The sequence below is a fragment of the Pleurodeles waltl genome, chromosome 12 (genome assembly GCF_031143425.1).
Source record: "Pleurodeles waltl isolate 20211129_DDA chromosome 12, aPleWal1.hap1.20221129, whole genome shotgun sequence".
In the NCBI taxonomy this organism is placed as follows: Eukaryota; Metazoa; Chordata; class Amphibia; order Caudata; family Salamandridae; genus Pleurodeles; species Pleurodeles waltl.
The window spans coordinates 705,814,904-705,936,799 of record NC_090451.1 but is presented as its reverse complement, the minus strand read 5'-3'; the positions used below and the strand labels follow the sequence as shown (position 1 = coordinate 705,936,799).

Below are 121,896 nucleotides of genomic sequence, written 5' to 3'. Positions count from 1 at the left end.
ATGTGCTCCCTATGGGTGGCAGAATACCTGCTGTAGCCCACATGGATCCCCTGGAACCCCAATGCTCTGGGTACCTAGGTACCATATACTAGGGACTTACCTGGGGGACACCAGTATGGTAATTGTGGGAATACAAAGTTACCAGCAACCAAATTTAGAGGAGAGAGCAAGGTCACTGTGGTCCTGGTTAGGAGGATCCCAGTGAACACAGTCAAACACAATGAGAAACAGGCCAAAAGTGGATGTAACTAAGCTAGAAAGAGACTACTTTCCTACATCGGGCATTTCCAGTTCAATCCTATGAGATGGAGCAGAACTCTAAATAGTGATTAACTAAATAGGCTGTTTGTCACCACTAGGACATGTAGTACATAAAGACATATATCCTATCTTTTACATACACAGCACCCAGCCCGTAGGGCTATCTTGGACCTACCTTAGTGGTGACTTAGGTGTAGTAAAAAGGGAGTTTTGGCGTTGGCAAGTAGTAGTCTCTGTGGCAGTAAACTGTGCACGCCGGCACTGCAGTGGCAAGTCTGAGACATGTTTGAAAGGCTACTTCTGTGGGTGGCGCAATCTTCACTGCAGGCTCACTAGTGGCGTTTAATATACAGGCCCTGGGTATATGTTATACTACTTTACAAGGGACTTATAAGTAAATTAAATAAGCCAAACAGGTATAAACCAATTATACCAAGTTGTAGGCGAGAAAGAACATGCACTTTAGCACTGATTAGCAGTGGTAAAGTACTCAAGAGTCCAAACGTCAACAAAAAGGGGGTCAGAAAAATAGGAGGAGAAAGGGAAAAAGTTTTAGGATAACCATGCGGAAAGGGCCCTTTCCAACACTAGGTATGACTGTGACTAGCAACACTGCTCTAAGACAAGTCTTCTTTGCAACTGACTTCAGTACTGTAAGCTTATCTGCTCAACTACGCTAATTATATAAAACTTTTTTGGGAATACAGGTGAACAATCCGATTTGTCTTCAATATAATGCCGTAAGTGTGTCAGGCATGCCTAGACCTGGGTGCTGTGCTCGCTGTTCCATATGAATCAAGCTTTATCTCGCAGAAGAGGCTTCCATAAGCCAAAACTGGTCTTATGTTGTTTAATCCCATCTGGATGGCATATGGTGTGGCGTTTAGAACTGGACTTTTCCTAGTGGAGCAAAACCAAAGCTTGTTTGCATATAGATGGTTCCTGTCTGAGCCATCATGATGGGCAAGGACAACAATGGACTGAGGTGTGACATTGAATAGATGGATGTAGATGGCAGGAACGTTACTTGAGTAGGAAGTTTCATCTCTGCTGTATATTTTGGTCTAGAGAAGCAATCAGATGTACAGGTATTAAGCAGTATCTAGTGTTGTTTTCATTTCTCATGATGGCTGGACGAAAAGGGTCGTATTTATAACCCAACAAGTTCACCTTTTGGTAAACTACATAAACTCTGAGTAAACTCTGAGTTTTCTTTGGCCATTCATAGTGAATAAAAATACCTGAACTCCAGTTCAATAGAGCTGGTACTCCCAAACATCATTTGAACCATATTGGCATGTTCATACCCACGTACTTGTTCATGTTTTAAGATTCTGCAAAGGTCGGGACATAATTTTTGAGTACAACTTTTATGATGTCACCTGTATCTCTTTTTAACATGGCCTTCATGTCTTTGTTTACTTTACGTACCTGCCAGGGGGTCATTAGGGCAGTTGCGGAACACATTTTCAAGGGTTTTATTCTAACATTTACTGTATAAAGTATGTGCTGGTATGGGGGAAGAACACCGGCATTAGGTGATTTTTGTAGTTTGTGTACTGGCAGGACATCAAACCGCCAGTCATGCCAGTAAAACCAGCCAGGTGGCAACCCTAGTGCCAGGCCTTCGTGGCCTGTGCACCCTGGCAGCCGGGTCCCGAGGCCCGTGGCAGTAAAGACTCCTGCGCCACCTCTGGTCCAGAGCAGGTTGCAAAGACAGAAGGTGAAGAGGCAGCTGGGGGGGCAGGAGTGAAGAAGCAGCTTGGGGGGCAAGTGTGGCATTACATGCCCAGCATTATAGATCAAGATCCAGTTTATGAAATATATACTTTTTTTGATGGTACCACCAGCAGGAAAGTTCCTCATTACAACCTCTCTGGTCCTGAGGGAGTTGTTTTGCCCTCACCTGAGTATTACAACTCTCTACTACTCGACTTCCAGGGGCGGCCCCTTTAAACCATGCTGTTTAGATTATTGTCCTCCGACAAAAACACGCGCGAGGCCGCCCCTTTAAGGCTATGGGTATTATTATTTATTTTTATGCCGACATTTGTTCTCGCGCCTTTAAGACCCGCGCGGCGCCCCTTTAAGTTACGCATCCGCCGCGGCGGCGTCACTCTGGCCCCAAGATGGCGGACCTTCTCGGATCAATCCTGAGCTCCATGGAGCGGCCGCCCACCGTGGGGGACCAGGAGAGCCGGCGGAAGGCCCGAGGTGAGTCCCCGGCTCTGCTGGCGGCTGTGCCCCCCCGCGCCCCTTCCTTTAGCCTGGCCGAGCCCGGAGCATCCTGCTAGCACCCCCGTTCGCTAACCGTTTCTTTAGGCGTAGACTCTGTCCGCCTTATCCTATTGGTCCACCAGCACGTCCATCACCCCACCCTGCACCAACTGCCCGTCAGTAGCTGGACGTTGATTGGGTGGCTGGTGCACGCTTCACGAACTTGAAATGCGTCCGTTTTTCACATAACAACGCAAATGCGCAGGGGAAGGCGGGCCTATCCCCGCACGTGATCTTCGAGCTGCTCTGCTGTTGGCTGCCTTAGGTGTCAGTCTCCAGACTTCCTGAAAGCTGTAGTGGTTCTTGGTGGTGTTCAGCTTCAAAGAGTAGACGTTCTTCCTTTCAACAAAGAGCAGCTTACCTGCCCGGCCTCACTTCTCCCCTCTAAACGCTCATACTACTATTTTCCATAGTGGCTCTGCAAATCCCAGAGTGCAAAGTGCTGGCCACTAGTCATTTGTTTCTGGTCTTATGTGGCATGAATGACCTAGGGGGGTTGCAGATCCCTTTAAATAAGCAGCCTTGCCCTGTTTCCCAGGTCTGTCTGTGTTGTGCTGCTCCAATACAGGGTTTTTCTTTGAATTCTAGGACTTTTAGTCTTATTTATTTATAAAAGAATACTACACATCCTAGAATTCAAAGGAATGAAGCTGGCCTGGAGCAGCACGTCTTGCATGGGCCTGGGTAACCTGAAAGCTATGAGCAGTTGAGAAACATAACTTGCACAACTTTATATGGGTAGTAGGCATTACCGCACTCTCCCTGCCCATTCCTTTATTGTTTATGAGATAATTAAAATTATAAAGTGTTTATATCGTATGATTGGTACCACAACATATTTACCCAGCTACCAATAATTGACACTTATTTGGACCTTACTGCATAAGGTCACAAACCTAATTATAGCGATATATTTGCCAGATAACACAAAATTATAAGTCATGGATAGTTGACCCATAGACCTTTTTTCTGGTGTGGGTTAGTCCTTCCTAGTGACTCAAATGGACACTGTCAAGTCTTAACAGAAGACGCGTCAAGTTCTTTTATTATAAGACAGATCCTTGTACATAGGTATTCAACCAGGCAAGGCAGCCAACGTGTTTCATCTCTTGGAGAACTTTCTCAATGTTTCGAATGGTAAACCAAGTGCTAGGACACAAGTGTATGGCAGGAATACCAAAACTTTCATCGGAAATTGTAAGATTGATGGTATCCAACATAAAGCCTCGTACAGAACTAGGCAGAAGTGACTCAGCGTTCATTCTGACTTGATTGAGAACTATAGACCAGTGCTACACCTTATTATGGCCACATTATTAACTTCTGTTTGAATAATGCTGCTTTTCTGATAGGTGTGAGAGTAACAGGAAACATGAACTATGTTTGACCGAACTTAGCTTCTGTAAAGACTTGTTGGTGTCCATTTTGATCCACTTCAGAGGGTTCACCCACACCGGAATTTATGTATCAAAAAAATCAATCACTGGCCTCAATGAGGGTTTATTTATACGCAATGTTAGATACCAAAGATCTCTGTTTTCAGAGAAGCTATCATGTAGCTGGGGAACTCGTAGTGATTAGTGTACAGCACCTTGAAATGGCTTCACTGTTCACTCACTATGTCTGATAATCAACAAAGACCTAACAGGGCATATCTGCTTGTGCAGATATGTCCTCACATGTTATATAATCCACTGTGCCTCAGGGCTGTAAAGCCCTGAGCAAGAGGGACTTGTATATATTGCATGCAGGGTTAAGGGACATAGCACATAAGCTGTGTGCTATTTTGTGTTTTCAGTTTTAGCTGCACGCAGCCTGCAATGACAGTCTGTATGTGCTAGGAGAGGGGTCCCTGAGGGTGTCGCAGTATATGCTGAAGAGCTTGGAGAACCTCTTTGGTACCCATGCCCTGGATACCTGTGATAACATTTACTAGGAACTTATGGAGGGGCAAAGAAATCGCCAGTTGGGGAACAACTGTGCTGGGTTAGGGAAAGAGCTCTGGCACTAGGGAACTGGTTAGCATGAACACAGTGCACATTCAGTTAAAATTGCATCATGTATCAGGCAAAAAGTGGGATGACTGTGTCAAAAAGGGGCACTTTCCTACAACAGGATACAAGTGTCCTAAATATTTTTGTGTCTTTGGGGCATTTGTTAAATCTGTCCCTTACTTCAGTGAGCATCAAGGGTTTTCCTAATTTGGTAACTTCTTGTAGCTGTTCCTTAATTCAGAAAAGTAAATTTCTGTGCTGCTGAAAGATGAGTGGCGTTTCACCAGAGTGCTTGAAAATTCAATTTTCTTACTCTAACATTCTTAATCAAACCAGTCTAAATAACTGCTCATTTTCTACCCCTTGTTTATTTTTAAGTTGATTATAATGATACAGCTTTTGCTGTCTCTCCTTTAAGTAACTCAAGAACTATCCTTTCCTCGTTGCTGTGAGGATGGTGTTTAGAGTGTAGGCCACCATGTCCATTAGTAGGAGAGACTCTCAATAATACTTTCCTCAGTTCCGTTTTATTGCTCTTATATTACTATTTCTGTAGGATCAGTGTTGATGACTGTGTTCCAAGCTTTTAAAGTATAGTAGTACATAGCCAGGCAAACCACCAATGCGTTGTGCTCTCTCTGGTCTTCTACCTACCTTCATATAGATGAGTATATTACACAAGCATGAGGTTTGAACTGACAGTATACCAAAGCATGATGATGAAGCTTTAGACAGTTCTGGGTAGTTTTGACGCAAACACTAGTAGCGCAACAAGTACAGTAAGTACAAGGAAGACAATGTATTGTGCCCTGGCATTCAGCACTATCGACCACTAATCAATTAGTCTATAAGTCTCTGCCTATTTTTTTTTTGTAAACAAAGTTTATTGCAATTTCGATCAACCAGTGAGTAGGTAAACATAGTATAAGAGAATATACAGTGACTCTGAGAGCAAGGGCTTTTTAATCTACACTTCTCTGCACTAATAGCAATCTGACGTTGCAACAACTACCCTACCCCCCCATCCCTCAACCTCCCCAACAGTGCCCCACCCCCCAGTGATGATACTGGTAGCATATCTGAACAGTTGTATTGTATGTAGGTGTGCTATGAAGGAGTCAACCCTCCGCTCACAGTGTGAGAGTATTTACCCCTTCTAGTCCAACCGTATGATCCTGCCCCGGGGTCATCCGTATTGGCACCAATGGATTGGGATTATTGGTAACTTCTCAAAGCATCCAATCATCATTCAATCATGGGACTGGACCTAATCGGTGTTCCTTCTTAAAGGAGTCTAATATCGCATCCCAACCTTGCGCCGCCTCCAGGGGCCGCCAACCCCTTCTGGCCTCACTATGTAAAACAGCACTCTCACACCCAGCCCACCTAGTTAGCTCTCTGGTCCATTGGGGCAGTCTCGGCCCAATTGGATTCTTCCTGGACATCGCTATTTCCCTCTTGGCCAGTACGTAGGCCAAGTCTCGGAACCTGTTGGTTATTTTGTACTTAGCCGTGCGTGGAAACCAACCAAGCAGACAATGCTCTATTGAGCAAGGGATTTCTCTTCCTATCGCTCCAGCCACTAGTCGGCTCACCTCCGCCCAATACACCTCCGCCGTAGGGCAGCTCCAGAACATATGCCTAAATTCCGCCTTCTCTAGCCCGCACCTCGGGCAATTTACTCCTTCCGCTTCAAAGTACCTGCTGATCCGTTCAGGGGTGAGATATGCCCTATGAAGTACATAAAAATTAATCAGCTTAAATCTGGCATTGCGAGTCATTTTGGGGAAGCCCCCCAGAATACGCTCCCAATCCACATCGGATACAGTTGTGCCCAGGTCTACTTCCCAAGACGATTTGAGCTGAGTCAAAGGTATGGTCCTATCCGCCTGAATCCTGCTGTAGAGATTAGAAACTGCCTTAAAGGTGCCAGAAGAAGTCGCCAAGTATGTACAGGTTGTTTGTGTAGTGAGCTCTCCTGTCCATGTCAGCCAGTGTTTCCTGATACTAGCCACTACTGAGCCATACAATAAGAAGTGCCCTCTTTGTAGACCGAATTTTGTCCAAAGGACTTCAAACAGCATCAGTGTCCCCTCCTTAAATAGTGCTCCTACCGTCTGTATCCCGGCCTCCACCCAGGACTGGAGTCCACCCCAGTCACCCCGATGGGGCAACGCTGTTAGGGACAAGAGGGGTAAGTCAGGGGAGTAAGGGGTCTTTACTTTAAGTTTACGCAATAAGCTCTTCCAACAGCGCGCAACGACTTTAAATTCAAGGGAATCATGCGTCCCAGTACCCGGACCCCCAACAACAGTTCGTATAATCTAGACTCTGGGGGAGTAAATGTCTTTACCCCCAACCCTGTTGCTGCTCTGTTGGCTATCCATTGCGCCAACCACTGGAGCTGTGCTGCCAAGTAGTAAGCCTCAAAGTCCGGGACTGCTAGGCCTCCGTCTGTGGACCGCCTCTGAAGTTTGGCCAGAGCCACTCGCTTCCGTCCACTCCCCCAGATAAAGGCTATGATTATGGATTCTAGTTCTGCAAATATGGCCTTAGGAATCCAAACCGGCAGGACCGTGAAGTGATATAGGAGGCGAGGCAACACCACCATTTTAAGGATGGCTACCCTCCCCGCTACAGATAGAGGCAAGGTTTGCCAGAAAGCCATGTTGGAACGGAGGGAACGCAATGAGCCTCCAATATTGCTGTCTATTATATCCTGTGGGTCATGGAAAATCTTGACCCCCAAGTATGAGAGGCATCTTGGAACCCACTGGACATTTCCCAACTCTAATGGCGGGGCTACAGTAGCGTTCAAAGGAAACAGGCCGGTCTTGCCCCAATTCACCCGAAGTCCAGAAAGCTCACTAAACTGCGAGAGCAAATGTTGGGTCGGGGGAAGGTCTCTGTGTACATCGTCTAAGAAGATCAACAGATCATCCGCATACAACGCTATTTGATGTCTCTTGCCCCCTGCCACTATGCAGGGACCCCCACCACCACCGCGCGCCGCAGCTGCTAATGGCTCCATAGCCAGTGCAAATAGCAGTGGCGATAGGGGACACCCCTGTCTGGTACCTCGCTCAACGACATAAGGTCTGGATATAATCCGTCCTGTCCGTACCCTAGCAGTGGGCTCAGTATACAACAATCTGACCCAGGCAATGTATTCAGGTCCGAAACGAAGGCGGGACATCACTGTATAAAGGAAGGCCCACTCCAAGCTATCAAAGGCCTTTTCTATATCGACTGCGAGCACTCCAGGGGCTGGGCTAGTCGATTTTCGATCGTTCATGACCGCTATAAATCTGCGTATGTTATCCGCTGTGTTGCGCCCCGGGATGAACCCTGCCTGGTCAGTATGTATTAGTGTTGCCATGTGGGGGAGAAGCCTAGAGGCCAGAACCTTGCTGAGGATCTTGTAATCCAGGTTCAGCATGGATAAAGGTCTGTATGCCCCAGCTTCCGCAGGATTTTTCCCAGGTTTAAGCAAGGGCACTATTACCGCCTCCCTCGCTGTTGCCGGTAAAATTCCCCGGTCTCTGGCGGATTGATATAGAATCTCGAGCCTAGGAGCTAACTAATCTACAGGGAGTGCAGAATTATTAGGCAAATTAGTATTTTGACCACATCATCCTCTTTATGCATGTTGTCTTACTCCAAGCTGTATAGGCTCGAAAGCCTACTACCAATTAAGCATATTAGGTGATGTGCATCTCTGTAATGAGAAGGGGTGTGGTCTAATGACATCAACACCCTATATCAGGTGTGCATAATTATTAGGCAACTTCCTTTCCTTTGGCAAAATGGGTCAAAAGAAGGACTTGACAGGCTCAGAAAAGTCAAAAATAGTGAGATATCTTGCAGAGGGATGCAGCACTCTTAAAATTGCAAAGCTTCTGAAGCGTGATCATCGAACAATCAAGCGTTTCATTCAAAATAGTCAACAGGGTCGCAAGAAGCGTGTGGAAAAACCAAGGCGCAAAATAACTGCCCATGAACTGAGAAAAGTCAAGCGTGCAGCTGCCACGATGCCACTTGCCACCAGTTTGGCCATATTTCAGAGCTGCAACATCACTGGAGTGCCCAAAAGCACAAGGTGTGCAATACTCAGAGACATGGCCAAGGTAAGAAAGGCTGAAAGACGACCACCACTGAACAAGACACACAAGCTGAAACGTCAAGACTGGGCCAATAAATATCTCAAGACTGATTTTTCTAAGGTTTTATGGACTGATGAAATGAGAGTGAGTCTTGATGGGCCAGATGGATGGGCCCGTGGCTGGATTGGTAAAGGGCAGAGAGCTCCAGTCCGACTCAGACGCCAGCAAGGTGGAGGTGGAGTACTGGTTTGGGCTGGTATCATCAAAGATGAGCTTGTGGGGCCTTTTCGGGTTGAGGATGGAGTCACGCTCAACTCCCAGTCCTACTGCCAGTTCCTGGAAGACACCTTCTTCAAGCAGTGGTACAGGAAGAAGTCTGCATCCTTCAAGAAAAACATGATTTTCATGCAGGACAATGCTCCATCACACGCGTCCAAGTACTCCACAGCGTGGCTGGCAAGAAAGGGTATAAAAGAAGGAAATCTAATGACATGGCCTCCTTGTTCACCTGATCTGAACCCCATTGAGAACCTGTGGTCCATCATCAAATGTGAGATTTACAAGGAGGGAAAACAGTACACCTCTCTGAACAGTGTCTGGGAGGCTGTGGTTGCTGCTGCACGCAATGTTGATGGTGAACAGATCAAAACACTGACAGAATCCATGGATGGCAGGCTTTTGAGTGTCCTTGCAAAGAAAGGTGGCTATATTGGTCACTGATTTGTTTTTGTTTTGTTTTTGAATGTCAGAAATGTATATTTGTGAATGTTGAGATGTTATATTGGTTTCACTGGTAATAATAAATAATTGAAATGGGTATATATTTTTTTTTTATTAAGTTGCCTAATAATTATGCACAGTAATAGTCACCTGCACACACAGATATCCCCCTAACATAGCTAAAACTAAAAACAAACTAAAAACTACTTCCAAAAATATTCAGCTTTGATATTAATGAGTTTTTTGGGTTCATTGAGAACATGGTTGTTGTTCAATAATAAAATTAATCCTCAAAAATACAACTTGCCTAATAATTCTGCACTCCCTGTATATACGTGGCATAGAATTCGATAGGGAGACCATCTGTCCCCGGAGTCTTTCCCCTCGATAGTTCATTAATGGCCCTCCGAATCTCTGGTTGTGTGATGGTGCCCTCAAGTTGTGTCGCAGTTTCTGGTAGTAGTGTCTGCAACTACAGTCCAGAAACATATCTATCGGTGGAGTTACCGTCAGGACGAAGAGTGCTTTTATATAATCGTTCGTAAAAGGTCATGAGGTGTGAGTTAATTTGCTCCTGCCCGTGAAGGGGATTCCCACACTCCGATATCATTTCCAGGATAGGTGATGTCTTATGCGTTTGCGAAACTACCCAAGCTAACATCCGACCCGCTTTGTCTCTCTCCCCGTGTGCTCGTGTGATATAGTTTTGGTAGTCAAAGCATCGAAGACGCTCCACACAGTCAGCGACCGTTGCTCTAAGCTCTAAAATAGTAGGTTGAAGGAGCGGATTTTCAGGCCTTTTTTTCTCCATCTCACGCAGCTCTCTCTCCGCTTGTTCAGTGTCCCTAATTAGAGTCCTTCGGACCCCCACTGCTCCCGCGATACAGCGCCCACGCACCACCACTTTAAAAGCATCCCATTCAATCAAGGGGTTATTGGTCGAAGCCTCGTTATCTACAAAGTAGTGGGTAATATGCTGTCTTAGCTCCTCACGAAAGGGTGCGTCTTCTAGTGACTCAGTCTTCAGTCGCCAGGTGGGGATGCGGGAAGGGGGCGAACCCCAGCGTAACTCTAGTAATAGCGGGTTATGATCAGAGATTGTGCGGGTCAGGTATTCAACATTATGCACCTGAGGGAAAATGTCTGGGGAGCAGAAAAACACATCCAAGCGGACATGGAGCTCATGCCGGGGGGAGAAGAAGGAATAGTCTCTGGTCTCTGGGTGCAGTCGTCTCCAGACATCCACCAGCCCCCAACTCGTCTGCCAGGAGGAAAATAGCCCTGCTACTCTCATCAGAGGGGAATCATGTAACGGAGGGTGGGAGCGATCCCTAGAGGGATCGGCCACACAATTAAAGTCGCCCCCCATCACTAGAGGGAACTGCAAATAGGTGGCTAGGAGGCCCGATAGGCGTGTAAAGAACTCACCCTGGTCCCAGTTCGGGGCATAGACATTGATCAACGCTAGATCTCTTCCCTCCAATCGACCCTGGATTGCTACAAAACGTCCCTCTGGGTCTATGAGCGTGTCTAATACCTGGAATGGAACCCCGGCTCTGATCCAAATCAAGGCGCCCCTGGCGAATGCGGAATAAGAGGTATAGTATGCCTGGCCCCTCCACCTTTTCTGCAGTGCTAGCCCTTCAGCCTGGCTTAAATGTGTTTCTTGGAGCAACGCAATCTGAATCCCCCTCCGCTGTAAATGTGAGAATACCTTATATCTCTTAGACATTGTGTGCATGCCCCGTACATTCCATGAGAGAAATTTATAAGTGCCTAACAACGCCATAACTGTGTTTTAATCCCCGTCTGTGACATACCCCATGCAGAGCTAGCATATATCACGAAGATCCCTACTTTCACATTATATATCAACAGCAGACCAGTGTAAAACATCCACCGCTCATCACTCCCCCTAAACAAGCCCCAACAATTAACATCCCAACTCCCCTTCCCCAGGACAAAAGTTCGAATTGCTCTCATCCAAACTTCGCGAAAAGTCAACTAGATTATCAAAAGTGGGGTAACTCCTAGATCACAAAAGGAGTGGGCCATCGCTCTAATCCCCACTACCGGATTGCAAGATATAGTAGTACTTGTGGACCCCGGTCTCATCCAACTGGCGGGTACGACCGCCATAGTGACAGCTAATACGCCCACCTCACCGGCCTCCACAGTGCCTGCCAGGGGAGGCTCTCATTACCAGGACAACTGGCGCAAGCGTAGTTCGATGGGAGGATTCTCATATGATACAGTCAGAAGTGCCCGGTGTTCTGGCCGGGCCCGATCTGTCGGATACTTGGGAAGTCTCGGATTCATGGTCCGAATCAGATGGTTCACAGTCCGCAGCAGGCTGTACTTGGGATCCGCGATCAGAGCCGCTCAATGAGGCTACTGCCTCCATGGCTTTTTGCCTCTGTTTGCATCTCCACAGGCGAGGGACTATTTACTATACGGACTGTGTTGCGTTTTGCCCTTCTCCTCCGTCCATGTTCAGGTCCCTGTGTCGGAGGACCATTCCCCTCATGTGGACGCAGATCAAGCCATTGCCATACTTCCTCCGCCGTAGTGAAAAACTGTGTACTGTCTTTGGTCACTACTCTAAGCCTCGCTGGGAACAGCATGCCATATTGTAGACCCAATTGGCGCAGTTTCTGTTTTGCAGCACCGAAGGTGGCCCGTTGTTTCTGTACTTCCCGGGAGAAGTCTGGGAAGATACGAACCGTGTGATTATCCATTGTGCGGTCCCCTTTGGTCCTGTTTTGATGCAACAGGTAGTCTCTATCTCGGTAATGAAGAAGCATGGCTATTATAGGTCGCGGGAGGGCTCCCAGAGGGGGAGGACGCGACGGAACTCTATGTGCCCTCTCAATCGCAAAAAAAGGAGAAAGTCCGTCGCCCGCTAATTCCTCTCGGAGCCACCTCTCGAGGAATTCCGCCAGGCCAGTTTGTGGAACACTTTCAGGCATACCAATCACTCGTATGTTATTGCGTCGCGATCTATTTTCCGCATCTTCGGCCCTTAATTCCAGGGCCCTGATCCTGGTCTCCAACTGCTGTGTAGACTTAGTGGCATCCTTTACCTCCGGAAGAAGCTCTTTAAGTTGTCTGTCGGTGGTGGACACCTTTTCGGCCAGGCGGCGGTGATCATCTCGCAGTACTGTGAGATCCGTGGCCAAAGCATCGATTTTCCCCTCCAGTGCTACACGGGAAGCCGTTATAGCTTGTAGGACATCTTGAAGTGTGGGATCGTCACGACCCTCTCCTGAAGCGCCATTCCTGGGTTCAGGCGGGTCTGCCTGTGCCTCAGCTGATGACCCACCTTTTTGTTCTATGTCCTTCCGGCGACCGACTTTACCCATCTTCTGGGGTATGGCTCCAACTCCGTCTGGGCGGTGGGCTCTGGACATCAACTCTCCCACCACTGCGTTGTATACTGCACTGCCAGAGGGATCGCCGACCTTTTTATTAGAGAGTTGCTGATTCTGGCGCTCGGTGCACTTGGAAGAGGTTTATCGCCTTCCAGTGCCAGCTGCTCTCCGCACTCTAGGCCGCTAAGAACCTCCGGGGGACATCACACGCCAGGTAGACAGGGCCCTCTCTCTTCTCCCAGTCAGGGTGTGGACCTGTCGGGCCAAGCAGCCTCACCGTTCGTGAAGGGCGCCTTCAAGCATGCATGACTCCCGTCCAGTGTCTGGGGGTCCCCTGCACTCTCCTGTATGTAGCACTGCGCATTTAGGGGGACCTCTGTAGAGGGGGGCCGTTTGCACCGTGCCCCAGTGCAGGCCAGGTTCGCCCCCTCAAGTCGCCGACTTCGCCCTCCACGTTCCAGCTCACCTCCGGCGGTCCATGGAGTCAAGCCTCCCCAGAAGTACCCCCCGGTGTTGCCGTGCAGACTGCGATCAGTCGTCCTCAGAGGGGAGCTGCCAAAGGAGCTCTGGGGGAACCCCGGAATTATCGCTTCTCACCGTGATCCTCTCGGACCTTCCCTGTCGGTCGCCATGTTGTGTGTGCTCCGCGGTCCTCATCCAAGCACAGACTCAGTGCTGGGCCCCCCTGTTTGGCGGCGTGGGTCCCCAGAGGGAACCACCAGGTCCCCTTGTACTTCCTGTCTCCCAGAGGGGTGAGCGGGAAAGGATCAGGGAGCAGCTTCAGTGGATCGCCTGCCGCCGGATACGCCGTTCAGATCGCGGCCGCCATCTTTTTTTTCCCCTTTTTTTTTGCGGCACTCTGTCGGCCGCCAATTCGGCCCCCAAACTCTCCTCCCTCCGGGATCGGGCCCCTCAAAATGAGCCTCGGGACCCCTACGCACCTCCAGCCAGGCAAATGGGCGGGTTGGGGGTCCACTGCATTCCAGGCTGGACCGGAGTGGGGATCGCTGGCAGGAGCCTCCCGGAGAGGCTTCCTCTGCCATCGGCGTCGGGCCACGCCCCTCTCCATAAGTCTCTGCCTATTGCCCAGGAAAAACGGAGAAAAGAGGACATGCCGGTAGGTGCCTGAAATGTCAAGAGGAACCCAAGGGCATGGACTTGTTAGTGTATTCCCAATTACTCTAATGTTCAAGGAATGCGCAAAGGGTGAATACATATCATTTTAACAGCTTATTTGTTTCTCCTCTGCATTGTTCTGATCATTGTGCTCCATGCAAGGAGACTGCTAAACTCAGATGCACTGCCCATTTCAACCAATGAATCATTAGCCCTCTGGAGCCCTTCCTCTCACTAGACCCTTCACCACTCTTTAGGGAGAAACAAGCTCTGTGAGTGGTATAAGAGGGAATCCTACAAGAGCTATAGACCAATATACTTGGTGGAAGAGGTCATCGGAAGTGCAGAAGCACAGACACCGGCAGAAGTTTAGATAGTGAGATTCAGTTTATTGCAGCTGAACAGTCAACCTTACCAGCTTGTCGCTCGCACAGAGGGTTGATGTTAGAGGTGTTCAAGTCGTGCAGGAGCTTGCAAGGGTTCACCTTGGTGTAACTCAGCTCCCGCGTCTATATCACCAGTCTCTTTACTGGTACCACACAGCTACAAATACGGTATTGCAGGATAGTGGCTTGTTTGGCAATTGGGAGGGATAGTTAAAAAATAATTTAAGAAACAAAAATTTCCAAAAGGTCCCTTCAGCGGTCCAGTAATAAGCTGAAGCTGCACTATGTTTGGCCTTCCTGGCCTGCCTCCTCCTCTGTCTACTCTACTTCAAGCTCCAGAGGCAGCAGTGGCTCCAAACACTGCTGTGGCATACACACACTGCCATCAAAACCAGGGCCAGCACCACAAGAAGCCTGGGACCAGAAGAGCAGCAGAACTGGGCAAGCATGAAACACAGCATGGGCACAAGCATGCCGTCTGCTCCCTTGAGCTCTCGCTGTTTGCTGGTCACCCTAAGAAACCAGAGTGCTCTAAGCACTCTGAGGTTTATTTAAATAAGAGCTCCAATGTTTGTCAAATCCATGCGACAGTTGCTCATACAGTATAGGTGTCTTTTCTTTGCATTGTCGTTCTACTAGTCTTGTTTATCTGGTTATAAATACCATAGCTCCAAGAAAGAAACAAATACATAAAACCGGGCACATTGTGAGCCCCCTTAATTGCTAGAGATCTTGTGACGTTTCTGATGCCTCTATAGCTGAGGTAGTTATAGGAGGGCTTATGTTATACCCAGAGGTATGCTAGTCATGAGTTGATGGAAGGTAAATAGGTTTGTTGTGGCAAATTGAAATGAACAAGCATTATTCGGGTCCAGTGGGAATTAAAGTTTAGTGTGTTTGGCCAATCGGGCGAAGGAGGATTTTGGGTGCTAAGCATGCTTGGAATCACATATTACAAGTTACAGCAAAGCTCTCACTCGATTGCTGACAAAAGCAGCAAAAAAATGCCTGCTGTGGTGGAAAGCAAAAAAATTCCATTGTGTGTACAATTCATGGGCGAGAGAAACAAGAAAAGGTGTCATTAGAAAGTACTTTTCGAATGTTAAATAGTTACTCATGCATTGAAGTAAATGGACGCCAAAGTACACTCCCAAAGAGCCAGTAGACAGAAGGCAATACTAAAATGCTCTTGTGGACCGATCTCTTAAGTGATTGACAATATCTCAAGCTAGTGCCAAGAGGAAGCTGAGCCAAAATCTCTTAAATCAAACATAGAATGCAAGTGTTGTTACATCTCTATCTTAAAATGTCTTTTACAAAACAAGGTGGCTCTTCACTCTTGGGAAACACTAAACAAAAGATCTATTCCGTTGCTTAGGTATTGTTTACTTACTGTTTTTTGGGTGACACTTCTTTGTGTTGGATTTGGAACCTGCGGTCTGCCCAAACATGGAATCTGGTTACATTCACATATCCCATCTCCAAGCATTAGGGATTCAGACCACACCTCACCTCCGTGGATTCCCTGTTATGTACTACAATGCTCTAAAAAGGTTGCCTGACATGCTCTCCTTTTGCTGACATCTAAGTGTATAGGTGTTGTTGAGAAATTTGGGATTTCCTGGCCTCCACCACATTCTTGTCTTCAATCTCTCCTTTCTCTGGTGCCCATGACTTTTTTTTTTCCCCAGCCTACTTCCAAATAACCAGGGATAGCGTAACATTTCCTACATTAGTGGTTGTTTCATTCATTCATTTAAGACACTTGGAGGACTGTTCCTCTGGTGGCTGCTTCAGAGCACTAGCACTGAGTGGCAGCCATTGTAGCTCTAGGGAGTGATAGATTGCAGACACGGAGGGATTCAATAGGCTGATTTTCATTTTGTGTTAAAGGTTGGTTGATCAGAGGATTAGCAGCAGGGTGTTTGAGTTCTGCTTCCCTGACAATGAATGTCAGTTGTGCACATGCAGGGTGTACAGTATAGGTGTGTAAACCATGTCCTTTGCTTTAAGGATGCATTTGAGACCAGAGAGTAGCTTTGTGAACCTTCTCTATAACGTGTACCATAGCTACGTACCCAGCAACCGGCCAACTTGTTTTTTTAATTGCTGTGTGACCTTGCTTTTCTTTTCTCTTCATTGTGCGATCAGTGTCCAGTGAGGTTTCCTAAACCCTGAAAAATTATGGTGACATACAAAGTCTCCTCTTCTAGCAGAGGCCCCGCTTCATTGGCCCTGATCCAGAAAGCTTGAGCAAGGGAGTAAAACGGCCGTGCATTGCAGGGGGGCTCAACCTTCAGTGGACCCCTGTTAAACCCAGGCCCATTAGAATCTGTGAAATATGGGATTGTTTAGACGCCCTCACAACATTCTGTAAGGGGCTTCCTATCGTTTTGAAATATGCCTCTAGCTTGAGATGTTGGAAATTTAAGATTGCAACACCCAAGTTTGTGGCCCAATTAGTCTCACTTGCAGGCCGAGGCTACTGTTTCTTGAAGTAGCTGGTGTGAGACAAAAAGTGGACAATGGAGGTGCACTCTTTCTGTGAGATTTACTAAAGTAGCCACACCATAACATCATTAAAAGTGGCAGATGCCAGAGACAACCGTAGAGGTTTCAGTCCAGCAATGCTTATTTGCTCATCAGATTAGAAAGTTCCAATTGTTACGATTTTGGGTTTCAAGTGACATCTTCTTAGAAATGATTTGAATATATATTTTTTTCTTTTATCTAGAGCACGCTGCTAAATTGAAAAAAATGCAGGAGCATGAAAAACGCCAAAAAGTAGAATTCCGGAAACGGGTGAGTGCCACTGGATTTCCACAAATCTACTTGAGACAGAGTGGGGGACTCCCAAGGGTGTAGCAGGCACTCAATGACCTGGGGGGACAGTGACGGCTTTGTGGAATTTTTACTTGCCGAATGCATCTTGCTAGTGGTTTCCAGCAGCAGCCTCTGACAGACATGTACAGGAAAGAACACATCTTTATATGGGTACACTGACTAAACCCCACCAGGCGGCCCATTCCCACAGTTACTTACATAGTACAACAGTCAGTTATTTGGTGTGGGAAATGTTGGCCGCAGTTTATTGGTGTGGATTTACAGCATGGTTGCCCTGATCTTATGAGGGCCATAAATCATTGTGCCATATTACTGTTACATGCAAATAGAGGTTCTGAGGTTGTCATAATTCACATTATCTCCCGTGAGGTTGAAACCCACGGGTTTATGATTAAAATTGGTACATTTGGGTCATAAATTGCATTGTATCTTAACAACCCCATAACTTGTCGATATTTGCCTGTTACATGCCCATCAATCAATTTGACACAAATCACTCTCGCTTTTAGTCCTGTGTGTATCTCGCCCCTCGGCGTTGGCGTTATTCCTTTTTATGTAGGAGGGTTCGCATTTCCTTTTAGGCTTAACTCGCTACCTTGTTTAGTCCTTGTGTCCAGCTCTCCGGCGGACCCGGGCTGCAAGTGCCATGTTTTCGTGTACCTCCCCTGAGTGCCTTACCCTGCTGTGAGGCATCCCAAGGTAAGTAGCCCTGCCACCCCCTGTGTTGGGTGTGGCCTTTGTTGTCTCTCCTTTTATGCCACGCTACTTTTGGGTTACTGCCCAAAGGCTGCTCCCCCGTTTTAGTCCATTTTACTCGTAACCTTCTATCCGGAGGGCGGCTCATAAGTTATTCCAGAACACCTCTGTCCCCGGAGGGGGGGGGACAGGTGTACCCCGTCTTCTCCAAAGTATTCCGGTCTCTGTAAGTTGATTAGCCTATGTCTGATGCTCTCCCAGCCGTTTTGGATGCAAAACTTTTTCACTGACACGTTTAGTTTCTTCCTTGACTTATCCAATTCCCCTGCTGAAATTCCCCCCGCACCTCCCCTCCACTTTTGTCTGGGAATGATCTCTGTCCATATCAAAGCAGCATTGCCCAGGCACCTTGCCGCCGCTGTGAGGTTTACCCTAATACTTTCCAGTAATCCTCTCCTGCTGAGTTGGGCTAGGTCATTGCCCCCCAGGTGTATTACTACCACATCCGGCCCCAGGTGCTGGGTGGCTAACAGACCCCCCTAGTTTGTCCTGGACGTGTTCCCATTTCATGCCTGGGAAACCGAACCATTCTATGTTCGTCTGCCGTGAGTGCTGTTCCCTCGTGGGACCTCTTGACTCCCACCAAGTTTGGGCTCTCTGTACAAAAGAGTGCCCGATCACCCATGCTGTTCTGTGTTCACCTGTATGTGGAAGGGGACAGGGAGGATCTTGCTGCTGTGCCCTTTTCTATTTAAGCTCCGTCGGGGGAGTACGGAGGGCTGCTACTCCTGTTTGTCTCAATGTTGCCTTCTGATGTAGCCCCTATAGGCGTTTGAGTTCCACCTCCCAGTTGACTTTATGCCTGCCACTGACAAGCCATGTTGCGCTGCTGAGGTTGCTACCCCTATCCTGAATGCGTAGGTGCCAAATTCGCTCGCCGTGAGTCCCACCCTGGTCAATGAACGTTTGAGCACTGCCTTGAATTGTGATGTGCTCAAGCATACCCCATTCATGTGCTTGAGGAGCGCCCCGTGCCCCTTTGGTTCTCAGCTCTATGAACTTCTGCAAACTGGACATACTTCGCGGTCATCCAGGCATCTGAGCTTCACTTTCGCCCCTCTCCCCAGCTGATAAGTTTTAGATTTCCATAGTAATATTTGCATGCTTCTCTGTCCTATATGAACGTCCTGTCTTTGTATGCTTGCATCTGTGCTCGGTTTTGGAGGGGGCCACTAGCTTGATTATTGTAAACGTCCCGAAGAAGGCCAGGGTGAAAGCTGCTTTGAGTAGCGTGCTCTCGAAATTGCTCTGGCATAGATTATGGGCACCCCCCCAACAGCTGCTTCAGTGTGCTAAATTCAATCGGGCGTCGCCGATCCCTCGTGGGCCCTTCTATCCTGCGCCACCCTTTCATAGCTGCTCTTAAGTAATGGAAGTTAGAGGGTCTCTGCCTGTTGTCAACTTGCTAAAATGCACTACTGCAGTCAAGTGTACATGTGCCAAAGACTTGGATTTTTTTCTGCGAGAAAGGCCATTGTATGAATTTCTCCACTGCTTTCTGCGCCTCGTCATGGTTCCCAAAGGACCTTAATCCTGTCACCTCTTGCGCTGTTCTCGTGCATGCCGAATAGCGTCTCGCCGTTTTTGGAGCTAGGGCATGTTCTATTAGTGTTAAGTCCCCTCCACCAGTCCCCACAGGCTGGGGGTGGGGAGGTCTCATCTCTCGTTCTTCTCTCTGAGCTAGGCTCCTGAATTTCCCCATCTGGAATCGAGAGAGGGCATCTGCTTTAGTGTTAATTGCGACCTGCACCTGCCCCGCCTTAATGTCGAGGTTGTTTTCCAGCTGCATTTTTACCATATATCTCAACTTTAATACTAAGGCGCACTGTGATGCCCCTCTATTGATTGCATGTACCACCCCCTGGTTATCCGACTATTGTGTGTTTCAGGTCTTTTAGCTGTTCTTGCCAGATTGTTAGTGCACTACAATGGGGAATAGTTCAAATAGCGTGATGTTCTTTGTGAGGCCCCGTGTTGCCCACGACCCGGGCCACTTCTTGGCGCACCGCTTATCCTTTAATAGGGCCCCAAAACCTAGGCTGCCTGCTGCATCGGTGTACAATTCGATCTGCTTTGCTGGCACCCAGTCTTCTCTCCATATTAGGGTGCCATTGAAATTTGGTAAGAAGGATAGCCAGCTCTTCATATCTTGCTTCACCTCATTGGCCAACCTGACATGGTGGTGTTTTTCTCTCTAGCCCCCTAGTCAACTGTGAAATTCGCCTAGCAAACACCTTTCCCGCTGGAATCACTCTAGTTGCAAAATTAAATTTCCCGATCAACTCTTGTAGCTCTCCTAGTGTGGCCTTCTGTTTGCCCAGTAACCTCTTGATATCCTTTAACAGGTCCTGCACTTTGTCTTTGGGCATGCTGGATGTGCCTGCTTTGGAATCCAGCTCTATGCCTAGAAAAACTAACTTGGTGGTTGGGCCTGTGGTTTTGTCCTTTGCCAGCAGAACCCCCAGCTCTGCTGCTAAGGATTGGAAAGCCTCTAGTAAATCCTGACATTCTGACCCGCTAGGCTGTCCTACGAATAGAAAATCGTCTAAGTAGTGTAGCTTCCCACCCCTTGGGTGTTGTTTGTGTAATGCCCATTCCAGGAATGTGCTGAATTTTTCGAAATATGCACACAAAATGGAGCATCCCATGGGCAGGGCCTTGTCGAAGTATGTTTTCCCCCTCAAACTTGAAACCCAAGAGGTGGTTGCTCTTGGGGTACACTGGGAGAAGCCTAAAGGCTGATTCTATGTCTGCTTTCGCCATCAGTGTGCCCCGCCCTTTTGTGCACAATAAATCTACTGCATCAGCACCCCACCGCTCAGTGGTCCTGGTCAGTGCTGCTGTTCACCTATTTGCCCTCTGGGTAGGACAGGTAGGGAATAAGCCTACATTTGCCTTGTTCTTTTGTGGAGACCACTCCTAAAGGTGAAATGATTAGACTCCTCCCCTCCCCCTTTTGCATTCTGCTGCAGGATGTCGTCCCCCCCCCCCTCCCCCCCCCCCCACATGTGGGGCACATGTGTCTGATTTTGCACGCTGCACTCGTCTTTGTCATACTTGAAGCATACTGCTGTGGTTGCCTTTCCAGCCTGTTTTTTCCACTATGATACATGTCTTGATTCTAAAAGCATCCAGCCAGTTATCAAAATTCCTCTCTTTCCTCTCCACTGTGGTCAAATCTAGGCCCTCGACCTGAATCTCTCGGAGCGAGAATATGTAGATAAATTCCCTATGGCATATTCGTTCTTTCACCGCTAATGGTATCATGCTTGCCAGCTCTGGTGCCACGCATACTTGGGTTGGTAGTGCCATGGCGCTTGTGGATGCTGACTCCTCCTCCCCCTGGTCAGGTGATGGGCATTGTTCGCGCGGCGCTTCTGCTCTGGAAAAACACCAAAAATTTGAATTCTGGAAACTGAGTGCCACTGGATGTCCACAAATTTACGTGAGACAGTGGGTCAGTCCCAAGGGTTTAGCAGACACTAAATGGCCTTGGGGGACAACGACTGCTTTGTGGCATTTCTACTTGCCCAATACATCTTGCTAGTGGTTTCCAGTAGCAGGCTCTGACAAACATGTACAGAAAAGGACAGAGCTTTATATGGGCACACTGACTAAACACCTGCACTTTGCCCTGTTCATTCCTGTTTAACATAGGTAGGGTGCTTGGTTGCATATGTGTTGCCTTTGTTTTTGATCCCGCATGGATAATGTTTCTATGTTGTGCATGAGGACCACTAAGGTGTGGTTATCATGTTATAGGGTGCATTGCTTACAGTGTGATGGATGATAAAGTGAGGAATAGGCATTTAGTTTATGATTATCATTAACCAACAGCTTTGAGCAGATATGCAGGTCCTTTTTTTGGTATTTCTTATTTTCATGGACCACTAAGCTGGTTACTGTACTGGGTTGTTCATTCGAAGATTTTTTAATGTTTATGGTCCAGAGTAGATCTAGGTTAAAGGGTGAATTGGTGGATTAATCTTCCGAGACATACTTTTGTCAATGTGAGATGCCAAGAAGTGGCCCATATATGTTGGTAGTTGAGCCCTGCAGTGTTGGTCTAAACTACAGTTCTCCTTTGGCCAGCAGTTTTTGGCAGGTCTCTTTGGTTATGTTCTGCCTGTCCAGTTAGTGATTGGTGCATAATTGCTGTGGACTGGTACAGTGCTGGATGACTGACAAGACCCTTAGCAGTTTTCTTATGCGAGTGTATGAGTGTCGAGCAGTAAAAGGGAATTAAGTAGCCTGTCTGAACTACAAGCAACTGTCTGACTGCTGAGTGTTATGGTATTGGTTTTAATGTGTGTTCTATATTGTATAATAATATAGCAATTGCTACACCTAACGAGGAATTGTTGTGTTTTTACACTGGGTGCCACTCTGTTCCAGACCTGGAGTGTTCGTGTTTGGGCTTTTTGTTTTTGTAGTAATTGTTGGCTATTGGGGTTAGTTTTGCACCCTATAGCAATCATTCCATGTGGTAGATTGCATTAGAATGAATTAGGTGTGGTCTTTAATGCGAGAGGGTTTATGGTAATTTCTTCATTGGCTAAAGGGGGATTAGGTGTTGTTTCAGTACAGAGTATGGCATTAAAAGGAGATATTATAACCTTTGAAATAAAGTGTGGGCAATTTTCAGAGACCCGCTAGTAAGGATTAAATCAAACATGCATGTGATTTAGAGTAGGCTGTACCCGTAAGGCCAGGGCATGCAAAAGATGCAAAGGAAGGAGAGAGTAATTTGAAAAAAAAAAAATGAGAGTTGAAACTTTTAATTCAAAATCAGTTTCCATGCAGGGGTTTTAGGAATATTGTGGAGGCATTTTGAGACAGCATGCAAAGCTATAGCAAGAAATAACATTATTTTCTTGTTTTGCAATATCATTGTAGGCCATGAGAACACCTACCATTGTGTGCACACACCGCAATCACCCATGGACAATTAGTATTAAAATAAATATTTGTGCTAGAGATGTGCCTCCACTTTCAGGGTGGATTGAAGTAGAACACGTCCTGAATTAGTGAATCTGTTTATAGTAATGTTTCTCTGGGCAGGTAGCACTGTGTTGTCTAATCTGGAGCGCCCACAACATACGCACAATTAAGCGTGAGATCCTGCATCTGGCTGTCATTCAGCCCTCATCTCGCAGTAACCAGACACACAAAAGTAAAGGCCCTGTTTAGAAACATACTCACCTGAGCTATAGAAACTGTAGTCCAAACTCTTCACACTTCCCATTTGGTTCGGGAAGAACAATTAATTTGCAGCCCCTCCTAAATGAGGGCCTCGTTGAATTTCCAAGAAGTCTTGTCTCCATTCCTTCCCGCTCTGTCTGGTGTATACCCTTATGCCACAGGAATGCCGTCAACTGCAGCATTTACGTTTGGCCAAAAGGGGGATTAGTGTGTGTTCATCGGAATGGTATCTATTGATGTCCGTTTTGGGGGACACCCAGTGTAGGAAGTTGGCTCTGTATATACTATTTCAAAGTAAAAAATAGCGTGCACAGAGTCCAAGGGTTCCCCTTAAAGGTAAGATAGTGGCAAAAAGAGATAATTCTAATGCTCTATTTTGTGGTAGTGTGGTCGAGCAGTAGGCTTATCAGAGGGTAGTGTTAAGCATTTGGTGTACACACACAGGCAATAAATGAGGAACACACACTCAGACTTCCTCCAGGGCAATAGGTTTTTATATAGAAAAATATATTTTCTTAGTTTATTTTAAGAACCACAGGTTCAAGATTTACAAGTAATACTTCTAATGAAAGGTATTTCACTCAGGTATTCTAGGAACTTTGAATAATCACAATAGCATGTACAGTTTTGACAAAAATGGCAATAAGCTATTTTAAAATTGGACACAGTGCAAAAATCAACAGTTCCTGGGGGAGGTAAGTAAGGGCCAGATGTAGCAAAGGTTTTTACCCATTCTGTGTCTATGGGAAAAAGTGTTCGTACATATGGCCCTAATTGTTAAGTTCACAGATAAGTAAAACACTTACAGGGTTCAGAGTTGGGTCCAAGGTAGCCCACCGTTGGGTGTTCAAGGCAACCCCAAAGTTACCACACCAGCAGCTCGGGGCCGGTCATGTGCAGAGGTCAAAGAGGTGACCAAAACACTTAGGCTTCAATGGAAACAGGGGTGCCCTGGCTCCAGTCTGCCAGCTGGTAAGTACCCGCACCCTCTGAGGGCAGACCAGGGGGGGTTTTGCAGGCCACCGGTGGGGACACAAGCAGGCACAGAAAGTACACCCTCAGCGGCACAGGGTCGGGCAGCTGCAGAGTGCAAAAAGGTTTCGGGGTTTGTGTTGGAATCAATGGGTAACCCAGGGGTCTCTTCAACGATGCAGGCACAGGGGGGCTCCTCGTGGTAGCCACCACCTGGGCTAGGCAGAGGGTCGCCTGGGGGTCGCTCCTGCACTGGAGTTCGGTTCCTTCAGGTCCTGGGGGCTGTGGGTGCAGTGTTGGTTCCAGGCGTCGGGTCCCTTGTTACAGGCAGTCGCGGTCAGGGGGAGCCTCTGAATTTCCTCTGCAGGCGTCACTGTGGGGGCTCAGGTGGGTCGTCTCTGGTTACTCACGGGCTTGTAGTTGCCGGGGAGTCCTCCCTGAGGTGTTTGTTTTCCGCAGGTCGAGCCGGGGGCGTCTGGTGGCGAGTGGAAAGTCTCACGCTTCCGTCGGGAAACGTGGAGTCTTTAAAGTTGCTTCTTTGTTGCGGAAAGTTGCAGATGGTTGAACAGAGCTGCTGTTCATAGGAGCTTCTTGGTCCTTTGGGTGCAGGGCAGTCCTCTGAGGCTTCAGAGGTCGCTGGTCCCTGTTTGATGCGTCGCTGTTGCAGTTTTCCTCGAATTAGGGAGACAGGCCGGTGGGGCTGGGGCCAAATCAGTTGTCGTCTCTGTCTTCACTGCAGGGCTCCAGTTCAGCAGTCCTTCTTCTTCTTTAGGTTGCAGGAATCTAGTTTCCTAGGTTCTGGTGGCCCCTAAATACTGAATTTAGGGGTGTGTTTAGGTTTGGGAGGGCAGTAGCCAATGGCTACCGTCCTTGAGGGTGGCAACACCCTCTTTGTGCCTCCTCCCTGTGGGGAGTGGGCACATCCCTAATCCTATTGGGGGAATCCTCCTTCTACAAGATGGAAGATTTCTAAAAGTAAGTCACCTCAGCTCAGGACACCTTAGGGGCTGTCCTGACTGGTGGGTGACTCCTCCTTGTTTTTCTCATTATCTCCTCCAGCCTTGCCGCCAAAAGTGGGGGCAGTGGCCGGAGGGGCGGGCATCTCCACTAGCTGGGATGCCCTGTAGCACTATAACAAAGGGGGTGAGCCTTTGAGGCTCACCGCCAGGTGTTACAGTTCCTGCAGGGGGAGGTGAGAAGCACCTCCACTCAGTACAGGCTTTGTTCCTGGCCACAGAGTGACAAAGGCACTCTCCCCATGTGGCCAGCAACATGTCTGGTGTGTGGCAGGCTGGCAAAAACTAGTCCGCCTACACTGGAAGTAGGGTATGTTTTTAGGGGGCATCTCTAAGATGCCCTCTGGGTGTATTTTACAATAAATTGCGCACTGGCATCAGTGTGCATTTATTGTGCTGAGAAGTTTGATACCAAACTTCCCAGTTTTCAGTGTAGCCATTATGGTGCTGTGGAGTTCATGTTTGACAGACTCCCAGACCATATACTCTTATGGCTACCCTGCACTTACAATGTCTAAGGTTTGGCTTAGACACTGTAGGGGCATAGTGCTCATGCACATATGCCCTCACCTGTGGTATAGTGCACCCTGCCTTAGGGCTGAAAGGCTTGCTAGAGGGGTGACTTACCTATGCCATAGGCAGTGTGAGGTTGGCATGGCACTCTGAGGGGAGAGCCATGTCGACTTAGTAATTTTCTCCCCACCAGCACACACAATCTGTGAAGCAGTGTGCGTGTGCGGAGTGAGAGGTCCCCCGGGTGGCATAAGACATGCTGCAGCCCTTAGAGACCTTCCCTGGCATCAGGGCCCTTGGTACCAGGGGTACCAGTTACAAGGGACTTTCCTGAGTGCCAGGTTTGTGCCAATTGTGGAGACAAAGGTACAGTTTAGGGAAAAAACACTGGTGCTGGGGCCTGGTTAGCAGGGTCCCAGCACACTTTCAAATCATAACTTAGCCTCAGCAAAGGCAAAAAGTCAGGGGGTAACCATGCCAAGGAGGCATTTCCTTACACCCTGTCTCTACCTTTCCATGTGCTCCTTGGGGATGCCTCTTCACACATTGAGGATACAGCCAATGAGTTGTGAACAGGGGCTCTGTAGCGCTAAGTGTCAAGAAACCTGGGACATTGCCAGAGAATGTTTACTGTGCATTAACTCTGTTCCCTGCTACAGCATATCCGAGGAAGGCTGTGCCAAGCATAGCGCCCTGGCTGTATATAACATTTGTTCTCCAGTATTGGGTCTTTCATAGATTCACATGCTTGAATCATCCCTGTCGAAGTGGGAGCCTCACGGTAACCTCAAATACACAAAGCAGTAGGTTTAAAACCACTAGGCCTAGGAAGGCCCCATAGGCCATTTTGTTTTGTGAAAAGACACAAACTTTAGTGCCATCCAATCAGGCTTCAGCACCCTCCCAAACACTCCCAACAGAGGCTGCTTTCCCTCAGATTTTCTACTGCATGTCGTGTGAAGGGAGTCTCCCTGAGCTCTGCTTGGTTTACCTTTTCTGACAGGAAGTTTTCTCTCAGTGAACCCAGCTTTCCAGCTATATCCTGTCTGAAAAGACAAAAAAGGGTCTGTTCAGGGACTGTGGCAGTTGTGGGAAGAAGAGACTACATGTTGATGACCCCCCACAAAAAGTGCATCTACTGCCTCCATCCAGACCACAAGGTGAGAGACTACAAGATCTGTCACACCTTCAGTCAAAAAACCCTCAAGGACCGTGAGGGTAGGCTTCTCTTGCGGCTACAGAAACGGAAAGCCATGGAACATCCTTCCTCGGATGAAAGCGAAACGTCATCTCATGCTTCTCACTCCCTAGAAAGAACAGGTGAGAAGGGAAGATTGCCTGATGAGCCACAGAGAAAGATGGCCAAAAAGATGAAGCATGTCTCTACTGAGACACAAAAGAGACATGAAAAGAATATTTCTCAATCAGAGACCCACTCAAGGTTGCCAAAAAAGGTTCGTTCAGAGCCTACTTCACCTCTGCAGAGGAAGATTACCGCTAAAAGTGCATCCCTGTCTCTGTCACCGCAGAAAGATCCGGTAAGGCTCTCCTCAGACAAAAAACGCCCGTCGACGACGGTGACATCAACGACAGTGTTGTCGACGTTTACAACGGCGGTCTCACCGATGATAATGACGTCGTCACCATTATCGTCGACGACTATCATTATAGCAAAATTATTTAAGAAAGGTTTGTCGACGAAGACATCGTCGACGGCGGAGGCATCGTGGGTCCACCAATCGACTAAGGCACTACCGTGGACGAAGCACCTGTCGATGAGGTTTAGGAAGGCACCGTCGTCAAGCACACCAGTGACGACAACACCGTCAGTGAGACAAATGGCGACAGGGGACTCGTCGACGAAGGAACCGCCAACGAAGACACCGTCGACAAGAATACTGTCGACAACCATGGCAACGGATAAACCGTCAACCCTCTTAGGGATTTCACCGGAGCAATCGTCAACAATGATGACCTACTCTCAAGAGGACTCAACAAGATTCTTATCTCTTTCACTTATCACCATGGGGGAGAAATCAGCTGACATTCTTCTGATGCATACCTCCCCGAGGAAGATATTGCCATATCCCCCGCAACATCTCTTGGATGACGACGATGACATCTATTCCCAAGATGAGGGAATGTTTGGTGCAGCTAGTAGCCCTTCTCAGCTGCATGTAAAATGCCAAGACTTTGATGAAGAGGAGGAAGGGCAGTACCAGCCCAACTATGCTTTAACTTCATACCCACAGAGGGAATAGCAATTATCCCTCCCCATGCCAAGCACATTGGTTGCAGACCTTCAGTGCATGCTTAACGACTACTACAGAAGATTTCCACCATCAACACTTATAACGCTACCCAGGCCTGACAGCCACCAGACGCCTCGTCAAACCCTGAGGACCAGTCTCCCGGGGACGCCGCACACTGGCATACCATTGAGTAGCCAAACACAAGAAGATCATCTCTCGTCGGATGAAGAGAGGGAAGAGGGTGAGATAAGGGAGTCAGTGGCTAGTGAATGGGATGACTACCTCGTCCCCACACCATTACCACCTCCAGCAGGTCCGGTGGATTTGCCTCCTGAGGACATAGGAGGTTTTCATAATTTGATTGAGAGAGCGGCAAATCGATTTGGTCTGTCTATTGTTTCTCACGAAACAGAGTGTTTCCTTTATGACTTTAAGGAGCCATCAAAGAGGTCAGTAAAGGCTATACCGATAGTAGATTTCCTATGGCAGGAGGGGTTGAAGGCGATGAAGAATCCGGCGACAGAGCCTTCACAGATACCAAGGCTAGAGAAGAAATATAAGGCCCTGAATGATTCTCTGGCTTGTTTAGTGTCGCAACCAAAACTGGATTTGGTGATATCGCAGGCGGCACAGCGTCGTTCTAGGAACCCTTCCACACCTATAGCATCTCCTCCAGACAAAGATGGGAGAAGATTGGATAATATTGGAAAGAAATTCTCCTCGGTAGCGGCGATCACTGTAAAGGCAGCTAATTCACTGGCCATCCTAGGGCGATATGATCGCCAGATGTGGGCAGACATGTCTCCTTTCTTAGATCTCTTGCCGAAGGATGTCAAGGTGGAAGCGAAGAAGGTATTGCAGGAAGGTGAACGGATTGCGGCAGAAATTATAGATAGCGCAATAAACATTCCTTTGACAAGTTTCCGACAACTAGCAAGGGCAGCAGTCCTGCGTAGGCAAAGATGGCTAAAGTCTACCTCCTTCCGCCCAGAGGTCCAGAGCCGGGTTCTGGACATGCCGTTTGATGGTGACAGTCTGTTTGGAAAGCATGTCGACAACATGTTACAGGCCATCAAAACAGATACGGATACGGCTAAATCACTAGGTACCCTGCAGTATAGGAAGCAGCCCTTTCGTGGAGCAAGGGGTAGAGGAGGTTACTCCTTTCGAAGGGGCTACCATCAGTACAGCCCCCTGTATCACTCTTCCTCCACAGGACCCCAGCAACAGTACCACCAACAGCAGCAACATTACCGGTTGCCACCGGCCGCGGCCTATAAAGATCCAGCGAGAGGAAGAGTGGCTGCCCGAGGAAGGGATACAGGCAGGAAACAATGACCTACCAGCCATACCAGCGTACTACCCCTCACCAATCTCGAAGATTGGAGGTCGCATCACTTCTTACTTCCTTCAGTGGGCAGCAATAACATCAGACAGGTGGGTGCTCGATGTAGTGGCCATACTCTGGAATTCGCGCAGACACCACGGATGTCCCTCCGTCAGGCCCTCCACCCCCGAGAGTGAACCAACTCCTCAAGGAAGTACAAGTGATGCTGCGCAAAGGAGCGATGGAACTGGTCCCTTTTTCTCACAGGAACAGGGGATTCTACTCCCGCTTATTTCTGGTAAAGAAACCCTCCGGAGACTGGCGCCCCATTCTGGACTTAAGAGCACTAAACAAGTTCCTAAAGAAACAATCGTTCAGGATGGTGACACTGCAGGATGTCTTGCGCCTTTTAAATACCGGAGATCAGATGGCATCCCTAGACCTCCAGGATGCTTACTTTCATATTCCAATACACCGCAACCACAGCAAATTCCTCAGGTTCAAAGTAGCTGGTATGCACCTTCAATTTCGAGTCCTTCCCTTCGGTTTGAAATCGGCCCCCAGAATTTTCACGAAAATGTTGGCTCCTGTGGCAGCACACCTCCGCCAGTCGGGCATGCAGGTATTTCCCTACCTCGACGACTGGCTCATAAAGGCACCTTCAAAGCCTCAAGTGGTACGTCACATTTCAGTTTGCCTTCAATTGTTCAGTAGCCTAGGGCTTGTCATCAATTATCAAAAATCTCATCTTCGCCCCAAACAGACATTGAATTTCTTAGGAGCAATACTAGATGCTGTCCGCAGCAAGGCGTATCCATCCCACGAAAGGAAGCAAAAGCTGAGCTCCTTAGCACGCAAACTCTCTACAAAAAGGTTTGTTTCAGTCCGCACCTACAAATCATTGCTAGGGATGATTTGGTCATGCATTCCGCTGGTCCCAGATTGCAGGCTCCATATGCGACCCCTGCAATGAACAATTGGATGCACAGTGGACTGAGGTGCACAGCTCTTTCGAGGACAAAGTTTGCATAACACCAATAATGCAAACCACCATGGCTTGGTGGGCAACGCTGACCAATCTGTCCAACGAGCTCACGTTCCTTCATCATGTGCCCAGTTACATAGTAACAACGGACACTTCTCTCGAGGGATGGGGTGCACACTGCCAGGATTTACAAATCAGCGGATCTTGGAATGCAAAGGAGGTTTGACTCCACATAAATCAACTGGAGCTCAAAGCAATAGGCCTAGCTCTCAAAGCCTTTTTGCCCAAACTTCAAAACTCAAGCGTCTTAATCAGAACGGACACTACTACCAGCATGTTTTATCTAAACAAGCAGGGGGGCACAAGATCTCTACAACTCTTGCAACTGGACATCTGGAAATGGGCCATCACGCACAACATTTCTCTGATAGCGGAGCATGTGCCAGGACAGACCAATGTTCTGGCAGACACTCTGAGCAGGACAGTTATACCATACCACGAGTGGGAGCTAGACCAGGAAATTCTCGATCGACTCTTCCTGTTATGGTGCAAACCAAATCTCGATCTGTTTGCCACGTTCGAAAACAAGAAATGCCATTATTATGCAAGTTGGCTTCCCCAGAAAGGATAGTGGGGGAATGCGTTTTCAATGAGATGGTCCGGGGTCTATACCTACGCTTTTCCTCCGATCCCGCTGATACCGAGAGTCATCAAGAAAATGAAAACAGAGGGTTGTCGCCTTCTGTTAATAGCTCCCAGATGGCCCAGACAGGTGTGGTACACGGAGCTCCTAATGCTCTCAGAACAGCCACATGTGCAACTCAAACAGAGTCCAACCCTGTTGACAATGCACCAGGGACAAGTCAGACATCCGGATCCGTCATCTCTTCACTTGTCAGCTTGGCTCCTGAATTCAATAAGCATGTAAATCTAAACATCTCCTTGGAGTGTAGAGAAATTTTAGCCAAAGCTAGAGCTGACACTACCAAAAAGACTTACAAGTTTAAATGGAAACGTTTTTGTGTATGGTGTGCAGCGGAAGGTATACATCCTATCTCTTCTCTTCCGAAGCAAATACTGCCATATCTGTTGCTTTTGGCAAAGTCAGGACTCTCATACTCCTCTATTCGAGTACATCTGGCAGCGATCTCGAGATACCGTAGATCACATGGTCTTGTTATATTCCACCAGGATTGTAAAGCAGTTCATGAGGGGCCTGCTCCGTGCTTTTCCACCAGTTCGGAGACCTCCGCCTTTATGGTTCTTGAATGTTGTCTTAATGCAACTCATGAAAGTTCCTTTTGAGCCGATCCACAGAGCAGATCTCAAGTTCATCTCATGGAAGACCGCGTTACTACTGGCTCTTACTTCCGCTAAAAGAGTAAGTGACATTCAGGCCTTCACTATTAAAGAGCCTTTCCTCCAATTCACTAGCTCTGGTGTAATCCTGAGAACAAATCCTAAGTATATCCCTAAAGTTCCGTCAACGTTCCACTTGAATGAACCAGTCATCTTAAAAACCTTTTTTCCAAATCCGCAGACAGTAGCGGAAAAGACATTACGCAAGGCATACGTAAATCAGACCAGTTATTCGTGGCCTTTGGTGGGACAAAAAAGGGCCACTCAGTATCCAAGCAGACGATAGCCAGGTGGAATGGCCTGGTGATCCAATTCTGTCATGCTCAGGCTGGTAAACCGCTTCGCAGCAAGGTGAGAGCCCATTCTACAAGGGCAGTAGCCAGTTTGGCCGCACTCTTTGCAGGAGTACCACTGCATATCATCTGTAGAGCGGCCACATGGTCCAGCCAGCATACATTCACGAAACACTATTGTCTCGAAGAAACGAGTAACATGGACGCAGCAGTGGGACAGGCAGTGCTGAGGCATTTATTTCGCTACGGTGAGCCTCTTACAACATCCCACATCGCATGTGAATCTATGAAAGGTACCAATACTGGAGAACTGCAGTTACAGGTAAGTAACTAAATTTATTTTCCACAAAGCATCCCGAAGAATACTAGGGTGGTATGAAGGGAAACTAGAGTGACCAGCTCTAGGTGTTAAATCTGAAGTTTTGGGTGGTTGTAAACAGGTGCCCTCCCTCCAGTAAACTGTGTGCTGCCAGCATGTATATTCCTTAGTGCATTGGGCAGTGTTTGTGATGGTAATAAAGAAAAAGAAGCACTTCTAAACAAAATAATTCAGTACACATCGTTGGTAATCCGCTGTAGGTCCTCCCAGGCCTGAACTGCCAGGAGCAAGAAAATAGCATTTAAAGTGTCAGAGATGTGACAAACCTGGTGCACACCAGAGACACAAACCATGTACATCCAATGGAGATTCCTAATGTGCATGGTTTAATATCCTGTTAATCTCTTATTCAGGCTGTGTGGCTGCCTCTTGTATCTTAATGTGTGCTGCTGTAAAGTGTGCTTTTGTGAGCGCCAGTGCTGTTGGGAAGTGGTGTGTGGTGAGCGGCAGTGCAGTTGGGAAGTGGTGTGTGGTCAGCGCCAGTGCTGTTGTGAGCACACTGACACTCTGCTATATGGCACTTCTCTGCTGTGTTGTTTATTTCTCCAGAGTTCTGACTCCAGTTTCCCTAGAAGGTTGTGTTATTGTCGGATGCTGTTGGAGTGCTATGACAATCTTTTATTGCTTGTCTGAGCTGCGTTGAGTGCCATGGCAACTGAAGCCCAGAGGCTCCAAGATGGCTGCAAGGCACTGTGGAGGAATTCAACTTTTATCAGTTGGCCAAGTACCGCAGGTGAGGTCACAGTATGCCAGCGTTCACAGTACTCCAGGTGTTCTCTCAATATTTGATGGAGACAATACTAGTGACTGAGACGGTATAAAAGATCAGCTATCTTGCGTTTCTTGAAGTTCACACCTCTCTCCGCTACCCAAAGATCTCCAGGTAACAATTTGGCATAGTTGAAGTACACAAACTCCATACTGCCTAACTCATGGTGCCCTCACAGGTGGATATCTGCAGACTTTAAAGAGCTTTGCAATTTGATTACGTTCTCCTGTTGGTAGAGTAAAATAAATATGTCTAAAATATGAGGTAACTGGCTTGAGGGTGTCATTGTTTTTATGTTCACTTGCTGGAGAAGTGGAAACAGAAGTCCATAGTAGTGTTCCAGTTCGTACTTTGAGTGAGGCACGCTTGCACATTATCTTGTAGTGCGTTTTTCTTCAGGGAAGGGCATCCATATACGGCTTTCAGAGAGTTATGTTTTTTTATATTAAGTCCTCTGCTATCTAATCGCAGCACAGATAGATCTATCAACTGTATGAGGACATTCTTCGAAAAATAGAAGATGTGTGAAAGTCCAGCGTTTTTCAAAAGGTGATGGTTTATTCTCCGCTTTTTTTTTGTCTTTTCTTTTTGGGCAGATGGAGAAAGAAGTGACTGAGTTTATTCAAGACACCGGTCAAATGAAAAAGAAATTCTGTGCCATGGGCAAACTGGAGAGGAGTATATTGTGAGTTGAGTTCAACCTGTTGCTCATAATAACAAATCCAGACCAGAAGCAATGGTCTAGTGCTAACGTTGCAGTTATTCCCTCCTCAGATATTTCAACTGCTTATAAGAATCATGCCAGTGCGCATTGGATGCTGCAGCCACCAGCACCTGTTGCAGGGTCTCGATACCCAGTTAGTTGTAGCTTGGATGGCCCTAGTCTGTTCCTTTCGTTGTAGTGCATTAGTCTGAACATATTTCACTTGGCATGTCTGTCGGGCAGATACTGAGTGTAGTTATGTGTGAGCTCTTCAGGGGTAAAGCAGAGTGTCAGGAAGCATCGGGTGCTTTTAGACTTCATGCTTAATTTTAGCTTAGAGAAACCTGTTACGATCTTTAGCACTGAGATAAAAGAAAAGAGCTGTATTGGAAATGATTTGGAAAGGTCTGACTGAAATTAATTTGACCTGTTCAGTCACACGCTGTTCATAGTTTTAATTTTTAGTCTGCTTTTTCTCATATTTCTGACACATATAAAATAATAAATCATTAGGTTTCAATCCTTTGTTTTTCATTCCGAAATCGGAAGATTTAATTTAAAGGTGGTTTATAGGTTAGTGTGCCCTGTTGCCACACATATGACTTGACTTCTCTCTATTTCTCCTTTCACTCTGTGTCAGGCCCTGTTCGGGTGTAACAGGACAGGCTGGGCCTCAGTCGTAGAGGATTGATGTTCTTTGCTTCTGATGTCCCGGGGTCCCTGTAGCTCTGAACTTGGTCAAGTGTAACCCCTTCAGGACTTTACTCAGTGTTAAAAATTAGGAGCAGTCATAGGTTTCTCAAGGAGTTAGTGTAGGGGTGCTCGAGCTCAGATATCAGTAGTCTCTGCTCAGAGCAGTAATTGAATGTCCAACCCAGTGCTGATCTTTCGCTGGAAGAAAACTACTTCAACGTACACTACAATAGAATGCAACACAGAAACCTAGGCAAAGCACTGTTGGGTATCATGGGTACTTTTGGGCAGGGCTGCACTCCCAACCGCTCTCTCTCCCTGGTTTCCCCCTTATGGTCTACGCTGTTTTCCCTGGGATTAGCGTAGCTGAGCTCCCCTTCCCCCTTTAGCCATTAACATTTAGTCTCTCACAGTTCAGTAGTTTTAGTTCCCATACAGGTCAGTTGCTCAGTTCTTAACACCAGCGGTGGAACAGTCCGTCCAAGCAGCTGCCAAGCTTAGTCTCAGCACTCACACTTCTAGGAGGAGGCGAACTCACCGGCAGCTCTGAGATCTCCTCACTAGTTGTGGGTGCCCTCCTGTCAGACACATCTTCAGTGGTCCTGCTTTTGCACGTGTCCGTTGCTTGCTGGTGGAGATTCCCCCCCCCCCCCCCCAATGGAAGGTGTGATCTTGGCACGGAACAGGTGGTTACTATGTGGACAGGTCCTCTGGATCGGTGCGGCCACACACAGGCCTGTTTCCTTCCAGTGGTGTGACCATGCACAGGTCGATCTTCTAGTGGTGCAGCTATAGACAGGCCGGTCTTCTAGTCAATAAAGCCACACATGGCCTGATCATCTTGTGATTAAAATGGACACACACAGGCCTAATTAGACTCCTAGTACACCTCAAAATTGCTTTGGTCATCGTTGGATGAGTCCTCACGGTTCCCTAGAGCAACTTCTTCTGGAGATACTATAGGTCTGCAAGCACTGAGGTATTCAGATCGCTCTCAGCTGCCCTCCTCGACCAGAAGTCCTGAGAACCTCATAGAACTGGGGCACCATGCTTCTGAAGACCGTCACTCCTGCAGGTTTAGCAGACTGTTTCCCTGACTTAGCAAACTGACTTCTGGGTGCCTCAGTACAGTTATACAGAGTTTCCAGCTAAGAGTTAGACTCTGATAATATACCCTCACCTGTGGGAAGCTGGTTGTTAGGCAAACACCAGCCCTAGTCAATACTGAAGCCCTCTCAGTACATATGGAGCACTCTTCACCTCGCACGTAGAGGATATTGAACAGGAATAGCAAGTGGGGTAGTGGGGTCACACGTCTGTACAAAAGCAGTCTGTGCACTTTCTGCACCTTGTGTGGTTCTCCTTTCAAGAGTCCTTTCCAAGCTTCTATCCTTTGTGTAGAGTAACGATTCTCACATTGGGTTGTCTCCAGCTTGCAGCACCCACAATGGTGGCAAAGAGAGATGAGGTTTCTGCACTTGGCTGTCATTGGGCAACTGAAAGTGTAATTGTCGAAAAACAAAAAGGTTGAGCCTCACCTCAAGGATCCCCTTGACTTGGCGCAGCAGACTAAGCTAACTCATCCATCATCCCTCCTATCGGCCAAACTGCATTTCAGAAAGATTAATCACCAGCTCTATTCTCAGTAAAAGGCCTAACTAGATTTCTACAAGAGCCCTGTCACCTCTTTCCTCTCTCTTTTTAGGTCCCTTCCCCCATGCTTCAGGAATGTTAGCAATTCATATCCACTGTCTGAGACAATAACCTTTCCTCAATCTTTTGTAAAAAGCCACGGCAAGAGTATCCAAAATGGACTTCACATGCCTTCATTACTCTGGCTCACTCGCACACTCGATTAATCTTCCGCGCAGGGTACATCCACAAACATGCACAACATACACATTGCATGATTAGAGCTATAATTTTGGTAAGCACATAGAAGTGGAGCTTTACATGAGTGAGCCAGGAGGCCTCCACAACAGCGACCCAGGTAAAAACATCCACAATAACCACAACTGTGTTTTCACAAAACACGGTGCGCTGCCACACTGCCCTGTGTGCTAAAGCCACTGCCTGCCACTGATAATGCGCTTGGAGCACAACAGGTCTGGGACCTTAGTTATGTTGTGGGATAGACCTGGGCCTCTGCTCACACACTAAATTAGTGAGATGTTGTGGCAAAAATTAAAGCAACGGAATACCTGCTACTTGCAATCGCAGTCGAGCACTCAAAGTATGTGAACATGACCCCAGGGCGGGGACATGTCTTTCCCAATATGCTGTCTATGTTCTCTGTGTCTTCCAGAATACAACTTCTTTGCCCTACACTTTACACATACCTGACATAAACGGTTCCCCTCATTACTATTAGTGCCTTGCTTTTTGCTGATGCTGAGATGTCAATCCCTTGTTCTCCTTTGAAGATGTCAGGGCCTTTATTCCCTCTTCTTCCTGTTTTGATGCCGGTACCCCAGGGCCAGATTATTCGGAGGAACGATGATGGACAGGATATTAAGATACTATACATATTGGACCTCTGACCAACTCTTGAAAATATGGGTTGTTTTTGTGACTATAAACACCTATTAAAAATCAAACTATTCACTCCATTGGAGACTAATAAGTAGAGACTTGTCGTGGTTTCGCAAGAAATTTGGAAATCTCAATTTGAATAGAATTTAACAAACTTAAAAAGAATAAGCCTTGATAAAGTACTTCACAGGACGAAACACGTGTCGGCTGAATTTGGTTGAACTCCAAGATCAATTCTTTCATTTGGATGGAAAGGAAAAAGATGAAAAGTTTTACCATTGACTCAATTATGCAATGTGTGAAAAAACACTGCCAAGTTTATGTGTAACATTAGCTTTGTATTGTATTACTATAGCTTTGTTATAACTTTGTGTATATTATTTCATGGAATTGTGCTACATTTGTATTATGTATATTAAATTTGCTAATGGAATAATGCATTTCTTGCAATTATCACTTGTCATACTGATGCCACATTTGTTTCACATTATGCTTGTTGCTCAAGCTCTCTAATATAATTTAAGGATCCATGAACAGAATTGATAATTTATGAACTCTATTCGCGTGTGCTCTATTCTCTTCTTGGATATAAAATTCCCTCTTCTTCCTCACTGCTGTCAGTACCCAGCTTCCCTTCGTTTCTTTACTCCTGCCAGCCCTGGTGTTTACTTTGGTAGTCAACTCTAGCCTGGTCAAGCCTCACTTGCACCCACACTGCTGCCAGGTGTGGCTTGCCTTTTCTCCTTTTACCTGCCAGTGCCAAGCTTCACTTGCTGCATGACTGGCTTCTCTCCCACCATGCTATCAGAGCAGAGCTTCCTTTTTCTGCTCCCTGGCATTACTTCTTCTTCCCTGCTGCCTGCCTGGGTCTGTCTTCCCTTTTGCTTCTTTGCTGCTCCTGAGCCTGTCTTCCTCTTTGCTTACTTACTGCTGTTTAGGCCTGGCTTTTCTTGTCTTCCTCACTGCTGCCTGGGCCATGCTTTCTTTGGCTAGCTTGTGGCTGCCTCTGATTGGTTTCACTTTCCACCTCAATGCTGCCTTATGCTTAGCTGCCCTCCCTTCCCGCACCACTGTTAGTACTTACCTTCACTTGGCTTTTCATTACTGTAAGGGCCTGACCTTTTTCTTTGTTTCTTCACTACTGCCAGGAATTGGCTTTCCTTAGAAACTTGTGGCTGCTCTCTCACTGCAGCTGACATCTTTCTTCCCAAGTCCTCTTGCTGCAGCTTGGGGCTAGCTTCCCTGTGCCTTCTTGGTTTTTCTAGGGCCTGGCTTTGGGGTGCCTTCAAAATGCCACCAACTCCTTCCTTGCTTTTGCTCCCTTCATTCTCAGTCTCTGATTTTCACCCATTTTTGTTTCAGGCATGATGTTGTGGAGGTTGCAGGCTTGGCTTCTTTTTCCTTCGGTGATGATGAAGAGAGCCGATATGTAATGATCTTTAAAAAGGTGAGTGAACTAACCGGATGCAGCATGATTCAGAGGTTTGCACTCTTAAAACATGGTGTAACTGCTCATGGTATCCTGCTTCTGATAGAAACTTCTAGTTGCAGATTCCCTACCTTAGAATTTCCCCAGGCATCAGAGTGGATCTTTTTTCTTTGAGCAGTACCCTTGCGTGCTGCCAGATGGCGTCAGTCGACTTCACGTCTGTTGTTGGTGTCGTTGACGCAGTGATATAGCAGGCGTATATAGGCACCACTGGGGTACACTGACCTCAGTTCTTTTCTTTCCGTGCCAGCCTACGAGCTGATTCAGAGAAGAGCTGCCCTCAGTCACTTTTTGACTGACTTTTTGACCCTTTTGTCAAGCTTTTTGACTTCTTGGTGCATTGAGATGTCTTCCCATAAGACCGTACTCAAGCCATGTGACTCCTGTCACTGCATGATGTAGATGACTGATTCGCACCTCGCATGCTTGTGGTGTCTGGAGCGCAACCATGACCAAAAGTCATACTCTAACTGCCGGGCTGTGAACCTGAAGGTTTTGAGGGAGCGGTCACTCAAGTTAATGGTGGCCCGGTGGTCGCCTACGCGTTTCTCCTGGACTTGCTGAAGAGGAAGTTCACAAGACCGTTCGCAGAGCCATCACCACACTGTAGTAGATTGGCATTCGTGCAATTATCCATGTAATGGGGGCAGTCTGCAAGGCGGTAACAAAATCGCTCCAAGGCGGAACAAACGTAAAGCATTTAACAATGACATCAAGGGATTTTTGAAAGGCAAGGTCAGTAACAAATGAAAGTGATGGGTGTGAGGTGGGCGTGGTTAAAAGCCCACAATACTTAAAACCGGTCAAAGCGCTTGCGCCCTCAAGTTAATAAGAGGGGAAAGAGATTATTCCGGTCCCAACCACTAGGTGGCAGAATTATTCTCAGCATGCAACTCCAGAAAATACTTGAAGGTGCAAAATATTCCTACAGCTAAGAAATTATTTTGGTCTGTTCATTCGCAGCACAAATTCTACTTCGAGGTTTTGGAGTCTTTGCAGATGTAATGATTTTGTATGGGCAATCTAGTGACACGACATCATATTCACCATTATTTCTAGTAATGTCTTTGTCATGGTCTTTATGCAAGAAGTGGTAATCCCACTATTAAAGTTGCAGTATCTGTTATTGATTATCTTCCAGGAAGCTAGAACAAGGTTTGGTCACTGCAGATCGACTGTTACCGTGTTCAAGATTCAAGCAGCTAACACTGTGAAATAGTTGGGCATCCAGGCTGATGATATCCTTGTTTTTATTATTACTTTTTTTTTTTTTTTTTTGCTGCTTTATATTCTGGATACAAGGTTTCACAGCATTATGTATTAAACATGCAGTTACAAATATTCAGATTTGGGAAACTGCAATTACAAGTAACTGATCAGAAGATTGTGTCTGTAATGAAAGGTATATTTTAATTAAAAATACCTTTTTTGGCAGGAATTTGCTCCTTCAGATGAGGAGCTGGAAGCATATCGCAGAGGAGAGGAATGGGATCCACAAAAAGCCGAAGAAAAGAGGAAACTGAAGGTCCAGTGGGTGAAATGGGTCCAGGGTGGAGGGAAGAAATGTTGCGGAGATTGTGGCAGCTGCAGCTCCTAGGGCAGGACGAAGGGTCTGGGATTGAGAGCAAGATTGTGTCAGATAAAAGGGGGTATTGGGAGGACTGCAAAGGTAGGAAAGTGTGTACAGTGGTGCTCTGACATTTCACTCTAGCAGGTCTGTGCAGGTGTTCTTGCACCCAGTCGAACAAACGGCATAGACTCTGTTGGTAGATGTCCTTGCACTCCTTGGTACCAGGGGGCGATATAGCATCCAGCAAGGAAGCAGTTAGACCTGGGGTACAGCAGGCCTGAAGTTGGGAATTGGTGTGTGCGTCTGTTCCTACACAGTTGTTTCCAGGGATGGATTACCTAAAGGCTTAACACGTCCACTGTTTGCTTCACTTTGTAATGATTTATGCTGCTCTGAGTGGGAGGTTTTTAGGGCTTTATCAACGGTATAGCCATTAGTTATTGCCAGAAGTACGTTACTTTTGTAACTCAAATGTACGTTTTTTTATTTTTTTTATTTTACTTTATAGTTACTTAGAGAGAGAGAGTTACCAGTGAAATGTATTTTATGATTTTGAAAAACACTACTAGACATCCTTTTGTGCCTCAGATTGCTTTGAGGTGCGGGTACATATAAATATCGGTGGTAACCGCATAGAACACAACACAGTCTAGTGATGGAAACCATCAGGTATAGGTAGAGCCTACCAATGGCTTCTGCTATCAGGCATGCCCCAAACAATACCAAAGCCTTCAGAGCAGTTCTGAAAGCCAAGGGTGAAGAAACATCAGTGTGTGATTGACAATCAGTAGTGGAACCAGTAGTGTGTGACCCTGGGGGAAACATCTCCCCCATTCACTTCCCAGGAGAAGATTATGATTGGGCTAAAGTGTAGCACATCCACTGTCCTGGCTGTTGGGTACTCTGGGAAACGAAGACATCACAATGTTTATCCTTTTGGAAACATAGGAATAACACCCCGTTCGATGGCATATGTCGCTGCAGATACACATGTTTCGCACAGTCCGCTGCCTGGTGTTGGGCTCGGAGTATTACAAGTTGTTTTTCTTCGAAGAAGTCTTTTTGGTCACGGGACCGAAGGACTCCTCCCTCTTCGGCTCCATTGCGCATGGGCGTCGACTCCATCTTAGATTGTTTTTTTCCGCTGTCGGGTTCGGACGTATTCCTTTTCGCTCCGTGTTTCGGTTTGGAAAGTTAGTCAGAATCTCGGAAGAAAGCGTCGGTATTGTTCCGTTCGGTATCGGGATAGTTAGGTACATCGACACCGATCATCGGAAGACTTTGGGGTAGCTTCGATCCCCTATCGGGGCCTGGTCGGCCCGACCGCGTGCGACATCGAAGCCGATGGAACGGACCCCGTTTAGTTTCTGCCCAAAATGTCACAGTAAGTATCCTTATACAGATCAGCACTTGGTCTGTAACTTGTGCTTGTCCCCCGAGCACAAGGAGGATACCTGTGAGGCCTGTCGAGCCTTCCGGTCCAGAAAAACACTCCGGGACCGAAGAGCCAGGCGTCTACAAATGGCGTCCACGCCGACAAAACAACGTTTCGACGACGAAGAGGAAACATTCTCGGTTCCGGAATCAGAATCCGGAGACTCCGACGTCGAACAACAGCAACAAACAGTGAGTAAGACGTCGAAAATTAAAACCATCGAGAAGACAAAAGCCCAGGGGACGCCACTGCCAACAGGCCATGGCTCGACCCATAAAACCGGCGACCCGTCGAAGGTGCCGAAAAAGGGCACGCCCATAGCGAAGACACCCGACTCCGGTCGAGGGACCGCCATGGAGCAACCTCGGAGCCGAGATAGCGGCTCCGAGAGGCAAAAACAAGATGCCGGCACCGAAAAACATCGGCACCGAGACACACTGCCGAAAGCCACAAAAATTCTGTCGGTGCCGAAGCCGAAAAAAGATTCTCTCTCGGCGCCGAAAAGTTCCACACCTCCATCCTACACAGAGGAACAAGGAATAAGTGGCCAGATGCACAGATTTGGACAAGAGCTCCAAAGTGTAGAATCAGACTACACACAAAAGAGACTGTACATCCAGCAAGACACAGGGAAGATATCAACCCTTCCCCTAATAATGAGAAAAAGAAGGATCGGACTTCTCAAGGATGACGCACAACCACAAGCCAAAGTGGTTAAAAAAGTCACGCCTCCGCCCTCTCCACCACAACAGGCATCGCCGGCACAAACACTGCCACAAATGCACTCACCAGCGCAAACTACCATAAGTCAAGATAATTAATCAGGATCAAGACGCTTGGGACCTATATGACACCCCAGTGCCGGACAATGATCCCGATTCATACCCCACAAAGCCGTCACCGCCAGAGGACAGTACCTCATACTCGCAACTGGTGGCTAGGGCAGCAGAATTCCACAATGTCCAACTGCATTCCGATCCTATAGAGGATGATGTTTTATTTAACACCCTCTCGGCTACACATAGCCAATATCAATGTCTCCCAATGCTACCAGGGATGTTACGGCACGCAAAACAAATTTTTTAAGAGCCCGTAAAATCAAGAGCCATCACCCCAAGGGTGGATAAGAAATACAAACCACCACCCACAGACCCAGTGTTTATTACTTCGCAGTTACCACCTGACTCCGTAGTAGTAGGGGCAGCTCGCAAAAGAGCAAATTCCCATACATCTGGCGACGCCCCACCTCCGGACAAAGAAAGCAGAAAATTTGATGCAGCAGGAAAAAGAGTAGCATCACAGGCAGCCAACCAGTGGCGCATCGCAAATTCTCAAGCGCTGCTGGCCCGATATGACCGCGCACACTGGGATGAGATGCAACTTCTCATAGACCATCTTCCCCAGGAATACCAAAAAAGGGCGCAGCAAATAGTTGAAGAGGGACAAACGATCTCAAACAATCAAATCCGCTCTTCAATGGACGCAGCCGATACTGCAGCGAGAACAGTCAACACTGCTGTCACCATAAGGAGACACGCTTGGCTCCGCACTTCAGGCTTCAAACCTGAAATCCAGCAGGCTGTCCTTAATATGCCCTTCAACGAGAAACAACTTTTTGGCCCTGAAGTGGACACAGCCATTGAAAAACTTAAAAAGGACACAGACACGGCCAAAGCCATGGGCGCACTCTACTCCCCGCAGAGCAGAGGCTCTTTTAGAAAAACTCCATTTAGAGGGGGGTTTCGTGGCCAACCCACAGACACCACCAGCCAACAAACAAGAACCACACCATATCAGGGTCATTCCAAAGGGGAGGTTTCAGGGGCTATAGAGGGGGTCAATTCCCAAGGAGTAGGGGAAGATTCCAGACTCCAAAAACACCTCCACCTAAACAGTGACTTTCAAGTCACACAACCCCTTCACTCAACACCAGTGGGGGGAAGACTAAGCCAATTCTACCAATCTTGGCAGCAGATTACAACAGACAATTGGGTATTAGCAATAATCCAACATGGCTATTGCATAGAATTCCACAAATTCCCACCAAACATCCCTCCAAAAACACGCAAAATATCACCACAACATTTAGAACTTTTAGGACTAGAAGTTCAAGCACTACTGCAAAAGGATGCAATAGAGTTAGTACCAGTACAACAAAAAAACACAGGAGTTTACTCCCTGTACTTTCTAATTCCAAAAAAAGACAAAACATTAAGACCAATATTAGATCTCAGGACACTAAATACCTACATCATATCGGACCACTTTCACATGGTCACACTACAAGACATCATTCCACTGCTCAAACAGCAAGATTACATGACCACATTAGACCTAAAAGATGCGTACTTTCATATACCGATACACCCTTCTCACAGAAAGTACCTAAGGTTCGTATTCAAAGGAATACATTACCAATTCAAAGTGTTGCCATTCGGAATAACAACTGCACCAAGAGTATTCACAAAATGTCTAGCAGTAGTAGCAGCACATATCAGGAGACAACAGATACATGTGTTTCCTTACCTAGACGATTGGCTAATCAAGACCATCACAGTAAAAAAGTGCACAAACGACACCACATATGTCATACAAACCCTTCACAAACTGGGATTCTCCATCAACTATACAAAGTCACACCTCGAACCGTGTCAGACACAACAATATCTAGGGGCAACCATCAACACATCAAAAGGAATTGCCACTCCAAGTCCACAAAGAGTGCAAGCATTCCACAAGGTAATAAGTGCTATGTTTCCAAACCAAAAGATACAAGCAAAATTTGTGCTAAAACTTCTAGGCATGATGTCATCATGCATAGCCATTGTCCCAAACGCAAGACTACACATGCGACCCTTACAACAGTGCCTAGCATCACAATGGTCACAGGCACAGGGTCAACTTCAAGATCTGGTGTTGGTAGACCGCCAAACATACCTCTCACTTCTATGGTGGAACAGCAACAATTTAAACAAAGGGCGGACATTTCAGGACCCAGTGCCTCAATACGTTATTACAACAGATGCTTCCATGACAGGGTGGGGAGCACACCTCAATCACCACAGCATTCAAGGACAATGGGATGTACACCAAACAAAATTTCATATCAATTACCTAGAGCTGTTAGCAGTATTTCTAGCGTTAAAAGTCTTTCAACCCATAATAACACACAAATACATTCTTGTCAAAACAGACAACATGACAACAATGTATTATTTAAACAAACTAGGAGGAACACACTCAACACAATTGTGTCTCCTAACACAAAAAATATGGCAGTGGGCGATTCACAACAACATTCGCCTAATAGCACAATTTATTCCAGGGATCCAAAACCAACTAGCAGACAACCTTTCGCGAGACCACCAACAAGTCCACGAATGGGAAATTCACCCCCAAGTTCTGAACAAGTACTTTCAAATTTGGGGAACACCCCAGATAGATTTGTTCGCAACAAAAAAAAACGCAAAATGCCAAAACTTCGCATCCAGGTACCCACACCGCGAATCACAAGGCAATGCTCTATGGATGAGTTGGTCAGGGATATTTGCATACGCTTTTCCCCCTCTCCCTCTCCTTCCATATCTAGTAAACAAGTTGAGTCAAAACCAACTCAAACTCATACTGATAGCACCCACATGGGCAAGACAACCTTGGTATACAACTCTACTAGACCTTTCACTAGTACCGCATGTCAAACTACCCAACAGACCAGATCTGTTAACACAACACAAACAACAGATCAGGCATCCAAACCCAGCATCATTGAATCTGGCAATTTGGCTCCTGAAATCCTAGAATTCGGACACTTAGACCTCACACAAGAATGTATGGAGGTCATAAAACAAGCTAGAAAAGCTTCCACTAGACACTGCTATGCATCTAAGTGGAAAAGATTTGTTTGCTACTGCCATACCAATCAAATCCAACCATTGCATGCCTCTACAAAGGACATAGTGGGATACTTACTACATTTGCAAAAAGTAACCCTCGCTTTTTCATCTATAAAAATACACCTCGCAGCAATATCTGCTTACCTACAAACTACTCATTCATCGTCTCTATTTAGAATACCAGTTATTAAAGCATTCATGGAAGGGCTAAAAAGAATTATACCACCAAGAACACCACCAGTTCCTTCATGGAACCTTAACATCGTCTTAACAAGACTCATGGGTCCACCTTTCGAACCCATGCATTCCTGTGAAATGCAATATCTAACCTGGAAAGTCGCATTTCTCATTGCAATCACATCCCTCAGAAGAGTAAGTGAAATACAGGCATTTACCATACAAGAACCATTTATTCAAATACACAAAAATAAAATAGTTCTAAGAACAAATCCAAAATTTCTACCAAAAGTAATCTCACCATTCCATTTAAATCAAACAGTAGAATTGCCAGTGTTCTTCCCACAACCAGATTCTGTGGCTGAAAGGGCACTACATACATTAGACATCAAAAGAGCACTAATGTACTACATTGACAGAACAAAGCTAATCAGGAAAACAAAACAACTGTTCATAGCTTTTCAAAAACCACACATAGGAAATCCAATCTCTAAACAAGGCATTGCTAGATGGATAGTCAGATGTATTCAAACATGCTATCTTAAAGCCAAAAGAGAATTGCCTATTACACCAAAGGCACACTCAACCAGAAAGAAAGGTGCTACAATAGCCTTTCTAGGAAACATTCCTATGAGCGAAATATGTAAGGCTGCAACCTGGTCTACGCCTCATACATTTACTAAACACTACTGTGTAGACGTACTAAATGCACAACAAGCTACAGTGGGCCAAGCTGTACTAAGAACATTATTCCAAACTACTTCAACTCCTACAGGCTAAACCACCGCTTTTAGGGGAGGTAACTGCTTTATAGTCTATGCGAAACATGTGTATCTGCAGCGACATATGCCATCGAACTGAAAATGTCACTTACCCAGTGTACATCTGTTCGTGGCATTAGTCGCTGCAGATTCACATGTGCCCTCCCGCCTCCCTGGGAAGCCTGTAGCCGTTTAGAAGTAGATCTTAAATCTTAAACATTTGTACATTTGTAAATAATTATTATAAACTTTTTATGTACATACGTATTCACTCCATTGCATGGGCACTATTTATAGCAAACAACTCCATCCTCACCCTCTGCGGGGAAAACAATCTAAGATGGAGTCGACGCCCATGCGCAATGGAGCCGAAGAGGGAGGAGTCCTTCGGTCCCGTGACCAAAAAGACTTCTTCGAAGAAAAACAACTTGTAATACTCCGAGCCCAACACCAGGCAGCGGACTGTGCGAAACATGTGAATCTGCAGCGACTAATGCCACGAACAGATGTACACTGGGTAAGTGACATTTTCAATCTCAACTAAACAACCCCATCCCTCCAACTTCCCCCTCCACTTCTAAACAGGATGCATGTGTCACAGATTTAACTACTAACCAGAACTGCTGGGAAATCCTTTGGCCTGAACACAGTTCCAGTCCCCGTGCTTAACAGAAGAAAGTGCACCACTACTGTGGATCGGTCTCCTTTATCCTCTGTGGTCGACCCAGAACCTAGGTCAATATCCATTCAGGTTATCATGATCAGCTGGGCTCTCAATTAGTCTGTGGTATCCTGGTTCTGGTCTGGAGGCTTTTTTTTTTTTTTTTTAAAGGGTCCTCCGGGTCATGCACCACAATGCCTTGCTTCTCAGTTTCTCCTAGGATTTGTAGTATTCATCTGTATGTACCCCAGCGAGAGCCACGTCGGCCCGTATGGCCCATCTTTCGCAGCAGGCCGGACTCACAGCAGTCTTCTGCGGGGGAGGAGGGAGACCGTTTCACAACCTTGTGCACCTCCAGCTAGTCCAAAGCTTCCTCAAGTGTATTGAAGGAGTGACTTGCCGTTCTGTAGTACCTTGCGCTGGGCCAGGATGAGCAACATGTAGGTGACTTGCATTGGTTTGAATTTCTGTTTGACTGTGGAGTAGGACCTGCATTGTTGTTGGACCTTTTGAGTATAATATAGGAAAATTATGATGGGGTGGTCAGTAGTTGGCACCCCAGTTTTCTTGGCCGCTCGAAGAATGACATTTTGATTCCAGTAATTTAGGAGGTTGGCTATAAATGGACGATGCAGGATGCATGGCCGGGGACTAGTGTGTCTGCTCCATCGTGAAGTATGGGAAGAGATCATCCAGCCAGATGTGAGAGAGGAGCCACGTGGTTATGAACTGTGATGGTGGAGGGCCCTCTTTTCCCTTCTGGTATCCTCACATTCCAGATATCCTCACTATCCAGAGTTTGGGTCTGTGGGATCTGCCCCCTGTTCCAGTTCACCGGTGGTGCATAGACGTCGCTTAACTTGGTTTGCACAGTGTCTTCTGTTCCATAGAGTCTAGCCTCCAGCTCACATTGTGGAAGACTTGACTTAGGACGACGGGTCCATTCTGACCTCTCCAATTCTGGTCTCCAGAGAGGAGGGGGTGTCCTTAATGGCCTGCACAATTGTATCAGTGACCTCTCCTATCGTGCCCTTCCGTTCCCCACTATCTAGGTGGGGCTCCACCAAGATTGTAGGCTTGGTGAATTTATCAAAAGTGGATGCCCCCGCTGTGGCTTGGTGTCTTTTCCCATAATACTTTCTACCTTGGGTTGAGTTTGGCCACAGCGAGTTGATGAAAGAGTGCCTTTCAGCTGATGAAGTGTAGTCCAGTTTATGTGCAGCTGTTCTTATGGAGGGAGATATCTGCCTCTTCAAGCCCTGGCTTCCTCTAGTGGCTAGGTCAGTAGTGTCTACAGTATCTGCAGATGCCCTGTCGCTTCACACAATAACTGGGGCTTAGGCAATACACAGGGATCACTGATTGTCACACGGGGCCCCCATGACTTGGGTTTGAGGCACAAAGTCGCCCCTAGTGCAAGGGCCTCATGCTATGGTTTCAGCAGGGGAGCTGGGCCAGGAGCTCTGTGCTTTTATCACCACTTGTGTGCTGGTGGATCAGGACCGGGCATTAGCTCCCACCACAGTGCCTGCTGGGAAGATGGTCCGGATGTCAGGGTACCAGTCTGTCAGTCCTGGCTAGGGCCTTAACCAGCACAATGATCCGGGCTACTATGTGGGTGCCTACGCCCGGCTGCTGTGTCTGCGGGCCGTATCGTTACAGATAATATCTGGGGTGTCTGGAGCTAGAGCTTAAGGCATGCTGTCGACCATAATGCTAGGCCACACCAACAATAAGGAACCTCTTGTCAGATCATTTGCATCAAAGTCTGCATGTTGAGAAGATTGTGCTTGAATGACCTCGGGCCGCTGGGAGATTTTTGAAAAATAACAGCCCCTAGCATTGAAACTGTTTGTGTGATATGTAGGGCCTTTTCCTTGAGAGCATAATATGTTACTTGTTTGGCCAGTGTAGATGGCTTGGCAGTAATCCAGCCTTGAGGAAACCATGAAAGGAAGCATGGCATTTGTATGAGGAAGGGTCAGCAAAGGGAGGTTTCAAAGTAATGTTCATATGTGAGAGAAAGCGTACTTGGTGACCGTGTTCTTTTGAGAAGGGAAGGGGATGCCACTCTCAAAGAGGACAGTTACATGTCTTGAGTACAGGTGTTGGGGGGGTGGGGGGGGCTTGTAGGATCAGGCTACATGGAAGGTTAAAGTAAAGGATCCACTGATCACAAAAGTAGGGTATTTGTTTTTTGTCATTGAGGCAGAGCCAGCTGAAGTTCATCCAGTGCTGGATATCTTTCCTACAGTTGGTAGCTCTGAAATGGCCTCAGATCATTGCTTGTCAATTCCCCTTTTTCCTTTAAATGTCTGCGGGTGTTACAATTTTTTTGAGTCTCATCCATTGTTAGTATTGAAAAGTGCTGTCCTCTGGGGATGGTCCTTTGACCCTATTGAGGATGAGCAGACCCTAAGGCCAGTGTATCTCTCTAGCTTAACCGTTAAAGGGTCGAATTATAGATTATCAAAATTGGATTCAGTCTAAGGGGACAAAGACTTGCATGGTTCTTTTTGGGGCAAGCTCTCGGCTGAATAAACAACTTCACTGTCTTCTCATACAAGCCTCTTCGGCAATATCCTCTTTCATTTCCACTTTGGTAATGTCTTGTCTAGATAACACCAGGGTGATAGTGTTTATATTTAAAAAAAATAAAAAACACTTTATAGCAAGCCTAAATAAAAGAAAATAAATAGTGCCTTAGTCTAGAGAAACCTTAGAGCAGTGGTCTCCAAACTTTTTAACTGTGCCCTGAGCTGAGGTGACCCCTGCCTTTAGAAATCCTCCATCTTGGTTTTGGAGGATTCCCCTAATAGGAATAGGGATGTGCCCCCCCCCCCCCCCTCCCCACAGGGAGGAGGCACAAAGAGGGTGTAGCCACCCTCAGGGCCAGTAGCCATTGGCTACTGCCCTCCCAGACCTAAACACACCCCTAAATTGAGTATTTAGGGGCTCTCAGAACCGAGGAAGACAGATTCCTGCAACCTGAAGACTAAGAAGGACTGCTGACCAGAAGCCCTGCAGAGAAGACGGAGACACCAACTGATTTGGCCCCAGCCCTACCGGCCTGTCTCCCCACTTCAAGGAAAAACTGCAACAGCGACGCGTCCCCCAGGGTCCAGCGGCCTCTGAAGCCTCAGAGGATTACCCTGCATCTAAAAGGACCAAGAAACTCCTCAGGACGGCGGCCCTGTTCCACAAAGACTGCAACTTTGCAATAAAGAATCAACTTTTAAAGACCACACGTTTCCCGCCGGAAGCGTGAGATTTTCCACTCTGCACCCGACGCCCCCGGCTCGACCTGCAGAAAACTAACTCTACAGGGAGGACTCCCCGGTGACTGCGAGCCCGTGAGTAGCCAGAGTTGACCCCATCGAGCCCCCACAGTGACGCCTGCAGAGGGAATCCAGAGGCTCCTGGAAAACACACTGCACCCGCAGCCCCCAGGACCTGAAGGAACTGAACTCCAGTGCAGGAGCGACCCCTAGGCGGCCCTCTTCCTAGCCCAGGTGGTGGCTACCCCGAGGAGCCCCCCCCTTGCCTGCCTGCATCGTTGAAAAATTTAAAAAAAAATGTAAATTAGCACTTGTATAGCGCACTACTCACCCGTTAGGGTCTCAAGGCGCTGTACTCATACCGCTATGGAACCCCTCCTGGCTTTTCCCTGTGAGGCGCCCACTCCTGAGCACCCCCAGGGTGAAGCCAGGCATCCAAGCGCTGTTGGGGCCGTTGTGGAGATTAAGCAAGCTATTGCCCAGAGTTGCAGAGTGGGACCCATGAATTAGATTAGGCACCGAGGCGAGAATTATCTGGTCAAGGGGAATTGAGCCCAAGACCTGCCGAAGCGGGACTTGAACCCTGGTCTTGAGCCAGATCTCTGCTTCAGGGTCTGCCGCTCTAACCATTGAGCCACACTTCTCCACCAGAGACCCCCGGGTCTCCCCATTGAATCCTATACAAACCCGACGCCTGTTTGCACTCTGCACCCGGCTGCCCCTGTGCCGCTGAGGGTGTACTTCCTGTGCCTGCTTCCCCCCCCCCCCCCCCCCCCCCCCCCCCCCCCCCAGTGCCCTACAAAAACCCCCTGGTCTGCCCTCCGAAGTCGCGGGTACTTACCTGCTGGCAGACTGGAACCGGGGCACCCCTATTTCCATTGAAGCCTATCCGTTTTGGGCACCACTTTGACCTCTGCACCTGACCGGCCCTGAGCTGCTGGTGTGGTAACTTTGGGGTTGCCTTGAACCCCCAACGGTGGGCTACCTTGGACACAACTTTGAACCCTGTAAGTGTTGTACTTACCTGTGAACTTAACATGTACTTACCTCCCCCAGGAACTGTTGATTTTTGCTCTGTCCATTTTTAAAATAGCTTATTGCCATTTTTGCCAAAACTGTACATGCTATTGTTGTGATTCAAAGTTCCTAAGATACCTGAATGAAATACCTTTCATTTAAAGTATTGTGTGTAAATCTTGAACCTGTGGTTCTTAAAATAAATTAAGAAAATATATTTTTCTATATAAAAACCCTAGGCCTGGAATTGTCTTTGAGTGTGTGTTCCACATTTATTGCCTGTGTGTGTACAACAAATGCTTAACACTACCCTCTGACAAGCCTACTGCTCGACCACACTACCACAAAATAGAGCATTAGAATTATCTTTTTTTGCCACTATCTTACCTCTAAGGGGAACCCTTGGACTCTGTGCACACTATTTCTTACTTTGAAATTGTGTATACAGAGCCAACTTCCTACAGTTACCCATACTTTTTGCCTGTTTATCACTGAGTTTAGACTGTCTTCTCTGGGATCCTGCTAACCAGACCCCAGTGATGGTGCACTGTCCTCCAAATTTCGTTGCTTTGGTACCCTTTACACCCCACAATTGGCATAATGGTGTACCCCTGTAAGTCCCTAGTTAATGGTACTTGGGTACCCCAGGGCATTGGTACACCAGGGGTCCCCCATGCGCTGCAGCATGTATTATGTCACCCATGGGAGCCCATGCAAACTGTGTCTGCAGGACTGCCATAGGCAGCCTGCATGAAAAGAAGCATGCACCCTTTCACTGCTGGTCACTGCAGCAGGACACTAAGTCACCCCTATGATAGGCCCTCCTAGTCCAGAGGGTAGGGTGCAGGTGCCTATGTGTGAGAGTACCCCTGCATGAGCAGAGGTGTCCCCTTGAACTCCAATTCCAATGCACTGGACTTAGTGCAGGGAAGCCATTTTACCCATGTACTGGCCATAGGTCACTAACTGGTCCAGCTACATAATGGTAACTTAGAACCTAGGCATGTTTGGTATCAAACATGTCGGAATCGTACCCCAGTACTGTTGACAGTATTGGTTTGTATAATTCCATGCACTCTGGCGGCTCTTTAAAGGACACCCCCCCCCCCCCCCCCCCCCCCCAACCAGTATTGCTTCTACTAGTCTTCCAGGGTTTGCGGGCAGCCCACGCTGCTGCGGTCCTTCAGACAGGTTTCTGCCTTCCTGCTGCTTGACCAGCTCAAGCAGGGGAACGGAGAACAAAGGATTTCCTTTGGGAGAGGGAGGAAATACCCTCTTCCTCGGAAATTAGTGTTACATGGCTGCTGGGATCTTCTGCTGTCCGGCTCCAGGAAGGATGTCCAACACAGGTGGTGGTTCTGAGTGGTCTTCTCAGTCCTCTCTGCCTGCTGTCCAGCTTGGGAGATGGTGAGTTCTTGCTTTTTCTTGGAGGACTCGGGGCACCGTGACTCTTGCAGCAGCCATGGTTTGTTGACTCCTGCTCCAAGAAATCTTCAGGCTCCAAGTATCCCCGGCCCCCAGCACTTCATCTTTGCAAGGACAGTCTCTACTCTGCTGCTCCAGCGACGTGAGACTCCTTTTCAGTTGTGATGACTGGGCTTCACTGCAACTTACTGTGCCTGCTGCTAGTGGGTTGCCTATAGGGGTCACGACTGCTTCTGCTGGCTCTTCCGACTGCTAAGGGTCCGCCCAGACTCCCGTCCTAGAGTCGAATCCCTGGGACCTTGTAGGGCATCTGCGCTGCAAAACCTCTTCTGCCCAGATTAGCATTAACCAACGCTTGTTGGTGGTACTCCTGACCACAGACCATCTGCGACGACGTAGGACATCTTCGGCACAACTTCAGGGATCTCTCTGCCGCTCCTGGGCTCCACAGCTGATATTCGTCTTTCCCCTTTGACACATAGGTGTGGGTAGTGGCTCCTAACGCTATCTGGACACTTGTGCGTGGACTGTACTCTGTCCCCTTCTTTTGCAGGTCCTCTTCTCCTGGAACCGTTGAGTTCCACTGCACTGGTCCTGGTCTTGCAATCTTTCTTCTCCAAGTCCCCTTGTTAGTCTATGGAAAGACCAGGTAACTTACCTCTGCTCTCCTGGTCACTAGGGTCACCTAGATGCTCACCTCTTGGGGTCCAGAGTTTTCCCAGTTCCCTTCTAACTACTCCAAATCCGTGGGTGGGGGGGGGGGGGGGGGAATCTCACATTGCATTCCACTATTTTAGTATAGCCCCCCCCCCAAAAAAATAGGGCACTAGCTATTTTCTGGTATTATTTTCCAATGCTTGTTGTTTCTATATGCTAACTTCTAATAATTACTGTGTGTTGTATGTGTGTGTGTGTGTGTGTGTGTGTGTGTGTAGGGGGTCTGTCTATAAGTAATCTAGTTCATTGGTACTGTAATAAAGTGCCTTTCATTTTTGTAACATTGTGTGGGTCCTTTCATGTGCGATGAATTACTGTGTGACTGGTGTGGTATCGCAAGTGCTTTACACTCCTCGGCTTGGCTGCTTGCCACCACTAGAGAGCCCTGCCTCACTAACTAATAAGGGTTACCTTAACCTGGTATAAGGTGCAAACACCATAGGTGTCCACCACCCACCAGACCAGCTTCCTACAATCCGCACCAATGATGTGCATTAATTTCTGCCAAGATGTCCACTGAATAGTTTCTTGCGTCCAAAACATTTATAGTGTCTCCAAGTTTGTCCCAAAAGAAAACGAATCCAAGAAAGCAGCAGGGTGGGAGAATCTTTGCCTATGTGTCTTTAGCACAATCCAGACCTGTCGCGTTAATGGGGGAGATTTAACATTCTGTTACAAAGCTGAAGGCTCAGTTATGAAGCTCATCAAGAATGTGAATAATGGGTTTATCATTGTATATTCTAAAGGTGGATTCCTGAGACCAGTCAGTCTGATTTCATAATGTTCTCAGGGCACCTGGAAAAATAAATGTTTGCTATCACTCCCATATAAGCGTGGGTTACAGGTTACTTTGTCGATAGGAATCTGATCCATGTAGGAAAAAAAACTCAGTGATAGAAGGGGAAGGAACCAGCTCGCTCGACTTAGAATGCATAAGTAGGCATGACCTAGAGCATCCAAGAGTTGGCTCTCCCTCTGAATCTTCATCCAAGCCTATCTGATGATACAGATCAATCAATCAATCAATCAAATTTATAAAGCGCGCTACTCACCCATAAAGGGTCTCAAGGTGCTGTGGGGGAGGGGGGGGTCAGTGCTCGAAGAGCCAGGTCTTGAGCTGCCTTCTGAAGGGGAGGTGGTCAGGTATGGCGCGAAGGTGGCTGGGTAGCGAGTTCCAGGTCTTCGCTGCCAAGAAAGAGAAAGATCTTCCTCCGGCGGTGGCTTTGCGGATGCGGGGTACAGCTGCCAGGGCCTGACCGGCGGAACGTAGAGTGCGCGAAGGGGTGTAGAAGGAGATGTGGCTGTTGATCAGTTTGGGTCCGAGGTTGTGAAGGGCTTTGTGTGCGTGGGTCAGAAGTCGGAAGGTGACCCTCTTGTTGACGGGGAGCCAGTGGAGTTTTTTCAGGTGTCCGGAGATGTGATGGTGGCGAGGGATGTCCAGGATGAGTCTCGCGGCGGCGTTCTGGATACGTTGGAGTTTCCTCATCAGCTTGGTGGTGATGCCGGCGTACAGGGTGTTCCCGTAGTCCAGGCGACTGGTTACGAGGGCGTGGGTGACCGTCTTCCTGGTCTCGGTGGGGATCCAGCGGAAGATTTTGCGAAGCATGCGGAGGGTATTGAAGCATGCCGAGGTCACTTCGTTCACCTGCCTGGACATGGTGAGGGATGAGTCCAGGATGAAGCCGAGGTTGCGGGCGTGGTCGGTGGGTTGGGGAGTGCTGCCTAGGGCGGGGGGCCACCAGGAGTCGTCCCATGCGGTGGGAGTGGGGCCGAGGATGAGGACCTCCGTCTTGTCTGCGTTCAGTTTTAGACGGCTGTCTGTCATCCAGTTCGCCAATTCCTTCGTGTAATCTGGTTCTGCCTGCGGTGGGGTTGTTAGTGAGGGATAGGATGAGCTGGGTGTCATCGGCGTATGATATCAGGTCGAGTCCGTGGTTGCGTGCGATGTTCGCCAGGGGGGTCATGTAGACGTTGAAGAGAGTGGGGCTGAGGGAGGATCCTTGGGGTACGCCGCAGATGATTTCCGTGGCTGTTGATCTGAAGGGGGGGAGGCGGACTCTCTGGGTCCTGCCGGAGAGGAAGGAGACGATCCATTCGAGGGCCTTGTTTCTGATGCCGGCGTTGCTGAGACGTCGTATCAGGGTGCGGTGGCAGACCGTGTCAAAGGCCGCAGATAGGTCCAGAAATATGAGGGCCACGGTCTCACCCTTGTCGGTCAGGGTCCTGATGTCGTCCGTGGCTGCGATGAGGGCGGTTTTGGTGCTGTGGTTGGCTCTGAAACCGAACTGTGTGGGGTCGAGGGAGTCGTTGGTTTCCAGGGCGTTGGTGAGCTGAGAGTTGACAATTTTCTCAATCACTTTGGCGGGGAACGGCAGGAGAGAGATGGGCCGAAAGTTTTTGAGATCGGTGGGGTCTGCTGTGGGCTTCTTTAGGAGGGCGTTGAGCTCTGCGTGTTTCCAGCTCTCCGGGAAGGTGGCGGCGGTGAGGGAGGCGTTGATGACGTCTCTAAGGTGCAGTGCGATGATGTCGTCGGCCTTGTTGTAGATGTGGTGCGGGCAGGGGTCCGATGGGGAACCGGAGTGGATCGAATTCATGGTGCGGGTGGTGATCTCGGTGGTGGTTGGGCTCCAGGTGAGGATGGTGGTGATCTCGTTGGTGGGTTCCGGGTGGGGGTTCGTGTCGGTGGTCGGGAAGCTGTTGTATATGTCGGTGATCTTCTGGTGGAAAAAGGTTGCGAGGGAGTCGCAGAGGTCCTGTGATGAAGGGATGGAGTTTTTTTCTGCGTCTGGGTTGTAGAGCTCTTTGACGATGCCAAAAAGTTCCTTGCTGTTGTGTGCGTTGTTGTCAAGTCTGTTCCGGTAGGCGGTTTTTCGTGCGGCGCGGAGGTGTTGGTGGCGTCCTTGAGAGCTTACAGGTTCTCTTCGGTCTGGTTGAGGCGCCACGTCTTCTCGCGGACGCGGCATTCCTTCTTGGAGTCTTTGAGGTCGGGGGTGAACCAAGAACTTTTCTTGTGGTTGTTGGAGCTGGCTTGGGTCTTCAGGGGGGCCAGGAGGTTTGCGCAGTCGGAGAGCCAGTTGGTGAGGTTGTTGGCGGCTTCGTCGGGGTCGGTGGTGTAGGTGGGTTGGTTCTGGGAGAGGGTTGCTGCGAGCTGTTCCGTGGTGATACGGTTCCAGTGTCTTCTTGGGGGTTGCTGGGTGTGGTGGTGTACGGTGGTCTTCTTGAAGCTGAAGTGGACACATCTGTGGTCCGACCAGGTGAGTTCGGTGGTGTGGCTGAAGGTGACGTGTCTGCTGGAGGAGAAGATGGGGTCGAGCGTGTGTCCGGCATAGTGGGTTGGGGTGTTGACAAGCTGATTCAGTCCCAGGTTGGCGAGGTTGTCCAGGAGGGCGGTGGTGTGGTTGTCGGTGAGGTTCTCTAGGTGAAAATTGAGATGAGGAGCAACACGGGACTGAGCATCTAAATCCGAGATGAGCGATACCTACCGCCTTAAAAATGGATCCCTACTAAAACCGACTCCTCAACTTCTAAGTGGATCTCTCCTTGGAGACTAAGGGTCTGATTTAGATATTGGCGGACACATTACTCTGTCTCATCAGTGACAGATATCCTGTCTGCTGAAATCTAAATCCCATTAGATCCCATCTGATTTAGATTTCTGCAGATGGGACGTCCTCCGCCGTTGTGACGGAGTAACCCATCCACCAAACTGTAAATGAGGCCCTGAGTCTGAACCATGAAGGGTTGAAGGCCTTTCACTCCGAGATGCCTATTTTGTTCCCTTTTGCTGGAATTCCTGAAATGTGAAGTCAACCCGAGCAACAGATGCACCCAGCTGAAAACTTGCATCACTTGTGCTGTCGGCCAGAGTCCATAAGGGCCACCTGGTCCGCACATTAAAAAGCAGCTCATGCAGCCCTTGTGCGCACCATGGAAAGACTGGCCTTAAGCGTCAGGAATACAACGAAAACACAATGTGCATACTACCAAGAATGCTATTCCTGGCTACAATGAAGAGAGGCAGGGAGTCTAATCACTCTCTGCTGGGACAAACAACACTGCAGACCACACACGCTGTGCAGGGCACCAAAAGAGCACGGATGTCCATGAATATTATAAGAATAAACTTGCAATACCACAGTAAAACAAGAAAGATCAAAGAAGTGCACTTTCCTTCTGCTAGAGCAGCAAAGAATAGGGAATTATATTTCTGTTAGGTTTGTTTATGCTGAGGTCAGTGATACATGGGTCCTAATTAGGGGTGGGCGGAACACACAAAGTGTAACTCTGTCACGTGCAGGGTGCAATGCAGTATGCTGTGCTGCTGGCGCAGATTTTTTTTTTTATGCGCCATTAGCTTGACCTGAACTGCAAAATGAGCAGGAATGGCACCACGCAGTGCGCCAGAGGGTGTGCTTCTGTGCTGCCTCTTGAGTAGATTTTCTACTTGAGTGGCAACTTTCTCACTGCAAACAGTTGTGATTAACGCGACCGCCTGCATTGAGAAAATCTCGCTGGGTGCCTTTCTAGTGCCTGAAAATCGTGCTAAGGAATGCCAGTTTGTGCTTTCCAAATTAACATTGGCGAGCCCCGTGCCAGAAAAAACTCTGGAGTTTTACCGGTACTCTGCATTACAAACGCAGCGCGGGTGGTCAAAACTCCACAAACTCTGCTGGCAAAGCGGAATTTTTCACCCACTCCTAGACCTGAGATGGGGGAAGTGTAGTATGCTGCCTATGGAAGGGGCTGTGGTGTTTGAGCTGTCTTTTAATAAAAAATAAAAAAAATCGGAAGCAGCTGCATAGACTAGCATCACTTCTGCTTTTCTGCTGGGGAGCGTTTGTAAATACACTGAAATGATCTGATTGATAGGGCGGCCTCCTCGCTCTCGATCCCAGGGAGGTGGCGGGTTCCCTTTAGTGATCCCTTAAGCAAGCTCCTCCTTGGTCTTTAAGCCAATGCACTCTTTTTGTTTCGTTTCGTGCAGGAGTTGGCACAAAGGGAGGCTGAAGAGGATGCAATGCGAGGTCCTGCCATGGTCAACCCCAACAGTAACTACAAAGACAAGTACAGCCACCTCATCGGCAAAGAGGCTGCCAAGGACGCGGCCCACACCCTCCAGGCCAACAAGGCCTATGGCTGCGGTAAGCACTTGTGTGAAAGTCCACTCTGTCTATCACCTGTCGGTGTCATGAGGGTGGGGGAAGAAATGAGTAGAGGTGGTGTGGTGGACGAGGGGCAGGCGTGTGCGATTACTAGTGGGACTGTGGTGGACAAGAAAGAACACCTGGGTTTATAACCGCAGAGACCAAAGGGAGCCTGGCTGATGGGCACCCCTCCAGTGTGGGATGCAGGATGGCGTCATGCGTGAGACTTGTGAGGGCTCCCTCTTGTAAATGCTGTGTAAACCTTTAGGGAGATATCTCTAACCCACCCCCAAGAATTGGGGAGAGAACACTGCAGACATAAGTGGGGCAAGCAAGGAAGTGGGAGGTTGGAATAGTGCCTGACCTTTGGCGACTGATGCCAGAAGTGGTCCCCCATAGAAGAATTCATGCACGCCTCGTCTTCCTGTCTCCACCATTCACATTTTCGTTCTTCTTTCCATTTTTTTTTCTTACTGCTCTTTCCCCACCCACAGTCTTATCTGTACTTTCTTCCACATTCCGTGCAGACGTCTTTGACTTTGGCATAATTTAGGTCTCACTCACTGAAAGAGGAAGTCCTCCGGGCGTAGAAGCCCAAAAACCAACCAATGTGGAAGCATAGCCCATAGGAAGACTACAAATGGTGATGTGGTTTGTTGTCTTTTGCCTTCTATATCTGTCCATGTATTTATCTTTAGGGATCACCAACTGTAGTTTGCTAAGATAACCAACCACATGATGTCATGTCCTTTCGCAGTGGGGGTGGGGGGTCATTACCCAATAGGTTATGATGTCATGTTTGTTATTATGTATTCAAATTGGCACCCAAGCTCAGATTTGAGTTCATGTTTGTATACTTGAACATAAGTGCTAGGGAGCATGGAATGGATATTGGAGGGATACAATAAACGTAAATCAAAAACTACTTCGTCGCTGTTCCAAACTGTTGAACTGAAAACGACAATGGCAAGCGCTGACAAATTAGGAGGCAGCAAATAGGAGTGACAAAAATTCCAACGAATGGTAAGCAGCATGCAGTTTAGAAGCCCCTTACAGTAAGCAATACCCCTCACAGCGACAGCACACGTGTTGTCATCTTACAAGACGTAATAATGACATTCAGTTGCCTATCACCTGGTGGATCTGCATACATGGTGTATACCATGATGTTTCTTTCATAAGTAGAAGCTGTAGGTGAAGGTATTTCATCATAAGTCTGTACAATGGATTAAGCACAGGTAATGATGTAAAATCTCATTAAGTAGGGCTCCTGTTAAGATGGCCGCTTGTTTCCCCTTTCTAAAGTGATTGTAACACACAAGTTTCTCCGGATGGGTGTACTGTTGCGAGGCAAGAGTTTGATCTTTGCACTGTGAATGTACGTTTATTATTGTGCAGACCTGGGAGTGCGTTATCCACAGGTTCTACTGTCAGGCAGTGATGTGTTCTATGGGGTTTGTAGTTCTTTTATTGTTTCATTTAAGATCGGTTTGTGTGGATTCGTGGTGAGGTACAATGAGTTTTAGATTGGGATTTCTACATACTGTGTTTATTGGGTGGGGGGAGAGGGGGCAGAGGCCTTCCCTGCTTTTATTTTTATTTTTATATATAACTTGGATTGGGTGCTCTGTTTGCTCTGCCAGACTGAAGTGTGTATATGCATCATTAAAGGGAGACATCAAACATTAATAACTTAAAACCTGTTCCACAGCTTGAAACCTTTGATAAATGCAGAAGGGGCATTATTTTATCCAGGGTGGATTGCTGCCGCGTTGTCTGAAAGTCAACCATCTTCTGTTTCATGTCTTGCACGTATCTCCGATGGACTGGAATGGGATGCCGTCTGGTTAATCACCAGTGACTGAGATTAATTCAAGCATTCCAGTCATGACTATTTTTGTATACTCTTGTGTGTCAGCCTAAGTGCGTCAGGTTTGCCCAAACTTCAGACCTGTGCACAGTGCGTCACTGTAAACATGCTGTACCCTGCTGATGAGCCCATCACTAGGGGGAAGCCTGTCCTGGGTTGCTTGTGTTCAGGGAGGACCTGGCTTTGCAGTTCAGGCTGGACTGGTCCCATGAGGAGCAGGTTCAAGAGTTGTATTTGGACAGATCCAAACTGAGGTGGCATTGTTGGTGAAATAACAATGGACTGGGATGTGGCCCGAGTAATTACTAGTAGTTGAGATTAATCCAAGCATTCCATCCCTCCCTTTTTGTATACTTGAGAACATATCACTCATGGAGAAGAGGAGGCTGGGGTCTCCGGCTTCAGAGGCCTGTGAAATCAAGATTAGGATGCTCACTCCAGATCAGAGAAGCATAGAGAAGTTGTAGACCCCCTGAGTGGCCTTGGCATTACATTGACCACCAAGAGGTGTCAGTAGTCGGCCCCTCAGCCAGGACTTGTTTGTTCATTGTCATCTGGACAACATGAGGTCCTGAATGCCAGTGTATAGCAGACTACACTGGTCCAGAAGTCGATCTTTTGCATGTTTGCCATTCTCCCTCATTCTTGGGACCAGCTCTGGGAGGCTTAGGGTGTCTACTTCACATGTGGGGAAAAAGGAAGACACTGAACTGAGTCTACTAGACATATCTGACCTGATCCACAGCAAGATCTCTGCAAAGCCACGTGGGGACACTGGGGGCCATATTTGGACCAATCTGAGTAGTGACTCCATGGGTGTTTCAGTTCCATGGGTGCCCCCCCCCTTCCCCCCCCCCCCACCCTTGCAGCTGGAAACAAAAGAGCGCACCCAGTTAACTTCGAGATGCAGGGCCTGAAAGAAAGGCACCCTTAGACCACCCTAATGAGTACTGGCTGCGTAGTTCATGTGGTCCTAGCCAAATTCAGATATACAAGGTGGCTCTTGAACTAGTATTTGGGCTTTAATGGCTGGTCATTTGAATTGTGTCCATAGCCAGTCAGCAGTGACTTAACACTGGGTCACCAGGGCATCATCGCCTGGAACTCTCTGGAGCACTTTGAGTAAGGTGTTAGTTTTTGGACTTTTGGGATAAATAGGTTTGTAGAAGGTGCTGCTGTGGATCACGCGCTGTGTCCACTCCTGCCATCTAGTGTTGGGCTCTGGACGGTACATGTTGATTTTCTTAGAAGAAAACATTTCAATATCACTTGGGTGCTTCCTTTGAAACCCCAGTGGAGCAGAAATTGGACCAACAACTAAAAAATATTTTTTTGTGTGTTTTTTTTTTTTTTGTTCTGCCATTAGGTACGGACGTCATTTTAACAGCTTGTTTACTGTTACTCACAGAATGAAACTTTGCCAAAGAATTTGGAAACTGAGGATTTGCATAACTGCATCAAGCAAAACTGATAGAACACTGACCGCTTTGGAATTGTGTGTTTTGAAGAGCCTGGTCATATGAGAATTCCTTGATTGGGGGCCGGAATGGAAAATACTCCGTATAAATGTTGACCCTTTTGCAATCGCAAGCTTCCGTGGACAGACCAACATTGCGTCTGCCGCCTCAGGTCAATCTAGGATCCACAACTCTGTTGAGCATGTAACACCTTCTGTTACAATGAGACTCTTCAGTACCAGCAGGACAGAAGATGGATGCTCTAAGCAGTAAAGCTTCGCCATGACTTCACCTGTGGCAAAGGGCAAGATTTCTGATGACCATGATGGAGGGCCCTCCAGTGTCAGTGATCGCAAGAGCCACGGTACATGACCAGGTTCCGTGACTTGTAGCAGAGGGAGAAGGTGCTTTCTCCTAGAACAGTGGTTCCCAACCTTTTGACTTCTGTGGACCCCCATTTTATCATTAATGGAACCCAGGGACCCCCACTGAATCATCATTGGAATCCGGGGACCCCCACTGAGTCATTACTGTATGATTGGGACCTAATTTGTCAATATTTGTAAATATTTTTGAATTTTTTAAGCAGTCGCGGACCCCCTGAAAAGGCTTCGCGGACCCCCAGGGGTCCCAGGACCACAGGTTGGGAACCACTGTCCTAGAATATTTCTAAAACCAAGAGCAGTGCCCAATGTTTACTCATGTTAAAGGCAATGCTGAGGTGCTTGATGGAGAGCTTTAAGGATATTGTTGGTGGTAACGCGATGAATAGAAAAGAAAATTAATCCTGAAGCCAAGCTTCTCTGATGGTGCATGTTGCTAGGAAAAGGGCACTGACAAAGAGCTGCAGTAATTGATGCTGCATGGAAGAGTATGTTTGGGGGAGGGCGGGATCAGCAGTGTGGTGGCTTATGGCTAACTACATGGCCTGCTACCCAGGTAGGATAGGTACCAGTAAGAGGAGATAGAGGAACTGATGCAAAATCTTCTTGTTGAGTTGCTGTACTTGGCCAAGGATTTCCGGATTCCATCTGGTGGTTTAGTAACACCTCAAAGGCCTGCCTGTTGATGGACGTCACTGTGTTGGGCCTCATATGGATGAGACTCTGAACAAAATAGAAAAAGACACAGCTAAAGCCTTGGGAGTCCTCTAGCATCAACAACAAAGAGTAGGCGACCGCAAGACACAAACGCACTGCACGCTAAAAGCTGGTGAAGCAGTGTCAGGCCACCCACTTGAGGCAGGTCAGCATCAGGCCAGGTAAGGATAGTAAGCAACAAGCCATATTACTTCTGCAAAGACTTGGCTTCACAATCGGTGTTAAAAAGTCTCATTTTTGCCTTAAACTCGGGTATTTCTACGAGCCACTGCCACTTGGAGCAGTGACAGAGGAGGCTTTAGTCAGGAATGAGTAAGTAGTGACCTTTCAGAGCCTGCTTCCCCTTTCCCAGACATCATGTACTTGACAGTGAGCATGATAATGAAACTGTTGGTTCAGATGGCATCATGTGCTGCAATGTTTCCAAACCCAAGGGTACACATGTGCACTGCTGCAGGAATGTCTCACCACACAGGGATCACAGGCGACTGCAGAGGTGGAGGCTTGTCCAGCAGAAGCTGCATTGGTGGAACAAAAACCTTGTTGCTGGGCAGATTGTTTTTAGACTATAGGTGACCATAGGTGACCATCAAACAGATGTGTCCTCATGGGGTGGACTCTCACATGGGTGAACTGTCCATTCAGAATCACTGGTTGCCACAGGTGAATCTTCCCCACATCACCGTACTCAAGGTGTATAACTTATTCTTTGAGGTTTCCAAAATCAGATGCTACAACAAAGTGGTCCTTATCCAAACCGAACAAATGGCCGCTGTGCACCTACAGAAGCAAGGATGCACACATTCCACAGCTGTCCCAGCTGACTTGGAATTGGGCTTCAGCCACCAGATGCTCCTACTTGAGCTGCATCTCCCAGGGGTGGACGATGACTTCACGGATCTCCTAAGCAGAGCACATTAGGAAACACGAGTGGCAGACTGAGTCCCAAGACAGGAATTTCTGCCATGGTGGAACCCCAAAATTGGACTTGATCGTCACCCACAAAAATAGCAAAATGTTGCTTTTACGTACCCCAACCATGTTCCTGGAGCAATGCACTGTGGATCAGCTGAACGAGAATATTTGCCTACATTATTACCCATTACATCTGATTCTGTAAGTAATGAGAGAAGTGCAAGAGACACTGATCCTCATTAGATCGAGGTGGCCGGTCAGTCCTCGTACTCTGTACCCTTAGAAATGTCCCTTCATCCACATGACCAGCTATAGTCCTATCCAAGACTTGTTCTTTCAGTGTCGAGGTCAATTACTGCATCCAAACCGTATGCTTCAGCCTCATCTGTTTACGGCTCATGTCCCAGACTTGTGGTGTTTGCAGTTACTGGAAGGATGTTATGCATATGATTAAAGAAGCTAGAAATCTGCTACATGTGCATGTAAAGTAACTAAATGGAAACAATTTGTGACCTACTGTGCCGGTCCTCGCATTCCGCCCTTAGCAGTATTTTTCCAAAACCTTGTCTGTGCTGTATCTGCAGAAACCGGACTAGCTGGCATGTCCCAACTTGGACACCGGCAGCAACAGCAATGTACCTGCAAAACGTAGAACAGCAGTTGTGTTTTTATTTTATTTTTTTATTTTTAAATTCTTGTTTTTGAAGCTGTTGTGGGGGGTTAATCCTTTCAAGGGACCTCAGTGCTGTCCTCACTAGACTCACGGGTGCACCTTCCGAGACACTCCATTCGGCTTCTGTACAGTTACTCTTTTGAAAGGTAGTCTTGCTTGTAGTGATCAGCTCTCTTGGGAGAGGAAGTGTATTCTAGCCTATGTCAGATTCCTCTATACAGGTCTATAAAGATGTGATAGTTAAGAATCCACTCCTCGTTAGTGGCCTAAAGTGGTCTCTTCAAGTTCAGGAGTCGGTGGATTTGCCTCCCCCCGTTGCTGGGGTAGCGGTGTGGGTAGCAGTCCCGGATACTCATGGCGGCTCCATCTGTTCCAGCTCACAGTGTAGAGTAGAACAGTCAAACATTATCCCGGGTGATCGGCCCTGACGCGGTTGCTCCTCCCGGACCAAGAGGATGCATTCCTGTGGTTTCTAGGGTTTGGTCTGGCTGATTCCTGAAGCACTGGCATCGATGCTGATGTTGGACACAAACACAAGTTGGGAGCAACAAGGCTTAAGGAGAGGAGGGTGGAAAGATCTCGGATTGTGCACGTATTGACGGACTGGGAAGCACGAGCCATCCAATGGTGATAGAGGAGATCTTTGAGTTCCTCTTGAAAGAGGGATGTTTTCAGGTCTTTTGTGGGGAGCAGGACCGAAGGGCGTAAAGGTTGTGCCCAGTCCTGTGTATGTAGCTTCAGAAGACTGGACGTCTAAGACATTTTAAGTGTTATGGTAAAGGGAGGAGTCTGTGTTGATGCAGCACAGTCGGGGGTCTCCGCCTGTTCCGTTAAGTAAGATTTTATTTCAAATTTGGTTTGTGTCGGTTGTCCCTTATTAATTATGATGCTGCAGATGTTTTACCCTGTCCCTTTTAATATGTCCTGTTTCAGACTGATGGTTATATAATAAACAGTTCATTAATTGAGGTGCAGACATTTGTTCGAAGAATTAATTTAGAGCCGTGGACTGGCCATGTCTGGGTGGCTTTGCGAAATGTTCACCCATCCTGCGGTAGAAGTGCAGGTCTGTGTTGTGATCTCACTGGAAGGTGACTATCTCTCTCTTCTGAAGCAGGCACCCCAGTTCCAGCGATCGCCGGTGATATCCTCTCCGTGTGTGTCTGGCAAGGTTTGCACCATGTACCCGATACTCTCTCCAACACAAGTGTGAACTCCGAGATCATTTGAGTACTTGACAGATCATACGAGTGACTAACTAAAAAATGGATTTCAAGCTGTTGCTCTATCTGTAACAATCCTGCCAGTTGCAGGAGCAGGGCCAGGCTTCCTCTGCAAAGGGGTATCCTGTGACTCCAACCCTGGAAGGGGCAGGGTGAGTGTCCCCTTTATTACAAGCACCATTGGGGACCCACTTCTTAATTGCCACGTAATAGGTGCACGGTTAATGCACCTCCCTAGAGCCTGTTCATTGGAACACACCTCCACATCCAAGCATGAGGGAAAACCCACTTGACATTGACATTGATGTGGTGTGAAATGTGTACCTACCGGAGCAGTGCATACTGCAGGATGGGTGGCACGAGTGAGGCTCCCTTCTGTGATTCGAAGGGTCCTGGGTAGGCGGGTACACAAGTGTCTCTGGTGCAGCAGGGCACACATCATTAACCTGGCACAGGGGCTAAAGAGATAGTGGAAGTAAAAAGCTTCCACTATCGGGCAAACATAGATACACAACGCAATCTAGGTTTTGAGTTGCACGTATTGGTGCATGTTTTGCGTGGTGTTTGCATCTGATATTTATTAGTTAATGAGAGCATTTTATTTGACCCTATAGACTGGCGGGGTAAACCAGTTTGCAAGGACTTGGTTCTGCATTAAAGCTTTAAAAGACTCTCAGGCTTGAACACTTCACCGTCTTCAGACCCTCAGTAATCAGTTTTCCCAAGCAGTGCACTTGTACACAGAATAACACTGGGAAGCCTTGGACGTTGTACAACTTGTCAGCCTCATTTTATGCCCTGAAGTCTGGCCATTCTGGGAGACCGTCAACCTATCAGCTCCCCTTAAACTCTCCTTCAGGTGTTTTTACTGCGCATCAGACTGAAGGGATCTCTCGGGCACTGCTTCAATCGTTTTTCAAGGTTTTTTTTTCAGCACATTGTCTGAGACATTTTCCAAAGAGACTTTATTTAAGAGCTGTACCACCTGTGGCTAACAAAGAATCAGTAAGCCCCTCAAACGCACCCTCTGCATCACCTGTTGGCATCGCGACCACAACTCGAAGTGTGAGATTGCACCTGAATATGCCTAAAAAGACTATCAGACCAAGGAAATTCTTGTCCTTCTACTCCAGCGGATCCTAGGAGTAAGAAGCCTTTGTATCTTCAAGCACTTCTGAAAAAGTCTTCAGGGAAGCCCATTTTTGCAAGCTTATACCCTATGAGCCTGCTGTAATGTTTCTTTCCTGTCCAGTAATAAGAGGTCCTTGAATGGAATTCAGGATTAGGCTTGTGCTAAAGGGCTTTGCATATATTGAATGTGGCCGGCTTGGCTGCTGTGTTTGTGATCCCAAGGTGGAAGAATGGCTTCGGGCACATCCTGTTTTTTTGCAACAAATGGAAAACATTACTGACCTGCAGCACCTCAAAAGATAGTAGCTGGTCTTGTATTCTTTGCTGGGATACATTTTTGTGCATTTTGTTTCAGAGAGTTTAAAATATTAGGGCATTTGTTTAATATTCATCTTTCTTTGTTCTGTTACAGTTCCTGTGGCCAACAAACGCGACACAAGATCGATCGAGGTAGCCATGAATGAGATCCGAGCCAAGAAGCGCCTGAAGCAGTCTGAAGATGACACCCCCGGTTCCAGCAGCTCCTGAACCTGGGAAGGAGATATCCACCCGGCCTGAAGACCACCTTGGCTTGCGGGGAGCTTTTATAATCTGAGATCCATACTGGGTGGCAGTGTCTGTTTTATTTACAAGTCTGTTTACACCCCTTGCGCACGTAAGGAATCCCCTTTGGAATCTACTCGATACCTACCTCCTTTAGATGTTTGAATGTTGGCATGATGCTCCCCAAGGGCAGGGATGCAGGTGAGAAAAACACCTGACTTGCTTGGCACAGACAGGGTTTTTACCTGCAGTGTTTTTTTGGGGGCAGCGTTAGACCTGCCTGAACCTCTTGCACGTCATGATCAATCACAAAGGCATAAGCATTTTGAGCAGGTCCAAATTCTCCAGGAGATCCAAGCGTGGTTGCCATCTCCTTTGCCGTGTTCTGGTCCAACTGGAGATTGCTGGAAAAGTGTGGACTGGGTCAAACGAAATGCCTAGCCCACGCACCATATTGGCATGTTCTGTAGTAGCTAAGGCTTTGGAGTTACTAGTATTATAAAGAACATTCTTTTTTTATTCTTAATTGAATTTGTTGCAATGGAGCGCAGGGGGTACATCTTATGCTCTATTTATTGCAGTCTTTTTTTATAAAAAAAAAAATCAATATCCTTATAGACAGAGCATTGCTTTCATAGTCTTCTCTAATGCCATGTTTTTGTTAATATTGTTCTGCTTGTCTTGGGTTCTTCCCTCTCTCTGTATATAGAGTGGCAGTTTTTTCAAGTCTTTCCCTCCATCTCAAGCACATGGAGCTCCCAGCCACCTGCTGTGGACAAGCCTCCCAGGAGGAAGCAGTTTCGAAACCCAGGCTTGTCAGCATGGGGCCTGCTTTGAGGAGACTTTTTTTTAGGGATGATGATATTTCTTATAGTCAGAAGTAACGCTTTAGAAAGATGTTACCGTCCTTTCTTCCTCGGCCCTGGTTTAGAGCATCGGTGGTGCCCCTGCTGCTATCCCTGCACTGAAGGTGGTGCCCTGTATGATTCGACATGCGGTAGGAAGAAATGACAAGACAATGATCAGTATCCTTCCCGCAGTAGCACTACTGAATGTACCAATCATAGACTGACTCACTAACCTCCAGGCATGGAATCCAGCTTCTGTGGAATCAAGACCAGACGTCTGGGGAAAAACCATGATGCATGCAGCCTAAAGACGTGCCTGTGTTCAAGCCATATGTGGCCTTAAATGGCTTAACTTTTATGCTTATTTTAGGGGAATGGGGGGCTGTCTAACTCTTGCATGCTTCCGGGTCCCCCACACCATACTTAAGTCCCACGAGTTTCTTATTGGTTACAACTTTGACATTTGCTGGGCCTGCTTTGTGACCTCATCACTGGGAGACACGGCTCCTTTGAGGATCTTCGGCTGATATTTTCAATGGCCACCAAGCGAGCTCAAAATGTCGCGTTCAGTAAAAGTAAACTTACTTTTGCCATGTTGGTTATAAGGTATTTGATGTGTTTATAGTTATCACCAAAGGCAGGCTTGAGCTTTTGGAAAAAACTGAGGCAGTAGTTTGGAAGCCACGTTGTCGGGATGGTGACGTTTTATCTGGATTTTATTTCTTGGTAGCTGCCCCGTTTTAATCCTTTCCACTCTCACTGAACCTCTGATGAACACCTTTAAACTGAAGCTCAGTTGTTTTTATTAGCATTTTCTATTTTAGCACTCGGGCAGTGTAATTTTTTTTGTCTTTTTAATCCATTTTAGTTTTCTGTAATATTGTTGTTCTGCTCGAGCAGGCACTGGGAAAACAGAAAACAGAGAGCTGTTGGGCGTCCGTCTCCGCTTCTAGCCCAGATCTCACATCTGTTTAGTGGTTGCAGATGTTACAGGCTGGTGTGAATGTATACTTTGGTTTTATATTAATCTCTGTAAATGTATTTAAATTGTTGATAATAACCACATTTTAGACGTTACTACAATTGTATACAAATATTTGAGATTTTGTGTGGAAATAAACATAGAACTTATTCGTTCCTTTGGGAGAGTTTATTATTATTATATTTTTTCAATTATATGGTCACTGCGTCACAGATCCACCTTTGGTGGCAACATTGTGCCTTTTATAATTTTCTTTTTTTCAGAAAGATAAGAATGTTGTACTCTGTAACAGTCTGGTGTACACGTCCCCTTCTCCTCACGAAACTTTGCGGAATCCACATGTCCGGACCCTCTCGAGTTTAATTGAGAACTCAGGCCAGATAACTTCGCTGGGCTCAGTCTGTCATTATCAGATTTCATTAACATGTTCTCGGGATTTAAAGGTCTCCAATATCGTTTGTTTTTGTTCAGAGCCCAGGCTTTTTATTTTGATAAGAAAAAGTTTCACACAATATAAAAGATAGTTTGTGTTGTGAAGAACAGAGAGTATTTTTACCTCCCAACTTCCTTCAAAGACCATCAGTTAAAACGAATATTTCAAAGATTTTTATTTCTCAGTTTGGACCGGGCCTTTCTTTAATCGTTGCCAAAAGCAACATGTTCTGACATCGCCTGATCTGAAGAGCACGTTTAAACACATCTCAAACAAACATTGGTTTTGAATAAAATATATTTTTAGATACTTAAGCATCTTCCTTACTTCAGGTTTTATAACTTATAGTACTAGTTCAATCATATCCCTAATTGGTGAAATCTTAAGCTGCTCTGTAGTAACGCCGTGTTGGGAAAGAGTTGTATCTAATAGACAGAGTGACCTATTTTCATGTTAATTTAGAGTTGTTACACAGTGTTGTATGCAGTTGCGGCTCGCAGCGCTAAGGTGGTGGGTGTGGTGCGAGTGGGGAGGGTAGGGCGAGTGTGGGTACATTTAATGAAGTAAAAAAAATATGTAAAAACGTATCCTCCCTCGCCGCTGCTGATCTCCTCCTTCACAGGCTCCCAGCCTGCCCTCTGGCCAATCCTGACGCTGCTCTCAGCAGCGTCAGGATTGGCTGGGAGAGCCCAGGAGGACTGGGAACCGCTGCAGGCTCTCCAGCCCAAGACGGCTGGCCAAACACACACGTGCTCTGAGAGGGACTGCTAGTCACCCCATGGCCCGCCCCTTTCAGAACAAAATGATAATAAAATAAGTTTATTATCCTTTTAGTTCTGAAAGGTTTGCAGCTTCTGCTGCTGGTGGTGGGGGGTTAACGCTCCTCCCTCCTAACAGAGGAGCCGCCCCTGGCTGTATATCTCCTTCTGGTTACTTCAAAGCACTCGCTGACTTGCAGGAGGACAGAGTTTGAATCCAATTTGCAAAGCACCCCAGTCCGATAATCTTCATTCACTGCCCCCACCGTTGAGGGGTGTAGTTCAGTGAGTTCCTGGTCTGTGTTGCTGGAACACCATGGATCTGCCTCCATGTTGATTCTTTCCAAGGCTCGTGATATTTTAAGTTTGCTGTTTCTGATCACAGGTTTCTGTTGAGCGCACTATGCGCTGCCAGCCTGTACAGGGATCCTAGGCAGTAAGTTTTGGGTATTGTTCGTAGTCCTCTCCAACCTGTGTCACCTCAGAGGAGTAGAAGGATTTTCCAAAGTTGGTAGGAAGCTGGCTCTTCATCTAGTATACCAAAATGAGGTATACTGTGCAAAGAGCACAGGTATTCCCGTTTGCATTTCAGAATTCTCCCTGGGATGTGCTTGTGCACAAGGACTTGTGAGTGCACTGATGTGCTAACACCCTGACAAATCTGCTGGGCCTGCCTTACAGACGGTGAGACACCCATAACTTGTATTTAGTATAAGGGAGTGGTGGGGAGAGTGTGGTGAAAGGGCTAATTATCTACTAGGGTTGTTACATACATTGACAATTTCACCAAAGGGATTTTTATCTACCCAAATGTACATATTTGTAATTTAATACAAAGTATTTAGTTGAGTGTGTAATAAAAATGCTTTTCCTTTTTAAAATAAAAAGCACAGACTGGACAAAAATTCTGAGTTTGGTTGTTACGTACCAGTGAGCTGGTGTGAGTAGCCCACACCACTTCCCATGAAAACTACTAATTGTGAAGGATGGGAGTTCTTCACAATTAATAGCCAATTACTTTCAGCTAGAGACTCCAAGTGCCCAGATCATTCTTCACAAGCAGAACACACTCAAAGAAGTCGAATCACAGGAGAGGGAGGAAACAGCCATACCTGAATGGAAGCCAAGCAACAAGAAATATAGAAATTAGGTGTTTCAAGTGAAGAGTGACAAATGGCGAATAATCAGCAAACAAAACAAGCAGGTGCTTTACAGGACTTTGAGCCTTTGCTAGGGGAATCCCACAGAGTCTGCACAAAAGTAACTACTCAGATCTAAACTTTGAAGTGAAAGCAGAGATGTGATGGGAGTGGAAGGAACTGGCTACTAGCCTAGAGTTACAAAAGGTAAGACGCCTACCCAACACACAGAAAGGTCCCACAGCAGAGGAAAGTAGAGGCCCAGGAGCGAACAGTTCCAGAAAGACACTGAAGCCAGGCTAGCCAGGAGAAGAGCGCAGAGGTAATTTCCTGTACTGAAAGACTGTTGCCAGCTCAAAGCAACATCCCAGAGGAGCTGTGTGCACAAAGATTCCCTGCGCCAACAGAGGACCAGATAAGATGAGACCAACAGCAAGGCCCGCTAATGAAAGGAAGCAGAAAGTAAGATCGGGGATACCCCACTTGCCAGCCTCATGGGCAGGTCTCTTCCTTGTAAGAGATGGGTGGATTGTAAGAGAGCTGTCCAACTTGGCACCTTAGTGGTGGCATTTAAAGGCGTTTGATTTGGTTAGTTGCTAGTCTATGGGCGTGGGTCACACCTCAAAGATGAGGACTGAATAGAGCAGTGATAGGATGTGGTTGTAAGAAATTGGGGAGTTGGAAGTGGTCCTGGAGGCCTGTTTTTTTCTTGATTGGACTAGCTAAGAAAAAGTCAGAAGGATTCAGATCCCCAGGGCTATTTAAACTTGGGGGTTTGTGCCAATGGTCTTATTCCCTATGAGTTGGGTAGTTGCGTTTGTCCAGTTTTGGGTGTCCTGTATTATGGGATTTTGCAAGTTGGTGTGTTTTTGTCATAGCTGGAGGATGTAGTAATTCACGGTCTAGGAAATCTATAGTATTATTTTACAGAGGTGTTAAATGTCTTGAATGAGGGTCTGGAAAATTCATATTTTCAGGAAGCTATTGTCGTTCAGGATTTTGTTCGGAAAGTGAGCTGGAGTTTGATTGCATGCCATGCCATCCACTTCAGACAATGCATCCCGACCCATCTCTTCCATCAGCACTTACATCAGCTTATTCCAACACACCTCCAACACTCCCCGTTAGCTCATAGTGTCGTCATCCGCCCCACCTCCATGAGAAGGTGACAGCCTCTCTAGGAGTAGCTTTTCCTCTCCTATCCTTCCCACCACGTTCCTATCCTCAATTTGGCTTTTTTTTCATCCACAAGTTAAACATCCTCTCTGCCTTCCCTGAAGGACCTTTTACCCCACTTCTACTGATCCCAACCCTATTAAGTCTCTCTTCCACTTGCTGGATTCAGAAGACCAGCCTTCCACTATAACCTGTATGTCCTTTCCTTCTAAGTCTCACCCCTCGCTTTCCTATAAACCCCATCACATCCCAGCTGATAGATCATATGTTGACTAGGAGACCTATGAGAGAATCTGATTGAAACTAACCACAGATTAATCACCTTTTGAATATACCCAGATATCACACTGGATCTGGGAACTTGCCGTGCAGCTCCACGCTGACACTGTTGGCGCTCTGGAAATGACGCGGGGCTTCTATAGGCACCACTCCCATGCACAGATATCAGTCCCTTTCAGCACCAGCAAATAAATATGCGGAACTACCTCCCGTTTCCTTGGGACAGTTTTTCAAACAATAATTTCCAGTGTTCAAGGGGGACAACACAACAGTATTTAAACCCCTGTAAGGACTGATACTCCCATCTGTGACACATCCTCATCAGATTTGCCTGTGGTGGAGCCATGACTAAGAACTTCAGTGACTGTGTCTCGAACCCAAAGGCCTTACAAGACCGCAATCTAAAACTGTCACCAAGCACAAGAAGATCCTGCAATGAGACTAGTTAAAGATGAAGTAGTCATTCCAGAGGTTGGTCAGTTACCAAGAGTTCCCATAATTAAAAGAAAAAATCCAAGTGGGTCTCAGCCTCTTCCCTCCACTCACATCGACGTCTGAGCCTATGCTGCAACTGGCACTGTCATAGTTGCAGCTTTGGGCCCCAAGAAGCAGAGGCTTTCCATCTGGGTATTCCAGCTTTTTTGCCCTCAGCATCAGTTGGACCTGCCTAATCCACCACTTGACCTTCTCTGGCTACTGTTCTGATGCCACTGGCCCAACGAGCCTCAACACTGATGCCACAGATACCAGAGGATACGTTGTTCATTGTGCTCTGATTTAATCAGTTACAACCTCAACCAAGGCTGCGCTCTGCTTCCATGGAAGTGCCACCTCCTCCACTAGACTTGCTATCCCTAGCAGGGCAGACATACATTGCATTCCTTTTCTGGCATAGATTCAGACAAAGTTTACGATGTGGGTGATGAAACAGGGTAAACCTACCACAAGGAAAATTGGTATGATGACCTTCAAGTGGTCAGTGCCCTTGGTACTTCCTCCTCCTGGCCTCCCCTCACTCCCTGCATCAGCCAAGCCCTGATTTCTCCCCCACTACCAGTCATTGGCCAGATTGCACAAAGCTACTGCCCTGTCTCGGGTGACCCAGCTTTTTCTCCCAGCATTATTCTAATGAAAATTTGGTGGTGCGTGCATCCACAAGACAGAATAATCGTGATACCTTCCAACTATTCTGCCTGATAGAGTCCAAATGTGTGTAAACCTTTGGGAAGGGGGTATTTTCTTCCACCATTGCGTCCCTCTTCTGAATTCCAGCCGCCTCCTGGACTGCTATTCCCACGCTCTTTATGATTAGATGGCTCAAGTCCTTCCAGAAGATGGCAGACCTGTCCTCAACCACACCATCCAGGACAGTTGTGATGCTGCAGAGACTATACACTTGGTGGTGGCTTGGACACCACCAATTCCACTGAGCAGGCTATTGGCACAGGTGTTGCCATTTGGCTCCACACCTGGCTGCAGCCAGCATGGACAAACCCTTTATCAGGACACGTGTGTGTGTGTGTATATATGTATGTGTGTGTATATATATATATGTTCGGTGGCATGTGTAGCTGCAGATACACATGCTGTGCATTATCCTGCCATCTAGTGTTGGGCTCGGAGAGTTACAAGTTGTTTTTCTTCGAAGAAGTCTTTTCGAGTCACGAGAACGAGTGACTCCTCCCTTTCGGCTCCATTGTGCATGGGCGTCGACTCCATCTTAGATTGTTTTCTTTCCGCCATTGGGTTCGGACGTGTTCCTCTTCGCTCCGTATTTCAAATCGGGAAAGTTAGCTAAATTATCGAAAATTCAACGGTATTGTTATTGTTCAGTACCGGGTTAGTGTTAGTGTATCAGCACCGACATCAAGAGCGCTCCGGCGGCCCTTCGGGGCTTCCGTTCTCCACCGAGGCCTGGTCGGACCGACCACAACCGTCGTCCCAGACTAATGGACCGGACCCCCTTCCGCTTCTGTCCTAAGTGTCATTCGAAGTATCCTTATACAGACCAGCACCTGGCCTGTAATCTGTGTTTATCACCTGAACACAGGGAGGATACTTGCGAGCCTTGCCGAGCGTTTCGATCGAAAAAGACCCTAAGAGATGGACGAGCAATAAGACTGCAAATGGCGTCGACACCGAAAGAGCAACTCGACGTCGGAGAGGAGGAAAGCATTTCCATCCAGGGGACGGACTCGGACGAATCCGAAAGTGACCGAACCTCGACGGTGCAGCGAACAGTGAGTAAACCTGCCCCGTCCAAAACTCACACAAAGACATTTAAGGCCATGGGGACACCACCCCCAACAGGCCATGGCTTAACCCACCGAAAAGAAGGTGACCAAACATCGGCACCGAAAAAGGCCAGAGATTTGCCAAAGACTTCCGACTCAGGTCGAGATTCCGGCACCGAACGATCTCGACACCGAGAGTTCGACTCACCCAAAGTGAGAAAAATATCTTCGGAACCGAAAAAGACTATATCTGAAACCTCGGTAGCGAAAAAGCGGCTTCGGAGCAGAAAAGAAGCTCTTATACATAAGAGCAAGGACTTTCTAGCCAAATGAAGGAAAGACATAGATTTGAGCAGGAATTAAGTATGGAATAACCGGACCATACACAAAGGAGGTTACATATCCAGAAAGAGACTGGAAAAATACAAACTTTACCTCCAATCAAATCTAAAAGGAAACTTGCATTTCAGGAGACAGAAATGCAGCCTAAGGCAAAGGTGATTAGAGACAAATCCCCACCACCAAGGGTATCACCACAACCGTCCCCACCGCACTCACCACAACTGTCGCCTGTGGGAACACCTCCAATGCAGTAACCCACACATACTGGGATGACACAGGATGATGCTGATGCATGGGACTTATATGATTCATCAGTATTGGATAACAGTCCGGATTGTTATCCAACAAAGCCGTCACATCCAGAAGACAGTACTGCATATACGCAGGTACTATCCAGGGCAGCTACGTTCCACAACGGAGCACTGCACACAGAGCCAGTGGAGGATGATTTCCTGTTTAACACCTTGGCATCCACCCACGCTTCCTATCAGAGTCTGCCAATGCTCCAGGGCATGCTCAAACACGCGAAACAGGTCTTCCAGGAGCCGGTTAAGGGAAGCGCTATCACGCCTAGGGTTGAGAAGAAGTACAAACCTCCCCCAACAGATCCTGTGTTCATAACACAACTTACACCGGACTCAGTGGTTGTAGGAGCGGCAAGAAAGAGAGCAAACTCTCAATCGTCCGGATACGCTCCACCGCCTGACAAAGAAAGCATAAAGTTTGACGCAGCGGGCAAACGAGTGGCACCACAAGCAGCAAATCAATGGCGGATTGCAAATTCGCAAGCCCTACTTGCTCGTACGACAGGGCACATTGGGATGAGATGCAAAATATCATACAGCACATGCCCAAGGAACACCAGAAACGTGCTCAACAGGTTGTGGAAGAAGGACAGGCCATATCTAATTACCAGATAAGGTCCGCACTAGACTCGGCAGACACGGCAGCATGAATGGTCAACACAGCGGTAACCATTTGCAGGCATGCATGGTTAAGAAGTTCTGAATTCAAGCCAGAGATCCAACAAGCAGTGTTGAACATGCCATTTAATCAGGAACAGTTGTTTGGGCCGGAAGTTGTCACAGCAATTGAGAAGTTAAAAAAAGACACAGACACGGCCAAAGCCATGGGCGCGCTCTATTCCCCACAAGTCAGAGGCACCTTTAGGAAACCACAATTCATAGGAGGTTTTCGGCAACAAACATCAGAGCCTTCCACGTCTCAAACTAGACCCACCTATCAGGCACAATATCAAAGGGGAGGGTTTTGTGGTTCCTATAGAGGACAATTCCCAAGAGGAAGGGGAAAGTTCCAAGCAACCAAACCAAGCCAGACCAAACAGTGACTTCAATGTCACAAAACCCCAACACTTGTCACCAGTGGGGGGGGAGGTTAACCACATATTATCAAAACTGAACACATATTACCACAGACGCATGGGTCCTATCAAATATCCAACATGGTTATTGCATAGAATTCACAAAATTCCTGCCAGATGTGCCACCAAGAACACCCAATCTGTCCAAACAACACTTAGACCTATTACAAATAGAGGTCCAAGCACTACTACAAAAACAAGCAATTGAGCTCGTACCCAATCATCAGAAAGGAACAGGCGTCTACTCACTATATTTCCTAATTCCAAAAAAGGACAAAACGTTAAGACCTATCTTAGATCTCAGAACACTGAATCTCTTCATCAAATCAGACCACTTCCACATGGTAACACTTCAAGACGTGGTTCCCTTACTAAAAAAGGAGGAATACATGACAACATTGGATCTCAAGGATGCATATTTCCACATACCCATCCATCCATCCTTCTCCCAGAAAATACTTAAGGTTTGTAATGCACGGCGTACACTATCAATTCAAAGTGCTACCGTTCGGGATAACAACGGCCCAAGGGTATTCACAAAATGCCTAGCAGTAGTAGCCGCTCACATAAGGAGACAGCACATGCACGTATTCCCATAGACGACTGGCTAATAAAAACCAACACTAAACAACAGTGTCTTCTTCACACGCAATACGTCACAGAAACTCTACACAAACTAGGGTTCTCTATAAATTACCAGAAATCACATCTGCAACCATCCCAAATACAAAAATACTTGGGAGCAACACTCAATACACAAAAAGCGATTGCCACTCCAAGTCCACAAAGGGTCCAAGCGTTCCAAAATATAACATCAAACATACAGCCAAACCAACACTACCAATTAAGGTTTGTATTGAAACTTCTAGGCATGATGTCTTCATGCATAGCCGTTGTCCCAAACGCGAGATTACACATGTATTGTTTTGATCATGTATCATCTACTCATCGACTCTTCGGTACCGGCGGATCCAACTTCTTTACTCACCCTTCGGGGCACCCGCGCCCAACTCGGGCCTGGTCGGCCGACCGTGTGAAAGCCTCATGAACCGGACTCCATTTTGCTTCTGTCCTCGGTGCCACGCCAAGTTCCCATATACAGACCAACATCTCGTCTGTAATCTTTGTCTATCTCCAGACCATCGAGACGATACTTGTGAGGCTTGCAGATCCTTCCGCTCGAAGAAGACTATGAGACAGAAGAGCGCGAAGGTTGGAAATGGCGTCGAGAAGCACCAAACATCTCGACATGGAGGAAGAGGAGATTATGCACACCGCAGTCTCCGTCCGAGGGTCCGATTCCAAGCAGGAGTCCGAGGGGGACAGACCCGTCACGGCAGGACAGCAAGTGAGTACGCCTACCCCTGTCCAATCCAAGCCCAAACACAAGGCCTCGGGAACACCTCTGCCAGAACGCCAAGGCTCCACCCGCAAAAAGACCTCCGGTGACCAAACAACAACTTCTGCACCAAGAAAGGTCACGCCACTGAAGCCTTCGGACTCGAGCCGAAGCACAGGCTCTGAAACAGGAAAACACTGACTCATTGAGTCGAAGCCTCAAAAATCCCTTTCGGAGCCGAGGCCAACATCCACTCCCGGCCTCTCTATCCCGAGAAAAACGGCTTCGGAGCCGAAAAGACGTATCTACACAGAGGAGCATGGACTTTCGAAACAACTTAAAGAAAGCCATAGATTTTCAGAGGAGCTCACACAAATGGAGGAATTTGATGGAAGACAGGCCAGAATTCATATTCATAAAGACACTGGCAAGATACTAACTGCACCTCCTCTAAAGACTAAGAGGAAGCTAGCCTTTCAAGCCTTTCCAGCTAAAGTGCCAAGGCCAAAGTAAAAAACTTCACCTCTACAATTTTCACCTCATCAGTCTCCTCCTCATTCTCCTCACCTCATTGTCTCTCCACCTACTACTCCTACACCTGTGCACAGTCTCCTGTACACTTTGCAGATTCACAACATGACAATATCGACCCATGGGATCTCTATGATCCAGATCCCATTTCCAATAACAGCCCAGACTGCTATCCCTCCAAACCATCACCACCAGAAGATAGCACTGCATACACTCAAGTTCTGGCTAGGGCAGCATCTTACCACAACGTAGCTATGCACACCGAGCCTTTTGAGGATGATTTTCTCTTTAATACATTATCCCCCCACTCACACTACTTACCAGTTCCTTCCCATGCTTCCAGGCATGTTAAAACACGCACATCAAATTTTTCAAGAGCCAGTCAAGGCCAGGATCATCACTCCCAGAGTGGAGAAAAAATATAAACCACCTCCCTCTGACGGGCATTCATTACTCAACAACTGCCTCCTGATTCTGTAGTTGTGAGTGCGGCAAGGAAAAGGGCCAACTCCCAGTTATCTGGTGATGCACCACCACCAGACAAGGAGAGCAGGAAATTCTATGCTGCTGGCAAAAGAGTTGCATCGCAAGCAGCCAATCAATGGAGAATAGCCAACTCCCAAGCACTACTGGCTAGGTTTGATAGGGCACACTGGGACGAGATGAAAGATATCATCCAGCATCTCCCCCAAAGACCAACAAAAGAGTGCACCGCAAATAGTCGAGGAAGGGCAGGCTATTACTAACAACCAGATTAGGTCAGCCCTAGACTCAGCAGCTAGGACAATCAATACTGCTGTTACTATTCGCAGACACGCATGGCTTCGGTCATCAGGGTTTAAGCCTGAAATCCAGCATGCTGTCCTTAATATGCCATTCAACAAGAAACCGCTTTTTGGCCCTGAAGTTGATACGGCCTTTGAAAAAATGAAGAAAGACTCAGACACCACTAAAGCTACGCAATACAGAGGTTCATTTCGAAAACCTCAATACAGGGGTGGTTTTAGAGCACAAACATCTGAGGCATCCACCTCACAATCCAGATCATCTTACCAGCATCCATACCAACAGGTGGGTTTAGAGGGACTAATAGAGGCCAATTCCCCAGATGCAGGGGGAAATATCAGCCAGCAAAACAAGCCTCACAGACAAAACAGTGACTTGCTCCACAGCTTCCCTCATCACACTGCACCTGTGGGAGGAAGACTGCAAATGTTCCACAAAAATTGGTTACCCATTACAACAGACAACTGGGTATTGTCTATTATCCGCAATGGTTACTGCATAGAATTAGCACAAATTCCCCCAGATATACCTCCAAAACCACACAAACTATCCTCCCAACACATCTCCATGTTGCAAAAAGAAGTACAGTCACTATTACTCAGACAAGCCATAGAGCTTGTACCACAACATCAAAGAGGAACAGGGGTTTACTCCCTGTACTTCCTTATTCCCAAAAAAAGATGGAAGCTTGAGACCAATACTAGATCTCAGAACTCTCAATCTTTACATCCTTTCAGAACACTTTCACATGGTAACACTACAGGATGTAGTCCCACTGCTACAACCACAAGATTTCATGGCAGCATTAGATCTCAAGGATGCGTATTTTCACATACCCATCCATCCAGCGCACAGAAAATATCTCAGGTTTGTAATACAGGGAAAACATTACCAGTTCAAAGTGTTACCCTTCGGGATAACAACAGCTCACAGAGTATTTACAAAATGCCTTGTGGTAGTTGCAGCCTACCTAAGAAGGCAACACATCAATGTCTTTCCATATCTCGACGATTGGCTAATAAAATCCAACAGTCATACACAGTGTCAAAACCATACACATTATGTAATACAAACCCTACACACTAGGGTTCTCTATAAACTTCCAAAAATCCCCACTTGCAACCTGCGCAAATTCAACAGTATTTAGGAGCCACACTAAATACGCAAACAGCACTTGCAAGCTCAAGTCCACAAAGAATACAAACATTCCACAATGTATTGGCACAAATTCAGTCAAACCAACAGTACACAGTCACATTTGTCATGAAACTGTTGGGCATGATGGCATCATGCATCGCCATTGTTCCAAATGCAAGATTACACATGCGGCCCTTGCAAAACAATGGTCACAGGCACACGGTCAACTCCAAGATCTAGTGTTGATAGACCGCCAAAAACACATCTCGCTTCAGTGGTGGAATTCCACAAATCTAAACAAAGGGCGGCAATTTCAAGACCCTGTGCCTCAAACCACACTTACAACAGATGCATCAATGATTGGATGGGGAGCACACCTCAATAATCACAACATTCAAGGACAATGGGACACTAAACACAGACAACTTCACATAAATCACCTAGAATTGCTAGCCATATTCCTAGCACTCCAAGCCTTTCAACCTCTTCTCGTTCACAAACACATTCTGATCAAAACAGACAACATGACTACAAGGTATACCTAAACAAACCAGGAGGGACCCACTCATTGCAACTGTCCCTTCTAGCACAAAAGATTTGGCATTGGGAAATACACAACAACATTCACCTAGTAGCACAATACATTCTAGGTATACACAACCAATTAGCAGATGTTCTCAGCCGGGATCATCAACAAACACACAAGTGGAAAATTCATCCCCAAGTGCTTCAGACATACTTTCATCACTGACGCAAAATGCCGAAACTTCGCATCCAGGTTCCCACACCCTCTATCCAAGGGCAATGCTCTATGGATCAACTGGTCAGGGATATTTGCTTATGCTTTTCCCCCTCTCCCGTTCATTCCATTTCTAGTCAACAAACTGCGTCAAAAAAACCTCAAACTCATACTTATAGCACCAACGTGGGCACGTCAACCATGGTACACGACACTGTTAGATCTGTCAGTAGTACCACACATCAAACTCCCCAACAGACCAGATCTGTTAACACAAAACAGACAACTGATCAGGCATCCAGATCCAGCAATTCTCAATCTAGTGATTTGGCTCCTGAAGTCTTAGAGTTTGGATATCTACATCTTCCAGCATAATCTATAGAAGTAATTAAACAAGCTAGAAAACCCACTAGCAGGCAGTGTTATGCGAACAAATGGAAAAGGTTTGTGTTTTACTGTCAATCTAAACAGATTGCCCCTCTTTCAGCATCAATACAAGACATTGTAGGTTACTTGCTTCATCTGCAAAAAGCAAATTTAGCCTTTTCGTCCATCAAAATACATCTCACTGCTATTTCAGCGTATTTGCAAAATATACAACACACCTCTTTATTTAGAGTCCCTGTTATCAAAGCCTTCATGGAAGGACTAAAACGCATCATACCACCAAGAACACCCCCAGTGCCTTCATGGAATCTCAATATCGTACTCACATGACTCATGGGTCCACCATTTGAACCTATGCATTCATGTCAGATTCAATACCTAACATGGAAAGTTGCATTCCTAGTTGCAATTACTTCATTAAGGAGAGTTCGTGAAATCCAAGCATTCACTATTGAACAACCCTTCATAGAAGTACACAAAGATAGTGGTACTTCGAACAAACCCAATTTTTTTTACCAAAGGGGATATCACCGTTTCATATCAATCAAACATTGGAACTCCCAGTCTTCTTCCCACAGCCAGACTCTGTAACAGAAAGAGCGCTGCATACATTGGACATTAAAAGAGCTATAATGTATTATATTGATAGAACTAAATCATTTAGAAAAACCAATCAGTTAATTTTGCCGTTCCAAAAACCACATACTGGTAATCCTATCTCAAAACAAGGACTAGCTACATGGATAGTAAAATGCATCCAAACATGTTACCTAAAAGCTAAAAGGCAGCTATTAGTAACACCAAAAGCACACTCCACCAGGAAAAAAGGAGCAACAATGGCATTTCTAGGAAATATACCAATGACAGAAATCTGTAAAGCAGCCACTTGGTCAACACCCCATACATTTACCAAGCATTACTGTGTAGATGTGTTAGCAACACAACAAGCCACAGTAGGACAGGCTGTACTAAGAACACTATTTCAAACAACTTCAACTCCTACAGGCTGACCACCGCTTATGAGAGGAGAACTGCTTTGTAGTCTATGCATAGCGTGTGTATCTGCAGCTACACATGCCATCGAATGGAAAATATCACTTACCCAGTGTACATCTGTTCGTGGCATGTTCCGCTGCAGATTAACATGCGCCCTCCCGCCTCCCCGGGAGCCTGTAGCTGTTTAAGTTAAAACATTCATTTGTACATATGTATATATATCTCTATTCCATTTGCATGGACATATCTTTCTTTATACTCGATCACTCCTACCTTACCCTCTGCGGTAACAATCTAAGATGGAGTCGATGCCCCTGCGCAATGGAGCCGAAGAGGAGGAGTCACTCGATCCCGTGACTTGAAAACACTTCTTCGAAGAAAAACAACTTGTAACACTCCGAGCCCAACACTAGCTGGCAGGACTATGCATAGCATGTGAATCTGCAGCTGAACATGCCACGAACAGATGTACACTGGGTAAGTGACATTATATATATATATATGTTCGATGGCATGTGTAGCTGCAGATACACATGCTGTGCACATCCCGCCATCTGGTGTTGGGCTCGGAGTGTTACAAGTTGTTTTTCTTCGAAGAAGTCTTTTCGAGTCACGAGACCGAGGGACTCCTCCCATTTCGACTCTATTGCGCATGGGCGTCGACTCCATCTTAGATTGTTTTCCCCGCAGAGGGTGAGGTAGGAGTTGTGTATGCTAGTAATAGTGCCCATGCAATGGAGTGAATACGTATGTACATAATGTAGTTGAAAGTAATATATTTACAAATTTACAAATGTTCAAGATCAACTTCTAAACGGCTACAGGCTCCCGGGGAGGCGGGTGGGCGCCTGTGAATCTGCAGCGACTAATGCCACGAACAGATGTACACTGGGTAAGTGACATTTTCCGTTCGATGGCATGTGTAGCTGCAGATACACTCCCCAAAAGCGGTGGTTCAGCCTGTAGGAGTTGAAGTTGTTTGAAACAATGTTCGTAGTACTGCTTGGCCTACTGTGGCTTGTTGTGCCGTTAGCACATCTACACAGTAGTGTTTGGTAAATGTATGAGGCGTAGACCATGTTGCTGCCTTACATATTTCGGTCATTGGAATATTTCCTAGAAAGGCCATGGTAGCATCTTTCTTTCTAGTTGAGTGTGCCTTTGGTGTAATACGCAGTTCTCTTTTTGCTTTAAGATAACAGGTTTGAATGCACTTAACTATCCATCTAGCAATGCCTTGTTTAGAAATTGGATTTCCTGTATGAGGTTTTTGGAAAGCAATAAATAATTGTTTTGTTTTCCGAATTACTTTTGTTCTGTCAATGTAGTACATTAACGCTCTTTTGATGTCCAATGTATGTAGTGCTCTTTCAGCTACAGAGTCTGGCTGTGGGAAGAACACTGGTAATTCTACTGTTTGATTTAAGTGGAACGGTGATATGACCTTTGGTAAAAATTTAGGATTTGTCCGTAGAACTACTTTATGCTTGTGTATTTGAATAAATGGTTCTTGTATGGTAAATGCTTGAATCTCGCTTACTCTTCTTAAAGATGTGATGGCAATTAAAAATGCAACTTTCCATGTTAAGTATTGCATTTCACAAGAGTGCATGGGCTCAAAAGGTGGACCCATGAGTCGTGTTAAGACAATGTTGAGGTTCCATGAAGGAACTGGTGGTGTTCTTGGTGGTATAATTCTCTTTAGGCCTTCCATAAATGCTTTTATGACTGGTATCCTAAATAGAGAAGTTGAGTGTGTAATCTGCAGGTAAGCTGAAATTGCTGTAAGATGTATCTTAATGGAAGAAAAAGCTAGCTTTGACTTTTGCAAATGTAGTAAGTATCCTACGATGTCTTTGGCAGATGCGTGTAAGGGTTGAATTTGATTATTATGGCAGTAATAAACAAATCTTTTCCACTTATTTGCATAGCAATGTCTAGTGGTAGGTTTCCTAGCTTTTTTTATGACCTCCATACATTCCTGTGTAAGGTCTAAGTGTCCGAACGCTAGGACTTCAGGAGCCAGATTGCTAGATTCAGCGATGCTGGATTTGGGTGTCTGATCTGTTGTTTGTGTTGCGTTAACAGATCTGGTATGTTTGGTAGTTTGACATGAGGCACTACTGAGAGGTCTAGTAGTATTGTGTACCAAGCTTGTCTTGCCCATGTTGGCGCTATTAGTATGAGTTTGAGTTTGTTTTGACTCAATTTGTTTACTAGATATGGAAGGAGTGGGAGAGGGGGAAAAGCGTAAGCAAATATCCCTGACCAGCTCATCCATAACGCATTGCCCTGAGACTGATCTTGTGGGTACCTGGATGCGAAGTTTTGGCATTTTGCCTTTTCTTTTGTTGCAAATAGATCTATTTGTGGTGTTCCCCAACTCTGGAAGTAAGTATTCAGTATTTGGGGGTGAATCTCCCATTCGTGGATCTGTTGGTGATCCCGAGAGAGATTGTCTGCTAACTGATTCTGAATTCCTGGAATAAATTGTGCTATTAGACGAATGTGGTTGTGAATCGCCCAATGCCATATTCTCTGTGCCAGGAGACACAACTGTGTTGAGTGTGTCCCTCCCTGTTTGTTTAGGTAATACATAGTTGTCATGTTGTCTGTTTTGACAAGAATGTGTTTGTGGCTTATTATGGGTTGAAATGCTTTTAGCGCTAGAAATACTGCCAATAGTTCTAAGTGATTTATGTGAAACTGTTTTTGGTGAGTGTCCCATTGTCCTTGGATGCTGTATTGATTGAGGTGTGCTCCCCACCCTATCATGGAGGCATCTGTCGTTATTACATATTGTGGCACGGGGTCTTGGAAAGGCGCCCTTGGTTTAAATTTATACTGTTCCACCATTGAAGCGAGGTGTATGTTTGGCGGTCTACCAACACCAGATCTAGAAGTTGACCCTGTGCCTGTGACCACTGTGATGCTTTGCATTGTTGTAAGGGCCGCATGTGCAACCTTGCGTTTGGGACAATGGCTATGCATGAGGGCATCATGCCTAGGAGTTTTAACACCATTTTGACTTGTATCTTTTGTTTTGGATACATGGCCTGTATTACATTGTGAAATGCCTGAACCCTTTGTGGACTTGGAGTGGCAATCCCTTTTGCTGTGTTGATTGTCGCTCCTAAGTATTGCTGTGTTTGACACGGCTGAAGGTGTGACTTTGTGTAGTTGATTGAGAAAGCTAGTTTGTGGAGGGTTTCTATGACATACTTTGTGTGTTGTGAACACCTTTTTAGCATGTTGGTTTTGATTAACCAATCGTCTAGGTACGGGAACACATGTATTTGCTTCCTTCTGATATGTGCAGCTACGACTGCCAGGCACTTTGTAAAAACTCTTGGCGCAGTTGTTATTCCGAATGGCAACACCTTGAATTGGTAATGTACCCCTTGGAATACAAACCTTAAGTACTTTCTGTGTGAAGGATGTATCGGTATATGGAAATATGCATCCTTTAGGTCTAGTGTTGTCATGTAGTCTTGTTGTTTGAGCAGTGGGATTACGTCTTGTAATGTCACCATGTGAAAATGATCTGATTTGATGTAGGTATTTAATGTTCTGAGATCTAATATAGGTCTCAGACTCTTGTCTTTTTTGGGTATGAGAAAGTACAGAGAGTAAACTCCTGTTCCTTTCTGGTGTTTTGGTACTAATTCTATTGCTTCTTTTAGTAGCAATGCTTGAACTTCTAGTCCTAGAAGATCTATATGTTGTTTTGACATATTGTGTGTTTTCGGTGGGACGTTTGGAGGGAATTTGAGAAATTCTATGCAATAACCATACTGGATAATTGCCAGTACCCAAGTGTCTGTTGTTATCTCCTCCCAATGTTTGTAAATTGGCTTAGTCTCCCCCCCACAGGTGTTATGTGTTGGGGATGTGTGACTTGGAAGTCACTGCTTGTTTTGAGGGGTTTTGGGGCTTTGGAACTTCCCTCTATTTTTTTGGAATTGTCCCCCTCTATATTGCCCCCGAAAACTTCCCCGCTGATATTGGCTTTGATAAGTGGGCTTTGCTTGTGAGGTTGTAGGTTGACCTCGAAACCCTCCCCTAAATTGTGTTTTGCAAAATGTGCCTCTGCCTTGTGGGGAGTAGAGTGCGCCCATGGCTTTTGCCGTATCAGTATCTTTTTTGAGTTTTTCAATAGCAGTGTCGACCTCCGGCCCAAACAACTGCTGTTCATTAAAGGGCATATTCAGCACGGCCTGTTGTATTTCCGGCTTGAATCCTGACGTACGCAACCATGCGTGTCTCCTTATAGTTATTGCAGTATTTACTGTCCTTGCAGCCGTGTCTGCTGCATCCATTGCTGACCGTATCTGATTATTGGAGATACTTTGTCCTTCTTCTACCACTTGTTGTGCCCTTTTTTGGAACTCTTTGGGTAAGTGTTCTATGAAATGCTGCATTTCGTCCCAATGAGCTCTATCGTATCTTGCCAAAAGTGCTTGTGAATTGGCAATACGCCATTGGTTTGCTGCTTGTGCTGCAACCCTTTTACCCGCAGCATCGAATTTGCGACTCTCCTTGTCTGGAGGTGGTGCATCTCCTGAGGTATGAGAGTTTGCTCTCTTGCGAGCTGCCCCAAAAACCACAGAGTCTGGTGTTAATTGCTGCGTAATATAAACAGGGTCTGTTGACGGTGGCTTGTACTTCTTCTCCACCCTTGGAGTTATGGCTCTGCCTTTTACAGGATCCTGAAATATTTGTTTAGAATGCTTTAGCATTCCCGGGAGCATAGGTAAGCTTTGGTATTGGCTATTGTTGGACCTGGCTTTTTGACAGGGACATCCCCAAACTTTTTGCCTCCTTCCTCCTATTTTTTCTGACCTGTTGTTGTTGGCTTTTGACCTCTGGGCACTTTACCACTGCTAACCAGTGCTAAAGTGCATATGCTCTCTGGGTAAATTGTATTACTGATTGGTTTATCCATGATTGACTATTTAATTTACTTGTAAGTCCCTGGTAGAGTGCACTACATGTGCCTAGGGCAGGTAGATTAAATGCTACTAGTGGGCCTGCAGCACTGGTTGTGCCACCCACCTCAGTAGCCCCTTAACCCTGTCTCAGGCCTGCCATTGCAAGGCCTGTGTGTGCAGTTTCACTGCCACTTCGACTTGGCATTTAAAAGTACTTGCCAGGCCTAGAACTCCCCTTTTACTACATATGTCATCCCTAATGTGTGCCCAAGGTAACCCCTAGAGCAGGGTGCTGTGTAGGTAAAAGGCAGGACATGTACCTGTGTATTTATATGTCCTGGTAGTGTAAAACTCCTAAATACGTTTTTACTCTACTGTGAGGCCTGCTCCTTTCATAAGCTAACATTGGGGCTGCCCTCATACACTGTTGAAGTGGCAGCTGCTGATCTGAAAGGAGCAGGAAGGTCATATTTAGTATGGCCAGAATGGTAATACAAAATCCTGCTGACTGGTGAAGTCGGATTTAATATTACTATTCTAGAAATGCCACTTTTAGAAAGTGAGCATTTCTTTGCACTAAAATCTTGTTGTGCCCTTCAATCCACGTCTGGCTAGGTTTAGTTGACAGCTCCTTGTGCATTCACTCAGACACACCCCAAACACAGGGTACTCAGCCTCACTTGCATACATCTGCATTTTGAATGGGTCTTCCTGGGCTGGGAGGGTGGAGGGCCTGCCCTCACACAAAGGACTGCCACACCCCCTACTGGGACTCTGGCAGACAGGATTGAGCTGAAAGGGAACTTGGTGCATTTCTTAGAGACTCTTTGAAGTCACCCCCACTTCAAAGGCACAACTTAGTATAAAACAGGGCCTCTGCCCTACCTCATCAGACACTTGCTGGAGAAGAAACCTGAACCAGAAACTACATCCTGCCAAGAAGAACTGCCTGGCTGCTCAAAGGACTCACCTGTCTGCTTTCTACAAAGGACTGCTGCCTTGCTGTTGCCCTGCTGCCTTGCTGAACTCTTGTCTGGCTGTGAAAGTGCTCTCCAAGGGCTTGGATAGAGCTTGCCTCCTGTTCCTTGAAGTCTCAGGACCAAAAAGACTTCTCTCTTTTACTTGGACGCTCCGTGCGCCGAACTTTTCGACACACAGCTTGTTCCGCGGCAAGAAAAACGCCGCACACCGACGCTGATCAACGCGACGTCTTCGGGACAACCGAAACTTTGACGCACGGCCTCGCAAGGACAACGCCGCCCGACTCTGCAGGAGAAATCGACGCGTCGCCTGCCGTGAGATCGAAACTTTGACACACGGCCTCGCAAGGGCAACGCCGCCCGACTTTCCAGGAGAAATCGACGCGACGCCTGCCGTGAGATCAAAACTTTGACGCACGGCCTCGCAAGGACAACGCCGCCCGACTCCGCCGGAGAAATCGACGCGACGCCTGCCGTGAGATCGAAACTTCGACGCACAGCCCCGGCAGAACGACGCGCAGCCGGAAAACAAGCAGGAAAATCCACGCACAGACCCGGGACATCTGGTAATCCCCGCGACCCACAGAAAGAGACTGTCCGCGCGCCGGAAAACGACACTCGACTTCCCCACGTGGAAAATAACGACGCAAGTCCGTGTGTGCTGGGGAGAAATCGACGAACACGCCCTTTTTCCACGCATCTCTTCCTTTGTGGCCCTCTGAGGAGATTTTCCACCAGAAACCAGGTACTTTGTGTTTGAAAGAGACTTTGTTTACTTTCTAAAGACTTAAGACACTCTCTATCACTTTTCAGTGATATCTTTACAAATTCGTATTGCAACTTTGATCGTTTTGACCTGAAGATACCCAGATAAATATTATATATTTTTCTAAACACTGTGTGGTGTATTTTTGTGGTGTTATGCTATGGTGTTGTATGATTTATTGCACAAATGCTTTACACATTGCCTTCTAAGTTAAGCCTGACTGCTCATGCCAAGCTACCGGAGGGTGAGCACAGGCTGATTTTGGATTGTGTGTGACTTACCCTGACTAGAGTGAGGGTTCTTGCTTGGACAGAGGGCAACCTGACTGCCAACCAAAAACCCCATTTCGAACAGCTATGAGTGGAGGAGAGTGTATTAAACAAAAAGTCATCCTCAATTGGTTCTGAATGCAAGGTGATGTTATGAAAAGCAGCTGCTCTCGAGACCACCTGCGTGTAGGATGTACTGTCATCAGGTGGCGACGGCCTCGCAGGGTAACAGTCTGGGCTGTTATCTGATACAGGAGCATCATAAAGGTCCCATGCATCGGGATCATCTTGACTCATTGCAGTATGAGTTGGGGATTGCATCAGTGGTGGAGTGGCTACCGGTGATGTGTGCATTGATGGTGGTGGAGATGGTGGTGGAGTTGTTTGTCTTGCCACCTTTGCCTGTGGCTGCTTGTCCTTTTCCTGAAAGGCAAGTCTTCTTTTCATCTTAATTGGGGGAAGAGTGCTTATCTTCCCTGTGTCTTTTTGAATGTGGCGCCTTCTTTGAGTGTAGTCTGGCTCAACTGATTCAAGTTCTTCCCCGAACTTATGTCCTTGCATCTGGGAGGACAATCCCTGTTCTTCTGTGTAGGAACCTGTTTTCGGTTCCGAGGCTGGATGTTTCGGAATCGAAATCTTTTCGGTGGCCTTTTTGGGCTCCGAGGAAACCTTTTTTATTTTCGGCGTCGTGGTGTCTCGGTGCCGAATCATTTCGGTGCCACTGTCTCGGTGCCGAATCTGCTCGGAGCCGCTGTCTCGGGCCCGAGATTGTTGTGTGGCGGTATCTCGACCGGAGTCGGATGACTTCGCCCCATGCATGCCCTTTTTCGGTGCCGATGATCGGTCACCTATTTTTCGGGTTAAGCCATGGCCTGTTGGCGATGGCGTCCCCTGGTCTTTTGTTGTCTTCTCGTGAGCTTTATGCTTTGACGTCTTACTCACGGTTTTTGGCGTTTCTTCGGGATCAAGCTCGTCCGAGTCAGATTCCTGGATGAAGAAGGTTTCTTCTTCCTCCTCGAAACACCCTTGTCCTGTTGGCTCCGACGCCATCTGCAGTCTTCTCGCTCTTCGGTCTCTTAATGTTTTCCTCGACCGAAACGCTCGACAGGCTTCACAGGTATCCTCCTTGTGCTCTGGAGACAGACACAAGTTACAGACCAGATGCTGATCTGTATATGGATACTTGTTATGACATTTTGGCCAGAAGCGGAATGGGGTCCGTTCCATCAGCCTTGAAGAGACACGTGGCCGGGCCGACCAGGCCCCGACGGGGGATCGAAAAAACCCGAAGGGCCACCGGAGCTCTTCCAAAGTCGGTGTTGATCTGTTGTAACTAACCCGATACCGAACACAAACAATACCGATGATTTTTCCGAGATTCTAACTAACTTTCCGACCCGAAACACAGAGCGAAAAGGAACACGTCCGAACCCGAAGGCGGAAAAAAAACAATCTAAGATGGAGTCGACGCCCATGCGCAATGGAGTCGAAATGGGAGGGGTCCCTCGGTCTCGTGACTCGTGAATCTGCAGCGACTAATGCCACGAACAGATGTACACTGGGTAAGTGACATTTTCCATATATATATATTTATTTATATATATATATATATATATATACACACACACACATACACTAATAAACAGTAACGGGATTAGAAAACAGTGTAAAATAGCAAAAATCCATAGTGACCCTAGGGGGAACCCAAACCATATACTAAGAAAGTGGAATGCAAACACAGGTCCCCCACCTAGGTAAGTAAATTGTGTAGAGGGGAGCTGGGAGTACTAGGAAACCACACAGGTATGTAATGGAGTACACCCCCCTCCCCAGTGATCCGGAATGCAGGAGTAAAACACTGGATTTCCCCAAAACCATCCCACAGGATGAAAAGAAGAAAATGAAGACACCCAGAACAGCCTGCAAGGAACCAGCAGTGGAAAACCGAAGATGGAGACCTGTGGAGAGAGGGGACCAAGTCCAGAAGTATCTGTGGAGTCTGGGGGGAGTAGGAGATACTACCCACTTAGAGTATCTTTTGGAGATGGTCAGGGAAGACAGGTCAGCACTGCAGCACAGAAGCTGGAGAAGCATTCCTGATGCATGCAAAAGGTGTCCCATGCTGGAAGCTGGATTGCAGATGGGTGTAGGTGATGGATTTCCACCAGCAAGCCTTGGCATAGGCAAACATGCGGTTGGAGGAAAATATGTGCTGCCTGGGACCAGCAAGGTCCAGAAGGACTCTACCCAGGAGGGGGGGGGGTCACAGGGTACCCTCCGCATCGCAGAAGGCCAACAGGAGCAGAGGCAGCACCCACAGGGCAGGGACAGAAGTCTCAGAAGCAGCCCACACAGCACCACAGAAGTTGCTCCCACATCGCTGGAGGACCACGCAGAGTTCCAGAACTTGCAGGACGGAGTGCTGGGGGCTGGAGCTACACGTTTCCTGAAGTTCCCCTTGGAGGTGAAGCAACAAGCCTTGGCAGCTGCAAAGGACATGGTGTTCGGGGGTACTGTCTTGAGTGGAGTGGAAAGGACTTATCACTGAAGTGCAACAACTGGTAGAGAGGACCAAAGGAGACTCTCCGGACCACCACCCATGATGCAGAACCCACGCTACTCAGGATGAGGGGAGATCCACGCAGCTGGTCTTCGATGTAGCCAGGTACCTGTAGTTACAGGAAAGTGATGCCTTCACCCCAAGGGAGATTTCTCCCTCCTTCTTGTGAAGGCTGAAGAGTTGCAGTCTTCTTAGGATGCACAGCTGGGGAAAGTTGCAAAGGTGGCAGGAGTTCTGGATACAATATTGCAGAAGAGTCTTCCTCGTGAATGTGCAGCTTGTAGGTTCCTTGAGGGTCCAGTTGCAGTTCCTGAGACCAGAAGAAGAAACAGATTGCAGAGGAGTCTTGCTGGAGTCTTGCAAGCTGAATCCAAGGACCCACCCCAGAGGAAGACCTTATATAACTCAAAAAAGGGGCTTGGTCACCTAACCAGGTAACTACCTATCAGAGTGTGCCTCTGACGTCAGAGAATGGGGATAACCATGCCAAGAAAGAGGGCACTTTCCTACACAAATCCCCCCCCCCCCCCCCTACACACACACACCCACCCCCTCCCCCTTTGTCCAGATGAGTCTTCAGTGTCTAAGTGGAAATAGCTGGAGAGTCCATCTGCATTGGAGTGGTTAATCCCAGGTCTATGTTCCACTGTATAGTCCATTCCCTGTAGAGATATGGACCACCTCAACAATTTAGGGTTTTCACCTTTCATTTGTTTTAGCCAAAGTAGAGGTTTGTGGTCTGTCTGAACAATGAATTGAGTGCCAAACAGGTATGGCCTCAGCTTCTTCAAGGCCCAGACCACAGCAAAGGCCTCTCTTTATGTAGCTGACCTACGCTTCTCTCTAGGGGTCAACCTTCTGCTGATAAGTGACTGGTTGATCCTGGCCCTCAGCGTTGAGCGGACGAAGAACTTCCCCCACCCCTACCACTGAAGGATCAGTTTGGACAATGAATGTCTTGGAGTAATCAGGGCTTTTTTACACTGGTGCAGAACACATGGCCTGTTTCAGGTCCTCAAAAGCTTTTTGACAACTAGGTGTCCACTAAACCTTCTTGGGCATCTTTTTGGATGTGAGGTCGTTAAGAGGGGCTACAATGGAGCCATAGTTCTTAATGAACCTCCTGTAGTACCCTTTGAGGCCTAAGGCGGCACTTTCCTTGGTTTGTGTTGTAGGGGGGAGCCCAGTTTAAGACAGTCTGGATCTTCTCCTGCAATAGTTAAATCTGGCCTCCTCCTACCAGGTGGCCCAGATCTTCAACCTTCCCCTTCTCTATCTGGCACTTAGAGGCCTTGATAGTGAGGCCTGCCTTTTGCAGGGCCTCCAAAATATTCCACAGGTGGAGCTAAAGATAGCTACGTCGTCCAGATAAGCTGCACTGTAGGCTTCCAAACCTTGGAGGACTGTATTCACCAGCCTCTGTAAAGTGTCAGGTGCATCCTTCAAACCAAAGGGCATAACAGTAAATTGATAATGCCCTCCAGTGGTTGAGATTGCTGTTTTTGGTTTTGCATCCTGTGACAATATGATCTGCTAATACCCTGCCGCCAAGTCAAAGGTGCTTAGATACTTGGCAGGTGCCAATGTATCTATTAGCTCATCTGCCCTGGGTAAAGGGTGAGCATCTGTCTTTGTGACTGTGTTGAGCCCTCTATAATCTACACAGAACATCATGTCCTTTTTCCTATTTTGTGAGTGAGGTTTTGCTACCAGCACCACTGGGCTAGCCCAGGTTCTGTCGGAGCACTCCTAGGTCAAGCATCTTATGCATTTCAGCTTTGATGCAATCTCTAACATGACCAGGTTGCCTGTAAATTTTACTCTTTACAGCAAATGGTCCTCTGTGTCAGGGGTATGTTCACACCATGTAACCAGAGAACTGGCCTAGGAGGTTCCTGCGATCCTCCTTCTGAGACTATGAGGCAGTCTGCTAGGACCACTCCATCCACTAAGCCATCAGTGGTGGTGAAGAGATCAACAAGAGGTTCACTCTCTTCTTCCTGTCCCTCATCAGTTGCCATGAGCAGGGTCAGATCAGCCCTGTCATAGTAGGGCTTAAGATATTTCACATGAAGCACCCTGAGGGAGATTCTGGGAGTGCCAAGGTCTATCAAGTAGGTGACCTCACCCTTTTGTTCCACTATAGTGTGGGGACCACTCCATTTGTCTTGGAGTGCCTTTCGAGCCACAGGCTCCATGACCCACTGTTTGTCCTGGCTGGTAAACAGTTAGGACAGCCTCCTGATCAGGCCACTCTTTTTGCAGTACTTGGCTGTCCTGAAGGTTTTTAGGGGCCTTTTTCATGTACTTGGCCATCCTGGAACTGAGACCAAGTAAATAGTCCACAATGTCCTGTTTAGGGGGCTTGAAAGGTTGATCCCATCCTTCCCTTGCAAGTGGACCCCTAAGAGGGTGACCAAACAGAAGCTCAAAGGGGCTGTAGCCCAATCCCTTCTGAGGAATCTCCCTGTAGGCAAACAGGAGGCATGGTAATAGGATGTCCTATTTCCTCCTGAATTTTTCCAGAGAGTCCCATAATCATACCTTTGAGTATTATTAAATCTCTCCACCAAACCACTGGTTTGGGGGTGGTAAGGTGTGGTGAACTTGTAACACCACATTCCTTCCACATGGCTTTGAGGAATGCAGACAAGAAGTTTGTACCCCTGTCTGATACCACCTCTTTTGGGAAGCCCACCCTAGAGAAGATTACCAGGAGGGCTTTTGCCACTGCAGGAGCTGTAGTGGTCCTTAAGGGGATGGGTTCTGGATATCTTGTGGCATGGTCCATTACCTCTAAGATGAACCAAGGGTAACCCCAGAAACTGGTAGAGGAATTAGGGGGGGCCTTTTGAGTGCCATCTGTTTTGCCACTGGCTTGACAGGTGACCCATGAGTGACAAAACTCCTTTGTTTCTTCCGACGTGGGGCCAGTGAAAGTATGGAACAAGTCTGTCCCAAGTCTTGCTCTGCCCCAAGTGACCTGCCAGGGGTATGTCATGTGCCAGATTCAACAATAACTATATTGCAGAGATACTACCAACTCCCTGGTGGCACCAGGTTTGGGTTCCCTTGCTTTTGAGTATAGAAGATTGTTCTCCCAGTACACCTTGTGGGTGCCACTGAAATCTCCTGCTTCCCAAAGGATAGCTTGCTGTCTTAACCCTTCCAGTGTGAGACAGGTGTGCTGTGCCCTACTGAATTCCTCCTTAGCAGGCCCACATGCACCTTCAAGTTCAGCTGCATCAGCTTTCAACTCTTCAGGTGTAGGTTGTACCAAGGGAGTGGATTCCTCCCCCTGAGAGGTGGGATCCTCACTGGAAGGTGGGGGTAGGGGCAACTTTTTGCCTTTCCTACCCTTGGCTTTGGAAGCCTCTTGGCCCAATGTTACAGGCTCCAAGATTCCTTTTTATTTTTGCTTCTTGGTCTGAGCCCTGGTCAAAGCAAATGTATGCCCTGGGATGCCCAGCATTGCTGCATGGGACTCCAACTCCACCTCAGCCCAAGCTGAAGTCTTCAAGTCATTCCCCAAGAGACACTCTACAGGTAAGTCCGGACACTACAACCTTCTTTGGGCCAGTAAACTCTCCCCCCCCCCCCCCCCGAAATCAACTGCCATGGGGTGGCATACACTGTTGTGGGTGTCGGTCACTTGGTACCACTGAACAAGTAGGTGTTGCTCTGGGGACACCATTTTTTCAGTCACCATAGTGACACTGGCACCAGTGTCCTGGTAGGCTTCTGCCTGAACACCATTTATCAAGGGTAGCTGCCTGTACTTACCCATATTAATGGGACAGGCAGCTAGGGTGGCAAAATCAATGTCCCCATCTGAGACTAAAACAGCCTCAGTAGTTTAACTAAGCCAGCCCCCACTACACTTCTTAAAGTGAGCCCAGCTACACCCCTGAAATTACTATTGCAGCCTGACCCACCACTACTGTCGTTACTAGGGACACTAGTGGTACAGGTGGGGGCTTTAGTGGGTGGGTTTTTTTTTCTTGTTTTTTTTTAGGGAAGGGGCTGTCTCCTAGCCTATGGCCCTAGTTCCTACAGAAGCACCAAGGCCTTTTGTTGTGAGAAGAGGAAGATGATTTGGACCCACTCCCAGAGGAATTTTGTGGGCCTGAAAAAGACTCTTTAGTTTTCTCCTCACCCTTGTCCTGAGGATGTTGCAAAGCTAGCAGGAGTTCCAGGTACAATTTTGCAGAAGTCTTCCTTGTGGATCTGCAGCTTGTGGCTTCCTGAAGGGTCCAGTTGCTGTTCCCGAGGCCAGAAGTCATAGCAGAGGAGTCCTGCTGGAGTTTTGTAAGCCGAATCCGAGGACCCACTCCAGAGGAAGACCCTATATAGCCCAAAGAAGTGGCTAAGTCACCTAACTAGTAACTACCTATCAGAGGGTGTCTCTGACGTCACCTGTCTGACCACTAAGATGCTCTGCTTTCCCTCCCAACCCTGAAATCAAGATGGCAGAACCCGGGACCCTCTGGAGAGCTCTGGGCACCACCCCTGCGGAGGTAATGTACAGGGAGTGGTCACTCCCCTTTCCATTGTACAGTTTTGCACCAGAGCAGGGACTGGGGGTCCCTGAACCTGTGTTGACTGCTTTATGAACAGAGGGCACCAAATTGGCCCTTCAAGCAAAAACAGTGGCTTGGGGAGGCTACCCCTCCCTAGCCAGTCACACCTAGTTCCAAAGGGAGAAGATGTTACCTCCCTCTCCCTAAGGAAATCCTTTGTTCTGCCTTCCTGGGCTTGATCAGATCAAGTAGCAGAAGGGCAGAAACATGTCGGATGGGGGGGCAGCAGGAGGGCTGCCTGGGAAAACCCTGTAAGACTGGTGATAGCAATGCTGGGGGACCTCTAAGGAGCCCCCAGAGTGCATAGAATCATGCTTCCAATAGCATTGGGGTATGACGCCAACATGTTTGATACCAAACATGCCTAGGTTCAGAGTTACCATTATGTAGCCTGACCTAGGTAGTGACCTATGTCAGGTACATATATAAAATGGCATCCCCGCACTCACGAGGTCCAGTAAAATGGAGCTGGAGTTCTTAGGGGCAACTCTGCTAGTGCAGGGGTACCCTCACACACAGGTACCTGCACCCTGCCCTCTGACCTGAGGGGGCCTACCATAGGGGTGAATTAGTGAGCTGGTGTGAAACCGGGTACATCCATCTGGTTCTCGCAGACTGCAATAGCAGGCCCGCAGAACCCTTTGCATGGGCTCCTTATGGGTGGCAGAATTTCTGCTACAGACCACAGGGATCCCCTGGAACCCCAATGCCCTGGGTACCCTATACTAGTGACCTACACAGGAGGGGCCACAGTATGGCAATTGTGGCGAGAAAACATTAGTAGCAACCAAATTTGGAGGAGAGAGCATAATCACTGGGGTCCTGGTTAGCAGGATCCCATGGAACACAGTACGCTGACAGAAAATGGGGTTTACTATGCCAAGAAAGGGAACTTTCCTACATATCCCAGATCCTCAGCCAGTTCAGCCCCAGAAAGGCACAAAGCAGTTTTACAGCAGAGGAGCCCACTGCCCACGCAGTTAGGGTCAACAATCCGTCAGCAGTCCCCACCTACCAAACCTCTTCAGTGTGCCCTTAGTGGAGTCTCCAGAGTGACAGACTGAGGACCATCAGTACATTTTGACAGGAAGTGCAAGCCCCTTTGGCCAAAGAGGCTATCAAGTGGGTGCCTGTGTCTGAAGTGGGTTGTGGTCGCCATTCTTGCTACTTTATGGTGTAAAAGAAGTACAGATGTCTTCATCCTATTTTAAGCCTGTGCTCTCAAGGAAAAATTCAAAATGCTCATACAGGCCCATGTCTTGACTGCTCTTGACCATGGACGGTGGCATTAGACCTGCAGGACACCCATTTGCTGTACTCTTACTGCAGGCCCTTTGAAGCTACCTATAGTTTATGGTGGGACAAGCTCATTTTCAGGTTTGCTGTGCTTCTTGGGTCTCACTGGTGCCCCTCAAATGCTCACAAAAAAGTGATGGTGGTGGTTGAAGCCACCTTCTGAGTTCAGGGGTCTCAGATCTCCCATACCACTCGCTGGCTGTTGAAGGAGGGTTTGAACCAGGCAGTCAAACACCTTCAGACTGCAGTGAAATCCTTCCTTCCATCCACCAGATGATGGCTTTTACAGGCATTACAGACCACACCGCCATGTGGTATTGTAACCAACAGGGTAGGGTGGTGTTCTGAATGTTGTGCCAAGAGGCACGGTCTCTAAATGGCTGGACAATCTCCTATTTGACTGATCACAAGTGGCATTTACACCCATTTGTAGCACAATGTCTCTCCCACAAATGTGGAGAATGTTTGGCTCAATCTGTTCTTCACTGTAAAGAAAAGACAGTGTCAACAGTTGTGCGCATTGGAGTGTCCAGGGTTCCTTTTGTTAAGGAATGCATTTCTCCTACATTGAAACTGGACTCTCGTACACCTTCAGAAGATCAACGACTAAGCCATCACAGACTTTGGTTTGGGTATGGAGTGTATGATTTCCATAACCCCTGGGCCCGAGTCAGTTCTCTGGGAGCACTTTGTCGTAACTGGGCCTTCCCAATCTTCATCTTCAGGTGTGGCGATTGAGCAGCAACAGTTACTCGTGAGAGCTTCTGTAGGTGGTAGTCGTCATCTTGGCAGCCCATGATGAGAACCTTACACTGGTCATTGCAACAAATGTTTGGTGTCGTATGCCAGATGGACCCCCTCCAGGCCAAGTTCTCTGATGTCTAGTTTTGTCTCTTGCTCAGCAAGATTTTGCCTTGGGCACAGTCATGGGCTACCTTTTGATCTTTTTTACATTTGCGAGCTCCTAATAGGTCTCCGGTTGGGATGAGTCTTTTGAGACCGTGCTTTCCTCCCTCTCCTTTCATTGTGCACTAGTAGGACCTTATATTGCTGCCCAAATATTCGACATGCAGTGCTTTTGAGGTGCTCTACAGCTGTCCCTTGTTCCTACTTATCCTTAAGACCAATGCTTGTTGCCATCACTTTAGCAGGGCGAGAATGTAATCTACAGTCTGTTAACCCACTATACACCACCCTCTTCCCCCCAAAAAAGTGGTTCTAGCGACTCAGACCTCCTTGCTGAAAGGAATGGAGCACGTTGGTCGAACCATCACTTTGAGGGCATTCTATGCCCTGCCACACCCCTTTAAGGATACACCATTTGTTGACCCTAGAAGGGCACTGTGATTTTACAATCATACCAGACATGGAGTGGATGATCAACCCTTTGTAGGGTCACCTGCAGAGAAGAGGAAAAAAAAAAAAAGTTCAAGGCTGTACTCCGCAACAAGGTCTGCTATGCATTGGATACAATTCAGCCATCGGAAGGTTTGAGAGCCCATTCCACCAGGTCCAAAGCTGCTACCACTGTGGTGGCACACAGTTCCTGTCCCGGAACGGATAGGCCGTTGTGTGCAGCACTCCATATGTTCACATAACACTGTCTAGACAGCCAGGTTCACTAAGAAGGGCTTTTCACCCGCTTGGTGCTACAGGACTAATTGATTTGAGACTGTTGGCAGACCATAGTCCTACCAGGTACTGCTCTGGTAAGGATTCAAAAGCTGTGGAATCTGTGGTTCTACGTCTATCAGAACTAAGAATTACTTTTCTTCAGTAACACTTTCTGGTGCAGACTTACTAGATTCCTTACTACCTCTCCCAGGTTTGTGATTTGGGCTGTACCCACTAATAAGATCCGACATCTAGGAACCTGCACACTGGTCAAAGCAATTCTTTGGTAGCGCCCTGCAGCTGGGGGGTGCGTCCAGACTGGAAAGCAAACATTGTCATCACACAGAAGTGGCACTCCTAGGCCCTGCACAGCTTTGCTGGATTGGAATGGCATCAGTGGAGAACTGCACAACAACTACAGTCTGCAGAGGTTCTGCTAAAAAATTTCCAGATCCAATCTGATGTTTTGGAAATATTCATAAAGGTGAGGAATCTGAAGGTAGATTAGAGTCTATACTAGAAACAATTATTGAAGGTGTGTAGCTTGTTCTTTACAACCATCTCAACTCTGCCTCCTGCTAATCACAGAAACCTAGCTTGACAAAGTGACTCCAGTCTGACAAAGCAGTTTAACCAGGATATGGATCTGGACCTGCAATCACACTCGAAAGAGACTGGCTTGGAGGATGGTGGCATGACTCAATGTAGATATCTAGGCTGCTGCTTCTGCTGGTTTCTCTCAAGATATCTGTTGGACATAGATTTTAGTGACTTGTTTGAGAGGTAGAGTTTCCGGTTACAATGTCCAAGTATACCTCGAGTGACCCTGCCACAGCAAGCCTGGATCGCATCGCCTTCTCCAGCGTGTCAGGACTAACACAACCTGATGAAGACCTCTTGGATATAGCTTCTGCTTTGATGAGACATCCCAGTAACAGAAACCTTGCAGACATCACCATATCTATTTGTTGGCCATCTCCTGCAGGAGCAGTGACAAAACTACTTAAAGAAAATAAAAGATACTCAGTCATTCAGTACTTGGCTCACCAGCTTCTCCCAGCAAAGGTAAATGCAGGTCATTTCTACAACTGGTTCAAAGGCTTGATCAGACTATCCACTGAAAGTCAGGCACATGCCCCAAGCGAAGCTAAAAACAGACCTAGGTGTACTACAGCACCACTAGAGATTAGGACAAGATTGATAACACCTATAACATGACTTCCGAATCATTCATTAATGTTCACAAACGCCAGTGCTCCACAGGTGTCTAACCTCTAAGGAATGACAGAATCCTCACAGAACGGAGTCTGCCCTCATTTGAATTGCTCGGTTTCAAAGGCCTATGTTTGTCAGCGCTCAAAGTCTGCTCACTTTGCGGTCTCCGTTGCGTATTTGGTGTCTGCATGCTGTAGACCTCATTCACCCTGTTGGAATATATTGATTACTGGCTGAGCCCTGTGCATCCCAGGGGGTGGGGAAAGGGGGGGGGGGGGGGGGGGAGGGGGGAGGGGAGGGGAGGCGCACCAGTTGGCGTGCACTTTAGGACACCAAGCATACTGGCTTGTACCTTTATGGTGGGGTTGCCCCGTCACATTAGGGTAAACCCCCAAAGAGTCTACCATAGGTACCTGTAACACACCGCATTGCTATGGGCTGCAATCACGGCTCACAATCCAGCCTAGAACCATAAGCTTTGCCCAGTCTGCGATTGTAGGCAAGTCCTCATGCACAGTTCTCACTAAAGACTTGTATTTCCACCTGCACTATAAATCCATGTTGCGGTTTCTTACCCAGCAACCCAATGTCTATAAAAAGGCAACTGCTCAGTCTCTGCAACACTTAAAGCACGTACACTGTGGCAAATGCTGCATTATGTATAGCACATCAACATTTATCTCCCAAAGGGAGATTCTACTCCCACTGCTGATCCAACCACATGCCTTTGAGATGCAACTCTGGACTGTGAAATTGGGGATTATTCCCTCGTCAGGTGTACTGAGCGCTGTACAAGTCATACAATTCTGTGGTAGCTGGTGGTGTACAAGACAAATTCACATAAAAAACAAACAAAAGGCCACTCTTGGGTTATTTTTATGGTTAATTTTCGGATACCGAACATACATCACGTTTACACGTAAGCTTCACACAGAGAGGCAGCCAACTGATGACCCATTCTAGGAGGATCCATAAAGACCGGCTGGAGAACAGACCACCTGACCTGTGAGATAGTGCTGGGCAACCATTTCAGGTTAAACATTGGACAGGAAACTGCCACAAACTAGGACTCATGAGATGAGGCACTGCTTCCGTCCAGTTTATCTTTCCAGGTTTTCCTTCTGGAATTAGCAGTTCCAAGTAATTCTAACAGAATCTGAAGACCGTTACAAAATCAAAATGGCCAAAGGCACTGATGGCAAACAGGTTGGTAAGGCCCATCAGAGAAAGTATTTACTGGAAGACAGAGCCAAGGCTACCACAGTTCTAAAACCAAGGTCAGGAGAATCAATTTGCCAGCGATTCAACCTTCCAGGTAGGGCACCACACGCAGAACTATACCCAATACAAGAAGGCAAGAAAACGCTGGCCGTGGAAAAGGAAACTGTCCCATTAAGTGCCGAGGCCTTCATGAAACAACGGATCACTCCAACCAGCAACGAATGGAAGGCAGAGCAGAGACGCAGCCAAGCAGCACTTTACTTGGCCCTGGGGTTGCGGAATTTACGTCCAGCAAAGACCGCCTTGTCTCCCAGCTCCTCTTCAATCCTAGGGTAAGGAAAAATAGGACACGATTAGTATCTGGATAGACCAAGTGTGTGACTAAGCAAAAGCTATCCTGTGGGCAAAATCAAAATGCAACACAAACCCTACACGTGCAATACACTCAAACCAGCAGAGTAGGAACCCTGTACAAACAAACCACCACAGTAGTAATCCCATAAGAGTAATAAAAAGGCAAAGGCCTGAAGAACACCCTTATTACTGAACCAGCAAAATGTTCTTTCATGGTACAGCAACATTTTAACTGGGGGAATCATGGTGCTGACAATAAAAATTTTACTGGAAATAAGGAGGAAATGTTCCATGTGCCTAATCTGGACTTCAGAAAGGTAGTTTCTTGTAACCAAATAGAAGAGATCTTGTGCATAGAGTGAGACTCAGGAGAGGTTCTTAAAAATGAGAACTTGGTGACATCTGAACTCCAACACATTCTGCACAACTCGTGTCTGGTTTGATTCAAGTGTGTTTTATAAGCAAATACCCAAAGGAGGGTGGGGGGGGGGGGGAGGAGGCGGCAGAAGGGGGCAGCGAAATGATGGCCCTGAAATATATCTGGGTGGATGCAGACCTCTAAAGAGAACTAGTTTAACAGTTTCAGGAGACTTTCCATTTCAGATAGTTAAAGGAATATTATTCCAAGCTTAAGTAACTGAAGAAAAGGAACGCCAATGTGAACTTTCTTAAATTTGAGGGTGTGAACATAGAAGGTTCTGGATGAAGGGGTCTTATAAAGTGTAATAGGACAAGAGGCCTTCTAACTGTCAGTGGGCAGGCTGTATTAAGGATGACTAACACGGGGCATTGTAAGGAAAGCCCTTCTACATGGACAGCTAATGCAAGAGGGGAGATCTTTCAAGATACTGGCTCTCGTATGCGGCCTCATAACAAGACAAATAGACTTGTTGAATAAGTTGCAAGTTGTGAAGGAGAGCAATCCTTCGAACAATGACATTGCTACAGCTTAGAATTGATGAGGAACTGGTCCAACATTTCTCTGGAGGAAAAAAGGCAAAGACAGAATCATTTGAGTTTTTTCTCCAGAATGAAAAATCATGTGTAAGTTTGTGAGCCTCGAAATAAGTATCGTAAAAATTGCACCTGGATTCTGAGCTCTAGAATATGAGAGGAGGACCGAAACCGTCTGGCCCTCAGTTTGAAGACTAGAGAGAAGGCTTACTGAAAGAAGGACTTCAGTCTGGTCAGTGTTGAGTTTAAGACATGGAATTCACCAAACTAGCGACTGCACGGACACCCCCTTTGAACTGAATGTGTAAAACCTATAGCAGTCTATCAAGGCATGCCAGTGATGTGCATTGTCAGCATAGTACCTGTGGCCAGAAGGTGTAATGAGTAACAAGAGGGGCCATGTAGATATTAAAAGCATAGGGCACAAAGATGCAATAAGTTTATCAAGTTTTAAAAACTAAACTTGGAACAGGCAGGGCAACATTCTGGGTCAATCCTCTGAAGCTTACCTCATCAGCTGATTGTATTTGGCCAGTCGCTCAGATCTGCATGGAGCACCAGTCTTAATCTGAAGGGAAACAGCAAGAGCAGAAGTTTAAGCTTTGCATTAGATAGTACCTACATCAAGGCGTACATTTAGGATTTGGGAAATTAGGATTATGAAACTAAAACACTTGGTGTACAAGGATGGGGTAGGTTGCTCACTAATTTGAGGAAACAAAAATTCCCCAGGGACCAAATACACCAGATCTCAGCCCTTTACCCACCCCAGATTCAAGATACAGGTTGGGAGGCTAGCAGATGTCTAATGAGGCAGGCACCCCTTGTACACCATCTCTCCATTCACCATATTGGAGGTAATGTGCCGCTCCAATGTGTCCTTTGTGCAGTCATGTGGACAGGATAATTCTTGTCCAGACACCATCAGACCCACCATTTCCCCTCACAGGCAGCTCACCTGTCCAGTGCACAGTCCAACCACCAGGTCTGCAATAAAAGTGTCCTCTGTCTCACCAGAGCGATGGCTCACCATCACACCCCAGCCGTTGGCCTGAGCCAGCTTACATCTAGCAAAAATAAAAACTGCTGTCAATAGACGGCACTCAACATTTATAGGATACCAAGCTTAGTTAGTAAATAGCTGTGCTTTAATCCCTGGATACTAAACACCCCCTTACACTAAGGGAAACCCTTTAGACTTTGGGAAGCTTACATGTGTGGTCATCCATCACCACCATAGAAAACACTTGCTTCACTAGAAACTTCCTTTACATCAACCAACTACATGTACACCCCACTGAGTCTGCATTTACAGAAGTCTGCCCCCACTTGAGGTAGTCATTGATTTTATTACTCCAACGGCATGTATGGTCTCAGTGCTGAAAGTGACGGTGCTCTGGTCCTTGTGAATTTGTTGCTCAGGTAACAAAGCAGTGGCTACAACATTCATGAACTTGTAAGCTTTGCAATGTCTTACCTGTCTAGATCCCAAAGCAAGCTTCAGAAGGACAATGCAGGACAAACAGGATTGTCCCAGCAAGGCGTACCTGTCTGTGCCCGGATATTACTTTTATCCCGCCCTCGGTACCAGAAACAACAAGATAGACTCCCCTCCAGCAGCTTCTGAGACACCCATGTGCTAGCCCCATTATTTCTCCCTGAAGACCTCCCCAGCACCATCTTTGTCCCAAATCTGGACCACGCCACATCTTTCCACCCTAGTTAGTCCCTAGATACTTGCACGTCACCACCATCCTCTCGCACAAGCATTATACAGCCCTCTTCACCAACCACATCACCAGCAGCCGCCAAGACTGTCAGCCTCATTCTCCCTCCATAGCACCATCCCCTCCGAGCACCCCAGAAATTCCCACCTCAGCTCCATCCTTCCCAGCACCACCCGCCTCTCCCCTTCGAATAGTCAGTAACCCAAGAGGATACTCACGCCTGGATGGACTCTGTGACGGAGCCAATCTGGTTCACCTTCAGGAGGAGGCAGTTGCAGGCTTTCTGCTCCACAGCTTTCTGGATCCTCTTGGGGTTGGTGACAGTCAAGTCGTCCCCCACAATCTGGATGTTCACCTGGGCTTGAAAGCTCTTCCAGGTCTCCCAGTCGTCCTGGTCAAAGGGATCTTCGATGGACACCACTGTTAATAGACAGAGTTTGAGCACTCAGTAGCAGCTCAGTCTTCTCTCCCACCCACATCTGTTCAACAGCATTGTTGTCCAATCCTTATGTACAACAATGCAACACACCAGTTTCTATCCTTAGAGGATAAACATTTAGGTGTTAGAAGCCAATTATTCCGAGCATGCACATGAAAGATGGACTCTAAAATAATGGTCTGCAATAAGAGATTATGCAACCGAAACCATTCAGGTTTGTGGAGTCTGACTTTTGCATATAAACTCTTGAAGCACATCCTGCACAATATCCACCTCCTTAATTCCATACTTCTGGTTATACCCAACAAGAATGTGTTGATAAACCTTTTCTGCATGACAGGCAAGGAGTTTTTTTTTCTGAAGAACATTCTCCCTTAGTGACATGTACCCATCACCTGATTAGGTGAGACTGTCAAGAGCCATCATTCAATGTTCAGATAAATCGTTCACTCCTTTTAGTTCCATTCTGGTACACTTTGTCTTCCATTTCCAGTATGAATAGCAAAAAAACAAAATAAGAGCCCACAAGGAAACCCTCTGCTGAATAGATACAACTGAAGATCTCCAGATGAACATGTTTTGAGCAGCCCAGAGTAGAAGTGAGGCTGAGGAAGCCTCTTGCTGCTGAGAAGCTCAACCACGTAAGTGATCACAACGCAAAGTAATTAATAATAAAAATATATATATATATATATATATATTTTTTTTTAAACAAAAAAGAAAAGGCAACCAAGATCTGGAGAAGGGTGTTCTATCTACCAAGTAGTCCTCTCCTATTGTAACCAGTAAACAGCGTTTGAAATTAGATTTGCAGCGAGTTAACTGGTTGATTGTAATGCTCCTGTTGCATGAGGAAATAACTGGATACCTAGAACAATCTCATTAATTCACAATCTCGACTTCAGAAAGCTCATCTAAATATGTGAGTGTATCTAGGCAGACTAGGACCTGGTCAAAAGCATTTTAGAATGGAAACGACTCCAGTCACATTGATTCGGAAGAGCACTGGTCTTTAGAACAAAAAATAAATCTGCCAGCTGTGGGGTGAATGCCAACCCGCCCACCCATGTGCTTGTGCATTTGGATATCAGAACTGGTTTTATGTGGCACAGTTACTTAGCTAAAAGCTGCTGTGTGATTAGTCGTTACACACTGAAAGTGCAACAGTGTTGTATTTCTAACACCAGCGTAGGCTGCAGCATTAACAGCACCTCCCGCCCAGGTTCTGCTTCTCACCTGGATAATCCTTGATGAAGCTCTTGTAGATTTCTCCCAGTTTCTCCCCAGTAATGTAGCGGCTAGGATCATCAGGAGATTTGAAGTCCAGATCGTATTTCCCGTTACGGTAAAACTCTGAAGCGGCCACGTCCATGCCAATCACGATCTTGTCAAGATAGCCAGCCTTCTCTATCGCACTCTTCAGGAGCTCAAGAGCTAAAAACAATACAGGTAGGATGAGAGTCCTTGAAGCAAAGCCATCTACAAGATGGCAGCCCTACACCACACCCACAGGGAGCCCTGTGTCGCCCACCTCCCACACCTTATCAATGGCACCTCCCCACTGTAACCAAAAGACATATTGGTTCAGTAAACTACACCAGGATACCTTTCCCCAACCATGACCTAAAGCTACCCGAACTACTTGTAAATTAAGGACCAGCAACATGCTCCCTTCGAAATGTAAAGTGGGTGAGGCACCAAGCTTCATCTGAGGGATGGTGAGGTACCTGCAGAGCCATCCATTTGGACTCCCGCATGGACTCATTTCCACCTCTACCTGGTACGCCACAAAAGTCCAGGTAGTAGCCATCTCCCGAAGACCCAGGTTTCACTGCTAAATTTGAACGCAGGCCTGCTGAGCAGATCTGTGTTCCCAAAGTGTCCCCCAAACTGAAGGGAATCCCAGAGAGATCTTCCACAGGCTCTTGTGCCACCTAGCATCACATTCACACACAAACAGCTTTTACAACTCTGATCAGTCTACGCTCAGTCACCCAAACAATGCATCCTCATGCACACAAAGCTGTCCTACCAGCACTCCGATACCTAGAAGAGACCACCCAAACCACTGCGAACACCTGCTGGTTCGTCTTTATAAAGTAAAACCTGCCATTAACACACCCCTAAAGGGAACGGTAGCTCTGTTCAGGGCCCTAGACGTCCAGGTGAGCTTTAGTAGTAAGACTACACAACTTTCTGTGCAGTAAGAATGCCACGGAAGTGTCACTTGAGTTCAGGCTGGGAGCAGAAGCCCTGGAGGTTGAGCCTTCCAATGTCACCCCAATTCCAGGCACAATCTCATATCGCCCCAAAACCATGCAGTCATATGTAGGTGCAGTTAGGTTAGAGAGAAGGCCAGATTGATGCTTCGTCAAGAGCGCGTAAGAGCACATTGGTACAATTGATGTGCCAAATCGAGTCTGACCAGGCAGTGCACTGCAGCGATAATCTTCCTTTCCACCTTAGTTCTTGTGGGAAGTAAAACATGGAAATCCTGAATGGATAGGGGCTGGGGAATGACACCTTTTGCTACACACCTGGGTTACTAGGCTCAGCCACCAAAACTGACACTTTACTTTTAAGGTGGCAATCAAATGTTTGTACTCTTAAATCACCACCTTTGCTTTGATCGAACCTCTGGTCTCTGCAAGGCAGTAATGCAAGGTAGATTTGTTTAGCGCTACTTGAAACCCATGCATGCAATCAGGCGCTTTGTCGTTCGAAAACGGTAATATCCTGCTACTCCAACAAGCCAATGGTCCACAAACTACAAGCATTCAGGACTTCTGCAGAGCCTTTTTGGGACATATATGCAAGTTCCCAACTGGATGACGGTGTTATGGCCCTATCCAGCAGGCTGAGGACTGCATCCACTCAACATGCTCATCTCTGAAGCAAGGTCAAGAGGCAAAAGGATTGCTGCATGTGATGCAGATATAAGAAATAATTTCTCATCAGAACGAACTCATTTTAGGCCAGATATGTATCCCTTTGGTTTCCAATAGGATGAACGTAGAGCAGCAGCATTCTCATGGCCACATCTACAAATGTTTTTGCTGATCACAAATGGGCATATTCGCAAAATCAGACAGCGAGTGCAAAAAGGCTTTTTGGGATGTATAAAGCCCCATTTGTGATTTGGTAACCTATTTCCAAATCGCAAAATGTGTTTGCGATTCGTGTTAGAAAGGGCGTGTTTAGGGCATCCCTTCCCAGTACCTAACAGTGGTATGTGTGAATGTTTTGCAACCGGAACACATTTGCAATATACCACCAATTTGACATTGGTGGCAACTTATTTGCAAATGTGAAGGGGTTCCAAAGGGACTCCATCCACTTTGTGAGTGTTCGTAAAAGCTTTTTTTAAGCTCAGGCATTGCCTACTTTCTTTTTAATCGCAACTTCTGCATTTCATTTAAAAAAAAAAAATGTTTGCTTTATTTAAAAAGCAACCAGATGTGGTGGTCTTCTGACCCTAGCAGGCCACCATCCCTCTGATTTTATCAATTCCCAATGGGTAGCAAACCGAGACCTACCTCATTAATATTGAGGTAAGTTTCTTTGCGACCCGGTGGGCATTGCAAATGACCTCAAAAGAGTTTAATACACTTGAAATAGTGATTTCCTACTTGGGATTCCTAAGAACTTGCTATGTCACAAGTTTCGCACAAGTCTTTTATTTCATGTTTTTACACTTTTAAGATATTACATACTATAATATTTTTTATAACTTCTGCAACGCCTGGTCTTGGCTGGCAAACATTGGGTTGTGGTTCGAGATGTCTCAACTCCCACTTCCTCGAGCATGCACCCCAGCAGGGGCTCTGTGCCCCAAGTATGACCCACATTGCAAGAAGCTCCATGGTTGAAGTGAGATTGCAGCATGCTTGATGCCTTGGCAAAGAGAACTGCAACTTAAGCTGCAAGCTTGGCCCTGCAGTGAACTATTCATAGTGACTGACCAGGCTCAGTTTGTAGGATGACCTTCAGATAAAGGCCTGACCTTTAGTCAGGTTCTGTGGGGGCGGCTCTTGCATCCCACTGACCTTTCATACATCATCAAGTTACCATAAGAGCTGTTAAATCAAAGTCAGATCTGAACCCTTGAGAAGAGACCTTTGGCAAGTATTTGCCTTGGCCTGTCACTAGACACCAAGTGCTAAAAAGAGCCCAGACTCTTAAGACAGGTTCCCTTCTGCAATCAGAGGGGTCAGCATACACCCTCTTGGGCCAGTCAAGTTCACATCAATGTACCTTCATTCTTGAACTGTAAATTGGACTCTGTGCATGGACAGTAGTCTAGTCAGTTTATATTATAACTATACTCAACCTCATGGATGGGACTGTAAAGCAGGGATTAATACTGCAGAGACAATCTCTTGGACTTCTTTGGCTCCCAGTTATCTTCCCACCCCTCCCACAAGGTTATTAAAGCGACCTTTAACTTACTATATTTGATGTGCCTTGCACAGTCCTATACTTAAAGCAATAACTTCAGTTTTACAGCTCTTCCAATGTTGCATCTGCAGGGACAGGACATCTTTCGTAGTCAAACTTGCAGCTACTCTGGGGCAAAGTCACATCTGCCTTCATGACTAGGATGTGGACTCCGCTATCCCAAGATAAGTTAGGTTTAAACATGCATTAGTACATTAGTTATTGTCCACTGGGTATTTTACAGTGTACCATTTACAGCAGTTTATATGTACTGTAGGGAAATATTTACAGACATCTATACACACTCTGTGCATTGCTTCCTCTCCAGCTAGTTCAAGGCTGAAGGATTCAGAAATGTGGTCTTTGCAATTTACAGGTTGTTCCCTTGGCCTGCTTCAGTGCTAAGCCACCATCCAACAGTAACAAAACAGGCCAAGAAATCTAATCAACACTTCCAACTTAATCGCAGACCCTTCCCCTTTCAAGGTGTTGGCCAGATGCTCATACCTTCATTGTTCTCCAGGATATTTGGTGCAAATCCACCCTCATCCCCCACGTTGGTGGCATCCTTCCCGTACTTTGCCTTGATGACGTTCTTGAGGTTGTGGTATACCTCAGCACCGATGCGCATGGCCTCGCGGAAGGTGGAAGCCCCAACAGGCAGGATCATGAATTCCTGCATGGCCAACTTGTTGCCTGCATGGGACCCGCCATTTATCACATTGAAAGCCTGGTGTAAGAAGAAGGGGTGAAAACAATTGAGGCAAACCAGTAAATCAAAATCTACGTAAGCAGGATGAGGGAAGCCAGCCAATTAAAAGGCAAATTAAGCCATTTGCATTTAGCCCAAGAAATTGTGGGGCATTTTTTGGAAGTATGTCTATAAGATTCAAGAAGTAATGTTTAATGTGTGCGTGTTTACTTCACAAATTAGACAGTTTGCTCCCTTTTTGTGCAAATCTGCCTGGAGCACACCTCAGATCAGCCCAAGCCTGAACACTACAACTACTTCTCCACCCAGTTTCCACATACTGGCTTTCCAGGCACTCCATAAAGTGCTAGTTCGGGGGATGAAAGATGTCCTGAGGGGCTATGCGTGGATGAGTAATGGGCCAGGGAATGTGGCATTCTCTGGAAAACAACTGTTGTGTATTTGTCTGGTGGGGTGTTGAAAGGTTCAATTCACTTGTAATCCGTTTCATCGCAATTAAGACTTTAGGAATGGACACTTATCGCTCACCTCAAACTAATAATGGTGGTACCATTTAGAAACAAACATGCCCAAAATTATAGCAAAGCCTAGTCTGAAATCACTGAATACCAAGTCTAGTAAGTCTCAAAAAGGGACTAACATTTAAAAATTCGGTTAAAGCTTTCAGGTCAAACTTCTAACAGTAGAGGGCTCAAGACCTGGTCTGTGGACAGAAGATGAACTGTAAAATATTACGAGATCAGTGAGTGAAAGATCCTATATTTATAGAGTCCTTTCTTAGTGACCTGGAGGTTGACACTAATGGGAATCTCCAATTGCAGCTCATCTAACAACTTAGATCAGCAGATCTTCCACCCAATGGTTTAAGGGACCAGGGTCAGGGAAGCACTTACCGGCACAGGGAGAATGAGTTCAGCATTTCCAGCCAGGTCGGCAATGTGGCGGTACAGGGGTACGCCCTTCTCAGCTGCCCCAGCTTTACAGACTGCCAGAGATACACCCAGGATTGCATTGGCACCAAACTTAGCTGTTGGGCAAAAAGAGAACCATCATGTAGACTTCCATTGACAACAAAGCACCCCACTTCCTGTCAGTTCCCTTAGTTGAATGCAGCTTTAACGAGAGAAAGAAACTGATGTCTAAAGACTGGCATTCTGTATCAATGCCAGCTCACATGTGTACAGAGCCCACTACACATCTGATAATGGTCTACTGTGGATCACGTAGAGCCCATTGCATATGATTGCTATTAACAGTTGGTTAAACTGCAGTATTTACGTCAACTAAATAGCAATCAGTTTGACATGAGTGCAATATTGAGCGGATGCATTTAGCAATGTGGTTGGTGGTACGGTGGGCAATTGATTTAGACAAAGGTAAGATGTTTACAAAAGTCTTAAGTCACCTTGACCAGTACATATCTAATGCCCGCCAAATCAGAGGAATGTTCCACTGGGTCCCTAGTAGTTCATCCAGGTGAGAATATAGTAAGAGGGAAGCCAATTACCTCTAGTTTATAGAATACTCATAAGGACGCCCAGTGGCAAATGCTTTACCCTATTACAATCCTAAGCAACCAGACCGCTTGCCACCTCAACCCAGAGGACCCAATCATCCCTGAACTGAAATGCAGTCAGGTAGGACGACAGCAGTGTGCATTAGTAAGATAAAATTTAACAGCCTCTACCCTCAGCTCACGGAGGTATTTTGAACCTGGCTATCTTTTCTTAGAGGCAGGCCTTTATTTTCTCTTTGGAATGCCCTTTCAGAGATCCCGCATGCTAAGAAATGTGTTTTGACAAGTTGTTACTTTTTAGCACAGAATACTACTCAGTACTGCAACAAGCGTCAGCAACTCACTAGTTTCAGCAGCAGTTTGGCAGGCAGTCTCGACAGGTGCTCCAAGGTGGCATTTAGGTGTACTCTAAAACACAACAATCCAGTTTTGCTGGAGTCTTCAATTTCCAAAGTAGATTATGAATGACTATACTTAATGTAAGGGACCTGCAGCAGTGGCTGCACTTCAGTTGTTCCATCTTTGAATTACATCCAGATCATCCTATAGTTAAAAGGCCCTTTTCAGTACCACCTCCTCAGGCTCGAGCTTTTTTTGCATCATACTGTGTAACACATGCAAGGTTCAGAAGATTCAGACCAATAAGCAAATATTTAATAAAATAAACACCTTACATTTGTTCTCAGTCCCATCCAGCTCGATCATGAATTTGTCAATCTTCTCCTGATCCACCACACTCATTTTCTGGAAAGGAAAAATTGATAATTTAGCACATTAAGGGGGTCATTCTAAGTCTGGCGGGCGGCGGAGGCCGCCCGCCAGACTTCCCCCCCCCCCCCCCCCCTCCCAAAATACCGCTCCGCGGTCACAAGACCGCTGAGGGTATTTTGGCTTTTGCACTGGGCTGGCGGGCGACCGCCAAAAGGCGGCCCGCCAGCCCAGTGCAAAAACCCTTCCCACGAGGACGCCGGCTCAGAATTGAGCCGGCGGAGTGGGAAGGTGCGACGGGTGCAGTTGCACCCGTCGCGAATTTCACTGTCTGCAAGGCAGACAGTGAAATTCAAAGTGGGGCCCGCTTACGGGGGCCCCTGCAGTGCCCATGCCATTGGTATGGGCACTGCAGGGGCCCCCAGGGGCCCCACGACACCCCATACCGCCATCCTGTTCCTGGCGGGCGAACCGCCAGGAACAGGATGGCGGTATGGGGTGTCTAAATAGCCGCCATGGAGGATTCAGAAGGGCAGCGGAAAACCGGCGGGAGACTGCCGGTTTTCCTCTTCTGACCGCGGCTGAACCGCCGCGGTCAGAATGCCCTGCGGGGCACCGCCAGCCTGTTGGCGGTGCTCCCTCCGACCCTGGCCCCAGCGGTCTTGTACCGCCGGGGTCAGAATCACCCCCTAAGTGTGGGTGAATGTGCCAGTGATGGAAGGTGAATTCACAGTAATGAGACAAGATTGAACTAAAATGTGAGAAGCAAGTTGGACATCCATATTTCAATATTCTGAAATCATTTGTACATACATATGTCACCCACTGTAGTATTTCATAAGCCACAGGAACTATGCTCCTTGGCACCGAGCATGGAAGAGTAACCAACAGATGTGAGACTGAATCAGTCAGTATCACTTCTCAGCCAAACCCACAATGGGATCTCATGTGTCCATTTCCCTTGTATTGCAGTAGAACTGCTTGTTTTCCCAGATAAAGCTTCAGATAACCCCACGGGCCCCTGTGCTGGGGTCCTAGGATGTCCTGAAGCATGTCTAACAGGAGCACCTACAGGCAGCTTAGTATGATAGTGACATACTCCAGGCAGCATCATTCTTCCATGCCAACCCCACTTCTCCGAAGTTTTCCTGCTCCCCAGACAGGTGCATTCCCAGTTTACACAATGCATATCTCATTGACTCCAGTCAGGCACATTAATTCCAAACCCTGGTATCATTATTCTCAAATTAGACTTGTTAATGTGGCTTCTACAAGCAGAAGTAATTAGCGCCAAGCTCCAGCTAGATAAGGAGACAACAGTTTGAGCTGTTAAAATAGGGGCATTCTTGGTATGGGTTTATTTGCAGTGATGGTGGTGGAAGCAGATTCTATTCAGGGGGGCAAGTTACTTCCATCATTATAGGCCAGTTTCACACCAAATGAATTGGTTTGAACGTTTGCAGTGGCCGATTGGTACATAACTGTATTCAGGACCACTGGGTTTTCAACCACCACTTCAGACAACAGGATACAATATTTCAGGCAAAAGATGAGTCACAAAAACCTTCCAATAGGTTGTTTATTAAGCTTTTGTGCCACAGCAGTCAGACTTGAACTCTTTCACAAATAGAAAATAGTTTGTTACTTACCTTTTCGAGGAGAGCAGGCACAATGGTCTTGTTGATATGGTCAACTGCATGTGACACACCTAGAGAAAGAGGCAGAGTTCAAAGGAGTCGGAAAACAAACCTAAAAATGCAAACTAGTTTGTGCAGGCTCAAACTTCCTGTAACCTGAGATTTTGATTAAGACATTTCAAGGAGGTTGAGCCTTGAACTCTATGTGATCTTGCTTCCAAATTCATAAATTGGCCACTGTGGTCAACTGAATCCTCCTCCATAAATGTGGAGGCCAGGCATGTTCCATAGAAATAGAAGAACAGGGAGGTTGTAGAAAACCTTCAAGTCTTGAAAATTCCCCACTGACAACATCAAGCACACCCTTGAAAAATCTACACCCACCGTTGTGAGAAGTCAATGCCTGGAGTTCTGCTTTTTCTTTTAAAGGACCCACCCAGCTCAGGACTCACCTTTCCTCAGGAGAAGATCCACACAGCTCAGGGTTCCTTTTCCCCCCCAAGAGGACCCAGATAGATCACAACTTTCCTATTGAAAGGATCCACGTAGATCCAGACAGAGGAAAAACCACACAGCTTAGGCCTCACCCCGCCATCCCAGAATCCTCCCTCCCTCCCTCCCTCCCTCCCCGCCCACCCCCCCCCTCCCTCCACCGCCAAGCCCTCCTAAACAGGACAAGAGGTTCATCTACAAAGCACAGAGCTTACCTTTCCCCAGGTACCGGGACTTGTCTCCATCACGAAGTTCTAGGGCTTCGTAGATGCCAGTGGAGGCACCACTGGGAACAGCTGCACGGAAGAGTCCTGCAGAAGCAAAGATAAAGTATTAATTTTGGCTTCGCAACTCAGACAACACCCTTCTTACCGCCTGCAGTTTGCAACATATTGGCCATTGCGCCTACCAAGACAGTTTGGCATGGTTAGATCTGAGCCGTGCAAAATTGAATACTTTGTTTGATATAAGGGAGTTAGCTAATCTGTACATCTGCATCTTGTCAAAAACAGATACCAATTGATTGTATAGAAGCAATTTAAAATATAAGGACGTGTTCGGAATAAATTTGCCTTCTTCCATATGGTGCTGACGAAATGAATTAGACGTTAAGCAGAGTTTTACAAAAAAGTTGCCAGCAGCACTGGGCATCAGTGATCTTGTAGTAAACATGCCAGATCTTTGGTGGAGCAAATTAAGACTGCAATAAAAAGACCAGCACTTTATAAACCATGGTGCTTGCCTCTCATGGGACATAGAGGTTTTCCAGCTTACCTTTGGCCGTGGTCAGATCCACTTCCACAGTAGGGTTACCACGAGAGTCCAGGATCTCCCGGGCATGAATTGACTTAATCGACATTGTCTAGAAAAGATGGAAAAGGGAAACTCAGCGTTGCAAGAAAGACAATCCCTCCCCTTTCAACACCCATCAGCTGAGTTTGTGAAACCTTTTCACAACCCATACAAACAAAACTACCAACATGTCGTGGTTGGGCGGTGTGTCCTAAAATACATTACCTCCCAACTTCTTGCCATGGTTTCTGCCATTGCCCTCCTCCACCATGCACATCATGTAATGTAATCATCCGTTTCCATAAAGACGGAAACAGAAGCTCCTTGAAACTTCAAGTTCCTGCAGAGCTACCCCTTGTGCACAAAGTGCTTCTACCAGACTACAGGTTTTAGAGAACTTACTGGTAATGTGCACTCCACCTTTATCCAAACTATTGAGTTTTATTAGTGACCAGTTATCCCTCAGCTATGGGATGGCTCAATGGATCAGGGGAAGAAACTGGAGCTATTACAAACCCCACTGGTCAACCAAGCTAGAAGGGTTAGGTACAATGGTCAGCACATCAGCAATTGAGGATGTTTATAAACTGGCCATCACTGGTCAAACATAACCCTCACCTGAGGAGCTCCCCAGAGGCTGTAACCAAGGGAATGGGTCAGATCCAAGGAAAGCTTAACACTCTAAAATCAGTGGAAAATTAACTGTCGACATCAGACCTTGCCCACTTCTCTCAAAATAAAAACCCTCAAATGTCAGAGGGACAGTTGTCGGAACTTACTTTTGAAATACTCATTTTGGGGACAGTCTGGTGCAGACCTCTACCTTTCACAATGAAGTCAGCATGGACTGCTCAACCAGTATCAGGGAACTGAGAACCCATGAGCTGCCCAGAAAGACTCCACAAGGATAACCAATCAGAACCGTGGATCTGCTAAGATGGATGCTGTTCCAAATACCCAGTTGAAGCACAAACAGAATAGCCCAAGACAATGGGCAGGAGTGAAGCGGTGCCTTTGGCACAGGAGACTCTTGCTTGGACATGGTTGGAGAGGGCTGGACCAGGAGCAATCTGGTTCAGGTTTTAACCAGCCCCAGAGATCAAGCCCACCCATGTCCTAGAGGAACCGTAAAGGTGCCTAGCTTTAGCAAGTAGTGGTTTTATTTTTTTATAAACAGATGCAAACATTTTGCACATTATAAAAGTGGCCTGCAGGCTGGTCACAGCTCAAGCACTGAAGTGCTTCCCTTTTCAGGCAGCTGTGCACACATGATCAAGCAGAACGCTGTCACTTACGGCCAATGGGTGAAGTGGGCTGACCCAATTATGCCTGCAGTGGTAGACAAACATTTGATCAGACCAGTGCATGAAGACAGCTGATGACGTGAGGACTGCAGGACAGATAAAGGTTTGCCCAAGCCACATTTAAGGAGCAATGGCAAAGCCAATAGTTTTCATCTATAGTAGATCTATTGGCTTTGTCATTTTGCTGTAGTCATTTATGCTCAGCAGCATGGCTGCTGTGAGTGGTTGACACTAAATTAAAAAGCTGTGTGATGTGGTGAATGCTGGCTGCCTCCACATTTTTTTTTTTTTTACTTCCAGCCGTGTTGCACAGCAGCCGCAGTGCTGTGCAACATGGCTTAAAAAAATGGCAATGCCAATAACTCTTGCATAGGCCATTTCTATTAGCTTTTTCAGTGCTGGTTTGTATTGAGTTTCCCTCAATCACCTTTCAAGATGCTTGGTGAGACTACTTATCCTTGGGTGTTGGGGCGAGGGTGCCAGGGCTTCGCCATGTGCTGACATGGTAGGGGGGAGTACCTGTGCCAAAGCAGCCTAGGGGTGCTGCCTGGAGGCTCTGTTATGTGTTCTCATCCGTGTGCAGCTCCCCACTCTCCAGTACCCCTTACCTCCTGAAATGTACTATCGTTTTGCCCTCGGTGTAGTGCATCCTACCCATTTAAAGCACTTAGGGCCAGATGTAGCAAAGGGCTTTCCCATTCTGTGTCAATGGGAAAATGTGTTCCGTGGTGAGCTTTTTGCGGTCTATTCTGTGGCCACAACTTGCGTGCCAATTTCCTAGTATGTGCTCGGGCCCTCGGTCATGTATGTAGCAGTCTCTCCCATGTCTGAAGACTATCTCAGTTTACATGCCAGCACTAAGGGTCAGCTGTGCGAGATTAAAGGGGCAGAAGTCTAGATACGAGGCAGTCAAGGGGCGCTGGAGGTGGCCAGCTGGTGCTGTGTGTGAGAATCATTTCCATGTTCTCTTGGGTTGTCCAAGAGTGCTCAGACCGGAGTTGGGGAAGTTTGTCAGAGGGTGAAAGGGTTTTTGGAAGTGGTGAGGACTGGGGAATCCTGTCCCCAGTGCAGTCTGTTGGAGACCTGATTGAACGGAGGTGAAAAGGCAACAGCGGTTCTTCAAACTTTTGACTTGTGGGCACCCTTGTTTATCATTACTGGAACACCGAACCCCCCCCCCCCCCCCCCCCTCCACTCACTAAATTATTGCAATAAGGGGACCCCCACTGAATTGTTATTGGAAGCCGGGGATTCCGGCCTAAACACAGTCAATGATTTGAACCGCAAACTACACACAAAAAAGAAAGATACAGAAACATGAATTCCAAACATACACAAACAACATTTTATTTATTTTACAGACAAATATTTAAAATGCACATTTTTAATTGGAAGGTCGGAGTTTTTCTAAATTTAACTGAAGCCATACATCGTCGTTAGTATTTTCTGTTTGATGCCCCTGCCCTGCTCCCACGAACCAATCGGAGGACACGAATTTAATTTTGAGTCTCCTATTTGAATTTCGTTGATATTTACAGCATGTTTTTAAATTTTCAATTGTACCTTTACCCACTTTACTTATATGCACTTAATGAAAGTGTTAATATGTAATTCTCAGCATCTGCGGATCCCTGAGGAGGCTTTGCGGACCCCCGAGGTCCCCAGACCACAGGTTTGGAACCGCTGGTCTGTTTCTTCCAGTGATTTTTGTTCTTACCAATTCTCATTGAGCCAGAGAGCTGACTGTTTAGGTCTTCTCTTTTTGATTTTTATTGGAGCAAACTCTGAGCTGATATGAGAAAAATCAAAATATTGGACAGTCGAATCATTGAGGTCTGTTGGGGGCGAGGGGTAGTACATTCTGCGCGGTGTTGCTCCTTTTATTGGCGTTGATATTTTTGGGTGTTGTAAAAACTAGTTATCACCCTTTTTGGTTTGTCCACTCAGGAAGTCCCTGAGCCCACAGATAGAAAGGGGTGAAATATAAGGCAGACCTATGGGCTTGGGCACCGAGAGCAGGCCTCCTTTGGACATTATTAAGTGTACTTTGGACCTTCTCTTGGCTGTCTTGGATCACGTCATTTCCAGGAAGGAACCAAGCAAAGGGATTGAGTGAGTCACCTGGTGCCCCAATGAGGACTAAAACAGCCCATAAAAGACTCCTTTGTCTCTTTGCACCGATTGGTTAATGGTGAGATCCGTGTGTTCCTCAATTAAACCTGCATTGTCCGGGGGGGGTGATAGCATGTCATGTGGGAGTGGGATGGTGTACGTGGGGCTCCGAGTCACGCTTTGCATTGTGGGTCTCTGGTCTGGTTTCTGGACCAGTGGGGGTTTTCTTGGAGCTTGCCGATGTGTCACTTATGCAGTGCTTAATTTGTAAATAAATGTGCCGGTGCCCAAAGCTCTCCTCTTAAACACGCGGCTGCAGCAATTAAATGTGCGAAGACGGAATTCTGAGGCAGCGTAATCCTGAAGCCATCTCGGGCCTCTAATCCATTTAAAGCCACACTCTGCCCCTTCACCTCACACTTGCAGCTTTCTCCCTTTGTGACGCTTTTTCGTTTCTCTGCCTCCGTCTTTCCCATGCGTCTTTTGCTCGCAGAAAATGCTTAAACATAAATAGATGCTCAGCACCGGAAACAATGAGCACAAATTAAGCACTGCCCTTATGGCAAGAGAAGTCAAAGAGGTCTAATGGAGAAGGGGGGCCTGCCCTCCGAGGTCTAATATAAATGGGGTGAGGGCACGCCTTGCCCTCTGATGTCGGATAGTAACTGGGTGCGGGAGGAGCAGATTGCCCCCTCATGTCTGATATTAAGTAGGCGGGGGCTCCCCAGGATGGGAGTCTAATGCACGAGTTTGATGTACTCTGGGGGAGGGGACCCTGCTGTTAGAAGCCCACCCCCGACTGGTATATGTGCCCTACAGTCACATTCCAGCTCACGTCAGCTGCCGCCTTTAAATAGACCGGGGGGGGGGGGGGGGGGGGGCGGGCGGCCAGGGCCCCAAGATGAAGGTCGCACACTGTAAAGGGCATCTCCGTGCCACTCAAGAATAGGTGCCCTCAAAGAGGGATACCAAGGGCCTCGGTGTGTGTGGGTGGGAGGGGGGGGGGGGGGGAGAGAATTGGGGCAAGGGGGAGCTTGGACATTTAGAGAGCAGCAGACACCCCAGTGTCGAGGACTTACCCCATGAAAGTTCAGCACCCCCCTGTGCAGTCCATGAACCTCAGTACAGGACCGGGCCGGCCTCTGCACCGGGCATTTCCCTGGTGGATGGAGCCCCTGGGAGCCGGGTATGAAATCCCAGGGCTGCTCCTGGTACCTCCGTCACTGGACTGCCCCCACAGAGAGAGAATCGATAGTCGGAACAAGTGAGAAGAGACCAGCAGGGCTGGTTCGAGCATTTGTACCAGGGATGCACTCGGTTCCCAGCCCGGCCCGGCTTCAGGACCCTAGCATGGCAGAGACGCCCTGTGGCAAGGGGGGCTGTTCTGGGGGTTTCAGGCACACTGGCATGCCACCGTGGGTTATGGCTTAAAGGTACTCATGGGGGTCAACCCTCCTTTCGGGGTCACCCCACTAGCCCTAGTAGATTGCTTGGTCGAGGGGCGGCTGTTAGGGTGACGTGGACCCGATCTTCCGAGGCTGATGCTCAGTGTGACCTTGGTCAGTCATTGCAGGATGAATCTCTGGCGTGAAATAAAGACAGTGCGTTCGATAGCAGGCGATGGGTCGCGCAAAGTGGTGCATTGGATTTTACAGTTTACGCAGCACAGTGGATTTTACGCGACCCTCTGCAATGAGTAGGATAAGATCGGGTTGATTCCAGGTCGTTAGTGACTTTGAATAGTTCAGTTTTCAGAAGATTATGTTCTGATTGGTCTCGCTGATGGACCTGCATCGGAGTCGGGGGGTGGGGGGGGTTGGGGCTTAACTGCACCCCTCCACCGGAGTCTGGTGAACCTCGTACCACTGGGGCACTCAGTAATACATAAATAACCCTTCTGGCTCTCGGCCGAGGCCCACAGGCCGAAATCTAAGGTCTGGCATCAGTGAGATGACGCAGAACAGGCATAGCCTCTGGAAACAGGGGCGCAAGCCACCCCAAAAATAACCATGCTCGAGCTTGGGAGGGACTCTATAATAAAGAAACCTTTAAATTTGATGTTCTCAGGTCAAATGTCAGGCTCACTTCTGACAAATCACTCCTTATTCATTTAACATAGGGATTAGTGTTTACTTTTCTTTCCCGGACTGTAAAGTGATAATTTCGTAGCGTGCATCATGTGACAATCTTGGAGTGTGAAAAGGTAGGCTGTATTTTTTTCCCGGAAAAAAAATAAATAAACTTTAACTGTAGAAATATCTCAAAATATTAGTTAGAAAAGCACAAATGAAGCAATTATATATTTCTAAAGTGTGAGGCAAACAAATATATCATAGGATGAAAAAATGGACATGCTTTACTTGGTGATGGACACATGATACATGTTCACTAGAACCCGAATTCCATACATTTGTGAGCTGTATAATGTTAGCTGTGAAGCTGCATGCCTATGCAAATTAAGTGGTCTTGTCATTTGGGTTGTGCAGTCTGT

General features: G+C 47.0%; 2 protein-coding genes across 2 annotated transcripts in view; one reads left to right on the top strand and one right to left on the bottom strand.

The window, feature by feature from the left end:
* The first annotated feature begins 2,338 nt into the window (after window positions 1–2,338).
* SPAG7 (sperm associated antigen 7) lies at window positions 2,339–69,287 on the top strand. Its single transcript, XM_069215689.1, has 7 exons — window positions 2,339–2,475; window positions 16,963–17,030; window positions 33,492–33,580; window positions 38,186–38,270; window positions 39,748–39,837; window positions 58,231–58,387; window positions 67,172–69,287. The coding sequence occupies exons 1-7, from the start codon at window positions 2,391–2,393 to the stop codon at window positions 67,285–67,287; spliced, it is 690 nt and encodes a 229-aa protein (XP_069071790.1). The 5' UTR covers window positions 2,339–2,390; the 3' UTR covers window positions 67,288–69,287.
* Window positions 69,288–101,865: 32,578 nt separating this feature from the next.
* The window catches only part of LOC138266923 (beta-enolase), a 25,345-nt gene continuing 5,314 nt past the window's right edge, over window positions 101,866–121,896 (bottom strand). The window contains exons 2-12 of the mRNA XM_069215680.1: window positions 115,972–116,059; window positions 115,413–115,508; window positions 114,718–114,776; window positions 113,035–113,104; window positions 111,738–111,871; window positions 110,640–110,862; window positions 106,932–107,129; window positions 105,475–105,676; window positions 104,488–104,596; window positions 104,039–104,097; window positions 101,866–102,548 (exon numbers count right to left, since the gene is read on the bottom strand). Coding sequence (XP_069071781.1) covers window positions 102,479–102,548; window positions 104,039–104,097; window positions 104,488–104,596; window positions 105,475–105,676; window positions 106,932–107,129; window positions 110,640–110,862; window positions 111,738–111,871; window positions 113,035–113,104; window positions 114,718–114,776; window positions 115,413–115,508; window positions 115,972–116,056 — 1,305 coding nt within the window. The 5' untranslated portion in view covers window positions 116,057–116,059 and the 3' untranslated portion in view covers window positions 101,866–102,478. The remainder of the gene's footprint in view (window positions 102,549–104,038; window positions 104,098–104,487; window positions 104,597–105,474; window positions 105,677–106,931; window positions 107,130–110,639; window positions 110,863–111,737; window positions 111,872–113,034; window positions 113,105–114,717; window positions 114,777–115,412; window positions 115,509–115,971; window positions 116,060–121,896) is intronic.

What these genes read in the sequence shown, in the direction of transcription:
- SPAG7 (XM_069215689.1), top strand. Translation starts at nt 2,391, where the DNA reads ATGGCGGACCTTCTCGGATCAATCCTGAGCTCCATGGAGCGGCCGCCC. An exon ending in AAGAAAAGAGGAAACTGAAG is followed by an intron (nt 39,838 to 58,230) that starts GTCCAGTGGGTG and finishes CGTTTCGTGCAG; the next exon opens with GAGTTGGCACAAAGGGAGGC. An exon ending in CAACAAGGCCTATGGCTGCG is followed by an intron (nt 58,388 to 67,171) that starts GTAAGCACTTGT and finishes GTTCTGTTACAG; the next exon opens with TTCCTGTGGCCAACAAACGC.